This window comes from Vombatus ursinus, unplaced genomic scaffold (assembly GCF_900497805.2).
Source record: "Vombatus ursinus unplaced genomic scaffold, bare-nosed wombat genome assembly UNPS02014941.1, whole genome shotgun sequence".
Lineage (NCBI taxonomy): Eukaryota > Metazoa > Chordata > Mammalia > Diprotodontia > Vombatidae > Vombatus > Vombatus ursinus.
Genome location: NW_020954719.1, coordinates 6,989,825 through 7,119,325, shown reverse-complemented (window position 1 = coordinate 7,119,325; position 129,501 = coordinate 6,989,825). Strand labels below are relative to the sequence as shown.

General features: G+C 42.3%; 3 protein-coding genes across 5 annotated transcripts in view; 1 reads left to right on the top strand and 2 right to left on the bottom strand.

Moving 5' to 3' along the window:
* Positions 1–20,950: 20,950 nt before the first annotated feature.
* Positions 20,951–33,430, top strand: MCRS1 (microspherule protein 1). 3 transcript variants are annotated; one of them, XM_027844482.1, is made up of 16 exons: positions 20,951–21,322; positions 22,070–22,242; positions 22,579–22,686; positions 23,151–23,289; positions 23,747–23,885; positions 24,640–24,798; positions 24,986–25,095; positions 25,690–25,798; positions 27,897–28,035; positions 30,947–31,022; positions 31,560–31,588; positions 31,801–31,893; positions 32,192–32,274; positions 32,397–32,484; positions 32,752–32,879; positions 32,995–33,430. In XM_027844482.1, exons 3-16 carry the CDS (start codon positions 22,677–22,679, stop codon positions 33,079–33,081), a joined length of 1,389 nt encoding a protein of 462 aa, XP_027700283.1. In that variant the 5' UTR covers positions 20,951–21,322; positions 22,070–22,242; positions 22,579–22,676; the 3' UTR covers positions 33,082–33,430. The 3 variants fall into 3 exon arrangements, with proteins under 3 accessions (XP_027700283.1, XP_027700282.1, XP_027700284.1); XM_027844481.1 differs by lacking the exon at positions 22,070–22,242; XM_027844483.1 differs by lacking the exons at positions 20,951–21,322; positions 22,070–22,242 and adding an exon at positions 21,523–21,542.
* Positions 33,431–33,462: 32 nt separating this feature from the next.
* On the bottom strand, positions 33,463–72,241 carry KCNH3 (potassium voltage-gated channel subfamily H member 3). The gene is made up of 15 exons (XM_027844404.1): positions 72,166–72,241; positions 68,260–68,493; positions 67,214–67,348; positions 64,153–64,286; positions 63,536–63,779; positions 63,029–63,186; positions 62,699–62,906; positions 43,679–43,963; positions 42,948–43,147; positions 42,260–42,509; positions 37,424–37,641; positions 36,905–37,236; positions 35,321–35,424; positions 34,581–34,657; positions 33,463–34,385 (listed from the first exon to the last, which is right to left on the bottom strand). Exons 1-15 carry the CDS (start codon positions 72,239–72,241, stop codon positions 33,786–33,788), a joined length of 3,255 nt encoding a protein of 1,084 aa, XP_027700205.1. The 3' UTR covers positions 33,463–33,785.
* A 41,513-nt stretch (positions 72,242–113,754) lies between these two features.
* Positions 113,755–129,501, bottom strand: part of SPATS2 (spermatogenesis associated serine rich 2) — a 134,805-nt gene continuing 119,058 nt past the window's right edge. Inside the window, exons 10-14 of the mRNA XM_027844435.1 lie at positions 126,972–127,030; positions 126,031–126,140; positions 118,357–118,459; positions 116,083–116,297; positions 113,755–114,940 (exon numbers count right to left, since the gene is read on the bottom strand). Of these exons, the coding sequence (XP_027700236.1) occupies positions 114,599–114,940; positions 116,083–116,297; positions 118,357–118,459; positions 126,031–126,140; positions 126,972–127,030 (829 nt within the window). The 3' untranslated portion in view covers positions 113,755–114,598. The remainder of the gene's footprint in view (positions 114,941–116,082; positions 116,298–118,356; positions 118,460–126,030; positions 126,141–126,971; positions 127,031–129,501) is intronic.

Sequence of the window (129,501 nt, the reverse complement as noted above, 5' to 3'; positions counted from 1 at the left end):
AGAGGTACCCTTCTTCCACTCTTCTCACCTTTCCCTATTCCTGCTCTTATCATCATCAGGCATTCATTCATACTTACCTTTCCAGGATTATCTCAAGGAATCTTTGTCACCCAATATTTGCCACCTTGCTCACCATGGCCCCTACAAACCCATTTGCAGTTTAGACTCCAATGTTCCTAGTGTAACCAAATAGCCTACCATGGCCAGTGCCAACGTATGGGATCAGGGGTGTGCAATCGTGCTGACATCTTATTTAGTTACAAGAGAGGCAAGGATGGAAAAAACTCTAAAGTTGGTTGGTGCTCAAGTCCTGGTTTTTCCCTTACTAGCAATGTGTCAACCAGACTGAACTGGTGTGTAACCTGTGGATGGCCAGAGCCAAACGAGCAGGCTAGAGACAGGAGAGTCAGGAAGCAAATAGAAGTTTAATTTCAAAGCGAAGGAAATGGCTCACAAGCAAAGAGGGAGATTAGACACATGTGCCAAGGCCCTGCCCCTAGTGAGGGAACCTGAGGCAGTGTGGGGAGATCTCAATACTTACACCAATGCCTGCGCAGTGAGCTATAGTCCTGACAATGAGGGGTAACAGCAACAATGTGACAAATTTGATTCATAGCAGGGCTTCATGACCAGAGCTTGTCCGGTGCTTGTCTGAGTTCAGAGAATACCTGGTACTGGTCAAAGCAGTACAATAATTATGTGATTTTGCCAGAGGGTGAGATCATCTAGAGGTGAACGCAAAGGATTGTTGTTATGCCAAGCTCAGAGCACAGCCTGCTTGCTGGACTTAGCTCTGGAAAACAGGATGTTTCCTAATATCTTGACATATGTGACCACAGGTAAATAACTTAATCTCTCATTACCTCAACTTTTAAATCTGTAAAACAGTGATAATACCTGTTCAAGTGGGTTATTGTAAAGAAAGTGACTCTGAAGCACTATATAAATATGGAAAAGGTTTGGATAGATTTCCTAGCTGGACAGAGTCACAGGCAGAGCCAGGCAGCTGCTTCGGCATGGACTTGGAGTGAATGGGCAGACTTGTGAGGCAACCATGACAGTGTAGATGTCCTATGGTGAAAGAGAGTAATTGAGAGAGAGAAAATGGCAAATGTGACTGACATATAGGCATGCCTGTTCCCCTGCCTGGATTAATGCTAGTTGTGATAGGCACCCATGGAGCATTTGAGTAGCGCCCCCTTCCAGTGCTGGAGTAGCAGGAACAGAGAAGGGGCCTAAAACAGACCCCATAGCAGAGTTCCCAGGTCCTGTCGGCCCATGCAGTTGTGACCACGAGTATCACCAGAGTTTCCAAAGTGTTCTAAGTCAGTCATGAACTGTGTATAGCTTCTGCTACACATGCAGAGGATGGAGAGAAATCAATCATAAGAAACTAAAGCAGGGGAGGGGAACATGCGGCCTCGAGGCCACATGTGGCCCTTTAGGTCCTCAAGTGTGGCCCTTTGACTGAAACCAAACTTCACAGAACAAATCCCCTTAATAAAAAGATTTGTTCTATAAAACTTGGACTCAGTCAAAAGGCCTCATGCAAGGACCTAGAAGGCCATATGTGGCCTGGAGGCTGCAGGTTTCCCACCCCTGCACTAAACTTTTAAGTTGTTCTCTCTCCTGCTTCCACACTTTGGCTAGAAGACTGAAAGGATTTCAGCTTAAAAGGGATCCAATGGCATATGCAGTTTGTTTCCTATAATAATTAATGCTTTTGTTTGCATTATACATTTGCTAATGTAATTAAACTGTATATTTATATTATGACTTTTAGTGAAGGTAAGTGAAAAAACATGAAGAAAAAGGAAGGGGAACAGCTCCTAATAGGGGGTAACTGAGTCAGAGATGAACTGATGTATACTATTCCTAGATAAGGGCCCAGGACAATGATAAAATAACCTAGTAGGGGCAATGTGCTGGTTGATTGATAGCCAGTCATACTCCTAGGATCTTGACTGTTTATAGAACCCACAGACTATTACCATTCTTAAATAAGTATAAGCTATCATTATTATATACATGCTAAATTACTCTGAATAATTATTGGTAAGGTTTGATTGTTAATGGTGTTATAAGAGATACTTTTCTGGCTCCTCTGGGAGAGACAGAATGGCCTTGGGTCCCAGAAAATTACAGATCAAAGGGAAACTCAACTGGTAGAGAGAAGAAAAGACAAGGAAAGAACAGATGGTAAAGAGAAAATGTTTGAGTTTGGGCATTAGGAAAGGGCTACTTCACTGGTAGCCAGAGGCACCTGAAGGCATAGCTCATCCTAAAGAAGGAGTAGGTATAGGGACCACCTAAAAGGATAGAATTATAAATTACAGTTGGAAGGGACCTTAGAAAATTCCACTTTCTCATCCCTGAATCTAGTCCCTCCCAAGGCAGAAACTTGAGAGAAACCTGAGCCTCAGAGAGGTCAAATGACTTGTCACCTGTCACACTGTTAGTTGGTAGCAGAGCCCAGGATCAGTCCCTAGTATCAGGTATCAGTCTGCAGGTCCCTGATCCGTGCCCCTCTTTTGACATATCACAAAGATGTACTGCTCAGGCAACTAGGAAAAGGAATTCAGGAAAAGCAGAAACACAAGAGAGGGAGTTGAGAAATTGTAATATATCACACAGTCAAATGAACTATCATCAACACGGGGAGCAAGGGATGCTGTGATTGGCAGAGATATGGACATGCTTTTCAAACTGAGGCAGGAGCACAGCTACAGAAGACCTGGGTTTGCTGTGCTGTTTAATCTGTGTGTGACCTTGGGGTGATTAATTTAACCTGTCTGGACTTAAGTGTCCTCATCTGTAAAATGAGGTTGGACCTAATGCTCTTGAAGGTCCCTTCCAGCTCTAAATCTATGATTCTATGAATAAGAAAGAGAAGGTAGGTGATGGAAGGAAGATCCTGGACTGGCAACTAGTGGCCTGAGACAGACTGAGGAATCTTTTATTTAGATTTGTCTCCTAGACCGGACTTATCTACATAGAGTGTGTACCCTTACAAATTCTCTTCATCGAGAGGGTGCTGCTGTCATGAAGACTCTGCTACATGAAGATATGGTGGTGGTGGGGGAAGTGGGAGTAGGGCTACATTACCAAGGTCATAGCCACAAGACAAAGCAGGTGGCCCTGGTGGGGAGGAGGGGTGATTGTGGCAAAGAAGGAGGCTATGGACCCCCATGCTGAAGTAAATATATTTTCCTTTATATTTAGTGCATTTTTTTTTTCTGGAGAAACAATATGATATATTTGAGAGCTCTGCACCTGGAAGGAGCACTAGGTTTGGAGCCAAGAGAATCTGTTGGAAATCCTAGCTCTCCTGTGTAACCTTGGGCAAGTCACTACATCTCTGAGTCTCAGCTTCCTCATCTATAAAATGAGATTTGAACAGGTTATTTGTTAAGGGTCCTTCTACCTCCTAAATCTTATGATCCAACATCCTAGGATTAATTTCTAGTTCTAGAGACATACTGAGTGACCTAACTTCTTTGAATCTCAGTTTCCTCATCTGTAAAATGGGGACAATGATATTCTCACTACTTACCTCATGGGGTTACTGTGCTGAAAGCTTTTGTAAGCCCTACAGTGAGTTATTCTTAATGTGAGCGATTATTAGTTAAATAAATTACTTTGTTATCACCAAAAGACCATTAACATTTACATTTGTTTTGAGTGTTTTGGGCACCAACTTTGTAACAACAGTCCCTTCTCAAGAATAGACTTGCTCAGTATGCCTCAGGCAAACTTGTCCTCTTTGACTGGACTGGAACAATGGGGCAGCCAGCGCCAACGTACTGAAGTGTCCACAGAAAATCCCTTGCCCAGGGGAGCCCTGGATCACCTCTAAGTTACTGCCGAGGCTAGTGATCTAGTAAAGGTAGCAAGGTTGAGTGGAAAGAACACTTGATTTGGCACTAACAGACTTGGGTTCAAATCCCAGTTCCACTATTATGGATATGTGGAATCTCAGCCAAGTCACTTCACCTCAGTTTCCTCATTTGTAAAATGATGGACATGGAGTAGATGATTTCTAAGAACACTTCCCAATCTAAATACCATGATCCCCATAGCTCTGTCCTACTTCCACAACGAGCCACACAGGGGCAGCAAAGTGCTTGTTCAAGTGTCATATTAAACTAAAGGAAAACTGGTCAGAGGCAGAGACTCGGAGAATTAGGCATGAACTAATTTTATTTGTATCTTAAAAGCTGAGACCATTGGAAAGATGAACATAACTTAGGGTGGTGGGGGCTAGCCTGGGAAGATCTGATGGCCTTTTTCAATCCTTTTCCTTTTTAAAAAAAATTTTCTGCATTCTCTGTTTTGAATCTCCTAACCATCTTATCCCTCCCAGACCTTCTTCTCTTCTTCCTCTATATTACCTCGGTTGGTGATTTCATCAGCTCTTACATATTCGATTCTTATCTCTCTTTCATGACTTCCATACCTAGTCTCTCCTCTAAGCTTTAGTCCTATATCACCAACTGCCTTTGGGGCATCTCAAACTAGACATTCCATAGACATCTCAAATTTAGCATGTCCAAAATAGAACTCATTATCTTTCTTCTCATCTCAACTTTCCTATTACTATCCAGGGCACCAACTGTCATCCTCCCAGTCGCTCAGGCTCAAAACCCTGGCATCATTCTTGACTCCTCACTTGCACTCATCCAATCTTTTGTAAAATCTTATCATTTCTATCTTCTCATCCTTGTGTACTTCCCCCTTCTTTCCATTCACACAGCTGCCACACTAGTATAGACTGTCTTCACCTTTCACCTAGATTATTGCAGCAAATAACCTTCTAATTGGCCCTCTTCAAACTTCTCCAGATTCTATCATCCCCCATTTAGATGCCAAAGTGATTTTCCTACAGTGCATGTCATCACCTCCTCACTCACTATAATCCAGTAACACTGGTTTACTTGCTGTTCCCCATACGTGACACTTCATCTTTATGATGGCTGTCCTGAATGTCTAGAATGCTCGGCCCTATCACCTCTGCCTTTTAGTGTTCTTGGTTTCCTTTAAGACTCAGCTCAAATACAACCTTCTGTAGGAAGCCTTTCCCACTCCCTGTCTTCCCCACCCCCTTCCCCTTCCCCAACACCTTCTTTTGGAGATTACCTTCCATCTATACATGCATATCTTGTATGTATACAGTTGTTTGAATGTTGTCGTCTTCTATTAGAACATGAGCCCATTTTTGTCTTTCTTTGTATCCCCAGAACTGAGCATAGTGCCAAAGTGCCATAGAAAGCACTTAATAAAGGCTTGTTCACTTACTGATTTTCTGGAGGGAAAAGGATGTGTCAGATCATCTTGTGGGCATTTGGTCCCTGCAGACCTTGGTCAAAGACATCTATTACTTGGTCTATTCAACATTCATTCAACAAATGTTGACTATCAGCTCATGTATTAGGCTCTAGGGGTGATACAGGGGTACATACCCTGTTCTCAAGTATTTGACAACCCAGGAAGAATGTACCAAGCACTGAACGGAGCACTGGGGATACAAACAGAAAAGTCAGATAGTCCCTGCTGTCAAGGAGCTCACATTGTAATGGGGGAGATAACACATAAAGGTTTCAGTTTCAGGTCAGACGGAAAAATCCCACAGTCCTTAGGGTGCAGGGACAAAGCAGATGTAAATGCCACTTTTTAAAGTCATTTCTACTGATAATATCATAATCAGTTTCTGATGGAGAACTGCACACAAATAGCTATATGATAATCAGGATATGATCAGCATAGTACAAAGTCATATGACACAGGGTGAGGGAGGGATCACTTCCAGCTAAGGGTGATGCTGTGAAATGCTGCTCTGCATCCAGTACCTTATTTGAGTTGCATAACAACTCTGTGAGGCTGGTAACAACAATATCATTTTACAGGTGACAAGACAAAGGCACAAAGAGATTAGGTGGATTTTCCAAAGGCACAAAGCTGGAAAGTGTCAGGACTGAATTTCATAACCCTGGTCTGTTGTCTCTACTGTTCTTTCTCCTGGACCACAACCATAAACTTTTTTTTGGTCTCATAGTCACCACTGCCAGTCTGGTAAAGTCTACAGACATCTACTCTAAATCACGTTCTCAAATGCACAGAGTAAAATACAAAGTATTACAAAGAAAATGAGTTCTATTGGGAAATGCATGTTTTGAAATAATGACAAAAATAAGTTTACAGACCTCAGGTTAAGATCCCCTGTGGCATAGCTTAGGACTTGAGAACTAAGAAGTTCTGGGTTCAAATCTTGCCTTAGATGCTACTGGCTGGGTGATTGTGTGGCTCTAGATAAGTCACTCAACCTGGGTCAAAGTTTCCTTATTTGTAAAATTGGTAACAGCACTTACCTTCCAGAGGTGGTGTGCTTTGGGAATATTTAAGGAAAAGGCTTAGGAAAAGAGTGAGCATAATAGTCATCATTAAGTGTTTGAAGTCATCTTATGTGGAAAAGGGATTTGATTTATTCTGCTCGATCCCTGAAAGAAGAACAAGGACTAATCCTGAATTAGAGGGTTGGCAATTTCAATTCATTGCAGAAGACTAGCTATCCCAAACCAGAACAAGTTGCCTAATGACCATTTGTTGGGGATGTTAGATTGAGTGACCTCTGAGGTAATAGATTCTATCATGATTAGGCATCTAATTTAATTCAATTCAAAGGATACTTATTAAGGGTCAATTAAGAGCTAGTAAGACAGCTTATAGGAGGTTCCTGTGTTAGAGCCAAAGTTACACAGAAGAAAAAGGACACAGTCCTTGCATTTAGGAGCTTACAATCTAATAAAGCAGGAACAGAAATACCCATAACACAAGGCAAGGATAGAGCTGACACTCACACATAGTGCTTTCATTTTCTAAGGGCTTTACATTCATTATCTCATTTGATCCTCATAACAACCCTGTGAGGTAAGTACTGTAGGTATTATTATTATTTATATTTTGCAAATGGGGAAACTGAAGCTCAGGGAACTTGATTTGCTTGTGTTCACATAACTAGTTGGGTTTGAAACGCGGGCTTCTCCCTACTCAAAAGTCCAATGTTCTTTCCACTACTCCAGTGTGATAAAATACTCAGGGGAAAAACTCAAGAGGATCAAGAGATCATTTTCAACCAAGGGAATCAGGGAAGTTTTCATGGAGAAGGTGACACTTGAGGTAGGCTTCAAATCCTTCAATTCGTGGAGTTGAAGAGAAACTATATTCTAGGCAGGGGGGACCAGCTTGAGTAAATATTCGGAAGTGGAAGACGGTAGGACAAGATCAGGGGATAGCTAGTGGTCCAATTTGGCTAGAATGTATAAAATGTAGAGTGGGGGATAATGTAAAATTAAGTTATAGAGGTAGATTGGAGCCTGTCTGGGGGTGGGGAAAGCAAAGGTCTTAAATGCCAGAATGAAAATTCTTTATTTTTATCCTATAGGCACTAGGAAACTATAAAGTTTTTGAGGAGGGTGGTCATCGATAGGGTCAGATTTGTGTGCTAGGAAGATTGTTTTTGGCAACTGAATGAAGGATGAACTAACAAGGAGAGAAACTGAAATCAGGGAGACCAGTAGACTATTACAATAGTCTAAGTGAAAGACTTGAACTACACTGGTGTCCCTGTGATTAGAAAGAAGGGAAATGGATAGGAGATATATTAGGGAGGTATGATTGACAGAATTAGGCAAACAGTTAAATATGGGGGTTGAGTAAAAGCAAAGAGTTAAAGATGACTCTGATTTCAAAATTGGGTGACTGGGAGGATGGTGGGCCCTCAACAAAATAAGGAAGTTTGATAGGGAAGATTTAAAGCAAACGATGATGAATTTCCCTTTGGCCATGTTGTATTTGAGGGCCTGGTTGGGATAGCCATGTAGGAATATTTAGTAGTCAGTTGGAGATGTAGTATTGGAACTCAGGAGAGAAGTCTGTACTAGATTTAGGAGTTATCTGTATAAAGATGATAACAGAAGCCATGAGATCACAAAGGAAGAGAGTTTAGGGAGAGAACTGGACAGAACTTTGGAAACCCACACTTAAGGAGCACATGAAAGATGGCATAAAAGGAAAACCAGGAGTGAACAGTGTCAAGGAAGCCAAAGTGAGAGAAAGTATCTAGGAGAGGACATTAAACAATTAAAATGCTGCAGAATCAATGAAAGACTATAGGATTAAAGATCAAGAATTGGAAGGGTCTTTAGAAGGAGTCTTGTGTAACCCACTCGTTCTGTGGATGGGAAAATGAATACATGACTAAAGCATTTAGTAAGCATTTACTACGTGCAGAGCACTGTAACTAAGTGCTTGGAATACAAACAGAAAAGTAAGACAGTCCTGTTCTCAGGGAGCTCACAGTCTAGGAAAGTTTCAGTAGCAAATCAGATGGAAAAGTCCCAAGGTCCTTAGGGTACAGCAGCAAAGCAGATGGTCATGCCTCTTCTTTAATGTGACTTCCACTGATAAAAGCATATAAATTTCTGGTGTTGAACCATTTAATAGCACCAAGGACTTTGTTTTCAGGGTCTTTAAATCAAGACCCACTAAGGTGAAGGGACCTGCCCAAAGTTTATGAAATACCCACTACCAAAGGTTAGAGATGATACCTGTCTCTGAAACATAGTAGCTTGACCACAGTTAATTTGCCTCTCTAAGACCATACATTATTAGATGAGTTGCTCTTTTGCTTGGTAGAAGGAATTTCTACACTGGGATTTCTCCATACTGAAGAAATCACTGGTTCCCCCACCCTATTGTATTCAGCATTATGGGAAATACAAGGAGTCATTCCTGCCTTCAGAGAGCTTGCAGTCTAACTGAGGTTATATAACATTCACATGTAAGCCTATAACTAACCATGAAGTATGAATTAACAAGAAGTAGAGATGATGTTTAGCTATAATTTAAGAAAGTTTCTCATATGTGGAAGGTTAGGTCCAGAAGGATGGAGAGGATTTAGATAGAAAGGGAGTGGGTATTCCTAGTAGGAGAGATAGTATAAACCCAGGCACAGGAGCAGCAATGAATCCAGGTATTGGGGAGGCACTATGACTGAGTAATGGTAGGGACAATATCTGCCATGTGGACTAGGCTAGTTTTCCTTAAACATTATTAAAACTGACTTCCAGACTTAATTGGCTCAGGGGACTAATAACTTAGCTTTCTGGTGGCCTAAATACAAAAGCAAGCATAAGAGGAGGCAGGGGTTCTTTTCCCTCAGGCTTGTCTTCTGTATCTACATGGCCAACACAGAGGCAGAGAAGCTATATTGAAGTGAATCAATGCTGTATGCCTCCTTGAGTTCTCTGTAGCTTTTAATATTGTTGACCACTCCCACCTTCCAGGGTATTCTTACCCTTTTGGTTCCATCCCATGATTCTGTTCTCTCCTGATTCACCTCCTGTTTGACCCATTCCTTTTTAGTCCTTCTTCCTAGTTTATTATCCATCTCCTGCCCTGTAAATAGGTGTTCCTCAAGGGTGCAGAGAGCCTACCTAAAAGTCATCATGTTGAGCAGTGAAGAGATCCTTGCTAACCTTGGAGACAGCTGTTTCAATTGAGTGATGGGGTCAAGATTGAAAAGGATTTAAGAAGTGAGTAGTAGATGAGGAAACTGAGGCAAAGTAGATGATTTTCTAGGAGTTCGATTTAGAAGACCAATCACCTTTCCAGGTATCCAGTTTAGCAAGCCCAGGGTCCTCCTCAGCTCTTCATTCTTTCTCTCCATCTCTACCCAATAGAGTTAGCTGCCAAATTTTGTCAATTCTACCTTCACAACATCTCTCTGTTCATACCACAATTCCCTTTGTTCAGACCCTTATAATTTCTCACATGGGCTGTTACAATAACTTCCTCCTCATCTCCTTGATTTCCATTCTCTCCCCTCTCTAATTCATCCTCTATACAGCTACCAAACGTTCTAACAGCATAGCTCTGACCACGTCACTCCCTTGCCCCAAAAGTTTCAGTGACTCCCTATTGTCTCTAGGATAAAACATAAACCCCCTTTGGGGCACTTAAAGCCCTTCACAATATGGCTCCAGCCTTCCTCTTACACACTCTACGTTCCAGCCAAATTAGATTGCTTATGGAGAGCATTAAGTGCCAGGTCAAAAAGATTGTATTTTATCCTTTTGGCAATGGGGAGCCACAGAAGGTTTTTGAGCAAGAAAATGACACGGTCAGATTTTACCTTAAGAAGATTATTTTGGAAACTGGGAATAAGATATTTTGGAGAGGGGATAGTCTAGAAATAGGGAGACCAATTATAGGCTCTTATTATAGTAGTCCAGACAAGAGGTGATGAGGGTATAAATTTAGGTGATGGCTATGTAAATTGAGGCAGCTGACAGATGGTAGAGATGTTGTGGGGGTGGATCTGACAGAACTTGGCAACTTGCTAGACATGGGGAATGAAAAGAAAGAAGAGTCAAGAAGTACTCCAAAGCTATGAACCTGGTGGTATCTTTAATTAAAGCAGGAAAGTTAGGAGGAAAGGAATGTTTGGGGAGAAGAAAATGAATTTCACTCTGGTCTACAGGCAATCGTTGACCTGTGAATGAAGCTGAAGAGAGATTTTAGGTCTGGATAAATAGATTTAGGAGTAATATGTGTATTGATAATATTGTAGAGTCTCAGAGTAGAGAACTTTGTCTCCCACTTAAAAAAAAAAAGGAAAAAACTGATGCCATCCACCAAAGCCTCCTCCTTCTCTACTCTACATCTTAAAACTCTATGACATTACCTTCTTTTTTACTCCAGTCTCCTAAGGAAGGAGTGTTCCTTCTTGTCAAGTCTAACCCCTTGATTCCATTCCTTCCCATATCCTAGAGTAATTCTCTCTCTCTCTCTCTCTCTCTCTCTCTCTCTCTCTCTCTCTCTCTTCCCCTCTCCCTTTCCCTCTCCCCGCCCCCAGTCTCTTCTTATCTAATTACTCCTTCTCTGTCCAGTTATCCATTTAAAAAAAATCTTTGGAGAAGATGTGGGAAAATTGGAACACTTATGCATTGTTGTGTGAATTGTTGTGAATGTGTTGTGAAATGATCCAACCATTTTGGAGAGCAACTTGGAACTATGCCCAAAGGGCTATAAAAATGTGTATACCCTTTGACCCAGCAATACCACTTCTAGGGCTGTATCCCAAAGAGATCATAGAAATGGGAAAAGGATCCACATGTACAAAAATATTTACAGCAGTTCTTTTTGTGGTGGCAAAGAATTGGAAATTGAGGAGATGCCCATCAATTGGGAAATGGCTGAACAAGTTGTGGTATATGAATGTAATTGAATACTTTTGTGCTATAAAAGTTGATAAGCAGGTAGATTTCAGAAAAACCTGTACTTACATGAACTGATGTTGAGTGAAGTGAGCAGAAACAGGAGAATGTTGTACACAGTAACAACCATATTGTGTGATGACTAACTTTGATAGACTTAGCCCTTCTCAGCAATGCAAGGATCTAAGACATCTCCAAAGGCCTCATGATGGAAAATGCTATCCACATCCAAAGAAGGAACTATGCAGATTGAAGCACACTATTTGCTCTTTTTTGCTTCTGTTTTGTTTTGCTCTTTCTTGTGGTTCCTCCTATTGGTTCTAATTCTTCCTTACAACATCACTAATGTGAAAATGTTTAATAGGAATGTATTTGTATAGCCTATATCAGATTGCATGCTGTCTTGAGAAGGGAGGTGGGGAGGGAGGAGAAGAAAAATTTAAAACTCAAAAGTTTATGGAAGTGATTGTTGATAACTCAAAATAAATTAATAAAAAAAAATCTTCACTTGACCCTACTATCTCCTCAAGCCATTAACCTATATTTCTTTTCTCTTTTAATTAATTAAACTAACAAGCATTTCCTTGTGCCTACCACACTGAATTTCTAACCTTGACTTTTCTGTTCATGGCACATGCTTTGCCATAAGGAATTCATGGCACACTGAATATTTAAGTCAGTGACACTATGAGAGGGTTGATAAGTTCGTGTACATGCAGTTTCCCTTTAATAAGAACTACTACTTTTGTTGAGTTCTTTGTTGAGTTCATGGTCTGACGTGTTTTGAGATTAGTACATTTATGTAATAAACACATTTTGTTTATTTTGCCTTTTTTTTTTCATGAGGCAATGGGTGGTTAAGTGACTTGCCCAGGGTCACACAGCTAGTAAGTGTCAAGTGTCTGAGGCCAGATTTGAACTCAGGTCCTCCTGACTCCAAGGCCAGAGCTCTATCCACTGCACCACCTAGCTGCCCCTTATTTTGCCTTTTTCAATAACATTTTAAGCATTGTACCCCTTCTGCACTACTCTCTAAATTTATACTTAAATTCACAGGTTTGCAGGTTAGGTCCCCAGCAGGACAATCATTAACTCAAACACTGGGGTACCCTGTGGGCCAAGACTCCTACTACTATAGCTCATAAGTCCCTACCAGTGTGCTTCCCATTAACTATCAGCCAGTAGAAACAATTTTCTCTTAGTAAAAAACATTTCCTAAGGTAGCATAGTCAGAAAAATAGCTACAAAACATTCCCTCTTCTCTATAAATCCAGGACACACAAGTACACACAACACTGATGAGAGTAGTGGGCACAAACTTAAAAGTACAGTAGTAAGGAGGCACATATGTAGGGAATACACATGGTTAAGATCTTGTGTGTTCTCAGATGCTAACAGGCCTAGAAGCCCTTTCTCTCCCATGGAGTCCTCACAAAGCTTTTCCCAGACTACTGGGTAGGTTTCTCATCTGGGTTCCTGGGGTCTTCTCTTTTCCACAGCTTGACTTCCAATTCCCAGGCCTAACTCTCTCTTAAGTCTATAGCTAGCCCTCTTCTTGGCTGCCAAAGATCACAATTCTTGAAGCTGTTTCCAGCCTCCAGTAACTGATTTTTGGTAGCCATATCTGTCTGAAGTCTATCTCTACTCCCACAACTGTGCCTCAGACTCAAACTGATTCTCCAACTGCTGGATAATGTGGTTTTATTTGTTCTCCAGATATGTAGCTCCACTGCCAGGAGCCATGGCCAATCTGTATATAATGAGGGGAGAGGAGGGAGAGAGAAAATCCCCTCTTTTCCTCAGTGGTAAAGAGAGCTAGGTCTTTCTTCAATTTCAAACTGCCCGACTGTCTCTAGGGTTTAGCTATTTAAAACCTTGCAAGGAAATGGCTAATTTTTTATTTGTCCAATGATTTTTCACCCTTGATGACTCAATCAGAAAAATGTTCAGACTTTGTAAAGAGATAACAGGGTGTTATAACACCTTGTTAACACACTGAAACCTCATCATCTGTAATTACATTTTATAACTGCATCAACTGAGCTGAGGGGAAAAACCCTTCCCTTACATAACATTAATTTAAAATGATTAAATTTAATATGGATAAGCTTTTGATTAAACAAAAAAGGTGAGTCAATGCCAGAAAGCAACAATAACGAAAGTGAGAACAGACTGATTACAAGTAGAAAGTCCATTTAATTCATACACAGTGTCCCTTGGTATACTTTATAACCAAGATAAATTTTTTTGGGGGGGCTAGGCAATGGGGTTAAGTGACTTGCCCAGGGTCTCACAGCTAGTGAGTGTTATATGTCTGAGGCTGGATTTGAACTCAGGTCCTCCTGACTCCAGGGCTGGTTCTTCTATACACTGCAACATGTAGCTGCCCCCAAGATAATTTTTACAGTTTGGATTTAAATACAGTGAATCTGATAAAACATCCTATTCCCAAATGTATGTGAGGGAAAAAACCAGGAATGAATGTATGGTTCTTAGTAAAGTGAAAAGATACTTAAATATTAAACATGGTCATGTATCAGGTAAAGAAGAGAACTGTTTTAGTCATTTGTTGTCATAGTATAAAATAAAATCTATGGAAAAGAGCAACGACTGCTGAAAAAGTATAAGTAGCCAGCTACATAGTTGTCAATATAGCAATAATGAAAATGTAGCCTTCTATTACAGCTGAGGATTTTACTTTACTTTCCTTAACAGAAATAGTCAATAATGTTAGGTAAGAGCACTGAGAAAGAAATATTTCTGGTTCCACTGTCAGTTAAAGATTCTCAGTGGATTGATTCTCAGATATTCAAAAGAATGTAGCTGGAAAAAGGGAGTGATGGCTGAATATTTGCACTACAGATCGATGACTCAACTGGTATAATAAAAAATGTCAATTACTAAGTTATATCAGATTTGCTGAAAAAGATTCAATTACTGAACAATTCTTTTCATGCATTGAATTACCTTCAATGTCAACAGGATAAGATACATATAATTCTATCTCTAGCACCTTGGAGAAAAATTTTCTATCTTGGCAAAACTGTCTTTCTGTTTGCATAAACAGTACACCTACAATGACTGGAAGATTACAAAGATTTATTTCAAAAAAGTAAAACAATATTTTCCACATGTGGGCTCAAAGCATTGCTTCATACATCGTGAGGTTCTGGTAGCAAAGATTATTCCAGGAGAATTTTAAAATGTTCTGGATTTGGTGGTTAAAATAGTCAAATATGTAAAGTCAAGAGCTCTTAAGATGAAACTTCTCAAATAAATGTACCAGGAACAGCTGTCTTATCATGACATTTTGGTTCTTCATAAGAATTATTTTCTTATTATCAAGGCATAATGTTCTTGCAAAATTTTATGAACTATTAATAAATTCTATCTAGTTGAAGGATATAAACTAAATACACACAAATAATCTACATTATTGGCCAATAAAACCTAACAGGAATACATAGAGAAATTCCATTCAAAATAACTGCAAAAGGTATACAGTATTTGGGAATCCACCAAGACACAGCCAGGCACTATATTATACGGGCCGCACGCCGGCCCTCTGCCAGTCGTGCGCCAGTACCCACTTCTCTTAAAAGAAGTGCACTGCCAGAGTCTTACCCACTCCTGGGTCTTCGGTCCTCAGCCGGATCACCACACAGAGACAAGCCATCAGGAGGCACCAACACCAGAGCTTTATTCAGAGGCCAACACAGCAAACCATCATAGCAAGCCCAAACAGCAAGGCCAGAGCAACAGGGCAGGAGCCAGGGGAGAGCGCACGTGTGTGATCTGACTACGCTTGTTCCTAAGTACCTACTTAGCCCCTCCTCCCCAGCCCGCTACTAGCCAATGATTGTAGGGTCAGATACCGGAAGGGGCTGTCTGAGTTTAGCACACCAAGGGGGAGGGAGTGATGTAGGAGGCTAGGATTGGATACAGGAAGGAGGCATCTGGGATTGACGCATAGACAAGAGTACGTGACCTAGGAAGTCAGACTCAGGAGGGGACTGGGTCAGTGCTGCACAAAGAGACCCGGAGGTCAGGAAGGTCACAAGAGGCATCTGGGGATGACGTTGCATATAGGGAGGGGACTAAGCAGAGGGAACTCAGTCCTCTGCCATCCCACTCCCACGTGGCACTGCCCCTTGCCTCAGGAGCTCAGGCTCGGCTACTTCCTTGTACCCAGCTTATCTCATAGCACTGCCCAATTGCCTCATGGCTTCTCCGTATCCAGCCCATCCCAGTACACACGACTCTGCCTACCACAGTCCCTGCCTCGACTTCCAAAATACCCAGATCTTACCCTACCCTTGCCACAGTACCCGACCTGGCAGCTGCCAACATCAGACAGTCCCTCACACTATATGAATGCAACTACAAAATCTTCTTTGCAGAAATAAAGACAGACCTAAGTAACTGGGGAAATATTAAATTGTTCATGGGTAGATCAAGCCAACCTAAATTAATTTCTTTATTCAATGCCATGCCAAATTACCAGAGAAATACTTTATAATAAAAAATTATGAAAAGCATATAGAGGAACAAAAGATAAAGAATCTCAGGGGAAATAATGAAAAAAAGTGAAAAGGAAAGACACTATCAGTACTAGACCTCAAGCTACACTTAAAAAAGTAATCACGTGGTACTGGTCTAAGAAGGAAAGGTTGGTTAGTGTTAACAGACTAGGTATGCAACACACAGAAGCAAACTAACACTGTAGCACAATGGTTGATAAACTCCAAAACCACAGCTACTGGGCAAGAACTTAATATATGACAAAAACTGATGAGAAAATGGAAAACTGTCTGGCAGAAATTAGGTATAGATCAGCACCATATACCAAAAAACTCCAAATGGATTGTTGACCTAGACATCAAAAGTGCCATCATAAGCACATCTATAGATAGGGGCAGAGTTCATAGTCAAACAAGAAATAGTAACACAGAAGATAAAATGGACAATTTTGATTATTTAAAATCAACAAGGTTTTGTACAAATAAAACAATGCAGTTAAAATTAGAAGGAAAACAGGTAACTGAAGCAAAAAAAAATCTTTGCAGTAAGCTTCTCTGATAAAAACTTCATAGCCAAGATATATATATGCAACTGATTCAAATGTACATGACTAAGAGCCACTTCCCAAGAGATAAATGGTCAAAGGAAGAAATATAAGCTATCAACAACCATATGGAAAAAAAATGTTCAAAATCATTAGTGAAATGCAAATTAAAGCAAATCTGAGGTTTGATTGACAAAGATGATGAAAGAGGAAACTTGTTGGAGGGGCTGGGGTGGAGGAAATAGGCACACTGATGTACTTTTGGTGGATGTGTGAATTGAGCTAGACATTTTGGAAAGCAATTTGTAACTATGTCCAAAAAGTTACTAAATTATATATACCCTTTGACCTAACAATTACACTACTAGGCCTATAACCCAAAGAAATCAAAGACAAGGCTATATGTGTTTTGTTTGTGTGTGTGTGTGTGTGTGTGTATGTGTGTGTGTGTGTGTGTGTGTGTGTGTGTGTGTGTGTGTGTGTGTACAGCTCTAAAATAGCTCTTTTCACAGTAGCCCCAAACTGGAAAATAAGGGAGGGCCTACCTATTGGGGGTTGGATAAACAAATTATGGTATATGAATGTAATAGAATATTATTAAGCCATAAGAAATGATAAAACAGTTTCAGAAGAAACTGAGATTTGTATGTAAAGTGAAGTTAGCAAAGCTAGGAGACCAATTTATACAATGACAACATTATAGAGAAAATCAACTTTGAAAGACTTTTCTAAAGTCTTTGACCAATGCAATGATAAGCCACAAATATAGAGAACTGAGGATGAAACATTCCACATGCCTCCTGCTAGAGAGATTTTGGATTTAAAATGCAGAATGAGACATACATTTTTGGACATGACCAACGTAGGTATTTGTTTTGCTGAACTATGCATATTTATTATGAGGGGTTTTATTTTTACTTTTTAAAAAAATGGTCAATGGGGGAGGTAATGGAAGGTGAAAAAATTCCTTCTAGAAATAAAAATTTTAAAAAGTTTTAATAACTGAGAAATGAGCTGTTAAATATATTTACCTTTGAACTTTGCTTCTCAGTTAAATGATGAAGTACTCTTCCCCCTTCCTTCTTTCCACCACGCATTCCTCCTCTTTCTCTTCTCTCCATCCCATTTTTTGTAAATGTAGAGGATGGAACATTGCACATAATGTTAAACTTTTTCAATATATTAGTTTGCTAAACTGTTTTTATAAAACTCTTTTCATTCTTTGTTATAAGGAATGACTCTTTGGAAAGGGAAATAACCTGTTGGGAAATGTAGGTGATGTAAAACCAAAATATATCAATAAAATTTTTTTTGAACGATGGAGTACCATGTAAAATTTGTCTATCTGGCTGATATTTTTGTCATTAAATGGATAAATTTAGCCTAAATGTGAGTATGCAAAGGAAAGAAGAAAATGTGCTGACTTCAAGTAATTCAATGCTTTCTGAAGAAAACTTAAAATATAGAGATCACAAAGGACCTTGAAATGTTTCTTCTTATTTCTAAGGCAGATCCACAGGGGGAGGTGTGGACATTTGGATTGACTTTAAATCATTTCTCAGCTCTTAAGGATAAAGGCAAACCCTACTTTTCCTCCCCAGCTACTGATATGTGACTTAGGTGTGCAATTGGACCAGCATCCTATAACCTAAAATCTGGTGAACTATCATCACTAAAGGTTTGGAAATTGGTAAAGCAGGAGTATCCAATAACAGAAGAAGAAACAATAAATCTGTTATGTTTTTCATAGTCTATAATAGTCATAGTCAATAAATATTCATTAAGAGCCTACTGAATGTGCCAGGTGCTTTTCAAAGTGCTAGGGATAGAAATAAGTAAAATAAAGTCTCTGCCCTCACGGAATTTACAATCTAAAGAGGGAAGACAATACACAAAAGGAAGCTGAAAAAGAAGGAGGGTACCTGAGGAGATCTGGCATGGTGGGGAGGGGTGGTGGGATGATATTTGTGGAGTCAAAACCAAACAGAGCCACATCCCTTTGCAAGCTGGGAATATTCTGGGTACTAACAAATGCAAAGAATAAATGTGAAGGACTTCTCTCAAAGGAAAAGGGAATGTGGGTGTGTTGGTCATCTACCCTTGAACAGACCCTTTCTGTACAACTAAGTCCCTCTTGGTGTGGGGTATCTTGAGTGGGATGAAGTCCACAAGGGTACCCAAGGTGGGTGGGTGTGCCTCAGGGGACCTCAACATCTAGCAAGGCTCAAAGCAGACTCAGCAGCCACAATGGATTCAGTGCTCGGTGTGCCCCAATCAGCCCATTTCTTTCTCATTCTCTCTATTGCTCTCAGGTCAAAAGGAAAATGTCTAGGATATGATCTAGATGTGTAAATAATACATATATCCATGTACCCTGGAAAATAATTAGTAGCAAGCTCTCTTTCTCTGGCTCTACCTCTACCCAGTTAACACTGGGAAAAAACCAAAAAACTCCTTTACTCACTGGGCTTTAGCTTTCCCTTTCTCAATCCTACTCCAAGCATTTAGTCAGACAAACTCATGTTAGATAACCATCTGATTTGTAAAGTGTAACAAACACACAGACCCTTCACCTTGGCTTTGCACTGTCTCTCTCAAGGCCAGATCAGATTTTGGGCTTCCGCTCTTCAGGAATCACTATGGTAGTTACAGGGAACTCTTGCTGAAATACAGTCAGCACTGACTGAGGAACCCAAGACTCTGGGAACTCCTGAGGTAGCCACTTCCTTAAATAGCATCTCATGATTAGCATTTGGTTACTGATGCTCAAGAAAGGGAGCAGCTGAGTGCCAGCACTGGAGTCAGGAAGACCTAAGGTCAAATATAGCCTCAAACACTTAAGTCATTTAACCCTGTTTGCCTCAGTTTCCTCATCTGTAAAATGAACTGGAGAAGGAAATGGCAAACCACTCCAGTATCTCGGCCAAGAAAACCCCAAATGGGGACAAGAAGAGTCAGACACAACTGAAATGACTGAACAACAACAACAGCTTAAGAAAAGAAATACAAAGCCAAAGAGGCCCAGGTTCACATTTGCCTAGGCAGTGTGTGTGTATTAGAAGCTGCTGAGAGTGAGGGGGAATGGTTTTCTCCTGACTCTCACGGGAAGTATGTGTGTGTATGTGTGTGTGTGTGTGTGAGAGAGAGAGAGAGAGAGAGAGATGCCACATTTTTTTTTAAAGGAAAGAAGCAAGAGGGCAGTCATTCATTTTAAACTGATGCGATGCCCTCTTCCATCCTACTCCCTACCCTGAGGTGGGAGAGAACCAAGGACTGACCCAGGATTTGCTTTGTCATCCATCTCAAAGTACTTTAGTGTTGAGTGTTGAGTTTAGTGTTTAGTGTTGAGACTACACATGACCCACTAGAAGTAACTCAAGGTCCAGCAGATGAGAACTTTCTTGGCTATTCTCCTATTACATTAATATCCAGCAGCTTGGTGGCACAGAGGATAGAGATAAAGACCTAGACAGTTCAAATCTGACCTCAGACACTTAGCTGTGACCCTAGGCAAGTCAGTTAACTTTGCTTGCCTCAGTTTCCTCATCTGTAAAATGAGCTGGAGAAGGAAATGGCAAATCACTGTTAAGTATCTCTGCCAATAAAACCCCAAAAGGGTTCATAAAAGAGTTGGACACAACTGAACAATAAGAAAAAAAGCAAAAAAAATAAAGAAAATGAAAAAAAATGTTTCAATCTGCATTTGGACTCCAACAGTTCTTTCTCTGGAAGTGGACAGCATTTTTTATTGTAAGTCCTTTGGAACTGTCTTGGATCATTGTATTGATCAGAATAGCTAAATTATTCACAGTAGATCATCATACAATATTACTGTTACTATGTACAATGTTTTCCTGCTTCTGCTCACTTCATCAAGAATCAGCACATACGTCTTCTCAGGTTTTCCTAAAACCACCCCCCTCCTCATTTCTTATTACACAATAGTACTCCATCACAATCACATACCACAATTCTATGCAAATTAAATGAGATAGTTAGGAAAAGGAGGTGGGTCGGGTAGAAGTTAGAAGATCTTATCCTGGATATGTTGCATTTGAGATGTTAATAGGTCATATAGATGGCAAGGGGCTAGGTTGGAGCTCAGGTCATCATCGTGTGAACTGAGACCCTTAGAGAAGGAGGGTATAAGTTGGCCCGGAGATAAAGACCAATGAGCTTGGGCAGGGCACTTAACTTGAGAAAGGGGGGAATATGACCCGAAAGCCGGTAGAAAACCCCAACAAGACTCCAGCTGGGGTGATGGAGACTGTGCTGAGGGCAAAGCAATGGTAGGGACTACGTTAAATGTCAGCCGGTCATCTTGGGACAAGCCCAGCTCCCGAGCCAGGCTCAGAGAAGGTGCTCGGGAAACGCGTGGGGATGATGGGCACAAAAAGGATGAAGAAGAACTGTCCTGGAAAGGGCACCCAGGGCGACCCCGGCTCTGGAGTAACTGCAGAATCCTAGCCCAGCCAAGCACCGAACTCTCCCTCCACCTTGAACTTGAGCGTGCTCTCAGGCTCCTCCTCTTCTTCTCCCCCGCCCCTTTCCATTGCGCTTGCGCAGTCCTTTCCTTTACTATTGGCATGTGGCCTGGTCCTTTTGCTTCCCAGTCCTTTTTGCCCTTGGCTGAACACTATTCAGGGATAGATGAAAAGGCGAACGTACTCGGTGGGGTTGCGTTAGTGGTACTGGCATTTAGGGAAGCTTCCTCTGCTGTTCTCAAAAGGAACAGGAAGCGAGGATTATTTACCTTTACCAAGATGGCGGCAACCCTACTAACATAGCCGCCACCACATCTCTCTCCCTTCCTCTCCTCGCACTATTAGTTGCTACAGGAAGTGTTCCTGTGACGAACCGGAAGGGAATGGGCGTCCTCGCTCGAGACCCGGAATTGGAAGTATTTCACGAAAGTCGGTTGAGGCCCTGCGGCTGCTGCCGTCGCCGCGGAGAATACTGCGTTGGAGCCGGCGGCCCAGGAATGGTGAGACTTCCCCCGCCCCGTGGTTGGATTCCGAGAATCTGACGGCAAATAGAACGCAGTATACCACTAGGTTTGGGGGCCCGCCCCGGTAGCGCCCCGAAAATCTGCGCATGCGCTCACAGAACCGGGCCCCGGGAGAGGGTACGCATGCGCAAACTCCGCGTGCCGGGGGTGAACTCAGTGGCTTTCCCACGCCCCCTCGGGGCTTAGCTCTTTGGCTGTAAGTGACGGCCCAGATAGGTGAATTTATTTTCACCTGGTTTTGAGCTGCTTGGGAGGAGGTCCTTGCTAGCCCACGAAAATAAGCTTCTCCCCTTCTCCGCCCCCCCCCCGCCCCACCCGGGAGCTGTGGGTGAAGATGGGGGGAAGAGAGGGACGCAGAGGGAGTCGCAACTGGGGGTGAGCTCCCTCAGGGTAGTGAGGGCCTAGGGCTGATCCTCTTTCCCCTTCGGGGCCTAAAGTCTCTCCAAGCTGTATACAGTGATGTTTGGCCCCAGGTGTTTTTTCTGAAAAACCATGCCTACTCATATACCTGCTTGAGGAAAGAGAGTTTCAGTCCTTTCAGAAAAGCACAGCCAGCCCCGAACTTGTCCGGTGAGGCAGCGTGTTGCAATGGAAAGGGTCCTGGGCTTGGAGTCTACGGGACTTAGTTTTATTACTAGTAACCTGTGATCTTGGGCAAGCCCTCTCTGGACCTTAATTTATTCATCTTTCAAATGAAGTGGTTGAATTAGATCACCCCTTCAGTTCCTTCTAGCTCTTAATCATCGATCACATTGCCGGGTGGAAGAAAGACCTGGGGGAATTGAGAGCCGTAGAAAATCCCAAGAGCTTCATTTGTAGCCAAGAGCATCAACATCCTCTCTCCTGCAAATCTTTCACCAGAGCTCCAAAGGAGAGCAGAGTAAAGCACCTGAAAGGTTTCATCACCTTTTAACTCCTGTCTGCCTTATGGTGGAGTTGCTAACACACAGCCTTACATAGGAAAGGAGTAATCCAGGGTAGTAAGCTGGAGTTAATTCATAGTTGGCTGAGTCAGCAGGGGTGAAAGTGATAGAATGTAACCTTCTCCTTCTTCCATGGAACCCTAGAGGGCTGAAATTCTGACAGTCAAAGATGATTTAGCAAACGGGGGTCCCAATTGTTTTCTGTCCTCAGGGAATTTGGAGCTAGGATGGGCACCAGTTTAGGGAAGGGAGGTGGGAACTAATTAGTCAGGCAACTCCATCTTGGGGAACCACTTTTCTTTTTTGCAGACTTCCTTCTCAGCCTCTCAACTCACCCTGTTTGAAGCCTTGGATGAACCTGTGGGACTCTTCCTATCCCTTTGGTTTGGCCTTAAGAGACTGGAAGGATGGACAAAGGTAGTATCAGATCAGATCAGCTCCCCTGACTTACAAGTCCTAACACATTAGCCCATACATGCTACAATTTTCTCTTAGTCCTTATTAAGCCTCACATGCTTCCTGGGCCATCCCCTACTCATCTCACAGCAGGGGCCACATTTGACTCTATGGAAATTTAGCTCCAGTTTAGAAGTGGCTACATTTTGGTGACAGATCTGTGCCTACAACTCCATGTTGGCATCGCTGTTCTGACTTTAGCACCCCTTGTATAGTATAATGTGTGATCTCAAGAAAACTGCAGAATTTAGAGATCAGGTTCCCATCTTCAAGGACTTCTAAGGCCGTATCAAACATTCAGATAACTGAGAAATGGGGAAAAAGAGGGCAAAAGCATTGTGGGGAGGGGTCCTCTTCTGTTGGGGATGAATATCTTATGTGGGACAGTGATATAAAATCAGATCTTTCATTCCCCCTTCCTCTAGAGCCTCAGGGACTGTTAGATTCATCTCTGATGGCATCTGGCACTGCCAGCCGCTCAGAAGATGAGGAGTCATTGGCTGGGCAGAAGCGAAGCTCTTCCCAGGCTTTGGGCACTATTCCCAAGCGGAGAAGTTCTTCCAGGTAGTAACGATTATTGGAATAAGAGCGGGGGGGGGGGGGTGTTGGCAGCATCCACAACTCCCAGTTCTCCCCTTCCCTCATACACTCTCAAAAGGAGATCGAATCATGAGTACGTGAGACTTTCTGGGGCTGGAAAAGTTCCAGTTTCCTCCATTGCCAAACTAATTTGCTGCTGAGAACAAAGGAGGATAGATGCTGTCCTAAAAGCATCATTTGTATAGTAACAGATGAAAAATTCATTGACACCTCTGTGGGGGTAAAAGGTGCTAATCAGATTAGACACCACCATAGGGGAGGCCAGTACCCTACCATACTCCATTCCCAACTCTTGAAAAATGTCTGTTGGATCCATTAACCTCTATCTCTTTCATGAAATGAGGTTACAGTAACTAAATCCCTGGAAGAAACTGCTAGGTGTGAGGGTAAGGAGGTGATAACTGAGGCACATTCTTTTTAGGTTCATCAAAAGGAAGAAATTTGATGATGAGTTGGTGGAGAGCAGCTTGGCAAAATCATCCACTCGGGCCAAGGGTGCCACAGGAGTGGAACCAGGACGTTGCTCAGGGAGTGAGCCTTCTTCCAGTGAAAAGAAGAAGGTGAGGAGAAGGCCTGGGGACTCCCTTAGCTTTCCTATTTATAGTGTTAGAGCTGGTTTTCCGTCAGTACCTCTTACCTTCAGGTAGAAGGCCATTTTTGATTTTCAGGGGCTGAAGAGTAAGAGCCAGGAACATTCCACTCCAGCCCAAACTCCTGCATACTTAGAGGCAGTTTGTTTCTTCCAACTACCCACTTTTTCAAATCCATATCCTTACCCAGAACCTCCTTCCTCTCTCTCCCCTCCCTTCCCCCCCCCTTCCCACTCATCCTGTATAGCATCCTGTGTAGGAGGCACTAAGCATGTGTCTATTCTTGGAGCAGGCAGCCCGTTCCCAGCAGTGCTGGGGTGTAAAAACAATTTCCAGGTGGCATTGCTCTGGCCCTGGGCACTGTGCCAAAGGTAGCATTCCCCTGGTAGTCATGAGGAGCGTAGGGAGGGAAACATTATCAGCAGATAACAGACCCCATGCTGATGTCAAGGACTGCTTTCTACCCCCAAGTGCATAGGAATTGGGGAGAAAAGGGGTAAAATGTGGAGTAACTGTGGCAGGTATGCTTACTCTCTGGATTTCCTCCGTGACTTTGGGCTCAGCTCAGGCCCATTGAAGAGAAGAATGCCACAGAAAACAGACAACTCTAATCTGGTGTTCACTTATCCTAGGATACCAGTTTTGGAATGTATTCTTCTAGTCAGGACAGTTCCACTCCTTCCCTCTACCCCCAGCCACATTCAGCCCACTCCCAACTTCCTAGGTATCCAAGGCATTGAGCACACCAGTACCCCCCAGCCCAGCCCCTGCCCCTGGCCTCACTAAGCGCATGAAGAAAAGCAAGCAGCCACTACAGGTGACCAAGGACCTGGGCCGCTGGAAGCCAGCAGACGATCTCTTGCTCATCAATGCTGTGCTACAGGTATCACTACCACATGGTTCATCACCTGTGTCCCTTCCCACCCCACCCCCTCACTCCCAGCCAGACCCGGGGGATTCTTGCAGATTAGCCTGTTGTCTGGCTATCCCAAGGGCAAAATGGGAACTGCTATAGGCGATCTCTCCCCTGGCTAAGATTCTTCCAGTAACTAACTTCTGGGGCCTTGCAGACCAATGACCTGACATCAGTCCACCTGGGTGTGAAGTTTAGCTGCCGTTTCACCCTTCGGGAGGTCCAGGAGCGCTGGTACGCCCTGCTGTACGATCCTGTCATCTCTAAGTGAGTATGGTAGAGACAAGTAGGGGTCAGAGAGGGACACAGGACTTGTTTTTCTGCTTTGTATGATTAGGGGGAAGGATTCCTGGATCACCTTTCTGATATCCTTATTCCTTATATTTTTTGAGAATTAAGTGATCAAATTAGGCAACCAGTTTCCATTGTGGAGAAATCCTTTCCCCCAAATCTTTTTACTCCCCAGGAGCCCATAGGTTCTGAATGGGACCTTCCTGTTCTCTTCAGGGCATCATATGATGATGGCAAGAGAACTGGATTAGAAGTTGGAAGATGTAAATCTTAGTTTTATTTCTCCCACTAATTAACTGGGTGATCCTTGGCCAAGTCATCTACTTTCTCTGGGCTTTAATTTCATTGTAAAATGAGAGGAGTGGCTTCTTGAGGGCGTGAGCTTTGGCCATCTTTCTCAAAAGCTGTTAGCTCCACAGATGGAAAGATTCTCAGACTGCCCACTTTAAATGGAGTTGGGTATCTAGAATTTGGGTCCTGATGGCCGTTGAGTACTGCTAAGAGGTAGGAACCACAGAGGACTGTCCTCCCTTCCCCTAATCCCCACTCCTCTCCTTTTCTCCCTTCCAGGTTGGCCTGTCAGGCAATGAGGCAGCTACACCCAGAGGCCATTGCAGCCATTCAGAGTAAGGCTTTGTTCAGCAAAGCTGAGGAGCAGCTTCTGAGCAAGGTGGGATCGGTAAGATGAGGGGCCAGTGCTTGGGTGGGGGGGGTGGGAAGGGAAGCAGGTGGAGTTGGTGGGAGGGGAAGGTGTGGTGTTGGGCAGAATTGAACTTGTACCTTGACCAGATCAGTCAGCAAGCAGTTATTAAGCACCTGCTTTGTGTTAGGCACTAGTAACATAAATATAAAAGTGAGACAATCCCTCCTCTTGAAAAGAGTTTATATTCTATGTGGGGAAGATATAGGTTGGTCAAAGAAAAGTTAAGTACAGGACATACACAAAATTCAATACAAAATGATTGAGAGAAGGATACTAACAACTGGGGGAGTCGGGAAAAGCTTCTTGAAGGAGGTGACATTTGAGCTGAGCCTTGAAAGAAACAAGGGATTCCAAGAGGCAGAGGTGAGGGAAGGCATTCCAGACATGGAAGGCAGCCTGTGCACAAGCATGAAGGTGGGAAATGAAATGTCACGTATAGGGAGCAGCAAGCAGACCAGTTTGGCCCAGGTTAGAGGGCATCAGACCTAGTAGGCAGCGTATTAAGCCTTGAAAGAGTTTGGGCTTTCAATGGCAAATGGAACAGTTTGTTTTATTCTAGAGGCAAGGGGGACTCGCTGAAGCTACTTGAACACGAATGACGTCTTATTTGTGCTGTAGCAAAATCAGTTTGGCAGCTTTGTTTAAGGTGGGTGGGCAGGGGAGAGATTGGAAGCAGAAAGGTGAATTAGGAGGCTATCGTACCAATCCAGGCCGCAGGGGATAAAGACCTGAGCTAGGGTGGCAGCAGTGTGAGGGAGGATAAGGGCGATATTTGCAAAATATGTTGAGGTAGAACTGGCAAGACTCAACAGCTGATCGAACATGGGAAGTGAGTCAGAATGAAGAGCTCAGATTAAGTATAAGGTTGGGAATCTGAGTGACTAGAAGAATGTTGTGCTTCCAACAGAAATTGGGAAATTAGGAGGAATAGATGAAGGGAGAAAGATGGGTTATGTATGGAACATGTTGAGTTTGAGTTGCCCATGAAGCATCAGGTGATGTCCCTTGGACATCTGGAGATGTGGGACTGGAGCTCAGGAGATAAAAGAGGGCTGGGTATGTAGGTTTGTTAGTCATCTGCATAGAGATAATAAGTGAATCCATGGGAATTGAAGTTACCAAGAGAGAAGAGAGGACCCCCCAGGGTACAACTTTGGTGTATTTTCAAGGATGGCGGAATGTATGTCTGTTGGGGTTGGTGGGAGAATAGAGGGCAGGAAAGGGCCATGGACAACAATACCGCAGAGTAGACTGAGAACTGATCAGGCAGGGAGAGAACCAGAAGAAAGTGGTCACAGAAACCCAGAGGAGAAAAAGAGCACCAAGAAGAAAGGGGTTCAAATACTAGAGAGGAGAAGGGTAAGGGTGGAGAAAAGACCATCATTGTTTTAGCAATAAAGAGATCATTGGTGACCTTGGAGAGTATTTTAGTCCAGTTGCTGTGTGGGGACAGAAACTAAATTGGAAGGAGTTGAACAGTGAATGGGAAATGATAAAGTAGAGGCAAACCAGAGACTGGAAAATTGAGGATCTTGGCATCAGAAAGGACCTTAAAAATCCATATTTGAGTGGAACATTGCTGACCAAGTGAGGGGTTATCCAGCTTCTTCTTGAAGACCCCCCACGGACGCATTGCCTTCCAAGGCAAACCATTCTCATTGGTTCTCATTGTTAGAATTTTTTTCCCTTTATATGTTGAGCCAAAATCTACCTTTGCAACTTTTCCTTATTGAAGCAAAACAAGTCTAATCTCTTCTCACTTTCTGGCTCTGTATATCTCTCTCCACATGTGTATGTTTTACACACGTGCACATACACACACACACACCTCAATGTGTATGATAGTTCTTTCTTATCCAGTACAGACTAGGTGGGCTTGTGTATCAATGACATTCAAGTATAGGCATGTTCCTAGCAACAGCTCTTCTAGTTTTGACCAGCACTTTAATGGGGCCCTTGGGGAGGTTGTGGTTCAAGTTAGAACCAGCTTCCTTGAGTTCTGTTCTCTTCCCCTACCCTGTGTGGCGGAGGAGCTCAGACTTCTTTGGGTGCCGCATGACCTTTGTTCCTCCAGGCCAGCCAGCCCTCCCTGGAGACCTTCCAAGACTTGCTGCACAGACACCCCGATGCCTTCTACTTGTCCCGCACAGCCAAGGCCCTGCAGAGCCACTGGCAGCTCATGAAGCAGTACTATCTCCTAGAGGACCAGACAGGTAACCAACTTCCCTGAGGAGAGGTGCAGCCCTCCTGCAGATCCATGGGGAGAGGCAGCAGAGAAGGCAGCTGCTGGTGTGGTGGGAGGGGTCTGGGATGATCTGAGAACAATTTCCACTACGACTGCTCTGGGATGGCTATGAGCCCTATGCACAGTCAGTCCTGGGCATCAGCACAGCCACAGACTACCCACAGTATAGCATAGTGAATAAAGAACATCTGGATGAAAGTTAGAAGACCTGGTGCTGCCCTCCCCCATGTTAAAATCATTTATTACCAAAGTAGGCATGATTTAATGTTTGGGGGTTTCATTAGATATTTCTCAATTGCGTTAACAGTTTTTTTCAACATTCATTTTTAAAAGTTTTGAGTTCCAAATTCTCTCCCTACCTTCCCTCCACCCCTTGAGAAGAAATCAAGCAATGTGATATCAATTATAAATGTGAAGTCATTGAAAACATTTCCATATTAGCCATGTTGCAAAAGAAAACACACACACACACACACACACACACACCAAGAAAAATAGAGAAAGTGAAAAAAATATGCTTCAATCTGCACTCAGAATTGATCAGTTGTCTCTCTGAAGGTGGATAGCAGTTTTCATCATGAGTTCTTCAGAATTGTCTTGCATCATTGTATTGATCAGAGTAGCTACATCTTTCACAGATGATCATTACAATGTGGCTGTTACTTTGTACAGTATTCTCCTTGTTCTGTTCACTTCACTTTGCATCAGTTCATGGTTTTCCTGAAAGCATCCTGTTCATCATTTCTTATAGCACTATAGTGTGCCATTCCATGGTTGGTGGGCACTGCCTGAGTTTCCGATTTTTTGCCACCACCAAAAGAGCTGCTACAAGTGTTTCTGTACCTATGATTCCTTTTCCTTTTTCTTTGATCTCTTTGGAATACAGACCTAGTAGTGGTATTGCTGGATCAAAGGGTATGCAGTTTTATAGCCCTTTGGACTTAGTTCCAAGTTGCTGTCCAGATTGTTTGGACCAGTTCACGGCTCCACCAACAATGCCCTCATCCCCTCCAGCATTGTCATTGTCCTTTTCTGTCATGTTAACCAGTCATCCTGGCCATAGTACAAACTCATGCAAAGCATTTCGCCTCTTTGGGCCTCAGTATTCTTCTCTGTAAAATGAAGAGGGCTGGACAAAGTGAGCTCTAAGGTCCCTCCCAGCTCTGGTTGCTGTGAAGTATGTTCCCTGAAAATAGGTAAGGAAACCTGAGAAAAGAGGGACTGCTGCTGCTACTGAATACATATGCCACCTCACACCTCTGTGGTCTACTACAGGAAGAATGTGTCCTTTCACTTTGATAAATTAGCACAAACTTACGTATATCTCGTTATAACATGTTTTTTACTGGACTGTAAAACAGCGTGTTATGTAGCCCTTTGCTTGTGGGGTGCTTGTGAGGATTGAGTGAGGTATCACAGCCACAGAGACTGATGTCTGTTGTTCTGTGGCCTCCCTAATCCGGCTGGCCAGCGCAGCTGCCTCTAGGTGTTGAAAAGCTCCTACGGGAGGTTTTCTCTCAAGATGCCAAACTTTATTGGAGCCTGGCCTTCTGATGAATCCTGCAATCAATTCAAGGGACAGCTATCCATTTCTTGGGAGTGGCCCAGCCTAGCTTCCTGGTTCTTCCTCAGAGTTCAACAGTGTAAAATACTTAGGGAAGCAGAAAGAACTGAGGCAGGATAAAATTTTGCTATTAAAAAAAAATTCAGGCTTGTCACGCACTTCACAAAGTCATTACTAATTTGAAAGTTATTGTGTATAAACTTGCCTGTTAACTAGAACTCTGTCATTTTTTAAACATTCTTTTTTTTTTGAGTTCTAAATTCCCTCCCTCGACCATTGAGAAGGCAAGCAATATGATACCCATTATACATGTGAAGTCATGCAAAAAAAAAAGTATTTATATTAGCTATGTTGCAAATAAACAAAAATAGAAAAACAATATGCTTCACTTTGCACTCAAGAGTTCATTAGTTCTTTCTGTAGAGGTAGATAGCATTTTTCATCATGAGTCCTTTTCAATTTTACTAGATCATTGTCCCAAACAGAGTAGCTAAGTCTTTCACAGTTCATCACTGTTAACAATATTGCTGTTACTCCATGCTCTCCTGGTTCTGCCCACTTCACTTTGCATCAGTTCATGTAAGTCTTCCCAGGTTTTTCTGAAAGCATCCCCCTTGTTATTTCTTATAGCACAGTAGTATTCCATCACAATCTAACTATCATTTTAAAAGTGATATTTTTGCCTTTTTTCTGTCTTGAGGTTTTCATACCTAATTACTCCTTAATTGAGGAATATTTCATTGCTGGCATGCTTTCCCCTGGGAGTGGTGAGGGGAATTCTTCTAATCCACATTAAAGTATAAATTGTTGATAACAGATCCATCCTGTCTCTCTTTCCTTTCCCCTTTTCCCCTCTTAAATCATATTTAGCCAATACATTTGTAGTCTGATGACTACAATCCCCTTCTTCCAGCTTGGAATAGGGCAATGGGAACTAGGCCAATCTGGAATCTGTCCTAGGCCTCTCTAAAGGCTCCTGAGTGTGTCGCTTTAGGGGATTGAGTCTTAGCTCTCTAATAGAGGTTACCTACAGCTTAAATGTTCTCAGTGTGTCCATTTCACAGATTCACCCATCTCAGCCTCCATACTGATACTTGGGATAAAGTGGATTCTGGAATTCTAGGGACAGCTTGGGTATCACGTAAAGTGGGATAATACCTTCTCCTTTCTGCGGGGCATATAAACTTTCCCTTCCTGCAGTGTGATAATAATTATGCATACCATTCCAAGGGTCCTATTCTTTATAGTGTGTTACTCACATAATGTGATTATCTCATCAAAATTAGTGTTGACCCTTTCTGTGTTCTCCATTCAGTGCAGCCACTGCCAAAGGGAGACCAAGTGCTGAATTTTTCAGATGCCGAGGATCTGATTGATGATAGCAAGCTCAAGTAAGCAGTTGGGAATGTGGGGAGGCTGCTTTTTTCTGCCTTGGGTTGGGGTTTTACTTGCCCATGTGGGAATTTGGGGGTGTCACTCTCCTCCCTATCCTGAAAGTTCCCTGATTCCTTCCCCCAGGAGGGTTGTGGTTATCAGACAAAAGTGTAGATGGGATTGCACAGATGATATGATTTGAGAGGGGAAAAGGGGAAAAGGAAAGGGAGAAAGGAAAGAGGTGTCAAGCTGGAATTGTAGCAATAGCTTCTGGGTCCCTGTTGAGTGAAATGGATTGCTGCCTTTGCTTAATTGCCCCCCATCCCCTGCAGTCTGTTTCCTTTTGGGTTTCGCTAGCTTTACGCTGCAGCCTTGAAGTCCCGGGCTGGGTCCTTTCTGCCTAGAGAAATAGCTGTACTTACATAGCTCTCTAGACCTCTTTGGCCCTGTGGTGGTAAGGGGAAAATCTGGGGGACCACTTCTCTGTGGGGTATATGGTTTGGGGCCTAGGTCTAACTCATTTCTCTCTCCATTGCCTTATCGCCACCACTCAGGGACATGCGAGATGAGGTGCTGGAGCATGGTGAGTGGCCTGTTACAGCAGAGGATGGGTGTTCTGGGGCTGAAGGGCAGGGAAGGAGGCAGAGGAGGGAGGCTGTTGTGAAATCTGGTATGAAACCTGAGGGCAGTAGTGTCACTAGCTAGGTGGCATCCTGGAGGAGGAGTGTGACAGGGAGGACTCTGGGGTTCACTCCCTGCTCCCCTCACCTCTTTGGGCCCACCCCTCATCCTCAGAGCTCACAGTAGCCGACAGACGGCAGAAGCGGGAGATTCGGCAGCTGGAGCAGGAGCTGCATAAGTGGCAGGTGTTGGTGGACAGCATCACAGGTGAGGACCTTTCCTTCTCTCCCACCAGTCCTTGCCTCCCCTAAGAGAACTGCTGGGCTTGGGCTTTTTCCCCTCCCAGTATCAGAGGGCGAGTCCCATTCCGATTTTCTCCCTGGGCTCCTGTGACTCAAGTAAACTGGATCGTGCCCCTGGATCTTTGGGCACCTGAATCATCTCATAGAACAGACAGTGTGAACCAACGCTGTGACTTCCCCATGTTCCTGTGTGGTCTAGAGGGAGTTAAGGGCAGGGTTTTCCTGCAGAGGCAGACTCTTCTTCAGCCCTGCTCCTTCCCCAGGAATGAGTTCTCCAGACTTTGATAACCAGACCCTGGCTGTGCTCCGTGGACGCATGGTGCGATACCTGATGCGCTCCAGGGAGGTAAGGAATCCTCTCACATTTTCCTTCTCTGCTTCATTATTTCTCTCTCCTCCTCTCTTCTACTTTTCCTTATCTTCTTCCATAGCTTGACTTACAGCCTCTCCCTCTTGGTGTTTCCTCAGATTACCCTGGGCAGAGCTACCAAGGACAACCAGATTGATGTGGATCTATCCTTGGAGGGTCCAGCCTGGAAGATCTCCCGAAAACAAGGTACCCCCAAGAGTCAGAGCAGAAAGGAAAGGCCACTCACCTTTTCCACTAGTCCCAGAAGCTCTGGGTTCTGGTTAATTTGGGTCCTGCCCAGATCTAAGGTAGAGAGGCCATTGAGATGGCATCTTGTGGTCCCTTCCATGTTTGGGAGCCTGAGGGTCTTTCCCTCTTCTGCTTGGGGGAAACTTCTCTCTGGAAAACTGGTGGATGGGTTTTCTTGGCCTAGCTTTCTCCACACTTCTCCCATTTATCTGTCCTGAACCTTAGGTGTCATTAAACTGAAGAATAACGGTGACTTTTTCATTGCCAATGAGGGTAGACGGCCAATCTACATAGATGGGCGGCCTGTCCTGTGTGGCTCCAAATGGCGTCTCAGCAACAACTCTGTGGTGGAGGTGAGATGGGTGGGGAGGGAGGGGTTACCGAGAGAGAAAGGATTTGGGGCTACCTAGGACCCTTTCTGTTTCACTGCCTCTAAGCCCTACGAATGACCTTTCCTGTTGCCTACAGATCGCCAGCCTGCGCTTTGTCTTCCTCATCAACCAGGACCTCATTACTCTCATCCGGGCTGAGGCTGCCAAGATAACTCCACAGTGAGAGAGGACAGGAGCCAGCCAACTCCTCTCTGGCCTCATGGCCTCTTTTTTTCCACAACAGCCTTGCTAGCCTGGGAAAGCAAGCTCTTCAGAGATTCCTTCTATCCCCTGGAGTCTGTGGTTGGAGGGTGTCTCCTAAAGCCCCAGATGTGGTTGATTGAGCCCCAAGGGAGGAAGGAAATCCTGACTCCCACAGTAGGAGGTACTAAAGGGAGACCGAGTATCCTTATTTGGGCCAGGACCCAGCATCCCATCCTTTCAGCAAGGTCAGTTCCACATTCTACCCAAGAGGCTGCCTCTCCCTGACAAACTTTTCTCCTTTTGTAAATAAAGCACCAAGCTCCAAATGATTTCTTTTATTGTTTTTAAAAAAAGCGTTGGGAATGGGGACGTGATAGCTGAGGTTAGGGATACATGCAGGGAACACAGGGGCTCCACCCCTCCAGCCTGCAGAGGGGAAGTGAAGAGGGGGAAACAAACTAGGACTGGACACCCCAAGGAAGCAGCTCCCTTTTGCCACTAGGCCCTTGTCCCCTGGGCCCTGAATCCTGACCCAGTGGTGAGCTGGGCCTTTACTCCCCTGCCCAGGGCCCTGAGCCAGCAGGAAGGATGGGCCTGTGTGGCACCTGCCACCCCTTCCTTCCACCTGGGAGGGGTAGGGTAGCAGTGTGATGGGACAACACTGAGTCTTGGGTGTAGAACAGTTCAGACCCCTGTCCCTTCCTCCTGAGACCACTGGACAGTGCTGGAGCCATGACAGCCGATCAACACCATCTCGAGGCTGTGGGGATCCCAAGTCAGAGACAGGCTGCCTGGCCCGGGTGGGGGCTCTCCAGTGCTAGTTTCCTCAGCTTGGCCTGAGGAGGGTTCCTGGGGCCCAGCCCCAGCCAGCTCATCAGGGGGGGGGGGGGAGGCAGCTGTGCTAGGCCCAGGGCCAAGTTCTGCAGAGCCCGGGGGCTCCGAATCTGACATAGAGGTCCAGAAAGCTGTAGCCTGGGGCCAGGGAGAGCTCTGAGAGGCTGGAGGGCCCCAAGGCCAGGGAGCCGTGAGGGGTGAGGGGCCTGGCTGGTGTCGGGGGCAGACTCCACTGAGGAAGGATCCGGCTGAGGGCTGCAGGCAGTAGGAAGGGGCACCAGTGTCCACACAGAGGGGCTGCAGGAGTCCAGACGCCCTTGATGGGCAAGGACCCTCTCCTGCCCTGGGGGATAGCCCCTCCCCATGGGGCACCAAGAAGAGCTGCACCACCTGTCGAAGGGACTGTAGCCCTTCACGCATGTGTAGTACCTGTTCCGACAGCTCAGCCACCTGCCCAGGGGTGGGGATGAAGGGGTCAGAGTGCCCAGCCCAGGCCGTAACCTCCCTCCCTTCCCCTCTCCCTTCTCCCACCTCACCCCAGGGACAGGGGCACTGCCCCTTCCACTTGCTACAAGTTCTAGTGGTGGAGGGATTACCCTGTCCCTCCCCTCCCCAGTTGCTTTATCTCTCCTGCCCCTCACCCACCGCTTGTTGCAGCTTGTCCAACGTATCTGTGCTTCTAGCCTCACTGGGCCCGAGGGGGATGGTGAGCAGTCCACTCTCTGCTGGGGGGGAGGTTGAGGGGAGAAGTAGGGCTGGGTAGGGCAAGAAGGAAGGCCTGGACCTGGGCCCTGGTCTGCCCTGGAGCACAGGTGGACAGATCTGCCTTTATAATAAAGGCAGGAACCATCCTGGCAGGGAAGCACAAATCCAGCCCCCTGCCTCAGATGCGGCAACATCAACTACCACACACCTAGTAATCTTATCTCTTATTTTCAAGCAGAACCTCAACTGACAGCATGGACAACAAAAAATCTTCCCATTGTTTTAAGTTTTCCAGGAAACAGATTCCTATTTTTTCCCAGTGTTCTTCACTATCACGAGATTCTTCCATCTCTCTGACACCCCTTCCCCGCCCCAGTTGGCAAAAGAACTACCTACCATTCTGTAAGGTCCTTTCCAGCTCCAGATCTCTGGTTCTGTGACCTGTTTAGGAGCCTGTCAGTCTGACCACCTCCCTCCTGGTGCCATGTCCTCCTTCTGACTAAACCTGGTTCTTTCCCTCGGTCTGCCTTTAGGTGGTGACCCCACAGCAGAGCTAAGTAGGGGAAGACAGTCTATGCGTACAGGTGTCACTTCCCTGCCAGTATTTGGGCTGGCTTATGGCTTTAGGGATAGAGGAGAGACCCCTCGCCCACGATCCCATTTCCCGCTCATCCCCATACCTGGACCTGGGGAGGGACTCCTGCACTCTGGACCAGGCTGTCCCACACGAAAGGTGAATTTTGGCTGATCGGATCCACAGCCATCCTCAATGCCATCCACGACCCTGTGGGCCCAGTTTTCAGAACAATTAATACATTTCTGTTCCTTACCTGTGTGCTCAGTACCTGTGATAGGTATGAGCTGTGGGGTACACAAGATGTTGGAAAAGATATTCTTTGCCCACTGGAAACTGACAATCTCATTGGGAAGACAGGACTAGTCTACTCAAAACAATAAAAGAATAATATAAAACAGGATGGATTGTGTGGTACTGACAGATGCTATGGCAGTTCAGAATAGATCAAAGAGGGCTGGAGGTTTCATGGAAGGGAGGATAGGAAAGGTATTCCAGGGGAAGAAATCCATTTAATCCCCAAAATAGGATTAAGAGAAGGATGTTCATGAGCCCTTTCTCTCACCTCTATCCAGATCTCCACATCCCACCCCACCAAAAAACTCTGAAGTCTGGCTCTGTACATCTGTCTAATTTTTCACCCCTAAACTACCTACTAACACAGATTCCTGTCCATCTATGGCCTCTCCATATTTTCCTGACCCTGATCTCTAAGAGAGGTCTACCCTATCCTGAGTAGCCCCTTCCTCTGGTCCAAGATCTCTATTACCTCACAGTCCCTTCTTTCTTAGTAAAACCTCCCTTGTTTCCATAGGATCAAGAGCTGGTCAGCCCATAGATTTTAGGGCACTTGATCAGTCACATAAGAATGTGAAAGCACATAGCACAAAGGTCTTGGTTGTATTATAAAAAATTAAGAATGAATGCTGCAACATTGTCTTTGGTCTGATTCTTAACCTTTTTGACTGTCTAGAATCAGGATCCATATGGGGAAGGAAGGAAGGAAGGAAGGGAAGAATTTATTAAGCACCTATGTGCCAGGGACTGTGCTGAGTACTTTACAAACATATCATTTGTTATCATTCAATAATGTGTATTTCCTCAGAAAGATCAGAACCAGTGAGTAGATAGAGAGAATGTACCTCTGTTAACCATAGGAAGCAGACCAAATTAAGACAAGTCACCCTTTTGTTTACACCTTGACCTGAGTCAAAGAAGGAACATGAGTTTTCCTGGAAGTCAGCTCTTCCCCAAGGGCATATAAGACATCATTAAAATTATGATTGTTCTATTCAGTAAAGCAAAAACAACTCAAATGAGGTACTTTGGTTTTCCATTGTTTACCATGACTGTCAAATATAAAGTGGAAGTTGCTTGGGGAGAGAGGTTATTCTGATTATTTAAATGAATTTATATGTTAATAAATTGTCTTTGACAGATTTTGGTTAAAACATAAAATACAGAATTTAAAAAATTTTCCACAGGTAGTAACAGAGATGGGCCTCTGATTCCAAATTCAAAACACTTTCCACCATACTATGTTGCCTGGCTAGAGAAGACTTGTGTATGGGGACATCCTATCTTGTCTTAAGTGGGTAGGAGTCACCTGGAGTCATGCCCCTTGTCCATCCAATGTTTTTGGTTATTTCCCCAAGGGGCCCCCAGGACCACATATTATGGCCCCACTCACCTGGGGCTTAGGTCAGGGGGGGCATTCCAGGACATGGAAGGCAGCCTCAGTCCCTCCAAGCCCAGTGAGCGTGAAGCACGTGCGACCTCAGCTTGTGCCCCCCCTGCCTGGCTCAGCCGTCCTCGGGCACCCAGGCGGGACGGTGGGGCCGCCCGGCGAGGGGATAGCAGCTTGGCAGCCGAAGAGGCAGAGGCACAGCCTGGAGACAGCAAGGGGCTAGAAGGCTCATCAGCTGGGGTGGGTGAAGCTGTAGGCCCTGGCTCCCCATCTGTCTCTTTCTCCTCCAGCGTAGACATCAAGGTATTGTCCCCACTCAGTGAGCTCGTGTCAGCCTATAGACCCCATAGACAAGTGGGAAGATAGGTGATGATGTCAAGTGGCACTCCCTTACCTTTGGTAGCCATCTTATAACCCTTCTGAAGGCTTCCCTTTGCAGACCCACCACCCTTCAGGTCCATGGTCCTTCCACCTTTGTTTCCAGTCCTTCCCTAGGACCTACCCCCTGCACAGGCCTTTTACCTCATTATGGCCTGCACCAGCCCCTAGGTTGTAGCTGAGCTCCCCACGGAGGCCACGGCTGAATCGTGGGGCAAACTCGGGGTAGAGGGCCAGGCTTTCATGGAGTCCAGCCAGCTGGAGGCACTGCAGCGCACAGTAGGTCAGGCCCTTCACATCAGCGTTGGCCTTTACCACCTGTTCTCGTTGGGGTAGCTCGCAGCCAATCAGATCACCCTTCCCTAGAAGGAAGATCCCCATGAGCAGAACACAATTTGGCCCCTTCCTTAACAGCCTGGAAGCATGAGAAGGGAAGATGAAGGGTGGAGGGCATCCCTCCTAGGAATAATGGCGCACTACCCTTGGGCTAAGGGAGGGTTTTGTGGAGGTTTTTTGTTTGCTTGTTTTTGCCTAGATATTCTACAGAGGTGAGGAGACAGAGCTGGGATAAAAAGAAGGGGAGGATGAGACATGGAGCCACAGTCTTTACTCCAGTGTGGCCCCCACTGCCTCTCTAGACCTTTAGCATCTCCATCTCCTAATATCCTTTTCATCACCTTCATTTTCCTCTCTCCTCATTGACCCAACATACCTAGGGTGGTGAGCAGAGCATAGAAACATACACAGACTCATAGAATCTTGGAACTGGAAGGAATCTCAAGTGAGAGTTCCACCTCCTTCCCAATGGATAAATCTTCACTTCAGCATCATTGGATGTCTTCCAGCTTATGTTTGAAACTTCCAGTGATGGAAAACTCACTACCCCATAAGTAGTGAGCACAGTCCATTATTGCACAATTCTAATGATGAGAAAGTTCTTATGGTAAATTGAAATCTGCCTACTTGTAATTTCTATCCACTGCTCACATCATGGTTATATTGAGCTTGTGATCACCTAAAACTTCCACTTGTCAATAATAATAATAATGATGATGATGATGATGATGATGATGATGATGATAAATAGCTAGCATTTATATAGCACTTTAAGGTTTGCAAAATGCTTTACAAATGCTATTTAATTTTCGGAAACTGGGTTAGGCAGAGGTTAAGTGACTTGCCCAGAGCCACACAGCTAAATGTCTGAGTCTGGATTTGAACTCAGACCTTCCTGATTTCATGTTCAGTGATCTACCTTCTTTTTCATAGGAAGAACTATCAAGCAAAGTCTCTATGATCTTATACTAATTTTTTAAAAAACCCACGTGCCAGACTTTACATTTGTCTATATGAAGTTTCACCTTTTTGGGGGGACAATGGTCCTGTCTACTGAGATATTTTGCAGTCCTGTTATTTTAATCTAAGACATGAACTATCCTTCCCAGTTTTGTGTCAACCACAAATTATATATATATGTGTGTGTGCGTGTGTGTGTGTGATATATATGTATATGTATATACACACACACACATATCCATACTCTATATACATATTCATCTAGATTGTTGATTAAAACGAACAGACCTACTCTAGGACAGACCCCCTCCATTGGTTGGGTATAATTGGTTGCTATATGACCACCTAACTTTACTATTATTTAGCCCAGATTTCTTCATCTTGTTCATAAAGATATGAGAAACTTGGTCAAATGCCTAGGTGAAATCCAGATATAATAATAACCCAATTCAAAAAGAAAAATTACTTGTTATGACTTATTCTGAGTGAGTCCATGCAGGGTCCTAGTGATCAATTTTTAGTGATCAATAATTCATTCTAGACATAGTAAGGGATGGACCCTATGGAACATGGGTGAGGATCGTTCTGCAGGGGCCACCCCATGGAGTTTGTGCTGACACGTCCACTTGTTCACTCACCTCTGAAGGATTTGTTGTTTTGGGATGATGGAGCATACCTGGGTCCCTTATTCTGTGACAGCTGGCTAGGGAAATGGGGGAGGAGGATGTAGCATTAAAGTTGAATCAGAAAGGATTGGTCACTAAGTTAAGAGAAGTGAATAATTTAGTGGACCTTAAAAATGGGATGACTCAGCCTTGTCTCTTCCTTCAAGTCTCTGGGTACCATCGCCTAACTCTGGGACTTCTCATGAGGGTGGCCTTCTTTACCGTGGCCGCCAATATGGTAGCTAGAGAAGGGTCCTCTGCTAGGTAGGCTTGAGCGTGGGCCTCTGCCTGCCTCTTCTGCCTTGTGTTTCTTTGCCTACTCATAGGTGACCAAACAGTAATCCTGAGATGGGTATGTGTAGTCTGGGAGACAGTCTTTTGAGAATTGAGAGGTCAGAATATCCTGGGTCCTGCCTTCTCTACATGCCATTCCACTGCTTTCTGGAGAAGATATCCACAGACGGGAGGATGAGTATAGGCTCTGGTCTGGCTTGCCAGAAGATGTGGACCTGAAGGGAATTGTTTAGACAATGCAGAGCCAAGGTAAAACACAAAATGCCTATTCAACAGTTCCAAAAGCTGTTTCATATTCTGAATGATGTTCAAGTCCCAACTTTCGGGGTGTAGGAAAACTACAACTATGTTATTGTTGCTGCTTAGTTAGGTTTTTCAGTCAATATACATTTGTGGGCCTTGTTTCTGTCAAATATTTCTTTCATGTAGAGAAAATAAATAGCTGTCCCATATCTGATCTGCATTGTAGTACACTGTCTATCTTTCTACACTCCTCCCCACCAACACACTTTGAGGAGACCCTACATATGAGCCAAATCTAAGCTTTAATCACTTTCCCCCAGAGCTCTGGGGAACAGGGGTATAAAGAACCAAAAAGTACAAGATAAAAACCCTTGTTTAGGTGATCAGGTTCCCTAGAACCAAACCCTGTCTGTATATGCATGGGTCCAGAGATTAAAAAAAAAAAAGGTCCCTTACTGTATAGGAAGAAGGCACAGTACCTTAGCCCACAGGCCTAACGGTGGTTTTTAATTTTTTTAATTGCATAGAATTTTGTCAGGGATCAACATAAAACTCATTTAGTCTGTAGTTTGCAGAATCCACTCTGTTCACTTGAAAAAATATTGGGACATCTTTCTATCTCATGTTCTCAATAATTCTCAGTCACTCTCAAGGTTTCCTGGTGATGGGTTCACAATCCTTACTGTGAGTTCTTTCAGTGCCCAGGGATGTAATCTGGTCTTGAATCAATTTAAGTGGCTAGATTCTCTCTTATTATCTCTGACCTCTACAGGACTTCCAATTTCCTCTTAACCATATTGCTTCTACCACCTTCCTCGTGTGAATGAAACTCATCCTAATGGAAGAAGGGAGTGAATGGGGCAGCTAGGTGGTGCAGTGGATAAGAGCTTTGGCCTTGGAATCAGGAGGACTTGGGTTCAACTCTGGCCTCAGACACTTGACACTTACTACCTGTGTGACCCTGGGCAAGTCACTGAACCCTGATTGCCTCACCATAAAAAAAAAGACAAACCAAAAAAACACAGGAGTGAAGAAGCAACTGGATTGTTCCGTTTTCTCTCTGCTGTGATAACAAGCATGCTCTCTTCCCCATGTGATAGGCCTATCTCTTCCTCATTCTTGTGCTGACTTTAGCTTCTTAAAAGTTCCTCTCAGCATTAGCATGTCTTTGTTATAAATCTCTGTTCATTCTGGGCTTTAGTCTTCCTGACATTCTTATATGTCTGCACCATTCTTTGGTACTCATTTTTGGTCACACGTCCCTCTTTTTCCGTCTTCTGCCCACGTCCATTTTTAGTTTGGGCCTTGAGAGAACTCCCCACAAACTTATGATTTCTTGAGGCAGCTACATGGTGCATTGGATAGAGTGCAGGGACCAAGAGTTAGGAAGACCTTAGTTCAAGTGTGGCCTCACACACTTAATTCTGTGTGACCCTGGACAAATCATTTAACCTCTTTTTGCCTCTGGTTTCCTCCAATGTAAAACGGAGATAATGGTAGTACCTATCTCCCAGGGTTGTTTGTGGTGATCAAAAGAGATAATATTTGCAAAGTACTTAGCAACAGTGCCGGGCACATAGTATTTGTTTAATAAATGCTTATTTTCTTCTTTCCTTAGATGTCTCTTGTTTTTCTTCTTCATTGGGATTCTTTGCCATTGTACTGTTAGAAACTGCTTTCTGAGAGTCCCCACCCCTCCTTTTTAGAGTTCATTGGATCCACCTGTTTTGGCTTTTCCCCCCCTGCAACAGTCATTTTCTCCTAAGTGTCTAGGTTGATCCACAGACCTTGCTTGTTTATCAGAATTAGATCTGAGGTAGCAATGTCTCTCATTGTTTCCCCTTCCTTCTGAGAGAAGGAAATTGTAGGCAAGGCAAGTGAAGAACTTATCAGATGTTCTGGATTTAGCAGAATGAGATTTCCAACTGATGTCTAGATGCCTAAAGTCCCCCATTACAGGTATGTTTTGCCTCTGTACTAATTTGTGATCTGTTTCAGGAAAATATCATCCATGGCCTCCACCTGCCCAAGAAGTATATTTCTATAATGATTGCACTCCTGTCTCTCCTTTTATCCTCATCTATATGCTCAAGTGCTCTATAGGATGTCCTGAGGTTCAAAGATTTCTGAAAGATATTTTCTCGACATATAGCATTGCTCCCCTCCCTTCTATTAGATTTGTTTCTTTCAAACAAGGCACATCCTACTATTGTTTCGGTTATGAGTCCCATCCTATGGAGCTTTTGAAATTGTATTTATCTCCTTTGCATTAAAATCTCAATTTCACCTTTTTTTTTTTTACCCACACCTGAATATTAGCATAGGGACATCTGAGGCCTTAAGTATCATTCCCGATGCATTTCTGTGTTATTTTCTCCTTAGATTTACTAGGAACTTTTTTCTACAAAACAGAGTTACTTTGATTCTACATTGCTTCCCGGGCCCATTTCTCCCTCCCTCCCTCACCACCCACTTCACAGACCTAGGATGGCGAGCACAGTGCCACCCTTGAGCACCTCCATGGAGCCAGAGCAGACGAAGTAGAGAGCCTGCAGGGCATCGCCCTGGTGGATGAGGTACTCGCCAGGCGTGCAGAAGGCTGGACGCAGGGCCAGGGACAGTGCCCGCAGGCAACCTCGGCTTGCTGCCTCAAATAGGGGCAATTGCAGGACTTCCTTATGTAGGTGCATCGCAATGTCAGCCCGGAGTTCATCTGGAAGGCTCTGCAGCAGCTGAAGAAGGATGAGGGAAAGCTGCAGGGCAGGATCCAGCCCTGCCCTAAAGACCCTCATCCCCTACCCTCCTTGCGCTGAGTCTCGTGGCCCACCTCCCCCAATATCAGCTAGAGTTACACAATGCCAGAGCCAGAAGGGGTCTTAGAAATTCCCTAGCTCAACTCATTCCCTCCATTTTAAAGAGAATGAAAAATGAGACCCAGAGAGGTTCAGCAACTAGCCCAAAATGCCACAGGGAATTGACAGAGCCAAGATTAGAACCCAGACCTGGGTTCCAGCCACTGAGATCTTTCTATCATGCCACAAATACCCTATTGTGCCAAGACTGGTAAGTCAAGAAAAGCTGCCTTGGCCCCAGGCCCATTCCACCCCTGGCTCTAGTGGCCCCCTCCCTTGGCAGCATCAATCTCTATGTTTGATGGGGTCCCCACTCACCTCTGTAGTATCAATGCCATTATTGACAGCCCAAGTAGTTTGGAAGTACTCAAGCATACGCTGTTTGAGGGGCTTAGGGATGCGGTGGATTCGGATGTAGTCCCGAAGGTCACGAGTACGGCTGTGGTAGAGGAAGCGGCGGGCGTACATTCGCTGGATGATGGCCGTCACATTCCCAAACACCACTGCATGCATCAGCGCTGAAGGAGAGGGGCATCACAGCTTGGGGGGCACCACCAGGCCTGGGCCCCAGGACCTCTCAGGAACATCTCTCTATGCCTTATTTCCTCCTGAAATGAGTATCCAGCCCTCTCTGATGGGAACCCCCCTATGCTCTTCCGGGCCTAGGGCCCACCTGCTAGCATGCAGGTGCCCTGTGGGCTTTAGAACTCTTGGGGCCCTGATCCTCAATCTGCCGGGATTCAGCTGCCTTCCCCCTGTCTCTCACATCATCAGGAGGCCCTGAGCCTGGAATCCTAAGACAAAAGGGAGGGCAAGGTGTCTTGGGCAGAGAATCAAAGGGGGGGAATCTGAAGCGGGGTGTCCAGAGGAAGCAAAAGTTTAACAAGTAGTGGAGGGCATAAAACTTGGAAGGGAACGGTGTTGAAAAAGGCTGAAAAGCCTGAGACGGGGACCTGAGGTGGATGAGGTCAGGGGTCGGAAATGTGTGGTAGGAAGGCCAATAAGGCAAAGACAGAGGGGCCCAAATAGGGGAACCTAGGGGGTCTCACCCCCAATCAACATGGTGCAGATGGAAAAAATCTTCTCTGTGTCTGTGTTGGCTGACACGTTGCCAAAGCCGACGCTGGTAAGGCTGCTCAGGGCGAAGTAGAGGGAGGTAATGTAGGCGCTACGCAGGGACGGGCCCCCCAGCAAGGCCAGCCCTGTCCCATTGGCTTCAACGCTGCCACTGCTGCTGCAGTTGTCACCTGGGCCAGAGCTGTTCCCCACAGTTCTGCCTCGCCCCACCAGGTAGTAGGGCGTCTCTAGTCGTCTGGCCAACTCCTGCAGCCAACCTAGGTGAGGAGTGGAGCAGGAGATCAGAGTGGAGGTCATAAACAGAAGGAAAGTCATGGCCCATCCGTGGGCTGGGGGGTCTAGGTCAGTCTTTTTCACCAGGTCCAAACATGGACAGGTGTGTATGTTTGTATGTTCTGCCCTGCTGACCCAAGGGCATACACAGCACAGTTAGGATGGATATCAAAAGACCTGAGTTTCAAATCAGGTTTTGACATGAATTAGCTGTGTGACCTTGGGCCAGTCATTTAAACTCTCTGAGCCTCAGTTTCTTGTTTGATAAATGGCAGTAATAATATTTGCAGTACCTACCTCACACAAATTCTGAGCAAAATACCTTGTAAAACGTATAGCAAAGTTATTATTATTATTATTATTATTATTATTATTCAACTTTCCCAATGGATCTTCACCTGCTCCTCTCCCCCATCTTCCTTCCATCTCCTCTTTCCCTACATTCAACCCTTCCCCCCAATGAGATATTTGTAAAACACTTAGCAGAGTACCTGTCACATAGTAGGTATCTTAATAAATGCTCCTTCCTCTCTTCCTCCCCCTCTTCTTTCCTGCCTCCCTTCTTTCCTTCCTTCCTTCCCATTCCCACAATATGCTAGTTTTCAATCCATATTAGGAAAGCATCATCCACAGATTCCATCTAGCACACTAAACCACTCAGAGACATGGACATTAGGTCGAGGCTTCATCCACTGGTGTTAGCTGCAATGTCCTTGCCCAGCTCTGATAACTTCTGGCATCAAAGACAGCTGGGGCAAGCACTGTGGATGGTAAAATACAGCTTATTCACAGCGCCAGAAATAATTCTCCTATAGGTTTGTTTGGCAGGAGGGGCTAACACACAGGGGAAAAGAAGATTACTGGAAGTATAAAGAGAGGAAACTAAGACAGAATAAACTACTGACCACTGATCTGATCTGTTTTGCTTCTGCCCACTCAGGCCAAGAAGGGCCTTATCTGTCCTCTCTGCTGGGAACAGCTGATCCATCTGCTTGGCGTGTCTCCTCCAGAAAGCTTTGTCCTCCCAAAGAGTAGGTGTGCTCATCCCAACAGGTGCATGCATGCAGTTGGCTGGCGAATTTCCAGCCTCATTATACCATGCACCTGGTACCAACTGTCCTCATTGAGGCTCTGGCATTAGCCTGAGATTAGAGAAGTGTGGGCCTTGAGGACCCTCCAGCCCATCGCTTCCTGAGGGATCTATCCTGAACTCTAACCTGGGAGATGCAGGGATCCTTGAAAAACTCTTAGCAATGTCTCCCGCCTCCTAAGTTTTAGGAGAATGCCATAGAAGCTTGGGTTTCCCTTCCAGGTGCTCTAGAGAAGAGAAAATAGTATCATAGGCACCAGTAGGATTAATGGCACACCGAGGATTGAAGAGGTCACTCCAGTGCCTCAGAAACCACGGCACAGAGCAGCAGAAGACATACTACCCACAATTCCACCATTTTGTATGACACCCTTCCTCCTCCCATACTTTTTTTTTTTTTAGGCAGTTGGGGTTAAGTGACTTGCCCAGGGTCACACAGCTAGTAAGTGTCAAGTGTGCTCTGTTCACTGTCCCTCCCATACACATTCTTGAAGATTCCTTTATACTTCCTATGACCCTTGACTACTTATGGCTCATTGGCCTTCAAGCAATCATTCACTTTTTTATTCATCCATCCTCCATCCATTCATTCCAAAGCATTTATTATGTGCCTACTATATACAATGTACAGTGCCAGGCAATGAAGAACATAAAAAAAATGAACATTTACCTTCATGGAATCTACAGACTAGAAGGGAAGATGAGACATATATACAAACAACTCTAAGACAATAATGGGATAAGTTGTCAACTGATGGTACCGACTGAGTATGAAAGGTTAGAAAAGGAAGGTGTCGTCTCCAGCTAGGCAAATTACTTAACCTCTGTTTGCCTCAGTTTCCTCATCTGTAAAATGGGGATAATGATAGCACCTACCTCCCAGAGTTGTTTTGCGGATCAAATGAGATAATAATTGTAAAGTGCTTAGCACAGTGCCTGGCACATCGTAAGTGTTATCTAAATGTTAGCTATTAAATTAAAAATATATGAATGTTAGCTATTTTAAAATTTTATATAAATGTTAGCTATTTTAAAAAATTAGATGATAGGGTCAGAATAGGCTTACAAGACTGTGAAGGAGGTCCTGAGCTTGATCTTGATACAACAGGCAGATGGAGTACAGGAGGATATTCCAAGTGAAAGGGATTGCACCAACAAAGAGAGCGCCCCAAGGGATTTTAAAGAAGTAGTAAATAGTTCAGTTTGTCCGGGATGCAGAGCTTGGCTTGGAATCAGGAAGACCAGGGTTCACCTCTAGCTGTGTGACCCTAACTGTGGGATAAGTCACTTAACCTCTCTGAGCTGAAGGGAGACTAGAAGTCATAAAAGGGTTATAGTCTGCTTCAAGCAGAGGGAGATCCCATACCTACGGAGTGGTCCTCTATTGATCAAAAAGGTCTAAGGAAGTGTGGAGTAGAGGAAGATATGGCTGAAAAGATAGGTTGGGGCCAGACAGGAGGGAACTGACTGTTTGAATTTAGAATCAGAGATAGAGATTTCAGTAATCCTAGGAGGTGAAATTCTAGCATGAAAGCAATCACTGATGCCATAGGAATAGATGAGAATATGCAAGGAAGGAGAATGCGTGGGATGAGAAAAGGGATTTAGGACAGAAGGGGAACACGCACATCGAGGAGGTGAAAGGAGAAGGAAGGTCCACTGAGGCAAAGAGTGGTTAGAAGGAGAGGAGGAAAGCGAGACCTGCAGCATGACAGAAGCCAAGGCTTTCACGGAGTGGGTGGCTAACAGTGTCAAGTGCTTCATAAGCTGGAGAGGGTGAGGACTGAGCATTTGATTTCACGGAGGGAACAGTTCTAGTGAGAGGTGGGGGTTCTGGGAGCGGAGGGGTGGAATCCAGATTGCAAGGAGTTAAGGAGTGGAGGGAGGTGGAAAAATGAAGACAGCAAGCACGGACCACTCTTTTGAGAACCATTGTTGTGAAATGAAGGAGAGAGAGGCTAAAAGCGGAAAGGTTAACAGGATGAAGGAGTTATTTTCAGGACAGAGACACCTGAGCATGTTTATGAGTTCAGTAGAAGGAGAGGGTAAAAGCATGAGGATGAAACAGGAAGGAAACAAGTCTTTATTAAACACCTACTATGTGCCAGTCACTGTGCTAAGCATTTTGCAAACATCACAACAACCCTAGGAGGTAGGTGCTATTATTATCCCCATTTTACAGGTGAAGAAACTGAGGCAAACAGGGGTTAAGTGATTTGCCCAGGATCACACAGGGAGAGAGGGAAATAGGCATTTACATAGCACCTACTATGTGCCGGGTACTATGCTAAATGCCTTACAAATATTATCTCATTTGATCCTCACAGTAACCATGCAAGGTAGGTGTTATTATTATCCCCATTTTGCAGCTGAGAAAACTGAGGGAAATGGATGTTAGGTGATTTGCCTAGGCTCACAGACATAGTAAGTATCTGAGGCTGGATTTGAACTTTAGCCTTTCTGACTCCAGTGTTTTATCCACTGTGACACCTAGCTGCTTCAAGCCAAGCCAAGAGATGATGGGGATGATGACTGTCTAGGTCCTGGAATAAATAGGAGGGAGGGAAGTGAAAGAAGAAGAGAGAATAGAAGGCAAGGAGTTGAAATCAAGGGCACAGTTGAAGTTAGCTGGGGGGAGAGAGAGAGAGAGAGAGAGAGAGAGAGAGAGAGAGAGAGAGGCGAAGGGAGGGAGGGAGAGAGAGAGCACTATTTCTTCTTCTAAGGAGAGATGGGTCAGAGGTAGAAAGGAGGGAAGTTCAGGGAATCTTAAGCTGGAAGGGAGATCATCTGCTGAAAGTGTGTTTGGAGGGGTGGGAGGAGGAAGGGAGGAAAGCTGAAAGAAATCATACACGACTTGGAACAGCTGCTGTGGGGAATTCAGAAGGGAGGCAGCACATGATGAATAAGGGAATGGCTAGAGTGGTGTTAAGGTTAGGCAGCACGGATTTTCAGAGGGCCTGACAAGGGCACCTGTTTTGGGACTTCTCCTGAAATCTTTGTTGTCCAGGGGTTGGATCAGATAAGATGGACTTCAGGGTTGATGATGACTGCCATGAGGGGCATGGTCAAGGGGGTGGGGATGGGGTGCCAGGCTTTTATCCAGGGCAACTCCCCCAGATCCCCCTCCATCTGCCCTTCCCCCATGCCCTATGACTCCTTCTCCATGTTCTCCCTGGTTCCTGTGCATGGATTCTTTTTAATGCCCACACATCTCCAATGACCCACATGTTCTATGTAGCCCTTACAATGTACATAGTCCTGCTGACTTCTCCCTTGTTCCTTGTAACCCCATATTCACACTGACACCACCCTGCCCCCTCCACAAGCTTTTTGACACCCTCCCCACACATTTCCCATGATTCCACATGCAATCCCTATGATGTCCTCCATGTCCTCCCTATGACCCCACACATATACAAGACCCATTTTGCTCTGATGACCACACAAGCTCCCTATGACCTGTATGTTGAAAAGAGCACTGGATATGGGGTCAAAACACCCAGCATCAAATCTCCAGTTCTGCCTACTACAAAGGCTCATGTGTGACCTTGAATTTCAGTTTCCTTTTCTGTAAAATCAGGAGGTAGGACAAGTCGATTTCTAAGGTCCCTTCTAATCTATGCTTTCTAACCCTACGATAAATTATTTTTAATTTAACTTAATTTAATTTTTTATTTTCAGAGTATTGTGTTCTGAGAGAAAAATTAAGGCACCTTGGGAAGAATTATACTGAGAATACCTGTAGAGGGGACATTGATAATGTGGAATATGTCCAGAGGAGGGTGAACAGGATAGTGAGGGAGCTCAGGGTCTTGTGCATATGAAGATTGCTCAAAAGAACTGGGAATGATTATTTTTGAGAAGGTTTGGGCAGAAGTGTGATGTAGATGTCTTCAGATTTAAAGGACCGAGTTCAAATCCAACCTCTGCCCTCTTGCTACATGAGTGAATTTTGCCAAACTCCTTAATCTCTATAAGCCTCAGTTTCTTCATTCGTTAAATGAGGGGATTCAACTAAATGATCTTGATGTTTGAAGGGTGGTCATGTAGAAGAGAGATTAGATTTATTCTGCTTGAGCCCAGCAAAATTCAAGGACCAGAAGAGAGGAACATTTCAACCCAACATAAAAGAAAAACTTCACAACAATTGGAGCTGCCCCAAATGGAGAGAACTGCCTCGGGGAACAGTGATTTCCCTGTCACTGGAAGCATTCAGGTGGAGGCCATATGATTATTCACTGAGGATGTTGGGGAGGGGGGGAGTCTGTGCAGGCAGGAATTGGATTAGATGACATCCCCTCCAACTAGGAGGAAGCACGCCTATTAAAATGTTTCACTTCTTGAGATTACTCAGCTCTCAATGGGGAGTTATCCAGACAATTGTGGGAGGGGGAGGACAAGGGCAACCAATATCCTTGAAGGAGAGGGGTAGTTGGGTAGCTCACTACCTAAAGTTTCTCTAACTTCAGATGAGGGAGGAAAAGATGGGTTCTAGATCTGTCTAAGACCTAGATGCCTGAGAATTGGCAGGAAGTCATCTGGGCAGTATCAGCTGACTGACAAAGGGGTCAAGGACAGCATGTCCATCAATAGCGTCTCCCTCTCTGAGGAACATCTTCACCATAAACCCAAGGTGTTGGAGATGGGAAGGAAGAATATCATGTTCTCTTAAGGGTTTACTCAGTGGAAAGAAGTTGGTAGAAGAAACGTTCTAGGACTAGATAATTTTCAAGGCTACTTTAAGCTCTAATAGTCTATCAGTCCATGATTATCCCTGGCATGGGAAATGTGTGTGTGTGTGTGTGTGTGTGTGTGTAGTCCTAAGGCAGTCTATCTGGAAGGAGCCTTGCTCATGGTCAGGACTAGAAGCACTGGAATCTGGTGCTTAAGGGTCCCGAGCAGGGACAGCTTTCATTGGAAGGGGAACCTGAGGGTTGGGTTGAGAGGTCAACTTAGGCAGCAGAAGGCTGACGTGGGGCTTTCTCAAGAGGCAAGATAGTGAGCTACTGGAGAACCAGGCTAGAAGTTAGTCTGATGGGAATCTGAGAATCTTGTGTGATATTTTTGAGCCAAATTAAAAAATTTATGGTAGAATTCCCGTGCTTTGTAACCTGGTAGTTCCATTAATGTTGTAGTATAGAAAAGATCTCTGGTTTGTCAAGTGTCATCTTTCTCAGTTTCCCGCAAAGGCACAAAGACCATCACCTCCAAGAATCCCTGCAAAAGCCCTTCCCTGACCACTCCCAGTCCTGCTTTGGGGGTGTCAAACCCCAGTGTCACATGATCAGTAGGCTGCCCAAGTTTGGAAGTTTCAGTCCTAGTCCCAGAGCCCATTCGCTGCTACCCTTCCGTTGTCCCTGCCTCTCTCTCTGTGCTCCCTTGGGCATCTGCAATTTAGCTGGAGGCAGCTAGGTGTTTCAGTGGATAAATCACTGGGCCTGTGGTCAAGGAAGACCTGACTTCAAATTTAGCCTCCAACACTTCCTAGCTGTGTGACCTTGTGCAAGTTACTTAACCTCTTTCTGCCTCAGTTTTCTCAACTGTAAAATGGGGATCATAATGGCACCTACCTCCCAGGGTGGTTGTGAGGATAAAATGAGATATTCATAAAAAGCACTGAGAATAGTGCCTGGCACATCATTCCATTCCCCTCCCTTCCATTCATCTCTAAGCTCTCTGACAGGAAAGTCTGTACCCCATTTATCTTGGAATCACCCACACCAGCACAGTGACTCCAGACAGCAGAGGTCTAATGTCTGCTATGAATGGAATTAAGCTGAACGTTAGTAATTCCCTTCTGAAAAAAAAATCACAACCTGCCTCCAGGTGAGTAAATGAAAAAAGAAAGGGAAATTCCTAACTGGTTTAGAAAAGAAACATGACCATTAAAGAGAGATTCAGGTGGGATTGCACCTCAGGGTCAAGAGACCTGGGTTTGAAGCCTGGTTCTAATAATCACTCGCTACATCTCCCGGAGCCTCTGTAAATTTTGAAATGCTATAGGAATGAGTTATTATTGTGGTGGTGGTTGTGAATAGATCTTAGCTCTTGCATGTGGCCCATCCCTTCTATGCCTGGGATCTCAATCCCATACTCCCAGAAATGTCATGGTGGCTGTATAGTATCTGCTGAAGGGGCAAGCCCAAATGAAACTGGAGGCTCTGACCAGTGATGGTCATCTAGTCAAATGAGAGAACCCATAAGCGTATGGCATCCATTAGACTGCAAGCTCCTTCAGGGCAGAAAGACTCTTTTGCCTTCTTTCATATCTCCAGTGCTTAGGACAGGGCCTGGGACACAGTAAACATTTAATAAATGTTCATTGATTGATGGATCAAGGGCCTGCTTGGATGAGAGGACTCTCAGAAAGGTTCCAGAGAATCGAAAGACTCTGATGTGTTTCCAGAAAAATTTAAGAGCTCCGGTAAATAGGAACCCGAAAATTTGATAGGGGTGACCCATGCTGTGTGACTGAGATTCTTTCACTGGTGTTGGGGGGTGGGATTCAGCCCAGGGACACTTGAAACTTCCCCAGAGATAAAGTAGGGCTAGATACAAAGGTGAAAAATTCGGAGCCTAGCTTCTCCATAAAGTATCCTAAATAATCTACTCCTTAAATAAGTTTCAGAAAGAAGCCTCTGCTCATCAGAGAAAGAAAGAAAGGGCCTATATACACCAGAATATTTACAGCAGCACTTTGGGTGGAAACAAAAGAGATGCCTGTTGAACAGGGAATGACTAAAGAAGCTATAGAACATGAATAGGATATTACCATTCCCTAAGAAATTATGAATATGAAAAATTCAGAGAAACATGGAAAGACTCATATGAACTGATGCAGAATAAAGTAAGAAGGACCAGGAAAACAACATTGCACAATGATGACAACCACCATATAAATAGAAAGAATGCTTAGCACAGTGCCTGGCACATAGTAGGTGCTTAATAAATGTTTACTGATTGAAACCCAAACCCGACCACTCTGTAATTACAGAAAAACAGAATTTTGAGTTGGAAGGGATCTCAGCAGCTATCTAAACCAACCCAAATGTAAAAAAACCCCCTCTTTAGCATATTGCAATGTAACATTGCCCCGACTTGGAGACCTCTAGGGAGGGTAAATCTAGTACTTTAAAGTCAAGCCATTCCACTTGTAGACAGCACCTTTAGGAAGGTTTTCCTGATGTCAAGCATAAATCGGCCTCTTTGCAAATTCTACTTGATGATCCTGTTTCTGACCTCTGGGCCAAGTAGAAAAAGTCTAGTCCCTTCTCCAGATGACAGTCCTTCCATCACCTGAATGCAGCTATCATGCCCTCCCTGCTCCCACAGTTTGTTTTTCTCCAGGTCCATCCCCCAGTTCCCTTAACTGATCCCAATACATTATGAACACGGGGCCCTTCACCATCCTTGTAGCCCTTCTCTAGACATTCTTGATCGTATCAATATCCTTCTTCAATTGTGATGCCCAGAACTGAATAATACTCTACATATGGTCTGACAAAAGCCTAGAACAGTGGGACTATCACCTCCTTGTTCCAGCAAGATGTACTCTCCTAATGGAGCCCCAAATTGCATTAGTTCTTTTGATTGTTAGTTCACCCTGACCTCTATTGAGCTTGTAGTCCATTCATTATTAATGACCTGAAAAGAAATGAGAAAAATCACCTCTCTTCATTGGAGACTTGGGAGAGGGGGGTACTATGGGTGTTGAAGGCCAGCTCTCTGGGTTTCACAAACAGCCTTCACCGCTTCCAGGGGTATGACCATAGCTTTGGGCTAACATGAGCAGAGCATCTCTATCCACTTTAATCTTCCCTGACCAAGAGGGCTTATTGAACCCCTGGTTGGCTAGTGCTGCTCCCCATCTCTGGCAGATAATACTCCAACTTAGTACAGGCCAAAATATAGGGCAGTGGATTGTGGTAAGTCCATAATTCAAGTTTAGTTCTCCATACACAGCCTCTGAACTTCTCACTGATGGTACACCTCAAAGTCAAGAACTCCAGTTCGTGTATGGGATACCAAGTTTCACTGTCAGTGTCTTCTACTGTTGAACACAACAGATCTCTAGTGACCATCATTTTCAAGTACAAGACTGTTCCTTAGCCCACCAGGCTAGCATGAGTATTCAGGATAGAGGGCTTCATGGGCAAAACTAGCATAGGTGGGAAATATTTGACCAGGTCTTTAAAATCTTGTTCATATTTCTTATCCCAATGATCTTCAAATCCAATAATGTTGAAAAAGCCGCACCAGATTTACCTTTCTTGCCCTTCTGCTTTTGATTCTTTACAATTATAATTGTAGATTACAATTGTGGATTTATAAATCCACAAGTAGATTGCTGAATGGCTTAGCAATGATGGCATAATTCATCACAAATTTTCGATAATAGCCATTGTATCCTAGAGAAGTCATTAACTGATGGAGGTTCTTTGGACTTGGTGAGCTGGTGAGCACTCTTGAGTTCTCTGCTATACACTGTTCATTCCATGAAACACATGACAGAGACTATGCAAAACTGACCCAATTAACAAATGGACCGTTTCAGACCACCTTCTAGCTAATCTGACACTTTGTTTAGACTTTCTCATGTGGTTTCAAGGTCTTTCCAAAGCCAAGGACATCATCTAGGTATACCAGCACTTCCAGATAGTTCATGTATTTTACCACCTTCTCCATAAACTATTAAAATGTGATTGGTGCCCCTGAGATTCCTTGAGGCATATTCTCAAACTGGAATACTCTTGGCCAACCAGAAAGTTGTGTTTTCTGTTTTCCTCTGCCACAGAGATCTAGAAGTATTCACTGCATAATTACAATACTGAAAACCACTGGCTGCCCAGCAGACAGTTTGAACTTGGGGCACAGTGTACTAGTCCACCTTAGTTCTCTTGTTCAGCATCTGGTTTGCTACACAAGTTTGGGTCTTTCCAGTCTTTTTCTGGTCCACCATTATTAGCAAGGCATATGGGCTCCAGGACTCTCTGGTGAAGCCATTGATCAACAATTCTTTCAAATGGTATTTGAGGGTTTCCTTATCTGAAAAAGCTATCTTTCAAGACCACCCTTAAAAAGACCAGCTGTTGTTGCCCCTCAGGCACACCTTACATCCCACTCATTCAGCAAGAGCACTCCAGTCCTTTCACTGAATTTCTTCCTCAAATGATCCTTTCATTTCTCAAGCACTGCAGAGTCACCAAAGGCAAACTTTCTGAATGCAATGGAAAAAAGCATTTAGTAAGTATTTACTATATCCCAAGCACTGTGCGTATACAAATAGAAAAACATGACAGTCCCTGTTCTCAAGAAGCTCACATCCTAATTAAATGAGACAACATATATAGGAGGGTTCAGCTTCAGGGTAGATGGAAAGGCCAGGTGGTCCTCAGGGTCTGGAGGCAAAGCAGGAAGGCAGATGGTAAAATCCAGTAGACCTTAAGGAGCAAAGGTAAGGCAGATGGCCTTTAACTAATGACTATTGGGAAGGGGGTAGTAGACCCAAAAGTCATACAATAGAGTGTAGCTTTAGGTTATCTTAGGCAGAAGTGGAGATTGCAAAGGGGAAAGTGTTTAATATCCAGCTAAGAGTAGGTGTCCAGTAACTTGTGGGAATACAGCAATGGGGGTTGAGGAGTGGGAGGGGAAGGGTTCCCCAAGGCCTGCTCTTGAGATCCTACAAGTCTAGGTGAACAGTTCCAGTAATAGGGGGTAATGATCTTAACTTCTTCAAGATCTGGAGTTACCCTTCTCCATGATCCTATCAGAGTTTCCCAATGTTCATCCAGTGATATTTGACTTCTGCTGTATTAATGATGGAATAGCCTCTTGAATGCATTCAACAGGGCTGTGACTATCTAGTCCACATTTGTAACACAAGATAGCTCAACCTGGTCATCTGCACTCTGATGATGCTGTTTTGGAATAAGGCTGTTTGGGCCTCCAGTGCCAAGCTCCTTTCCCCTTCCATTATGGCTTCTCCAACCCTATAGTCCTATACCTGTACTTTACATCCTTCAACATGTTCTAATGATGGTATAGAGCCTGCACAATAGAATCAACAACTCAGTCAAAAGATATTTCCACAACTCATAGTCCTTTGTAGATTAATTCCTGTGAAAAAGCACCAAGCTTCTAACCCCCACAAAGCCATGATAGTTACTATCTCATGATGTGCCTCCATGTCTCCATAATGCTGAGAAGCAAAGTACTTGAATTCACTTTACAAAGTATAATAGTTATTTTACAGCAGGTGATCTGACCTGGGGAAACTGAAACCTGGGGAAACATCTGAAAATCCTATTGTTCCCTTCCAGTAAGATCAAGGGTAGAGCCAGGCCATCCATCATCACCACTATTATTTGATATAGTGTTAGAAATGCTAGCTATAGCAATCAAATAAGACAAAAATTGGGAGAATAGGCACAGGCATAGGAAATATTCATTTGCAGAAAATATGACAGCTTAGTTAGAGAACCTGAGTCAACTAAAGAAGTTAACTTAAATAAATAGTATCTGCAGCAAAATTGCAAAATATAAAATAAACCCATATAAATCATTGGCATTTCTACACATTACCAACAAAATCAAGGAAGAAGGAATAGAAAGAAATTCCATCTAAAATAATTATACAATATATACAGTACTTGCTACCTACCCAGATATACACAGGAACTATACAACTATAAAACAGTCTTTACAGAAATAGAGACAGATTTAAGTAATTGGAGAAATATTAATTGCTCATGATTAGGCCAAGCCAACATAATAAAAATGATAATACTACCTAAATTAATTTACTTATTCATTGTCATAGTAGTAAACTACCAAAGGATTACTTTACAGAGCTAGAAAAAACTATTTAGAGGAATAAAAGATCAAGAATTTCAAAGTCAAGAAAAAGGTGAGCCTGAGCAGTAGCAGATCTCAAACTATACTACAAAATCATCAAAACCATCCAATACTGGCTTAAAAACAGAGAGGCTGATCAGTGGGAAAAAATAGGTATACAAGATATGGAATCAAACTAACATGGTAGCATAGTGTTAGATAAACCCAAAGATCCTAGGTATTGGAGTAAGGACTCACAATTCAAAAAAAGCTTCTGGAAACCCTAGAAGACTGTCTGGCAGAAATTAGGTTCTAATTTTCACATTTCACACTATATATCAAGATAAGCTCCAAATGAATACGTGATTGATAAAAGGTCACATCATAAACAAATTAAAGAAACAATGGCAAAATTACCTCTCAAAATTATGGATAGGGGAAGAGATAGAGGGAGGATCAAAGAAGATGATAAAATGGACAATTTTGATTATAAAACTAAAAAAAGCTTTTTCACAAATAAAATCAATGCCATTCAGATTAGAAGAAAAAGTTAACTAGAGAAAAAAATCTTTGCAGTAAGTTTCTCTGATAAAGTTTTCACTTCCCAGATATGTAAAAAATGATTTCAATTTATTAAACTTATTACAATCCATTATATTGTAAGCTCCTTTGAGAGCAGGGATTGTCTTTTGCCTCTTTTTTGTATCTCCAGTGCTTAGCACAGTGCCTGGCACATAGTAGGCATTTAACAAATGTTTATGAAATTGAATTGAATTTATGACAAGAGCTATTCCTCAATAGATAAATGGCCAAAGAATATGAATAGTTAGTTTTCAAAACTATCAATAACCATGTTTTAAAAAATACTCCAAGTCATTAATAATTATAGAAATACAAATTAAAGCAACTTTGAGGTTCCATCTCCCATCCATCAGATTGGCAAAGATGACAAAAAAAAAAAGAAAAAAATGACAAATGTTGCAGAGGCTGTAAGAAAACAGGCACCTTAATGTACTGGGGCTCCTTTAATGGAGCTGTCAATTGGTACGGCCATTCCAGGAGCAATTTGGAACTATTCCCAAAAAGTCACAAAAATGTACAAACTCTTAGATCCAGCCATGTACTAGGCCTACAGCCCAAAGAAATCAAAGAAAGAGAAAAAAGATTCATATATACGAAAAAATACTTATAGCAGCCCCTTTTCTAATGGCAAAGAAATGGAAACAAAGAGCAGTCTCTATCAACTGGGGAATGGATATACAAATAATAATATAAAATGATAAAAGTGATGATTTCAGAGAAACCTGGGAAGACTTGTATGAACTGATGCTGAGTGAAGTGAGCAGAACCTGAAGAACAATTTATACAAAAACAACACTAAAAAGGCAGACAACTTCTAGAGACTTAAATGCTCTGATCAATATAATGACAATCAATGATTTCAGAGTACTGAAGATGACATATGCTATCCATCTCCTGACAGAGATACAAAATGAAACACACATTTTTGAATATAGCCAAGGTGGGAATTTGTTTTACTTGACTATATATATTTGTTACAAGGGTTTTCTTTTCTTTTCTTTCTTTTTTTTCAATTTTTTGGGAGGAGTTGGTGGGAGAGAGAGGTGGGTTAGGTATAGAATCTTCCCCTCCACTCCCTCAATGAGAATACGGGTCAAATGGAATCGCAGATAAGCAGGACAAGTTCAGAAGTTACATATTGAATTTATTATGTATTTTAAAAGAATAGCAAGCTCTACACAATAGAGATTTGCAGTTTCATGTATAGTCCTTTCTGTTCCACAGTCTATGTGGAAATGCTCATTTTATTTGGTGTTTGTTAAGATCTTAATAAAAAAAGAAAAGGGAAAGAAAAAAGAAAAGAAAAAAATCTTGCTGTCTAAAAATTTTTTTGGAAAACAAAGAGCCTGAAAAAATTTTTTTAATGAATCCTTGCCCTGTTAGAGCATCCAAGATGGTGTATCCTGGATGAGTACCAAGATGAAATAATGAAGGATTTAGGGAAGTATGGTAAGATATAGGGTGAAGTCAGAAGAATGGGGAAAAAAGATGCACAATGTAAACAGAAAGAAGAACAACAACAATAATAACAACTACTACCACTACAACAAAACCAGAATGCGTTGTAATTATAGTGACCAGGCTTGGCTCCAAAAAGGAGGTAACACAACACACCTCTTTTCCTTTCTTTCTCTTTCTTTTAAACTCTTCAATACAAGGGATGGCTTGCTGGGTAGGAAAGGGGAAGGTATATTCAGAAACTAATATAATAGGACAACAAAAGGCATCCATAAAAATCAAAATAATAATAATAAAAACAACCTAAGGCTGTTGGACTAGATTTAGGTACTTTATGTCTCTAAGTCTATGATTCTGTGACTTGCCCAAGGTCACACGCCTAGTATGAAACAAAACCAGAGTTTGAATCCAGGTCTTTTGACTTTAGACTCAGCTAATTTTTTCCCCCAATACTCCATGTTGCATACCTCATAGACCCAGAGATGATAAAATGTATACTGTGTAGTTCCAGGAAACAGTGGGTGGAACTTCCACTAAATATGCATTTAATGTAAGTAAGAATTTTATGATTTAAGCTACACACTTGAATTTAAGTGGCATCTGGGTGACCCAGTGAATAGGATGTTGGACTTGGAGTCAGGGAGACAGTTCAAATCCTGTTACAGACATTTACTAGCTCTGTGACCCTGGGCAAGTCACTTTACCTCTGTGTGCCTCAGTTTCTTCAACTGTAAAATGGAGATTATAACAGCACCTACCTCCCAAGTGGTTGTGAGAATCAAATGTCAGCATATGTAAAGAGCTTTACAAGCCTTAAAATGCCATATAAACATTAGCTGTTACATGAAATTGAAGAGCTTTTCACAAAAAAAAAATTAACACAATTCAATAAGGAAAGTGGTTGAATGAGAAAAGAAATCTTTGTATCAAATATCTCACATAAGGATCTGAACTAGAGCAAGGAGCAGGGAGCAAAAGGGGGTGGCTGCATAGCCTTTGAGGAATGGGGTCTGGCATCCTAGTGGGGCCAATCCTGCCCCTTGGAAGTTACTTGTGGCAGAGCTGAAAGCTGATGATAAATGAATTACCCAACATGGCAGGAGTCTGAAACAGCTTTGATGTTCAGCTCCAGGGATAAAACCACCGTCAAAGGGGAATAAATCAGACAATTAGAGACAGGGGAATATAAGGGAGGGGAGTCTGAAATCACCAAATATCTTTCTCTCACAAGAAAGAAAATTCAATTAAAAACCTAGAGCACAAACAGATAAATCAACTGAAAAGATACTAAAATCATAAAGGGAGAAGAGGAACAATGCTTCTAAAGGATTTCAAACATGTCTAAATAAATATTGCAAGATAAAGGAAATCAATCAACACCAAGGAAACACAGAACCCTAAGTATTCCCAAAAGAACATGAAAGCCCAGCAACATGGTTCAGAATGTTCCTGACACAGATCAGAACCATGAGATAAGAATTTAGAGAACAAATGGCAGGATCCATGTCCTGTATAGCAAAAAAAAAAAAAAAATGGTGGAAGAGGAAAACTGGAATCCATGGTGGTAAGTCTCTCCCAAGAAGTGAAAGAGAAAACAACAGATTGGGGATACAAATGTACTAGTGACAAGCAGGTCATGCCAGATAACCTCATTTTCCTTTTATGGATAGGATTATTAGGCTAGATTTGGGAAATGCTACAGATAGAGATGACTTAGATAAGAGGTTCTTAACCTGGGGCTCATGAACTTAAAAAACCAGTAGATAGATGTATATATACACATATATTTTAATAACCATTTCAATATAGCTGGTTTCATTTGTAGCCCTATATATTTTATCGAATGCATTTAAAAACCTTATTGTGAGAAGGAGTTCATAGGTTTCCTTACGCTGCCTAAGGGGTCCAGGACAAACTCAAAGGTTAAGAACTCCTGACCTAGATCCCAGCAAAGCATTTAACAGTCTCTTATTCTTTCCTTGTGGAAAAGATGTGGGATTAGATGATAATCTTAGTTAGGTGGATTCAAACCTTATTGAATGGCAAGACCCAAAGAATGGAAATGGTTTGATGGCAACTTGGAAGGTATCTAGTAGAAGGCCCAAAGGCTCTGTCCTTGGTTCTGGGTGGTATAACATTCCTGTTCCTTATTCATGCTTCTCAGATTTGCCAGGAACACAAAGCTACTCTGGATGACAGAATCAAGTCCCCCAAGGGGGGTGATGAAATAGAACATGTAAGCTGAATCTGGTTAGATGGGAATAAATATAAAAAGGACTTACACATTGGTTCAAAATATCTAATTAACACGTAAAATATTGCGTGTGTGTGTGTGTGTGTGTGTGTGTGTGTAAGACATCACTAGAAAGCCACTTATGTGAAAAGGACGTGGGGGTTTTAGTGGGTTTCAAGTTCAATATTTGTCCAAAACACAATGTGGCAGCCAAAAATCTTAGGTGGCACTAAGAGAGGCAGGGGCAGCTACCCAGATGGTGCAGTAAATGGAGCGCTGACGCTGCCTTTTGTTGTAACAAGAGGCAGATTTCAATTCTACACAAACATGTAATGGAGGAAGAGAAGGTATAAGAAGTTAGGACCACTGTTCTTCCCAGGAGGACCACCCTCTGCCTGGAGCTGGCTCAAGGTCAGGGAATTTCAAAGTGATAAAAAACTCTGCCTGGAATATCCACTCCACTCCATTCCCACCCCCAACCTCCAGTCAGGAGTTCAAATCCTGCCTCAGACACGTACCAGCTGGGTGATCTTGGGCAAGTCACTTAACCTCTGTCTGTTTCAGTTTCCAAAATTATGAAATCAGAATAACAATAGCACCTACCTCTAGGGCTGTTGTGTGGATCAAATATTTGTTAAGTGCCTGGAACATAGTATGTGCTTGTTTCTTCCTTCATAGCATCCAAAACAAAGCATTGTTAATCCTGATGCCCCAGTTAGATGATATCTGGAGTATGATGTTCTGTTCTGGACATCTGAATATTGATAACCTGGAAAGCTTTCAAAGGAGGGTGACCAAGATGGTGAAGAGCGTCCAGATCATTCCACAGAAGGATAAACCAAAAGGACTGGGAATATCTATCCTGAAGGACATGATAGCAGGCTTCAAGTATTTAAAGGGCTCTCTTGGGGAAGAAAGATTAGACCTGTTCTATTTGGTCTTTGAGGGAAGAACTAGGAGTAATGGATGAAAAAAATTGCAGAGAAAGAGATTTAGGCTTGATGTAAGAAAAAACCTATCAACCAAAGCTGTCCCACAGTGGAATGGTCCTTTCCTCCTTTCCCCTCCCAGAGAGCCATTCCTTGTTAGAAAGGTTTATTTTTTAAAAAAATATAAAAAGAGGAACAAGGAGAAAAAAATAGCAAAACCTATCAATATATTGGTGGGCAGTTAGGTAGTGAAGTGGATAGAGAGCAGGGTCTAGAAGCAAGAAGATCTGAGTTCAAATCTGACCTCAGGCACTAGCTGTGTGACCCTGGGCAACTCACTTAACCCTGTTTGTCTCAGTTTCCTCATCTGTAAAATGAGTATGAGAAGGAAATGGCAAACTACTCCAGCGTCTTTGCTAATACAACCCTAAATGGGGTCACGAAGAGTCAGGCATGCCTGAAAACAACTGAATGACAACTAAAACCAAAACAAAACAAAACTGATGTTATATGCAATGTTCCACATCTATGGCCTCCACCTCCTGTAATAGCTTCTTAGCATCTCTCCAGGCTTCCAATCTCTCCCCATTCAATTCATTCTATATAGGGTCATCAGATTAATTTTCCTAATGCACAACTGAGATCACAATACATCCTTACTCTAAAACCTCTCATAGCATCCTGCTGCCTACCAAATCAAGTCCCACTTGGCTCCAAACTGTCTCTCTCCAGACTTCTCTCTCTAACACGATTCTCCCTAATATCCTGTTTTCAAATCTGGCCTCAGACACTAGCTACGTGACCCTGGGCAAACTGGACACTTTGCTTTCTCTAGAATATGATCTGGATTCCCTGCCTTTATTTTGTGCTATTCCCTAAGTCTGGAATGCCGTCCCCTAATAAGCTTTACCTTTTGACATTCTACCCATCATTCAAGGTCCTAATAAAATATTAAATTCCCTATGAACTTTTCTCTGGCTCCCCAACAAGAAGTGACTTCTCTCTCATTTGATTTCATGGTACTTTATTCTCCCCAAATGTCCTGTTTGTAAATGATCATTTGCACATTGTATCCCCTCCCACCCCCTCAAAGATTGTGAGCTCCTCAAGAGCAGGGCTTGTTTTTTTTGCCTTTCTTTGCATCCCCAGCACTTAGCACAATTCCTGGCACATAGTAGGCACTTAGCATGACCAACCAATTTACTCTTAAGCACTTGATATATTCCAATTATCCTTATATTTATTTCTTTTCATGTCTTATTACTATATAATAAGCACTTTGAGGGCAGTGACCATATCTCATTTATGGTTATATGCTTCCCATGCACCCAGTAGGTTTGGTGAAGGTAGGTTTCCTTTTTAAAGGAATATAAAAAGAAGAATGAATGAATGATTGACACTCCCTCCATGTACTACCCATATAAGTTACAGACACACCCCTAGGTGTGATACCTTAGTACACTCTTCAGGATCTCTTCACCTATACTGTAATTACTTTCATGGACCCCCCACACAAACACACAAGTACATGCCTACATCATGCCTTTGCAAGTAGCTGTTTTCAGTGCTCCCCCCTGCACCGTGCCCACCGTACCAATTTCAGGGAGCTCAGACTCGCTGCTCTCAATCTCCTGCTGCCCGATGTAGAACCAGATGCAGGCCACCCAGTGGGCAAGCAGGGCAAAGACAGCCATGAGCAGTGTCAGCACCACGGCACTGTACTGAGAGTATCGGTCCAACCTCGGAAGTAGCCGGAGCAGCCGTAAGAGCCTCACTGTCTTCAGCAGGTGAGCCCCAAAGTACTAGAGGAGGGGAGAGGGAGGTCACTTCACCACTAGCTCACACCTGGCTCGCGCTGGCTGCCAAATGCCCTGATCTCTCCCCACCCAGGCTTCCCTTCCCACCAGGCACTGAGCCTACTGACCACATTGACTTCAAAGGCGTGCAGCAGGTCAAAGGGCAGGGCAGCAATGACATCCAGTAGAAACCAGGTGGTGACATAGTGGAGGCAGATAGAACGTGGAGCAAATACAACCTGTCCTGATTTGGACACGAATGTGGTGCGGAAATTCAGCACAATGTCTGTAGGGAACCCAGGGAGGACAGGAGTGTCAACATGGAGAGAACAGGGTGATAGAGAGAGACAAGGCCCTCCTTGCAGAGGGATGGATGCATGGAAGGGGATACTGCAGCATCTGGGAGGTACCAGGGCTGGGCTTCTTTCTCCAGATGGAGCTCATGGGGTGAGTGCTGAGGCTGAGCTAGAGAAAGAGCCTGGACCACACCTTAGAAGGATGGGGGAAGAAAGGTCACCGGCATGGACCCTTTGACAGGGACAGGGACCCTGGATCCTAGCTGCTGAGGGCCAGGGCCACATTGGGGTGGGAGGGGACAACCGGAGCCTGAAATCTTACGAGTAATGTTGTTATACCAAGGATGAAGAGGACCTCGACAGCTAGGTCGCAGACACTGGGTGGGCCTCGTGCCTCACTGGGCTCTCGGGCAGCGCTGACACAAACACTGTAGGGGACGGTGACAGCTACATAGAGCGTGGCAAGCAAGATGAACCCATCCCAGGTGGCCCGTAGCGCCCCACAATGCAGCAGGATAAAGGGTGATTTCCGGATGGCAGCTACTTTATACTCAGGCAGGTTTGGCTTCTCCCCAAATACACCCTAGTATGGAGAGAAGGATTAGGGGAATACACACATTCTCTTCTCACACCCTTGCCCCAGTCCCACCAGGCTGGGACTCCTCTAGGGCATAGTGCCCAGGAGACTTGGGCATGAACTCTTTACATTTTTCCTGAGTGTGTCAGGGAGAGAGTGGCCTGAGCCCTTGGGATCTAGTCTTCCTTGAGGGATGGGGAATTGTGGGTAGTGATGAGAGTCCCATCCTGCCTTCAGCCATCAGCCCATTTGTCTCTCTTGCCTTCTGAATATTCCTGCATTTCCCCCTCTCCCATTTCACCACCCTCCCAGCCCAGCCCAGCCCAGCCCAGCCCAGCCCAGCCCAGCCAGCCCAGCCAGCCCAGCCCCCTCTTCCAACCTTGTTGAGTTTATGCTTGCTTTTTGGCTGCTTCTGCAGGTGCCCAGACAGGTGATAGAGCACAGCCCGGCTCCGACGCCTATTGGCATTGAAGCCCTTGGACCCTGCCCGGCCGTACCTACGCCGCCCACCACCTGTGAGAAAGGGGCCCTTGAGGATGATGGGGCAAACAGGAAAACAAACAGATAGACGAACAACTAACCCACAACACTGCCTTGTGTGTATAGAGTGAATCAGGGTACCTTTCTTTTGGTTTAAGTTGAATAATCTATTCTCTTGAGGGAATTATTAATGAATTAACCAATCAATCAATTAATTAATATTTATTCAAGAGCATCCTCCCTCAACAAGAGGAGCATCTCTCCTCCTTCCCAACTATAGGCTGGTTCCCTCAGAAAACTCATGGGACAGTTTTCTCCTCTTCCTTGTCCCCTCCCTCAGAAGACAGAAATGATGGTCTATTAGAAACAAGCAGATTAGAGCCACTGGAAGGGACAGACACAACAGGATACAGTATATCGCAAGTATAGGATATAGTATATAGATACTATAGGATATAGGATACAGACACTATAGGATACAGGATATAGACACTATAGGATATAGTATACAGCAACCTGGAAGGCAGATCAAGGCATTCACCAGTAATCAGAGATATGCAGGGTAGTGGGAAGGTAACGGGTGAGTGAAAAAGCCAGGTGGAAAGAGGACAAGTGATAGTGAGAGGCCTAGGTCTTTCTGCAAGCAGGCAAAGATGGCTGGGAAAGTCTAGGATCTTGGATGCCCTAGCTCCCAGGCCGAGGTTATGCTGAGGTATCAGGAAGAAAGAATATTAGATTTGGAGTCAGGGGACCATCATTTGAATTCCAGTTCTTCTGTTAATTACTTGGACAACTCTCACCTCTCTAGGCCTAGTTTACCCATCTATAAAATTAGGGAGTTGGAGACAATGACTTTTTTTTCCCCCAGGCAATTGGGGTTAAGTGACTTGCCCAGGGTCACACAGCTAGTAAATGTCAAGTGTTTGGTCTGAGGCCGGATTTGAACTCAGGTCCTCCTGACTTCAGGGCCGGTGCTCTATCCACTGCGCCACCTAGCTTCCCAACAAAGACTTCTAAGGTCCCTTTCAATTCTCAATCCTATGATCTTACAATAACAATGCCAATGAAAGCAACATTTGCAGAGTACTTTGTAGTTAAAAATAATGTCCACATCCATTTATTTATTTTATCCTCATGGAAATCCTGTGAAGTAGGTCGAACAAGTATCATTACAGGTGTTTTACAAAGAAATTGAGGCTAATCACACTGGTAATAATTGAGAGTTCAAACCCTTGTCTTTCTGACTGTGAATCTTATACTCTTTCTACATATAAAGTTGCCTTGTTTGAAGCAGTCCTGAGGTCCCCATCTTGAGAGCTGTAGATGAGCAATCTGGTTAGGAAGGTGCTGGCCTTTTTGGGAAGGTGGAAAGAGTGCTGACCTAGGAGGCAGAAGACCTGGATTGCAGTCCTGGTTCTGACACAATAGCTTTGTGACCATGAACAAATCACAAGTTGTAAGCCCTAGTTTCCCCATCTGTAAAATGGAGATAATAATGCTGCCTTACCTGTCTCTGCAAGGAAAGTGTTTTGTAACCTTAAATCACTATACAAAATATGAAGTATTGTAATTATTACCATTGTCATAATCATTACAATAGAGATTCAAACATAATAAGCTTATTAGCTTAAAAGCGGCTGAATGGTGTAGTGGATAGAGTGTTGGACCTGATATCAAAAAGACCTCAGTCCAAATCTGCCTTCAGACACTTACTTGCTATGTGATCCTGGACAAGTCACCCAACTTATTTACCTCAATTTCCTCATGTATAAAATGGGGATAATAGCATCTACTTCCCAAGTTTATTATGAGGATCAAATGAGATATTTGTCAGGTGCTTTTCAAATCTTAAAGCTCTCTATAAATTATAGCTATTATCATTAATGTTTTTTTCTTCCAATGAAGGGAAAACCTAAAAAATTTTCCTAACAAGCTGAGGGATCAAAAATGCTTCCCCTCCTTTCCCTGAAGGGAGAGAGTGAAAGGAGAAGATAGAGAACGTGTGTGAGTGTGTGTGTGTGTGTGTGTGTGTGTGTATGTGTATGTAAGACAGACAGACAGACAGACTGAGACAGAGACAGAGAGAGGGATAGGGGAGAGAGGGACAGAGAGAGGGAGGAGAGTGGAGGAAAGAAAGAGAGAGGGAGAAGGGAGAAAGAGAGGAAGAGGGAGGGAAATGGAGAGAAGAAAGAAGGGAGAGGGGAGGGAAAGAGGAATGGGGAAGAAGAGGGGAGGGAGGGAGAGGGGTGAGGGGGAAGGAAGGAGGGAGGGACAGAGGGAAAGAGAAAGGAAAGGAAAGAATGAGGGAGAGGGAGAAGAGGAATGGGGTAGGGAAGGGAAAGAGAGAGAGAGTGAGAGAGAGAGAAGAGAAGAGAAAAGAAGAGAGGAGAAGAGAAGAGAGGAGAGAGGAGAGAGAGACAGTTTATGATTGAACAAAGGGGTATGGAGGCAGGGTTCTCCAGACAGTAAGGAGAAGGAATTGGAGACGAGTGTACCATAAGCCGTGCCAGCCAAGCCCACTCTGTGATTAAATCTTAGTTAACTTTGGTTCACAAACCTGTATTCTATACAGCTCCTATATTTACATGTTCTTATGGGTGTTTTTGTTGTTGTTGTTATTCCTGTTTTGCCTTTTGAAAAAAAAAAATCCAACCTGCTTTCCACTAAAACTGAGAAGACAAAGGATTTTTCCAGGTTGAGGGCTGTGCTGGAAGATAGCTAGGTAACTGGGGAGCCAGGGCACTGTTGTCCCCCTTGGCATGGATGATCCCTTATCCCATCAGAATAATCAGGTCACTTTAGTCAAGCCAACCCCTCTGGAAGAACGCAATCTCCCTGAGGGCAGGGGCGTCTGTGTCTTCATTTTCTTTGGATCTCTCCCAGCACCAGTCACAATGCTTTGCCATCCATAGGAGACATACGATAAATGACTGCTGAGCAGATCCATCATCCATCCTCACCTCCCTCCTTCCAGTTGTCTAGTCCCCCGCGGTTCTTGGAGTCACTGATGTCCTTGTGGGAGACCAGGAAGAGGGCCACCTCACCTTTCTCATTCTTGATGGGCACTACATCCAAGAGGCACCAGAAAGGGAGACCTAGGTACAAAGACAGCTACCCTAGCTCCAAGACTCTGGCCCTGCTCCTAAAAAAAATCTGCCCTCCCCCTAGAGTAAACAATTTCTCTGGGAGGAGAAGAGGGGCGGGAAGGAAAGGCGAGGGGAATGATTCAGGCTGGAGAAGGCAAGGATACGGGTGACTTAGTCACTGGCTTTGTTTATATCATGAAGGGTTATCATGTGAAGAGGAACAATCACCCACTGTTTGTCTGAATTGAGGATTGGGCCAAAAGGAATTGGCTGGAGCTGTAGTAGAAGTTTGTCACAGTATGTCTAAGACAGAGACAAACTCTCTGACAGTGTGTGTTGGGGGGGCACAGGTACATGCATATATATGTAAGAGAGAATTATTTTGTGTGCATATCCTTGGATGTCTGTCTTAGATAGCAGAAAGAACTTCCTATTAGTGTAAAGCTTAGTAATGAGGAAGGGGGGTAGCAGAGTCTAAGGCCTCTCTTACCCAGGAGAAAACAGGAGGGTTTCCAGGATGAGCTAGAGGACCAGATCAGATTATCCTGCCATGAAGCAGGGGGGCAGATATGGTGGATCATGAGTAGGGTGAGTGGGACAGAGAACAAAGGCATGGACAGGGTTGGAATAGAAGGAAGCACGCTAGAAACAAACTGTAAAGGAAGAAAGAGCTTCAGTTTGCTGCTAATTAAGATAATAACTTTTTTAGAGTGGGGGAGATAGAAAAGGGAAAATGGAGAGGGAAGAGGGCATGGGGAACAGAGGACGGGGAGGCAGGCGAAAGGGATGGAAGAGGCCTATATGACAGGGAAAAGAAGAGATAGAAGAAGTAGACAGAGGAAGAGTAGGAAAGGGTGGAATTAGCTGGAACTGGGAGCCTTTGGCTAGCAAGTAGAGTCAGGGGGTTATCCCTGGCTTACCACTCTTTCTGTATAGAATCAGCTCAGCCTTAAACTCCTTGTGCTCATCTAGGGCCTTTCGGATCTGCTGACGGACAAGGTCACTAGTGTCAGGACCATAGAGGAAGGAGCAGGCACAACCTCTCTGCATGACCTCAGCCCGAGAAAAGCCGGTGAGGTCGCAGAAGCCATCAGAGCAGTAAACCACAGGGAAGGATCCCCGAACCTGGGCATTGCCCAGCACGAAGTTACTGTCTGCAAGAGAAGTTACAGTCTGTCTGCAAGAAAGAGTTATATGTAAGGCCTGGGGAGGGAGGGAAAGAGAGAGAGGCAGGGATAAGGGTATGTATGTAGTATGCTTAAGCAGGTTGATCTGAGAGGGGCTCAGCCTCTTGGGGATGAGAATTCCCCCAGTCCAATTCCCATCTCCAATCTATTTCTGTGGGATGGCTTCAAGAAGCCCTAGGGAAGGAGAAGGGGGAGAAAAATCATGAAGGAAACATAAAGAGGACCCTGGAGTCTGGATTCTCAACTCTAGAGTGAGGCTAAGATTTTACTTCTTCCCTCTGGGGTTCTTGGTTCCCTTCCCCTTATTCCCCAGCTCCCAGCCCTACCAAGCTTTTTTCTCCAATACCCCCAGGGTAGGACAGTTCTTCCCCTAGGGGTGTCAGATATGACCAGAGAGTGGAGGACTACTATTACCTCCACCCCTGTGAAGATCTGGGACCCAATGAACCAGGGTGTATAAGTGTGAATGAAAGATTATGTTTGCAATGTTCCTCTTCTTCAGACTCCAACTCTGTGTCTTTAAGTCAGCAGTCTCAGGAAGTGAGTTTGTGTGTCACTCATGGGTATTTGTATACTAGACAATTCAGCAATGTATTTGTTCTTGTTTAATGTCCTTGTGCATTTTTTCCTGGTGTGCGTCTGTCCTAGACAGCGTGTGTGTGTGTGTGTGTGTGTGTGTGTGTGTGTGCGCGCGTAAGTGTCTGTCCTGGTTTATGTGTTGTGTCTGTGCGTGTTAATGCGTGCCCTTCATGCTAGTCTTCCTTCCCTCCATCCTATTCTTCCCCCTTGGGTATACGTCCTGGATGATGTGGTGACCTCATCAGCTTACATGGGTTTCCTAATCATCTCTAAGCAGATGACTCCCAGAGCTATATATCCAACCCTTGTCTCAATCTCCTGAGCCCCAATCTCTCATCACCAATTGCTTGTTGGACATTTTGAACTAGGTGTTCCACAGGCATCTCAAACTCAATATAGAACTCAAACTCAAACCCAAAATAGAACTGCTCCCTGCCCCAACCCCAAACCTAGGGGAAGGTAGAAGCTGCCACCATTCTTCCAGTTAACCAGATTTATAGACCTGATGTCATCCTTGACTCCTTAATATCACTTACCCCACATGTCCATTCAGTTGCCAAATCTTGTTATTTCCACTTCCCTAACATCTCTTGTGTTTGTTTCTCTCCAGCACTTTAGTTCAGGTCCTTATCACATCTCACCTGAGGCCTTCTAACTGGCCTCTAAGCCTCAAGTTTCTCCCAACTCTAATCCATGCTCCACAAGTTGCCAAAGTAATTTACCAAAGTGTAGGTCTATGTCACTTCCATATTCAATACACTGCAATGACTTCCCATTACTTCTAAAATCAAATATAAATTCCTCTGGCATTTTGAAGCCCCTCACAAACTGGCCCCAATTGACTTTTCCTGTCTTATTACACATTACTCCCTTTCACATACAGTACAATTCAACCAAACTGGCCATCCTCACATCCCATCTCAGAGTCTCTGCTCTGGTTATTGCCCATGTCTGGGATGCCTCAATCCTTAGAATACCTAATTTTTTCCTAGACTTTACTCAAGCAACTCCTACAAAAAGTCTAGTTTTCCCTAGCTACTAGTGCCTACTCCACAAAATCAGGTTTAACTTTGTATATACATGCATACATATAATATATACACACATATTTGCATATGTATATAAATACAGATGCATAAATGTATATATGCATACACATGCACGTACACACATACGTGTATATGTTTATATGCATAACACACATACACTTGTAGTCTCCTCTGGCTGAGGGGACAGGGCCCAAGTACTGTTTCACTTGTCCATTTCACTTGCCCATTTCCCCAGCAGCTAGATAGTACTGGGCACATAAAAGACACTTAGTTTTTGTTGGTTGATTTGTCCTGGTATATCTCTCCCAGAAGGCCTAAGGGAGTGTGTATATCCTGTTTCAGGCTTATTAAATGAATCTTGGATAGTGTAGACGTGTGACTGTCTCTTTTATGTTCATCTTGGAAAATCTAGATGAGAGTGTAGGTGTACACATGGTTAGCTGCTTGTCCCTAATCCTTCCTTGGCTCCACTCGTGATTGGCTAACCCATTCTGTAGATCTCCTAGGCTTCCTGCTTCCTCCCACTTCATTCTGTTCCACCTCTGCAGGATGGGGTGGTAAAGTCCCCTGACTGACAGACCCCTGGGCCCTGGCTAGCTGGCCCTAGCCCTGAGATTTGAAGCAGAGTGGTCCCCTAGATGATGGCTGAAGATGTAGCTGGGGGTGGTGGTGGTGGTGCTGAATCAGAGGGCTAGGCTGGTGCCAAACATATGGAGAGGCAGATGGTGGGAGCTCCGTCAGCTCCCAGCATCCTTCCTTCCCACCCCACCCCCCATTCTATCCCTCACCAAGTGACTTGGAGAGACCATCCTGGGGGAAATGGTATGGGAGGAAGTGGGGTTAATGGAATGGACAATTACTAACTTGTGCACACACACACACACCTGCTGGCCCAGGTGCAACTCTCATGACTTCCCCTAATTCCAGGGTATGGGTGCCTGAAGCAGCACATAGGTACCATCTATCCCAGACCAATGCTCTGCTCCAAAGCCCCAATTCTAGGCTCCTCAGTCACTCCTAGGGAAGTGTGGGCCCCCAAACCCTGATATCACTTGACTTTTTTTTTTCCTATGGAGATGGAGGTTACTATAGCTTTACTGCTTGTTCTCGCCAGTTGTCGCTTTAATATGGCTGGATTATCTGTCTTTTTGGTGGAGTATATATATGCAGGTGGGAGATGAAGCTCTGGCTGGTGAGGAGATGCTAGGCTCCCTGCTGGCCAGTTCTGTTTCCTCTTCCACATTCCCTTTCCAAAACTCCTTTCCCTGACCTTGAACCCTCAGCCCGATTTTTTAGGATCCCCACCCCACCAAGGGTCTGGTTAAGTGAAGCGGGACAGTGGGGGATGGGGGACTGCTCCAGGTCAGTTGCAAGGGTGTCTCCTCCCTTCCATTCATGCTTCTGTTGGGGAGGGTGAGAAAGGCGCTCAAGCCCCAAACCATTCAGCCAACTACAACCTGGAGGACTCTGGTTACCTCTGCCCCTCTCCTCCCGCCCACTCGTGAGGGTCTTGTCCCCCTGTCCACCCCCTTCCCAGGAAGAATTTGATTAGATGAAGATCCATCTTCAAGGATTCTGCAAAGTAGGAATGGACCTGGAAGGGCCAGGAGATCTTAGGGCAAGGGTAGATTTCAAGGGATCCGTAGACTTTAAAAAATTTTTATAATCTTATTTCAATATTGGTTTCCTTTGTAACGCTGTATCTTATTTTATGCATTTTAAAAGCATTATTCTGAGAAGAGGCCCATGGGCTTCACAAAAGTGCCAAAGGGGTCCATGACACAAAAAAAAATATTAAGAACCCCTTCCTTAAGGGGGGGGGAGGTCAGTAGCCCCATGGGGATCTTTTTTTGAGAAGGCAATTGGAGATTCTTTGGGAATCTAGGCTGGTAGGGGTGTGTGTGTGTGTGTGTGTGTGTGTGTGTGTGTGTGTGTGTGTGTGTGTGTGTGTGTGTGTAAAATCTTCCACCGGGACAGGGGTCCCGCCTGGAAAGGGGTCCGGTGAACTCACGCGTCCCGTCGAAGCGCGTGGCGATGGTGTCCAGGAAGGTGTTCTGCGGCGCCAGGAGCCCCCTCATCGCCGGCATCTTAGGCTGCAGCGGCCGCCCGCCCCATCCCTCCCGGGGCGCGGGGCGGGAGGGGGCCTCAGCGCCGACGGGGGGCGGGGAAGGAGCGGGGAGAGGGTGGGCAGTCCTTTCCTTCTCTGCCCTGCCGCGCCCTTCCCCGCCCCGCCAGTCCAGCGGGCGCCGGGCGCTGCCCCCGGCGCCGTCTCCCCGGGCGCGGGTCCTAGGACAGCTGTCTGGGGGCGCAGCCCAGCCACAGCTCCGGGGCCCCAGTGCGAGGGGGCGTCCGCTCCGTCGGGGTCAGAAGCATTTCTCTGGGCTCCTCCCGTGCTCCTCGGGTTCGAGTCCTGCTTCCCACCTACTGGTTTGGGCTCCGGCCCCGCTCCAGGTCCCTGCGGATACCTCCGTCTGATGGAGAGATGCGGCTCCCAACCCGTCCCCCCCCCAACAACTTGCCGCCTGCACCGGAGTAACCATGGAGACAGGGCACACCCTGCCAGGGCTGGCTCCTTAAAGGAACAGGCTGCCTGCAGAGGTACCAAGTCTGAGGCTTCTCGGAGGGATGGGGACCTGGATTGGGGAAAGGGGGTGAGCAGAGTACGTTCAGTACTCCTGGTCCCCATCCCACCCAGCACCTCGTGCGGCAATACGCCAAGCAGAGATTACCCCGTCCGTTCTGGCCTCTCCCACTGTTGGAGGAGCCTTCCTTCTATACAGTTTTTGCCCAAAGCTTCTCTAGCGAGAAGCTAGGGAAATCCTGGGGATGGAAAGAAGGCTTAGCTGGAGGGAGGGGACTCTCGGGGTCAGAAGCTGCTCATTCGGGGCTAAGTCTCCACTGAAAAGTAGAAATCTGCACTAAAGTAATTGAAGGTTAATAGGGTTTGGAGATGCTAAAGTTGAAAGAGGTGCCGTCTAGCGAGCCCAAGATATAGTTGGACTAGGAAAAGGAGGGTCTGAGTAGCGCCTCGAACCCGAGCTGGGGGATAAGATACCTGATTTCTAGTCTGGGCTCCCCAATTAGTCTTTCTAGGAAATGAGCCGAACTATAGTACGGTAACGGGAGTAGTAGGGCAGAAGGACTGAAGGAGCAACTCCAGGAGGGGAGAGGTTGCTTTGGTTGCTTAAAAGGAGCCTCGAGTGTTGAGACTTGGCTACTTAGGGATGGAGAAACCTTTTAGAATAAGGGGTCTTGATCTATTTTGTGTCATGGACCTTTTTGGCGTTCTGGTGAAGTCCAAGAACCCCTTCTCAGAATGTTTTTAAACTCATAAAATAAAATATTGGGTTGCAAAGGAAACCAACTATATTGAAATAGTTATCAAAATAGATTTTTCAAAAAGTTCAAGAACTCCAATTTAAGAACCCCTACCTAAGATTTATTATGCGTCTAAACTCTGAACCCTTGAAGCCAGAGCAAGGTCAGGTGGTGTATTTTGCTTCAGATAATTATCTTCTACTCCTGAACAGAAAAAGGGCCTTAGCAGCAACTGCTGGTGTCAGGGAGGAGGGCGGCTGGAGAAGGAGAGAAAGGAATATCCCTGCCTTTTAGGGTATGGATTATAGGGTTATATATGTTAAGAGATGGAAAAGAACTCGGAAGTCACTTAGTTCAACCCCCGCTCGGAAACTCTGGAGATTAAGCGACTTGCCCAAGGTCGTACCAGGAATAAATGGTAGAGCCAGTATTTGAGCTAGATTCTGACTCCAAATCCAGTGTTCTTTTTTTAGGAAAATACGAAATCACTTTTTTTCCCCCCAAAGGAGAGAAGACACTGTGTGTGGGTGGGTGGGGGCAGCCTTTCCACTAGGGACAAATCTGGCCTTCAGACCCAGGGAAAGAGCAGAATGACCTCTGTCTAGTCCTAATGCCGGGAGGACAGTTGAAGTGACCTTTGTTTAACCTCTAGGGAAAGCCAGCTATACCGAGTTCCTAGTCGCCTCCCCACCTCTGGGTCCATACTCTCTCAGGTCCCGTCTCTTAATCCCCTCCCACATCCTCCTCGTCTTCTAGAGCCCTCTTGCCCCCCGCCCAGCATCTTTTTTCCTCTTTCCCCCACCCCCCAGCTGCCAGCTCCCGACTCCTCCCCCCTCCCACTGTTTGCCACTGAGCTCAGCAGCCGCCTTCGCTGAGCTGAGCCGCTGGGGCCAAAACAGCAATTTGTCTCCAAGTGAAGCTGAGGCTATGCAAGGCACCTACCCCACACCCCCTCCCGCCCTCTCCATCAGGCTCGGGGGTGGTGGGTGGAGGGGGATTGACAGATTAAACTATTAGACATGTACACACTAGACGAACTCCACTACTTGCCTTCTCCCCGCCCCGTAGGTGGACCAGATCAAAGCCGCAGACACCTGTATTTAAATGAGCCCGGGAGCTCATTTAAATGACTGAAGGAGGTGGTTGGGGTTTGGCAGCGTAAAGTGAAAGTGAGATCACCCTTCTTCCTCCACTCCATCACCCCATCGAACTGGGATGGGAGAAGGATCTGCGCTTATTCTTCCGAAGTAACCCCCAGCATTTAGCTAAGCCCTTAATAAATGCATATTGACTAACTCCTAGAGCCAGGTGGACCTTGAGAGGTGGTAGCCCCCAACTAAGTCTCCTCCACCAGAAATAACCTTTTTTCAGAGGGGGGGAACTCCCTGTTAAAGGGCCAGCCGGATGGGACCTCCTATTTATTTAATTTATTTAATGTCTAGTCACCGCTGGTTCTGGCCTTTTCAGATCTCAGGTGGCCAGTTTTAGTTGTCAGAGGTCTGCTGATGTTCAAAATGGCCCCAGTAATCCACTGTTTCTTCAGAACCTTAGGCAGGCTTCACCTCTGGGAACTCTATCCAGCAACAGGCCTGCTTGTGGGAGGGAGGGGAGGGACTTTTCAGACAAGACCTGGCTCCATTTCCTATCACACCTTCACCTTTAGGGACTGATTTTCATTCCATCTGTAGTAGGTTGTGAAAACCATCCTTCCCACTACCACCCAAAAGAGAATAATGGGAGAAGTGGGTGGGGAACACCCCATAACACTCAAGCTTGGTTTTTCCATCCTGTTTGATTTAAAAAGCTTGTTTGATATATGGTAATAAGGTCTCAGTTCAAACTCCTCATTTGGGTTTTCCCCTTTCTCCTCCTAAGCCACAGTGTATGCTGATCCCACAGACTCTCTTAGATGCCAGAACAGGGAGGAAAGAAACACTGAGAGGCCTGGAATGAACTGCAGAGGTAATGGTGACCTCTGACCTTACTGCAGACTGTCCTCTCTTAGACTAGGATTAGTCCTCCCATCAAGGACTCCTTGAGAAAAGAGAATTTTTATTTTGGTAGGGGGAGCCTTTTTCAAAGAAGGACTGGAAGTCTTTGTCAACAAGAACAAACCCAGGAGGCTATATTCTGAAACTGCCGTGGGAGGCCCGTGGGAGTTTATCTACAAAAAGGAACAAGAAGGGAGGCTGGGAGGGGAAAAGCAAAGCAGAGAAAACCTCGAGACACAAAAGACAAAAAAAAAAAAAGAGCTTCCCAATCACAGAGCAAGCAGTCAGACAATGTGTAGGGGATGAGATGAGAACAGGTGGCTGTCGAGGAACAGAGCTGGTGCTCCTCTCCCCTCATCCTAGTCTCACCTTCTCTCTGCTCTGCTCTCATCTTCCCAGCCCAGAGTAGTCTGGCTAGCAACGGGAAGCAGTTGACATATCAGGACCCTGGCCAGGGATCCCTTGTTCTATGGCCAGTTTTGTATTTATAATGGCTGGCACCACTAGAATGTGACTTTTCGGGAGAAATAAAGGAGTTATTCCCTCGGTGTTTTCCAGAAAGAAATCTTTTAAAAGTCTTCAGGATTAGGAGCCTCCCCTCCCCATCCCAGTCCACCAAGTTATTTATCTTTTTATACATATGCTTTCTTCCCATCTTAGCTATAAGCTCCTTGAAGGAGGATTTCCTTTTTTTTTTTTTTTTAAATCTCCAACACCTACCTCAAGAACTTGCACATAGTTGGCTCACAGTAAATGTTTGTGGATGGTTAACAAAGTGCTTGGTAGGATTCTGGTTTGACTCGACCATAAGCAAATACTCAATACTGACTTACACTCCATATATTCTCTTAAGGTCACCTAAGTACATGACATCTGCATTTCCAATTATTACATCCACTAACATTTTACTCTGCATTAAGGTTTTGCTAGCAGAGCATAACAGATTCTCTCAAGTTGGAAAGGCTTTAAGTCTGGGCCTGATGTTGGATTTATTGTCATTTATTGCCTGAGGACCAACTCATTACCAGGTTGATCACTGGGCAATACATTTTTCAGACACAATAACTCTTAAAGTCCATCTTGATAGCAGTCATCATATGTACTGAAGTAAGGAGGCCTACAATGATGAAATTATTCTTGGAGTATTAAATGATCCTTGGAAAAGGTTCTTGGGGTATTAAAGCCCCACCCTTGCCTCAGTCCTTTTTGTCAAGTCAAGTCAACAAACATTAAGCACCTACTGTGTGATAGGAGCACTAGGGATACAAAAAAGAGAGGGAGAGAAAGAGAGAGGGAAAGTGAGAGAGACAGAGAGAGACAGAGAGAGGCAAAACCAGTCCCTGCTCTTAAGGGGAAGGCTACATGAAAACAACCATTATGGACATTTTTACAGGATAAATTAGAGACAATCTCAGGGGGAAAGCACTAGTATTAGAAGAAACATTGAGAATGGCTTCTTATAGAAGATGGGATTTTAGCTGGGACTTGAAGGAAGCCAGGGAAGTGGGGGGAAGGCAGAGATGAAGAGAGGGAGAATCCCAGGTATAGGGGACAGTCAGTGGCTTTAGGTCTCAGTGGAGTGAGTAAAATTCCAAAGGATTTAAATGCAGAAAATTGGGAAACTCAGGCTTTGAAAATATGAAGGATGACTTGTTCTGATCCTTTATTTACTCAATAGATAGTGTTTAAAAGAAATTCCTTAATCCTGGAGTTTGTTTTGGGGGATGAGTAATAAGAGGGAATAGAGACAAATATTATCATGCAAAAATTAGGAATAGTCTTGCCACAGGTTCAGTGGTAGTCTAGTTTTTAATCAGTCCCGTGCTTTTCATCATAACTGATGAAGGGATTAGTTCCCACAGAGTCAGAGATAGGAAGAGACTGATTTTCCAGGGTCTTCTCCCCATTCTATACTCTCCCATGGGTAGAGCATGTCTACCCATCATAGTTATTGACTAACTGGTAGCTTTGAACTTGAGTTCAAATCTGGCTTCAGACACTAGTTGTTTGCTCTTGGTTAAGTCAATTAACTTCTGTCTACCTCAGTTTCCTCAACTGTGAAATGGGATAATAATAGCACCTACCTCCCAGGGTAGATACGAGGATTAAATGAAGTAATATGTGTAAAATACTTAGCACAGTACCTGGCATATAATAAGTGCTTAATAAATGCTTGCTTCCTTCCTTTACAGAGAATAGACAGACACCTTCCATTCCAGGCTGTAAAAACTATAAGCTTCTGGAAGACAGGGTAGTAGGGTCTGATTAATATGCATAGTACCTGGCACCATGATGTGTATACCAATCTGCCCTTCCTAGGACTGGGAAGAAAGCCACATCCCTAGGAGCTCAAAGCCAAGATGATACAATCAGTCCCTGGGCTAGGTCCAAGGCATCTCAGAATGGAAGACTATAGAAAATCAGTGAGCAAGAAAAAAATCCTGAAGTTTAGTCATTCCTCCAGATGGTTAAATGAGAGGAAATGGGCATCTAATGTTGTGGGAAGGGTCTAGAATCAACATAAGGAAGGACTTCCTAACATTGGGATGTTTCCCACACCAAGAATGGGTCTAAAATTGTTGTCTTCAGAGGACTTTAGACATAGGCCAAAATCAGTCAGTCAACAAGCATTTATGAAGCATCTACTATGTGCACTGGGGACAGGAAGGGAGATAAAAGATGGTCCCTGCTCTCAAGGATCTCAAAGTCTACAAGAGGACACACATGCAAACAACTATGCATGAACAACACAATAAATTGGAGATAACAGAGAGAAAGCACTAGAATTAAGGGGAAATTGGGGAAGGCTTTATGTAGAAGGTGATATTTTATCTAGGTCTTGAAGAAAGTCAAGGAAGTCAGGAGATGGAGGTAAGGAGGGAAAGCATTTCAGGCATGGGCCTGGAAATGGAAATGCCCAGAGTTGGGAAATAGAGTGTCTTGTGTGAAAAAGGCCAGTGTTACATCCCAGAGTAAATGGGTTGGGGGAGGAGGAAGTAAAGTGTAAAAAGACTGGAAAAATAAAAAGAGACCAAGTTATGAAGGACTTTAAAAGTCAAACTGGATTTTATATTTGATTCTCAAAGTCATAAGGATCTACTTATTGAGTTTATTGAACAAGGGGGTGACATGGTTGGACCCTGCACTTTAGGAAGATCAATTTGACAACTAAATGAACTGTAGTAGGGAGAGACTTGAGCCAGGGAGAACAACTAGATGGCTATTTTAATAGTTTAAGTATGAGATATTGAGGGCCTGCACCAGGGTGGTGGCAGTGTCAGGGGAGAGAAGGAGGCATATAGGAAAGATGTTGTGAAGATAGAATTGACAGAACTTGTCAACTGATTGAAACTGGATGGGGGGAGGGTGAGAGAAAGGTATGAGTCAAGGATGACACCTAGGTTGTGAGCCTAAGTGATTGGGACAATAGTGTAAAAGTCCACAAGAATGGAGAGCTTGTGAAGGAAAGACTTAGACATGTTGGGTTTAAGATGTCTACAGATATATGTCCAATAGGTAGTTGGAGATGCAAGTCTGGTGGTTTAGGAGAAAGGTTAGGGCTGGATAAGTAGATCTGAGAATTATCAGCATAGAGAATAACTGAATCCATGGAATCTGATGAAAATACCAAGTAAAAAAGAGAAGAGAAGAAGGCCGAGGCCAGAGATCCCAGGGCGATGCCTATGGTTATCAAGCATGACTTAGGTGAAGAGCCAACGAAGGAGACTGAGAAGGAAGGGTTTGACAGGTAGAAGGAAAACCAGGAAAGACTAGTGTCAGGGGGAGAAGTTATCCAAGAAAGCCTTTTCTGCCTGGGATGGTTTGATGAAGATCAGGTTATAAAATTTAGAGCTGGAAAAGCTACCCACCTAGTCCAATCTTCTCATTTTATAGATAGGAAAACCTACCTCAGAAAAAAAATGATCTGCCTAGTGATTTGTAATGAAATACAGACAAGTTTCAGCAGAGACTGAAACCCAGACTCTCTGGTTTCAAATCCAGTGCTCTTTAAAAAAAATTGCTACCCTTCCTTTTGTAAATAACATGGAAAATACAACAGAGTTGTAATTTTGGTTGTCGTCCAGCAGTGTGTTTTAGGCACTCACTGTGTGTCTCTGGAGTTATTCCATTCATTGTTACAGCAGAAGACACAGTTACTGCCCTCTTAAGGGCACTGATTTGCCTTAGGACAGCTTATTTGAGCTTCAGTTTTCTCATCTTTAAAATGGGAAAACTAGTGCTGCATTATGGGGATAATAATATTTATAACTACTTCCCAAGTGTTTTTCGTTTGTTTTGTTTTGTTTTTGGTAAGGAATAAGCAAGTTAATGTATATAGTGCTTTGTAAATTTTAAAGAAACATATACATGTGTCTCCTCTCTGCCACTGGCTCCAGCCCCTAATGGCTAGGTTCCTCCCATTTTCAGGTGTATAGGCACCCCAGTTCCATTTAATGATTTGAAATCAATTAGTTTTTACAAAAGGATATCTACTTGAAAACTATAGTAAGAACAAATATACAAACATTTCCTATTCCTACCCTCTATTTCCTAATACCTCCAGCACATACTTTCCCCTAACACCAGCTCAGACTCTGGGCAAGAAGCCTGAAACTTAGCTCAATTCCTACCTGGCATTGGTCTACATTCAAAGTTCACATCCCAAGATGACATCTCTTTCAGATAAGTCTTCATCTCAGCTTCCACCGCCATAAGTCCAGGTCATTCTTGAAGACTGCTGCTTGCTCCTTGGGATATCAGTGCAACGGCTGGCTCTGAATCTGGCTTCCTGTAGCTTGCTTTCCTGATTTTTCAGACTTCTTAAGTAAGGTCAGAAACTCCACTCCCTTCACCGAACACCATTAGCAAAGGAGTCACCAGATCCCCTAGAAGTGAGTACAAATAGAATACATTAAGGTTTACAATGTGCATTACAAATATTATCTCATTTGACCCTCACAACAACCCTAGGAGGTAGGTTTTATTATAATCTCCACTTTACAGATGAGGAAACTGAGGCAAATATTAGTTAAGTGACTTGCCCAGGGTCACACAGCTAGTGAGTGTCTAAGGCCAGATTTGAGCTCAAATCTTCCTTACTTCAGGACCAATAATCTATCCATTTTACCACTTAGCTGCCCGAATGAGGCAAAGAGATCACAGCTGAACCTGATAGGCCTTTTTGAATGCCCCTGTGGTCAATATTGAAACCTTTGATAAGTGGTTAGCTAACTAGTTACAGTTATAATCTCTCCAAGGCACTTCCCTTAGATGTCATCATGATTTTCCTGTATGCAGCTCCCTAGCATGTGGAGAGATGTCATGCAGCAGACCCCCATTACACATGTGAGCTATCATTATTATTTATCCTCTTAAGGTAGTTTTTCCTTCTTTCTGATGAAAAGGATTCTTATTTTAATATTCACTTAAAGAGCTATGATGTCATCACTGTGGATATTTCCTCCACTAAGGTAGGCTGAAGGCCCTTCTATGCCTTGGTAGAAGGTTTTTGAGAGTCACTTTGGCAAAATCAATCAATCATCTAGTGGAGCATGTCTTTTGGTAATAAGCCTCTCTGAACTTAGCTGAAATGTTCCAGACCATACTCAAATGGCTTGGTGGGCCCCACTAGACCTGAACTCATACGGTCCTTGAGAACCCTACTCTCTCTCTGCATCACGGTGAGACATTAGATTAGGAATTAGTAGAGGGCAGAGGATTTAAAGCATGAAAATGGCCAAAGTCATCACCTGTCTGGAAAAGTAACAATTTCCCTTGTTCTCCAGAAGTGGTGGCCCTGGCTAAATGGTTCAGTGCTGCTCTGGAGAATGCATCTATGGAAGATTCGAAAAAGGGAATAAGGTCCACTAAGATTATTTGTACTGTCTTAGCTTTAGAGCTTGAAGGGGCCTTGGAGATCATCTAGTCCAACCATCTCATTTTACATATGAGGAAACTGAGGCCCCGAGAGAAGTGATTTACCCAAGGTCACACCAATGGCAGAGCTAGAATTTGAGACCAAGTCCTCTGACTCCCAGTCTAGGTCTTTTTTCACTGTGCAAGGTGACATCTTTAGGACCATGGAGAGCAGATCCCTTTACTCCCACTTTACAGGGTAGCTAAAGGGGGATTAGCATTTTGAGAAAGAAAGCAGTAAAAGGCCTAAATGCCAATAAGAAGTTTGAAGGCAATTGATATTTTCTTTTTAAAAAAAAAAATTAAGTAAGTCAGGAGAACCTAAGTTCAAATCCAGCGTCAGACACTGACTAGCTGTGTGATCCTGGGCAAGTCACTTACCCCAGATTGCCTAAAAAAAATTAAATATATTTTTAAAAATTAACAAAATCTACCCCCCCATTGGCAAAAACAACAACAACAACAACAACAACAACAACAACCCTTGTAACAAATATGCATAGTCAAACAAAACAAATCCCTGTGTTGGCAATGTCCAAAAATTTACATCTCTTTCTGCACCTTGTGGTCCATCTCCTCTCCATTAGGGGGTAGATAGGGTGCTTCATCATGGGTCCTTGGGAATTATGGTTGGTCATTGCATTAATTGTAATTTGTCAGTCTTTCAAAGGTGTTGGCCTTTACAATATTGTTGTTAAAAGACGACTGATTTTTGACTGATGAGGTCCACAAGGATAGGACAGATACAGGAGAAGAGGCAGAGAGAAAATTTTTTAGCATCACATACATTTAGAAACCTATGCATTGTCTTACAGTAGTTGGTAGAAACTGTCCTGCCATTTACATACACACACACACACACACACACACACACACACACACCCTTACCTCAAAAGACAGGCTTTTTGGTTTTATGAGAATAATATAGAAGGAAGTCAAAGGGCTAAAGTGGTCTTGAGAAGCAATTTCATCCATCTCTCTGCCCCAGGCAAGGTTATACTTATAAATTATTCAAGATGTAGGACAACTTCTAGGGTATTCCTCTAACTTGTAGTTACACTGGTTTTTATGTCTCTTAGTGGCAGTGAGGGGCCACTATAACAAGGTTCAAAGGTGCACACTGTGGGGCCATTCTTCTAAAACTATAGCTCACCCTCTCACCATTTCCTATTGATGTGCTTCCCGTTAGCAGTAAGTAGGTGAACACAATTAATTCCTTGCAAGGGCATTTACTAAACTGGCATAGTTTAATACAGTAGCCACAAAACATTTCCTCGATGAACCTGGCACAGCCTCTCCCACGAATACATACAGTATCCATGGGAAGAGTGAGCACAGACTTAGAGTATGATGTACTGGAAGGCTTTGGAAATCTTTTATTCTCTTTGTACAGATTTTTTTTGCAGCTCAACTTTCCATTGCCATCCATAGCTAATTTTCTCAAGTCCATAACTGGTTCTCCTTGCTCCAGGAAGCTGATGGCACAATAGATAGAGCACTGGGCCTGGAGTCAAGAAGACTTAATTCAGATCTGACCTCAGACACTTACTAGTTGACCCTAGGCAAGTCACTTAACCTGTTTCCTCATCTGTAATATAGGAATTAACAACACCTACTTGCCAGGGTTGTTGTGAGAATAAAATGAGATAATATTTGTAAGAAATGCTTAGAACAGTGCCTGGCACATAGTAGGTCCTATATAAATGTTTGTTCCCCTTTCTCTTCCTCTCTGCTCCTTAAACTGTTTCTGGTCTTGTGCCTGCTTTCTCGTCTATCTGGAGGGTGTGCTTCTGCTCCCTCAACTAGGCTTCAGTTTCTTTTAAAGTGACTCCAATTTCTGACTGAGATGTTTTATTTTGGGGAAGTAGATGTGCTATTACAGGCAATTGCTAATGGAGCTGGAGTGGGGGTAGGGGGGAAGGAAGAGAAGGGAAAATCTTTTCTTTCCAGGCTCCTGGCTTTCTGCAACTCACCTAAACTGCTGAATTGCCTTTTCTGAAAGATGAACACCTCTCAGTCAGCTCTCTGAGAAGTGTGAGTTGTTATTATGATTACAGCCTACCACAGTGCTTGGCACATAGTAAGTGATTAATAAATGCTTGCTGACCAATTTTAAACCAGAGCTTCCTTTGGTCACCCAATAGAATGACTCAGAGAATTTTCTATGAGGAAATTATTATAGCTAACTTTTTCATCTTGTAACGTCATTTTCTCTTATTTTGTTAGCAGAAGTGGAGAACAGTTTGTCATAATTGTTTGTATCATGCTTTGTAGATCTGAATATCACTGTTTAGTCATTATCTTCTCTATTACACTGAATAATTCCATTTTTCTAAATCCCTCTGGTATTATTATTTCTCTCTCCACTCTTTATTTTGTAAAGTGCTGTCCTTTCAAATTTGGGTAATTTCATTTGTGGAAAGGGGAAGAAACACAGAGCATTCTGAGAAAATATGAAAAAAAGCAGCTCCTCAGAGAAAAGTCCTTGGGGAGAAACAGATAGTTCTTAGAGGACCTGAGACAAAGTAACACCTCGGAGAAAAGTACATACTGAAGGTAAATAGCCAGAGTGTCCTATTTCTCAAGAGGTGTGTATGCATATACACACGTGTCTATTATGATGACTTTAAGGCTAAGGTCTGGAAAATCTGAATATTTTGTAACTTTTTTTCTAACTATGGGACAATTATATATTGCCTACACGTGGCAGGTCTGACAAAAATGTGAATTTTAGTTTCTCATCCTAAATTAAAAGTGAATCACTTCACATAAGGAGAATAATGCTTTGAGGCAAGATTCAGTCAACAATCAAACTAGGAGAATGAAGAACAGAAATAGAGAGGATGAAAAAAAGCCTAGGAGGGAGACTGCCCCTTGTTGCTTGAAGAGATCTGAGCCCAGCTGAGTTCAGCTGAGCAGACTGCTCATGGGAAAGCAACTGGGCTGAGAGAAGAATTTAGAGCCCCTGTTGCATTGATCGAAATAAGACAAGTTTTGCATCTACTGCTAACCTAGTTGGGCAAAAGCTTCACTGCTAGTTGCTGACTTGGAGGTGGGGGTGTGGGGGAAGCATTTCTATTGGGACCCAATTGGAAGAATCCTCAGCTAGTTGGGGAAAGGAGACATTTGCCTGTTTTGCTCTTTACTGCCATCTAGGGCTTGAGAGAGGGAAAACCTCTCAAGGGTTTGCCTTGTGTTTTTGTTTTTGTTTTTTTGTTTGTTTGTTTTTTTGCCACTTTTTGTGTAGGAAGGCGAAACCTCTTAGAGCCCAGCCTAGAGAGCTGACCTGAATGACTCTTTAGATTCCAGACTTGCAAGAGCTGCTTTTGCCAAAAGTGCCTTAGAGGCCAGCCAACGAGTGGTTTGAGTACAACAGCCAACAGAGAAGAAGCCTTATCAGTCAAGTGACTTTTGGTGCAGTTTCCTAAGGAGATCAAGTACACCAAAACCTGCAGTCCAGAAGCATGAATTGCTCTGGGCATACAGTTTGCCCTCCTCATGTGCCTCCCTGCTAAGTTTCTGGAAGCTTGTGCTCACTCTCGCCTACACACATTTGCATTGGTGGGAAAAGTATGACCAGGGTTTACAGGTAGGCTATTATGATTATTCTTGATTTGCATTCGGTTTAGTAAATGTTTTATGGTTGAGTTAATGGTGTTATCTTGGCTGATTTGTTTAAATGGGAAACACACTGGTAGGAGCTCAAGAGCTACAGTTAGGAGCATTAGATGCATAGCTTCCCCCACATAAGGGTTAGCCCCAGTACTCTGACAGTGACTCACAGCCACCTAGCTGTCTACTCTGTAAAAATTTCTCAACCTGCCAACATGAGTGCAGATGGAATGAATGAACCAACCCGGCCCAGAGAAGAGAGAAGACTTGGGTGTTGAGGTGTTCACCGTCACAGCCATGCCCATGCTACCGTATGTATGAATCCCATCTGTCCCCTCCATGTACTGGGAGAGTGACCAGAAGAAACCCTTGGCAAGCTGTTTCTCACCAAGTGCAAGTCTTTATCAGGCCAGGTAAGTGGTGGAAGATTGTTTAACAAACTTCACCACCCTAATGGAGTTTGTTTCAGGTGATTATTTTTGGAACTGTCCTTTATGTTTTAGGAACTGGCTACATATGAGACAATCTCTCTAAATGACACTCCCTGCCTCCTCACTTGTCTTTTTTTCCTCCATCCCCCAAGGTCTTTTCAAAGACAAAGACTCAGCCCTAAAGCCAATTTGTTCCCTGATGTAGGGCCAAAACCTGCAGATGAGATTGCTGCTGGGCAGTGATTAAGAGGCAGCCAGTAGTGATTCGGTGAAACAAACACTGGAAAATTGGAAGGAAGTGGTGATTCTGAACACTGAGGCATACACACACACACACACACACACACACACACAATATGTACACACATATGTATGTATGTATCTTATATACACAGATATGGCAGCCTATTATGTCATGATTGCCAAGGTAAAAGGTATTGCTTTCCCCTTGTCTTTCCTCCTTACATACTTCAGGCTTTATGTTACCCTCCTGGGACTTGTTTGTTTGTTTGTTTTCCCTGCAAAGCTGACCTTAATATTCATTTTAATATTGATTTTGTCCACCACAAAAAAATGTTGTCACCCAGCAGACTCTAACTTGACTTGGAGTTTTAAAAAATTACCTTTGAGATGATTTCATCAGGGGGCTAAGGAGTCAAGGGCAAGGTAAGTTCACCTTCACAAAATAGGCCAACACATTTCCATAATTCCAGTCCATTGGGAAGATTGTCCAGGAACTCTGGTCCCAGTTATTTGTTCTATCCATTTTCCCTAAACCCCTTCTCAAAAAGTGATCATCCTACTAGCCAATAGAAAAGATGTTTAATTACTTTATGAGTATCCCAACTTTGGGCTTAGACTGCAAAATCCACCTGATCCTCCTCTTTTCTCTCTGTGGGATCTCTTTGGCTTCTGTGGATTTGACTCTAATCTCTATGCATATTATCCCCAAATTTACATATCTTACATTCATCTCCAGTCCCATCCCTCCAACTGTCTACTTGACATTTTCACCAGCATTACTTTGATATTTCTCTACTTTTACACTATGCCTGAGGAACCTCATTATTGGGAAACCTCATTGTCCTGCTTTAAGATCAGCCTTGATCTCACCTCACCACTACCTTCTTCACTTCTCCATTTAAGGAGGTGGCTCAGAACAGACATCTCATTTCCCACCAGGCTGCACTACTTTGGAACTTCTCTGGACTTCTCCAGCATGCCCCCTTGCTGGGTACCCTTCCCTTTTCCAGCTTCCTTTTGTGTGTTGGCTTCCTCCATTAGATTGTATTCATGTTTTCAGTGCTTAGCACAGTGCCAGGCACATAGTAGGAACTAAATAAATGTTTATTGATAAGACATTTATTTTATTTTTTATTGACAACGTACCAAAGGTGACTCAAACTCAATGTGTCCAAAATTGAACTTATTATCTTTTACCTTCCTAACTTCCCTATTTCTGTTGAGGACACCACCAATCTTCCATTCGAATAGATTCTAGATCATGAATCATAATCTACAATCTCACCAGAGCTCTACTGATTACCCACACCACTTAACAATACTTACCTTTGTTGGGTTAAAAAAAACAAACTTGATTGAATCACTCATTCTGATCTGGTGAGAATAGGGTCCTATATACCTCCTTTGGTCAGTCAGGGCCATTGCATGAGAAACTTGGTCATGCTCTGAGGAACTTATATCAAAAGGAAAAGCTTTCTCAGATATAGATATTGATTCTGAGGTTTGGAAGCAGAGAAGAAGAAATGGAATTAGCCCTAGCTGAGCCAGAATGCTCAGGGGCAAGCAGAAAAGGAGAAAGAGAAGGTAAGACTGAGTTGTGGCAGAGGACCCAGATATTGAGAATGGCCATTGGTCTTATAGATATCTTGGAGCAGAAGATTCAGGCTGATGCCATCAGTTTTACACATCTACTCCAGGACCAAGGGAAGTTTGAAAAAAAGGTCTGCTCTTTGCCCAATCTCCCTTCCCAGTTCCTGTCTATACACAGACACCATAATATAATCTTCCGTTTTCTTAGGTTTCTGAGAAACCTAACTCTTTCCTCAACCATAAAGAGTCCAGAGGGGTTAACCAGAAATTGATGTAAATGTAAATTTTCTGCCTAACCATTAGGAATTTTCCTAATTGAGAGCTCCAAATGATTGTGATTGTACCCATAATTTTTGGTGCAAAATAAACTCCACTACATGGACCTTAGAGACCATTATATTGCCCCTGAATTTAAAATGAACCAATTATTGTAATATGGATTCTTTTTCTTTCCTTTTATTCTGCTGGTGAGTTTAAATACTGTGCTAATTTTAAAACAAATCTACAAGACCCAAAGATAGTTCCATCATGGTGAACAGTCACTGCACCAGTATGTCCCTTGGTGGCTGGGTCCCAGGGGTGTGTTAGAGCCGGCTCATATGGGCTCCTGCTGATTGTTATATTTTTCAGACTGAGCATTTTACACTTTGGAAATCAGCAAAAGCTACCAATCTGAGCTTGATTTATTGTTTTGTTGATTGTCTAGACTTAAGAAGGTGATGAAGATAATGTTAATAATGCAGATTAAGCCACCAGAAAAAAACTCCCTGAAAAGCAACAGAGAAACTTCTTCTGGAGACAGATTACAAACTGTAATAAAACCAATCCTGCAACATTTCCGGGGAAGCTCCCCTGAGGAAGTCTCTATGGAGGACTAGGCTCAGCATGCAGCAGGAATATTATAGGACTCTTTGGCCTCTGACCCTGACAAGATGCACAGCTTAATGGAAAAGCCTCAAAGACCCTGCCTTTGCCAAGCGCTTTGCAGGGCAGAAGGAAATGAAGCTGTGAATTCATGTACTTCAACCGCATACATGAACGTGAATTATCTGATAGCCCTGGCCAAACTGAAGCCGTGGCACAGATGGTGTCCGGAAAAAGATGTTAAGTGAAGAGGGGAAAACTGCTGCCCCAATTCCTACCTTGGGTAGCCAGCTACCTACTGAGAATGATAGTACCGTCTGAGGACAGAGACTTAACCATAATGACCCAAGTAGTCATGAGACTATAGGGCTGGGCTGGCCTGACCCCAAAGCATCTATACAAACTGTTAAAGAAATGAAATGAATGTTGACTGGCATTTTTTTATCCAAAAATTTTAAAATTCTTTTTATTTTTAAAGTTTTTTTAAAATTCATTTTAAAAATTCATTTTATTCATTTTTATTCAAAATTCAAATTTTATATCCTCTATCAGTTTGTATTTAATGTAGACCAATACTATATTTCATTATTGTGTGATTATATATTATGCAAACTGATAAATGATATAAAATCTTCTTTTTGTTTTATTATAATTTTTTAAGCTGGGACTTTTGCTTTTTGATTTCTTGAAATATAACTATCTTTTGTTTCAGTTTTTGCCTAACCATTTAAGCTGGGACTTTTGCTTTTTGATTTCTTGAAATATAACTATCTTTTGTTTCAGTTTTTGCCTAACCATTAGTCATTAAATGGGCATTGCCTTTGACAAACTGAGACCTGGGAAAGACCTTAAAAAAGGCCAAGGTCCACCTGGGTCATCACCAGTCATTTTGACCTTTGTCTTGCCACTGGCCTTTGATGGCTGGAGGAGAGAGCAAGGCTAATGACTTTGTGCAACTTTGCCTCACTCAAACCCAATTCTTGTGCAAATCAAGACATCACCCTCATGATATCATTCATTGGTCCTCTTTGACAACAAAAGGACCACCACCACCAGCAAAATCATTGTGTTATGTAGATCAGCCTAGAAATGTCTCATGATAAATACTTGACTCCATAGCTCAAGGACATTTCCTATTCATGGTACAAGGAAACTAAGCAGAGAAATTGTTGTTTGTCCTTTGTTTTTGAAGAGTACCAACGACATCACTGGGTGATACCTTGACTTGCATACGATTTGGATTTGAGTGAGGGATAGTTACACAAAGTCATTAACTTCATTCTCTCTTTCAGAGTCATCAAAGTCCAGTGGCAAGACAAAAGTTGGGATGACTGGTGATGGGCTAGGATGCAGTAGATGACCTTGTTATCTTTGATGTCTGACCAAACTCTAAATGCTCCACAGCACTTGCTTCAGCTGCCTTCATGGAACAAATTGTTCTCACCTGCCCATTCTGCCAGGGTCTTCACATGCTTGGGGGTAGGATCCCCCTAATTCACCAACAGGTTTGAGGCCTGTCAGTTACCTTCAACCTGGTTTAGCCCATCTATTCAGACAGTTTTACTGGGGTGTGGCTGCTGTGAATGCCATAGCTTCTTGGAGCCATGGGGGAGAGTTGGGTGACTGGTTGGACACCAAAGATGGATAAGCAGCCCTGAAAAGGAGTCAGCAAACCTTAACACCAGAGGGGCTATTTTTCCCTTAACACCCCTGTAGATGCTGACTTGGCTGAAGGAATTCATAGGAACTATAGGGAAAGATGGACCCAAGGACAAATTTATCCCACCCAGAAAAGTAGTAACAAAAAGGTAAGCTGGTCTTGATGCAGTTTAGAGGTTAGGGGTGCTGGAACCCCAAGATCATGACATGTGGGTCCTGAGCGAAAGAATTCTACCCAAGCCATCTTGCAGCCAAAGACAAGGTTTATTAAAGATCAGCCATGTTAGCCAAACTCTTGAGGAATCTGAGAGTCTGTGAGGTGTTGGCTAGGTTCTAAGAATCAGAGCAGTGATTAGATTTTAGGAATCTGAGCACCTTGATGGAGACAAGATGGACCTTATGTACAGAAAGACTGTGGGAGGGATCTAGGAGTGGCCAAGTAATTTGGGGTGACTGGAGGAGGGGTCTAAGGAAGATATGAATGGGAGTGGCCAGTAAACTGGGGTGAACAGGACTCCTGGGGCCTGGACAATGGAGCCTAGCTAGGATTAAGTGTGGGAAATGGCCAGGGGTCATAGGGAGGGCTAGGCTAGGTTAAGGGTAACAGAATTGGGAGATTGGGTGTAGCCACCAAGAAAGGCCAGTTGATGGGATTATAGCCTCAGGCAAACACCAGAGATTTGGCTATGTGGGAAAGGCCAGGGTTTTTCCTTTTTGGGATTTAGCTCCCATCCTCATCAGTCTGATTCACAAAGAAATCCAGAAAACAGATATTCCTTCTGTTACTATGGAAAATATGTCCATACTAAGACCTTGTATGCGTGAAAAGAGAATATAATTTTGGTGTTCCATAGGTTGAAGTCTATAGCTAATCTGTTTTGGAAAAAGAAGATGAGACCAATGAAGGTCACCCTGATATCCACAAACAGTAACTATGATCTCCTAATGGTTTTTTCCCACCAAGACGCATAGAATGGCACTGCTGTTCTAGTTGGTGGAGCTCCAGTGACATTGTATTCTAGTCATTCTAAGAGAAAAATGTAAAGAAAAAACCTATACAGTTTCTTGAAGGTCTAGCCTTGGAAGACTGAGTGACAAGAAACTATCTTTACCTGGGATAACTTGAAGCAACTTTAGAGTTCTCTGAAGATATTGCTGGTGAAGGCAATGGATATTCTGCCCCCCAATGCCTAGACCCAACCTGTGCAAATGAAAAAGAAAGTATCAGCTTTGACTGGAACTAATTCTAGTCTATTTAGGATGCTAGCATAATCATGCAAAAAATAGACTGGAACTCAACACTTATGTACTGTGATGATCCATGCAGTTTATGCAGAATCATATAGGAAGATAGAGTCAAGTTGTCACAGGGAACAGTGTTAAGAGGCCTGGACTTTCAACCTCTGAAGCAGATCCAGAGAAATTTGATTTTGGGTACAAGAGGAATAGAAGGAGTGATTGACATAAAAGATTAAGAAGAAGACAATCATAGTTTCATTTCATAAGTAGGATGTGGGATGTGCCCAAGAAATGACATAAAATCCAACTTACAGACTCCTGACCTTTCTAGGAAAGATTTAGAAAAATTCCATTTTCTGTGATAAATGACCTCAGAGAGCATCTCAAAAACTTATTGATGAGGTTCAAAAAGTCTCATCGCAGAGGAGATTCTAGAAGGGAAAAGTGAAGTAGAGAAAGTTGAGTAGGGACATGGGAGTGGAGAAAAGTAGCCAAGGAAGGGGATTTTCACCTAGGTAGCCCTACTCAGTACTAGAACAGGAAGAACTAGAAATTTAGTACACATATGATCGCAACACAACACCACTTGACTGAGGATTCCATCCTCAAGGGTCCTATGATGGTAGAGGATGGTGTTACTTCTCTCTCAAGCACCAGGGAAGAAGAGGGATTGGGCCAGACAAGTTCCCAGGATAAAAGGCCACTGGGTCCATTGCGGTCCAGGGCTATTAAACCATTGTTACACTTTCCTTCCCCCACAATTAATCAATCAATCAACCATGCCTCATTGTTCTCTAGTTTAAAAAGAGAAGTGTTTCATCTGGGAAGGGGAGGCTTATGTGTACTCAATGTAGAGACTAATAATAGATTGTTACAAGAAAAAAAAAGCTAACCATGTCTTGTGTTGATTTTTTTAAAAGGCAATATAACAGGGTATAATAGAGAGGAAACTAAACTTAACAACTATAACCTTGAATGTCAAAGGACTGAACTTACCCATTAAACAGAATAGAGTTGGGAGAGTGGGAGTTTTAATGGTGATGTAAAAAACAAAACAAACCACACACTAAAGAAAACAGAAAAGACTGTCAATGAAATATTTTTAAATGCACCAAAAAAGAGCAGAAGAAAATTCAAAAGAGGACCTAGACAAGAAAAGCAGTATTGGTATTACCATATTAAATTTAATGTATATTTAAAAAAAAACAAGTTGCAGATGGTAGATTGAGTTTCATATGGAATCTTCTTTTTCTGTCTTTTGTAAATGTTAATGTTTGTGCTTATTGATTAAATTTAACAAATTTATGTTTGTTATTGTATTTATATCTATTATTGTATATATTATGAATTATAACAATAGTGCAATGAAAACAGTGCTGGCTTTGGAGTCAGAGGGCCTGGATTCCAATCCTGGTTTTTCCATTTAGAAACTATGTGACCTTGGTCATTCAATTTAGCCTCTCTGGGGTCTCAGTTTCCTCATTCGTAAAATGAAAGGTTGAAGTAGATAACCACTAAGGTCCTTTTCAGCTCTAAATAAACGCTTTAGACTGATTGAACTTATGATTATTACATTTCTGTTATTAAATGGGAGAGGAGAAGGCAAAATTGATGACAAGGAAAAAAGATGTTGGATGTTCCTATCAAGGTGCTAATGAGATGAGAAGTCATTAAAAAAAAGTTAAAAGAGCGTCAACTCTCAACTTAAAATTTTGTAGTCATACAGCTATGGTTACTAAGTGATTTGTAAATACTAAGTGCATAATAAATTGAAATTTTCTGCCATGGCTGAGTAAAAATTATAGTTTAGTCTCCCTTTTAGAAGACAAGGTAAATAGATTCAAATGTCTTTCTGCTCTTGAAATTTTCAGGGAAAATGAAATCGCTTTTAAAAATGTTTTTCCATTTAGAAAAAGTCTGAGCTTAAACACCAAATAAAATGAGCAAGAAGAAATGTTTATTAATAAAGATTGGCAAAAATGTATTTTCTGGGAGTCTTGTGAATCTCTTAAAAAAAAGCTTTAAGCTAAAAAGGAAGTAGGAGGGATAAAATTGCTTATACATATCTACCAAGTTAATTATCATAGAGAATAGCTACAAAGTTGGAAGAAGAACAGTAGAAATACCCAAAAATTCACAGAGGACAAAATACAAGGAAGAAACCAGCTATAGAAGCTGTGGCCTCAGCTATCTGTACACAAATACATAATGTAAAGTAATAAGCAAAGTAAATTAGAGATCCTAATGTAAGGTGATAATGAAGTGGTATAGTGGGTAATATCTGAGACCTAGAGCCAGGAGGACCTGAGTTCAAATTCTGACTCAGACTTACTAGCTGTGTGTCTATGGGCAAGTCATTAATTTCTCTCAGTCTCAGTCCTCTGGAAAAATGAGGTGGTGGGACCTTTTAAGTTTCTTTCAGCTCTAAAGCTATGATCTGAGGATCTACTTAGCATAGGTGTGAGACCAACGTCTAAAATATAACTAAGGCTATGCCTTATTCTTTTTTTAATTTTTTATTAATTAATTTATTTTGATTTATCAACAATCATTTCCATATGCTTTTGAGTTTAAAATTTTTCACCCCCTTCCTCCCCACCACCCACCCCAAGACGGTGTACAATCTGATATAGGCTATACATATACATTCTTATTAAACATATTTTCAGAGTAGTGATGTTGTAAGTAAAAATTAGAACCAATATGAGGAACCACCAGAAAGAGGAAACAAAGAGGAAAAAAAATAGCAAATAGTATGTTTCGATCTGCATTCAAATTCTATAGTTCTTTCTTTGGATGTGGATAGCATTTTCCATCACAAGGCCTTTGGAGATGTCTTAGATCCTTGTATTGCTGGGAAGGGTTAAGTTTATCAATATTAGTCATCACACAACGTGGCTGTTATTGTGTACAATGTTCTCTTGGTTCTGCTCACTTCACTCAGCATCAGACCATACAAGTCTTTAAAGGTTTTTCTGAAGTCAGCCTGTTCATCGTTTCTTATAGCACAATAGTATTCCATTACATTCATATATCACAACTTGTTCAGCCATTCCCCAATTGATGGGCACCCTCTCAATTTCCATTTCTTTGCCACTACAAAAAGAGCTGTTGTGAATATTTTTGTACATGTGGGTCCTTTTCCCATTTGTATGACCTTTTTGGGATACAGCCCTAGAAGTGCTGTTGCTGGGTCAAAGGGTATGCACATTTTTATAGCTCTTTGGGCATAGTTCCAAATTGCTATGTAATGGTTGGATCATTTCCCAACTCCACCAACAATGCGTTAGTATTCCAATTTTCCCACATCTTCTCCAACATTTATCATTTTCTTGTTTTGTCATCTTGGTCAATCTTATAGGTGTGATGTAGTACCTCAGAGTTGTTTTGATTTGCATTTCTCTAATCAGTAATGATTTAAAGCATTTTTTCATATCACTATAGATGGCTTTAATTTCTTCATCTGAGAACTGCCTGTTCATATCCTTTGACCATTTATCAATTGGGGAATAACTTGTATTCTTATAAATTTGACTTAATTCTCTATATATTTTAGAAATGAGGCCCTTATCAGAGAGACTGGTTGTAAAAATTCTTTCCCAATTTTCTACCTTCCTTCTAACCTTAGTTTCATTGGCTTTGTTTGTGCAAAAACTTTTCAATTTAATGTAATCAAAGTTATCCATTTTGCTTTTTGTAAGGTTCTCCACCTGTTTGGTCATAAATTCTTCTGTCCTCCATAGATCTGATAGGTAAACTATTCCTTGCTCTTCCAGTTTGCTTATAGTATCAGCCTTATATCTAAATCATGAACCCATTTTGACTTTATTTTGGTATATGGTGTGAGATTTTGGTCTATGCCTAGTTTCTGCCATACTCTTTTCCAGTTTTCCCAACAGTTTATCAAATAATAGATTACTATAGTCACTATGCCTTATTCTTAAAAAATTTTTTTCTTTGTTATTATGAACTTGATAAACACTAACAACTGTGAACTTTCAAAGGATAGAAAAGATTATAAAACACTCTCTTATTTATAGCTTGTTTTTTAAATTACATATTACTTTGCACATATGGTGGTTACCGCACAATTTGACTTTTCTGTATCCCCTTCTGAATTTTCTTCTGTGTATTTTAAAACATTTTACTGACACTTTTTGGGGGAGTATTGCTATCCTTTCCCTGTAAAATGCACCCATAACTCTCCCTGCCGCCAAATAAAAGTTTGTGCTTATAACAAGTACAGTTTGAGCAAAACAAATCATCTTCAGGCAGTACCTGAAAATGAATATCACATTCTTCATTTGTAGTCAATCACCACTGTGCCAAGAGGTTGATGTACTTTAGAGTTATAATTGGTTATTGAATTGATCATAGTCCTTAAGTCTTTCACTACGATTTTTTTTTTGGGCGAGGCAATTGGAGTTAAGTAACTTGCCCAGGGTCACACAGCTAGTGAAGTGTCAAGTCTCTGAGTCTGATTTGAATTCAGGTCCTCCTGAATTCAAAGCCAGTGCTCTATGCATTGTGCCACCTAGCTGCCTTCCCTTTTTTTCTCTTAATTTTTTAAAATTTTAGACAAATGCTAAAACTTAAATATATAATAAGAAAAAAAGAAACATTATAAACAAACATAAAATTAAAAAATGTTATGTGCACAGCAGAACATAGGAGAGGATTCAAAATATATGACAATAACTTTTCATTTCAAGGAAGGCTATATGTTAAATACTGTGCATTATGTTGAAAGCTGTCCATCTATTCTTTGCTTCCTTGTAGGTTTTCTTTTGTTCTCTGTTGCACACTTTTTACTTTGTTCTTTTCTTCCCCTCCTTCCCCCTTACCCACCATCCCAAAGCTACAATTGAGCATTGGATGTATTGATATATATATCTTAGATATATATCAATATATACATATACTTATACATATGTACACATATATGTATATATACATACATGTGTATATAAACATATACTTTCCTTAAGAGATTCTGCTCCTAATCTTTGTTTTTATATGATTTTTTTACAAGATTTTTGTCATCACATAAATTTTTCTTCTGGTGCTGTTCACTTTGCTTTGTAGTGGTTCATGCAAATCTCAAGTTTCTCTGAATCTGTTCCTTTTGTGATTTCTCATGGTACAATAATCCATTATATTGTATTATATTGATGTACTATAATTTGTTTGGCTATTCTCCAATTAATGGGTTCCCTCTGTTTCTATTTCTTTTGGACAATAGAAAATGTTCATGTGGGTCCTTTTCTTCTTTCTTTAGTCTCTTTGGGGTTGTTTCTGTTGTTGTTCAGTCATTTTTTCAGTCATGTCCAACTCTCATAGGGTGTCACAAAAATCTCAGTGTAGTTTTAAGCTATAATAGTTTAAAAAACCGTCCCCCTCTCTGCAAAGAAAAAAGATATGGGGAAAGAGAAGAAATTTGACCCACCCAAATAATTTATAATTAAAGTTGTCTGCTTTTATACTTCTGCTGCTTTCTTCCCCTCCCCCAGACTCCAACATTTGGTTTCCTCTCTACCTCCTCCCTCCCTTCCTTTCTCCCTCCATTCCCTCCTTCCTTTTCTTCCTTCCTTCCTCTCTTCCTTCCTTCCTCCCTCTCTCCCTCTGTCTTTCTGTGTCTTTGTCTCTATTTCTTACTTGATGACACACCTTCCAAAGTTGATATTCAATTCCCTTATGACTATTCCCTCCGAGTCTGCTGTCTTTCTATTCCCTATCCACACCTGTTTCTGTTTCTTTGTTGATTTTATACATTTTCACACCAGACTCTGTGTGTGTGTGTGTGTGCGCGCGCGTGTGTGTGTGAGAGAGAGAGAGAGAGACAGAGACAGAGAGAGACAGAGACAGAGATAGAGACAGAGACAGACAGACAGAATGTGATGTGTATGGAGGTGTGATGATTATGTGCTGGAGACAAGTCTAAGTGGCTTTTAAGAGCTAATTGTTAAATTTTCCATTGAAAATTTACCCCTCAGAAATCAATAATTGCTACAAATCAGGACTTGACTTAACATTTTGTTGATTTCTAGACTTAAAAAAAGTGTTAATAATGCAGATTAAACTTAAAAGTATGTATGTGTGCACATTGTCCCTCCAAAGAGCTCAGTTATCAAACATTTACCAGCACACCCCTGTATTGCTCTGTAAACATTACTTGAGCTCAGCAGTAGTACAATAAAGGTCATCACTAGTCTAGAGGGATAATGAAAATAATAATAATAACAACAACAATAATACTGGAATTTATATTGTTCTTTAAGGTTTGTAAAGTGCCTTAATTCATTATTTCATTTGAACCTCCTAATACACCCGGAGAGGGTTTAACATCCCTTTGACCATCTCAGATGTTTTCTGGAATTGTTGAGTTTCCTTAATTCTTTTTTATTTTTCAAGGAGTTTACTACTAGGATTTTTCAACTTCTGGCCTAAGCTGTTTATATTTCTTCCATTTTCCCTTCAGGTGTTTTATTTCAAGTTAAATTTTATTTCTTAACTCTTGCTTCATTTCTTCCAGCCATTCTCACAGAACTTGTGGCCAAGTTATTCCTTTCTCTTCCCCCGTCCCCTGACCCCTGAGATTCACTTGTACTTATTGTGGGGTTACTGTCTTTATTTGGTTTACTTCTTTGGTTCTGTGAACCCATAGTATTATAGACTCTAGTGTTTTCTCTTTTGTTGACTCATGTTTTTTCTGCTTCTGCTACTCTGCTAGCACTCATAGGCTTAAGGTCTGTTTATCAGAGATTACCCTTTTCTACCTTCTGTCAGATTCTGGCTGTCTTTTTGTGTAGTTCTGAGTTGAATGAAGGAGCTAGCTTCTCTTTCTCTTTGTTTTTCCTTATTATTTTACCTTTTATCTTTCCAGGTATTTGCTGCTACTGTGTATGGGAGATCTGGGCTCCTCTACAAATTTTCACATGATTTTATTGCTAGTAGTTTCCATAGGAATAGTAAGTTCTGGACGTTGGTCATTGTACTGCTCTACTGGACTGGGTGGGAGCAGAGCAGGTAGTATGTGGGGTAGTTGGTCATCCTCCAGGTTGGGTGGTGGTGAAGGATTATGTACTTCTGTTTTTTAAAGAACAAGGTTGGTAAAAGAAGGCTGTATGTAAAATATTGTATATAAAGAAGATATATTCATGTCAGGAAATCCAGGAACCAGAGGGGAGAAAAATAGTGAACAGAAGTGTCACATATGTGGCCTATAGGCAACATTATGGCCCACAACATTCCCAAGTGAGTCGTGAACAAAATTAAAAATGTTAATTGGGAAATATTTAACAAAATACATAAAAATACAATAGAACATAGATAATGTTAGCAAGTGGTTTTCTAAGTAAATATGTGCCCCAAAGGGATTCATATGTAAGGTTTGGTAGCCGAGGTTTCTGTTTGATTTTGACACCACTGGTGTAGAACATTTGGGATGTAGTTTAAACCACTAGGACTGAAATAGGAGACAAACAAGGAATTTGGACAATATCAAATGAAAAATACAAAATCAAATAACAAAATCAGGCTGGCACAGAGGAATGGTGTAGTAGTGATGGGGGGGTTTATTTATCTGGACATCTATTGTACCAACTAATAATGTCTTAGATTGCCTAATAATTTTATCCTTCTTTAACAAAACTAAAACAACTCCTGGGCCCAGGGGGGAGGGGGGCTGGGACATTCACTCTTCTCCCTGCCTTTCCAAAGGACCCTTTTGTTCTGGGCCCATATGTGCACGCAGGCTGGGTTCGATCCTGGGAGACCCTGTCCTTTAAACAGAAGGATTGAGCCCTTCCTTGAACTCTCGTTTCTTTGCAATATAGTCTGGGAGCTCCAGGGGGGAAAAAAAAATCACTTAAAGCTTAAGTGTGACTCATGTCTAGGTTGAGAGAAAGGGCAGTGGGGATAGGAGAGTACTGAATATATAATATAAATCAGGTAGAGGAAAGGTACTTATTTCTTCAAATCAAAAGAAATGCCTAACATGAGAGACTCTTAGGCACACATTAATGAAGACTTAAGCAAGCTGTAGCAAACTGAAACTACTATTATACACACACACACACACATTTGTGTGTACAAATATATATCCTGAGAGAGACTTAAAATATCAAAATATGAAGCATGTGAACAATTCCCTTTGGGTTCATGTTTTCTAGCAAAGCAGGTCAGGGCTTGGCTTATCCCCTTCCTAGTGGACATCTTCTATGACAAAAGTATAGTTGCAGAACACTCCTGCTGTCAAATCACAGTGAGGGACCCACGACTCCTGACTTCTTAAACTCACAAAGCTACCTCCAAGGCTGGATGTGTCCGGTGTAGAAACACAAACCAGAAGAAGCAGCTAGGGATATAAGGCTCAGGCTCAGGCTAGTCTAGACAGGAAATATTCCTACCGAGATGTCAACAAATAGCCTTGTCAGAGCGGGCAAGGGCAGCTCCTTCCCCACCCCTGCTGGAATGTCTTGGAGGAAAAAGTCTTTTATGATGAAAGTTCTAAAGAGGACCAAGGAAGAGAACTAGTAAAGCTATCTCTCTTCTTTAGCTGATGAATTGCTGTCATAGGTTAGAGGGGTGGGGAGAGGACCAAGGAATTGCTCAGGGCTTGCTGCCATCTCAAAGCACTGATCCTTTTATCATGGAGCTGCATTGTTCTCAGAAATTGTCAAGGGAACTACATGCAAGTTCCATGGGGGTTTGTACTTCAAAAGGAAGAGGAAACAAGAAGGGGAAGTGGCCACAAAGAATTTGTGATAGAAGAGAGGAAAACTGGGTATGGTTTAACATACTCCCTTGATTTGGGAAGAGTAAGATTTCAGTGGATTGAGATAGGATGGGTAAGATCTCTAAATGGTGCTAAGGATTTAAAGCACTGTAGGCATTAGGACAACTGATGACAAGTCACTAAGGAAAGAAATGGAATGTTGTCTGTGGAGAACAGCAAGGACCCCAATTGTGATGAGACTATAGACTATAGGGTACATGACAGAAAGTAGTATAGTATCAGTTTGAAAGAAAGATTGGAATAGACTGTGAAAGCTTTTAAAAACCAAGCAGTGGAATTCATATTTTCTCAGAGGCAATGGGAAGTCATTGAAGCTTTTTGGGTAGGTGAGTGTTATGATCAGACCAGTGCTTTAGGAATGTCCATTTGGCAGTTATGTAGAGGACAGATTGGAGAGAAAAGAGACTAGAAGAGAAAAAAAACTGGGAGATATTTCAATATTCTAGGTGTTGGAGTTCAGGTTCCATTTGAACTAGGGTGATTGTGGTGTGAGTGTATGAGAGATGCTGAGGAGGTGGAACCAATAAGGCTTAGCAATTGATTGGCTATGAGAACATGAGAAGTGAAGGCAATGAAGAATAGAAGATGACATTACAGACCTGGGTGACCGGAAGCACAATGGCGTCCTTGACATGATAGGGAGGGGATGAATTTTGGGGAAAGATAATGAACTCTGTTTTAGACTTGTAAAATTTGAGTGGGAGATTCAGAGACTAGAGGTCAGGTGACTGATGAAGAATAAATATGAAGGTTTGGGAATCATCTGCAGGGGTGATAGTTGAATCTGAGAGTTGGTGAAGTCACTGGGAGTTTAGAGAGAAAAGGCCCAGAGAAACCCAGAGAGGCGGAGTACACCTGTGTATGGGGTAGAGTTGTAGGAAACATAGATAATGACTTTGCAAAGGAGCCTGAGAAGGGTCAGACAAGAAGAGAGTAAAACCCAGGGAGAAGAAAGTACCCAGACATGGTCAGCAGTGTCAATGCTGCAAACAAAACAAGAAGGATTGAAAAAAAGACCAGTGGATTTAGCAATAGAGATCATTGGTGACCTTGGAGAGCACAGTTGCAGTTGGGTGGTGAGAAGTCATTTTGGGATGGATTGAGAAGTAGGCATGAAGTGAAAGAGTGGAGACAATGAGTTTAGAAAGCTTTTTCTAGAAGTTTGGTTTTGGAAAGGATGAGCACTCATAAGGAGCTACTAAGTTGTAGGGGGACTTGGAGTATTCCTTGCTTCCCATGATGATTTCTAACTCTCTCCTTGCTGCCATCTGTCACCAACCTTTCCTCCTTTGAAGTTCACACTATACAAATTTAGTGCCACATCCAGACCCTGGTGGCAGTTATCCACTGGCCCTCAGATCATTTTTCCTTCTTTCTCTAGAAGTTTAGTACCTGGCTCACAGTTTTCCTTTCCTTCCTGCTACAATTCCTGCCCTTACACTAGGGAACTTTGTTATACATGCTGATGTTCCTTCAGACCTTCAAGTTCTATTTCCTTATCCTACTCAGTCTTAAGACCTGTAATGCATGTGGATGTTACTTCTGAGATCAAGAACTCTGAAAGTCCTTTATTTGACCATGCCCTCATATCATTCTATTTCTCCCTATATTTTTCTCCTAGACCTATTATTCATCTTTAGTGTGATCTCTAATACTTCTGTCCCTTAGTACTTTTCTAGGCCATCACCTCTGTTCTAATTTCATTTTCCTCCTTTCCCATTCTGGATCATTTATCAGTTGAACTATACTGTGTCCTTGGCTCTCCTATATTATTACCCCTCATGCCTTAACAAATCTTAATCCTGGATTACTCCTACCATCCACCTTCTTTGATCCTACTTGGTTGCTGATAAACAGAGGTGTAGAAAGTTATACATCAATGCTGACTGAGTCCGATACAAATTTATGTTATCTGATCTCAACTAGACCCTCACTATAGCAAGGCAATCCTTTCACTTCTCTCTCCTTCTTTATACCACTCCCCTCCATAGCTGTGTTTCAAACCTCTTCTCTCCTATAGCCTCCAACACCACCCTGTCAGATGAGGACTTTGCCTCATACTTGAATGAGAAAATTGAGACTGTATCTTGTGAGCGCCCTCTTTCCCTTCTGTATCTCACAAGCCCTTAACATCATTCCCCCTTTGCCGCTTCCTTTACTTCAGTCTCTGATAAAGAGTTGGCCTTTCTCATCAAGAAGGCCTACATTCACCCTTGTTCCCACCACTCTCATCTTCTTTAGCAGTGCCCCTACAGTCATTCTCTCTTTCTCTTTCTGTCTCTCCTCTCATCTTCAATTTCTTCCCATCTCCTGGCTCTTTTCCTGCTGCCTACAAACACATTCAAGTCTCCCCTATCCTTACAAAACGACAACAACCTTCACTAGACCACACCATCCCTTAAAGCTGTTGTGAGATATGTATATATGTGTGTGTATACATATACATGTGTATACATACACATATATATTTCCTTTATCAGCCAAATTTCTAGAAAAAGGAGATCACTTCTTGTATTAATTTCTTCTCCTTTCATTTCCTTCTCAATCCTTTGGAATGTGGCTTCCTATTGAAACAGCTTTTTCCAAAATTACTAAAGAATTGCCAAATTTTTCAACCACTTTCTCTTCCTGGATACTCTCTCCTTCTGGAATTTTTATTACACTCTTCTGTCTTTGTTCTTTTCCTACCTGTCTGGCCACTTCTCAGTCTCCTTTGCTGATCATGATATGTATCATACCACCTAACTGTGGGTGTACTGCAGGAGTATGCTGGTAAATATTTAATAACTGACTCTGGGAAAAAATTTACACATAACACACTTTTAAATTAAATCTGCTTTATTAATATTTTCTCCATCACTTTCTTAAGTCTAAACCATGAACAAAACAACAAATCAAGCCCTGATTTGGAGCATTTGCTTATTTCTGAGGTGTAAATGCTCACACTGAAAATTTTTACAGTCAGTTCTCTAGAGCTGGTTTGAGCTGGCTCCAGCATACCACTGGTATATTTCTAGATTCTGTCTCAGGTTGCTATCTCTTCTCTCACTACAGTCCCTCTCTTAGTGAACTCATCAGCTCATGATGAGCTCTCTATCAGATCTACGTATCTAGTCTCTTCCTTGACCTCCAGTCTCACATCACCAAAGTGCCTGTCAAACATTTTGATCTGGATGTCCCCTAGGCATCTCAAACTCAAGAAGTCTAAAAAGAATTCATTGCTTTTTTTTTGAGACTCCTCTATTTCTGTTGAGAGTATCACCATCCTTCTGGTCACTCAAGTTGGAGATGTTGGTGTTTATCTGACTCCCTCCTACCCTTACCACCACATTCAATCCACATATCCAATCAGTTGCCAAATCCTCTCATTTCTACCTCCACAAAAATCTTGCATTTTCCCCCCTTTTCTCCACTCACACAGCCACAACCATAGTTTAAATCCTCCTCATCTCTTGTCTAGACTACTTCAATAGTCTCCCAATTCATCTCCCTGTTTCAAGTCTCTTCCTAGTCTAATCTATTCTCCATACAGCTGTCAGAGTCTAAGTTTACTCAAGTAAACTCCAGTGGCTCTTTATTATCTCTAGAGTCATATGTAAATTTTGTCATTTAAAATGTTTTACAATCTGTCTCCTTTCCTACCATTCCAGGTTTATTACACATTTTTCTCCTTCATCCACACCATGGAGTAGCCAAATTAGCTTCTTTAACTAATCTTCACATGTGGCACACTCATTCTGCTATCTTTATAAACTTTGTACTAGCTGTGCCCCAGACTTGGAATGCATTCCCTCCTCTTACCCATCCCTTAGACCTCTAGTTTCCTTTAATGCTTGGTTCAAGCACCACCTTCTAGATGTAGCTTTTCTTGATCTTACCATCTGTTAGTGCTTTCCCCTTCAAAATTAACTTGTAACTATTTTGCATATTCCTATGTAACACCTGTTTCAAAAGCTTCTCTTACAGAAGCTATAGTAACTGTTACTGTAGCTTTAAGAGCCAAATGGAATGATGTGAAAATGGCCTTTTTAAATTGTCAGTTTGAAAAGAGTATTGAGAAAAGCTGAAGATGGTGTTTTTATGTCATGGCAGAGGGAAAGAGATGGAGGAATCTTCTTCTCTCTATCTTGTATGGATTTATTTACATGTTGTCTCTTCCATTAGAATGTAAGTTCCTTGAGGGCAGTTACTTTTTGTTTTTCTTTGTTTCCTCACTATGTAATGCACCTGGCACATAATAAACACTTAATAATCTTTTTATTTTAACTTTTATCTTGTGATGAGGACAAACGGGATTCTTGAGAGGCGATTTTGCTTGGTGCCTTGAGAAAAATGAATAGTGGAACTCTTTTTAGAAGGAGAGTCATTTGCAAGTACAGTGAAGACTGTGGCTGTGATCATTCTCACAAATAAAACATTGTAAATAATTATTTATATCTTTGTGTTATTAGATTGTTAATACATCATTATCTAGTAACTTAAATATTATTTACTTATAGGAGATTAAGGATTTTGAGGAGATATGAGTGACCTTTGGGAAAGAAGTTTCTCCAGTTTATTAAATGAATAAACTGGTCTTGGGGCTCTGAACTAATTGATTAAGATAGAGATGATGTAATTTAGTAATTAATGAAGAAGCATCCAACAATACCCCTGTACTACCCCAGAACTAGGGGTGATGACAATGAATATGGTAACCATTTGAATTGCAGGCTGAGAAGTGACCTACAGGCAATGCCATAGCCCCATTATACATGCATGGAAATGTGTGCTCACATATTTGTATGTATGTATACATATGCCTTCCTTGGTTATACTATAAACTTCTTGAAGTCAGGCCTTTTTATCACTTGAGGTTTTTTGTTTTGGTTTTTTTTTTTGCATTCCTAGCACAACACATGGGTGCTTAAAAATGCTTGAAGGAGAAAATAGAAGGTGTGGGTTTGAATGTATGGTTGCATCAAATAAAAGTTTATTATGGATGAGGAAGATCTGGGCATGTGTGTAGGCAACATAGGAGCCAATGGATAAGGAGAGGTTGAAAATTAGGAAGAGAGAAAGACTGAAGGTTCAAGTTGCTGAAGAAAACAGGTGGGGATGAGTTCAAGGGTTCATAAGTAGAGAGGTTGGCACTGATGAGAAGGGCCACCTTATTCACTGAGACTGAATTAAAGAGGAAGAGAACAGGGATTTAAAAAACAACATATTTGAAGTGAGGAACTTTGGAGTACTGTCTGTGGTTTGAAGAGAGGAGAGAAAAAAAAAAGAACCAGTGTAGACAATTTAACAATCAATCAAAAGAGAATAAAAAGATTACTGTGCAGTAGTGAGGGCCCCACTGAGATTTAGGCAATAAATTTATAGGGGATCTGAGCATAATTGTATGAATTTCTCCAACAGCATTTAATATTACACAAACAGTAGTGGAGGAGGTGGATGTGGGAGTAATTCAGGGCTGGGGTTTGAAAGGGAAGATCAATGATGGAATTGGGTAAGAGAGTCAAGGGTTGATAACAATGTAAAGTTGACTGGCTAACTAAAAGGTCAAAATTTTGAAGGTAGGAAAGGGAAAGCAGGGTAGAGTAACTGGAACTTGCAGAAATGATAAAGTCAGTCTAGGAAAGGTAAGCCATAGTGACAGTAAAACAGGTTATTATGGTTAAAGGAATTACTGAATTATGGATGCTGTAAGTGTAATACTGATGGGTAGGATCAAGGCTATGACCATTCCTGCCTGTGTGACTGAGTGAAAGTGTAGATTGCAAGTTGAGGAAGTTGACCAACTGGGAAGTAAGGGTATTTGAAAGGACATCAACATGTAAAGTTGAAGTATAAAGGAAGGTGTTATAGGGGTAGAATGGAAGACCATTTGCTTAGTCCTGAACTCCAGAAAAGAGGGAGAATTACCTTAGGTCTGGAAGATAACTGCTAGTAGGATCTGGATACCTGAAATATTTGAATGGTAAGAAACTCAAGAGGAAAAGAGATCACTGAGTGGAAGTATGCAGGGAGGACCTGGAAATGGCAGTAAAGACCACTTAGAAACATACCCACTTTCCCTCCTAGCTGGTTATGGTGGGTGGGAGGGACCAGCTCTAGGAAAGAAGGTACATGCAGTATGGGAGAGGGTGGCTAGGGGCGCAGTGTTTTCAGGAAGGATCAGCAGGGTGCTGCAGTTATGGTGTGCCTGGGTTTTAGCAAAGCATTTGACAAAGCCTCTCATACTCTTTCCTTGGGGAAAAGATGGAGAGATGTGGGTTAGATGGCAGCAATTAGGTAGATTTAAAACTGCTCAAATGGTCAAACCCTGAAAAGTAAATGGGACTGTGTCAATGTGGAAGGAGTTCCAGGAGTTCTAGTGGTGTGTTCCAGGGGTCTGTTCTTTGATACTGTGCTGTTGACATTATTACCCATCACTCAATGACATAAATGGCACAACTATCAAATTTGCAGATAGCACATTAGATGAACAGCCTAGAATATTTGGCTTGATCTAATAAGATGAATGCTTAAAGATAAAATTTTTAATGGACGATGTAAAATCTTAGGCTTAGGTTTAAATCAATTTCAAAGTATAAAATAGGGGCAGAGCCAAGATGGCACAGTAAAAGCAATGATTTGCTTGAGCTCTCCCCCAAACCCCTCCAAATACCTGTAAAAAATGGCTCTAAACAAATTCTAGAATAGCAGAACTCATAAGAAGACAGAGTGAAACAAATTTCCAGCCCAAGATAACCTGGATGGTTGATTGGAAAGTTTTATTGCACTGGACTGGTAGAGGAGCACAGTGCAGTTTGGGCAATGCAGGCAAAGACTGGGCCTTAGCAAACCTGGAGCAGTCCTCAGGGGATTGAATCAAGGGCAGCTGTGGCAGTTTCCAGACTTCTCAACACACAAATACCAAAGACAACTTAGAAGGTCAGTAGGAAAGGTCTGTCACACCTTAGTGAGAGAGGAGCTTGGTCCTTGCCCCAATCACGGTGCAGCCCCAGAACAGCAACTGCTGCTTCCAAAGCTCTCGGTTCACAGATGGAAAGGGAATCAAGTAGCTGATCAGAGGATTGCAAGCATCTCTTTATTGATGCTGAGGCAGGATTCTCTTGCTTTGCCTATGCTTGGATCTGGTTGCAGTTCTGGGTGGCAGTCCTGGGGCGAGGAGGAGTGCTGGTGTGGTGGAGCTTGTAGTAGTGGTGGAGAGGCAGAAAAGAGTGCTTGTGGTCACTCATAGACCATAGCCCAGGCCAGGAAAGGAGTAAATACCTCACCCTTGATCACACCACCTTGGAAGAACTGAAAATTTATAGGTCCCTAGAAGTATCTCTGAAAACAGTTGCACAAAACCCCTGAAGCTTGGGACAGTACATTCTCCACACTGGAAGCAGACCCCTACCTTAATAAAGAGTTTAAAACTCAAGTAATTGCCTGGGAACGTGAGCAAACTGCAAAAAAGTCAGACCATAGAATCTTTCTTTGGTGACAAAAGAAAATCAAAACATACAACCAGAAGAAGACAACAAAGTCAAAGCTCCTACATCCAAAGCCTCCAAGAAAAATATGAATCAGTCCCAGGCCATGGAAGAATTCAAAAAGGATTTTTTTTTTTGGCTAGGCAATGGGGTCCAGTGACCTGCCCAGGGTCACACAGCTAGTAAGTGTTGTGTGTCTGAGGCTGGATTTGAACTCAGGTCCTCCTGAATTCAGGGCCAGTGCTCTATCCACTGCTCCACCTAGCTGCCCCTCAAAAAGGATTTTGAGAAGCAATTAAGAGAAGTAGAGGAAAAATTGGGAAGAGAAATGAGAGTGATGCAAGAAAATCATGAAAAACAAGTCAACAGCTTGCTAAAGGAGACCCAAAAAAATACTGAAGAAAATAACACCTCAAAAAATAGACTAATCCAAATAGCAAAAGAAGTCCAAAAAGCCAATGAGGAGAATGCCTTAAAATGCAGAATTGGTCAAATTGAAAAGGAAGTCCAAAAGCTCACTGAAGAAAATACTTCCTTAAAAATTAGAATGAAGCAAATGGAAGCTAGTGACCTTATAAGAAATCAAGAAATTGTCATCTCATTGGATAAACAACTGACCTGGAAAATAGTCCAGGAGAAATATTTTTTTTTGTTTTTGTTTTTGGTTAGGCAATGGGGTTAAGTGACTTGCCCAGGGTCACACAGCTAGTGAGTGTTATGTGTCTGAGGCTGGATTTGAACTCAGGTCCTCCTGAATCCAGGGCCAGTTCTCTATCCACTGCACCATCTAGCTGCCCCCAGGAGAAATAATTTAAAAATTATTGGACTATCTGAAAGCTTTGATCAAAAAAAAAAAGAGCCTAGACATCATCTTTCAAGAAACTATCAAGGAAAACTGCCCTGATATTCTAGAACAAGAGGTCAAATAGAAATGGAAAGAATCCACCAATCACCTCCTAAAAGAGATCCCCAAAGGAAAACTGCTAGGAATATTATAGCCAAATTCCAGAGTTCCCAGGTCAAGGAGAAAATATTGCAAGCAGCCAGAAAATAACAATTCAAGTATTGTGGAAACACAATCAGGATAACACAAGATTTAGCAGCTTCTATATTAAGGGACCAGAGGGCTTGGAATATAATATTTTGGAGGTCAAAGGAGATAGGATTACAACCAAGAATCACCTACCCCAAAAAACTGAGTATAATCCTTCAGGGGGAAAAAATGAATATTCAGTGAAATAGAGGATTTTCAAGGATTCTTGATGAAAAGACCAGAGCTGAATAGAAAATTTGACTTTCAAATACAAGACTCAAGAGAAGCATGAAAAGTTAAACAAGAAAGAGAAATCATAAGGGGCTTATGAAGATTGAACTGTTTACATTCCTACATGGAAAGATGATATTTGTAACTCATGAGACCTTTGTCAGTATTAGGGTAGTTGGAGGGGGAAAAATTATATATATATGTGTGTGTGTGTGTGTGTATAGATAGATACATAGAGGGCACAGGGTGAATTGAAGATGAAGGGGCAATATCTAAAAAATAAAATTAAGGGGTGAGAGAGGATTATACTGGGAGAAGGAGAAAGTGCAAGGTAGAATGGGATAAATTATCTCACATAAAACAGACAAGAAAAAGCTTTTACAGTGGAGGGGAAGTGGGGGAAGGTGAGAGGGAATGAGTGAATCTTATTCTCATCAAATTTGGCTTAAGGAGGGAATAACATACACACTCAATTGGGTATGGAAATCTCTCTTACCCTACAGGAAAATAAGGAGGAAGGGGATAAGAGAGCAAGGGGATGATAGAAGGGAGGGCAGATTGGGGGAGGTGGTAATCAGAAGCAAACACTTCTGAGCAGAGACTGGGTTAAAAGAGAGAATTGAATAAAGGGGGGGGGAGCGGGATAGGATGAAGGGAAATAAAGTTAGTTTTTCACAACATGACTACTTTAGAAGTGTTTTGTGTGACTACACATGTATAACCTGTATCGAGTTGCTTGCCTTCTCAATGAGGGTGGGTGGGGAGGGAGGAAGGGAGAAAATTTGGAACCCAAAGTTTTAAAAACAAATGTTAAAATTTGTTTTCACATGCAACTGGGAAATAGATATACAGGCAATGGGGTATAGAAATCTATCCTGCCCTACAGGTAAATAGAAGGGGAAAGGGATAAGAGAAAGGAGGGGGTGATAGAAGGGAGGGCAGATTAGGGGAAGGGGTATTCAGAATACATGCTGTCTTGGGGTGGGGGGAGGGAATGAGATGGGGAGGGAATCTGGAACTCAAAATCTTATGGGAGTGAATGTTGAAAACTAAAAATAAATAAATTAATAAATGTTTAATATATAAAAAAAGAATCTCTATGCCTTCATTAACTGCAACAGATGTGATCATGTAAGTTGCAATTATTTTCAAGATGATCTTTTTGTAAATACTTATCATGAATATCATAATACATGACAAAAATGTCCCATAAATTATGTTTCTTCTTCACCCTATGGGTGCACAATAAAATCAACTCAGTCAAAAAAAGAAAAAAGAAAAAAAAAGAAAAAGAGCGTAAGTATAAAATAAGGGAAGCATCACTAGAAAGTTCATGTGAAAAAAAAGTGAAAGTTTTAGTAGACTATTTTACAATACTGTCTTATGGCAGTCAAAAAAGCAAATACAATGGGAGGAACACACCCTAAGGGAGGTAATAGAAGTGGCACAATGAAGTATTGGATTTGGAGAAAACCTGAGTTTGAATCCTGCCTCGGCTCACTAGTAGTGTGACTCTGGGCAAAGCACTTAACCTATCTAGGCCCGTTTCCTCATCTATAAAATGGGGATAATAGCACCTACCTCACAAGGTTGTTGTGAAAATTAAGTGAGATAATATATGTAAAGTGCTTTGTAAGCTTTATCATTAATAGTCCCACTGTACTCTTCTGTAGTCAAACCACAGTTGGATGATTATGTTCGAGTTTGGAAATCAAATTTTAGGAAGGACACAGGTAAGACAGAGATTGTTCAGAGGAGTGCAGCTAAGACGCTGAAGGATTTTCAAGGTGTTCAACTTGAATAGAAGACTTCTCTTAGTAGGAAAACAAAATAGTTGTCTTCATGTTTAAAGGGCTGCCATATGAAAGAATTAAATTTGTTTTACTGCCTCCCAGAACTAGGAATAAAAGAAGTGGTAGAGGCTCAGATCGAGACTTGGTGAAAGGAAAAACACCCTAACAACTATATTAAAAAATGCAATAGGATGCATTGAGGCAGTAGGTTCTTCCTCACTGAAGATCCTTTAGTGGTTTGATGACCACCTTTGGGGGATATCATAGAAGTGACACGTACTTACATCCAGATTGCATTAGGTGCAGCAATTTTTAACCAGGGTGTCCACAGACCCTCAAGAGGTATGTGGGTAGATTTCAAGGGCACCTGAACATGAATGGAGCAAAAAAAAAAACCTTTATTTTCACTAGCCTCTGAAATTTGGCATTTTCTTCAATTATGAATTGAAAAAAAAAAAAAACAAAAACACAAAACCCAACAGTATTTTGCATCCATAGGCATCACCAGACTGCCATGACACATACAAAAGGTTAAGATCCCTTGCACTTAGATCCAGGGATTCTGGCATAGTCTTTGGTATACTCTCTCTTCAAATACATACACTACTTTCACTCAGCCCCTTCCACTGCACCAGAGGTAGAATAGCTGTGAAGCTCCTTCTAGGGGATACTCTCTCTGCCCTGGGCTTTTTTTAAACGCTGTTCCCTACTGATTCTGTTCCTACTTGCCTATTTCATACCCTAACATGGGGTACAGACTCCATCCTGGGCCCTTTTCTCTTCTCTGTACTTTCTCTCTTATCAGCTCCAATGGCCTCAATTACTATCTCTGCAGATGACTCCCAGATCTATATGTCTAGCTCTGGAGCTCAGGAGAGAGCTCCAGTTCTGCTCAACTGCACACTGCATTTTCACATGGATGTTCCCTTAGCTTCTCAAACACAACATGTCCAAAGTAGAACTCATCATCTTCCTTTATACATCTACCTCTTCCTTTGCTGTCCTCAAAATTTGTATTTTCAAGGACACCACCCTTCCAGTTACCAAGGTTTGCAACTTAATTCATTTTCAACTTCTCCCTTCCTCATCCCCATAGTCAATCCACTGACTAGCTGTCCATTTTTTCTCCACATCTTTCACCTCCATTCCTTTCAGATCATTCACCCAGTCCGCAGAGACCTCCATCACTTCTTATTTGGTAATTCTTCCCAACTGGTTTGTCTTCCTCTTCCAGTGTCTCTCCTCTCCAATCTTTCACAGAACTGTGAAGATATACTACAAGTGTAGATCTGATCATGCCCTTCCTCTTACCTCTGACCCCTCTCCCCTTTCTAATCTTCAGAGGATCATGACTGCTTCTCCAGTAAAATATAAACTCTTCAACTTAAAACCTAAAAGCTCTTCTTAGGCTGGTGCCTGATTTCACATTATTCCCTTTCATACACATTGGCTGGCATTCTTTTTCTCACCTGGTCGTCCTCTGTACAATCTTACTGCTATTCCTACAAAGCACTTTTCCCGCCTTTTTTTTTTTTTTAAATTCCTATGACCCAGCACAGTACACTACACATCAGACAGAAATACTTGTTGAATATAGGTTCTATTCTATTTCTGGAGCCTAAATAGACTCTAGGTACTGTTCAACAAAATCCCTGAATGGAAGGTTTTAGGAACATCAAGGTAAAGCTCCCTAGTAGTAGCTGGTGGTGCAGTGGCTAGAGTGCTGGGTCTAGAGTCAGGAAGACCCGAGTTCAAATTTAACCTCTGACATTACTAGCTGTGACCCTGGACAAGTCACTTAACTGTTTGCCTATTTCCTAAATCGAAAAATGGGGATAATAATAGTACTTATTTCCCAGGATTATTGTGAGGATCAAATATTTGTAATACAATTTGTGCCAGTGCCTGGCACATAATAAGGTATTATATAAATGCTTATTCCCTTCTTCCTTTCCTCGTAGAAGGAAGGATTCTGGGTGATACCAAGAATTTGCTTTCATTCTTTTTAGGAATTTCATACTTTTTTTCAAAAGCCAAAATCTTCACTGAGGGCAAAGTGATGGGATATGCGACATTAGATGAGCCAGGTTTTAATTTTAGATTGCTTTTCACAATTTGTTTAAACTTTTCCTCAAAGCAGATTTAATTCTGAGACAGAACAGAGGCAGTTCAATTTAAAGGATAACTTAAAAAAAAACATGAATATTCATTTGTCCACATATTAGTTGTAACTCTCATGAAGTGACAAAGAAAACACATAATCCCTCAAGGTTTGTTCAGATTGTATGATTGTTTTCTAAGTCAGTATAAGCAAGTATTCAGAAAAGCAGGAAAGCCCTTACCTTCTACCTAGCAGGCTGCTATGCTAACTGGACATCAGATTATCTACAATTTAAGTAGGAGGCCACAGTGCTCTTAGGATCTAAGGGCAGTCCCTGAGACAGACTTTAGTTTTATACGTGAGAGTGTGTGTGTGCGCACATATACCCCCTCCCAAACATATACACATGTGTACATAAACACATGCACACATGTCCCTCAAACAACTGTAACCCCACTAGCTCAGCTATAGCCACAGGGTGCAGTGGTTGCTAAGGTCTGTGTGGGGGTTACTAGTAGTTTGTGTTTCAGAGGGAAACAAAAAAACTCCACCCTTTTTAAAATGCAGGCTCTGGGAGGGGATTGTATGAGCTTCCAGTCAGGTCCAGGGAGGGCTACATTACACTATTAACGCTCACTCTTCCTGCAACTGAATATGAGAAAGGATGGCCAGAGTGGTCTTTAACTGATTCCTTAATCTTAGTGCCTTCCCTCTGGTACAATCCCTTGTGCCTATCTTTGCTTGTTTCCACAATTAGGATGTGAGCTCCTTGAAAGCAGGGGCTATTTTTGCTTGTTTTTTGCTTTTTTTTTTTTTGTATCCCCAGAATTTAGCTCAGTGCCTGCACAGAGTAGGGGCATTAAGATGTTTGTTGATTAAGGAGGAATGGCAGTAAAGGTGACTTTTCTAACCTGGTCCTTTGAAAGGTCACCCTTAACTTTTCTTTCCTCCTTTTCTCACAGAGAACAAGTTGATCTGCTTATTGTACCTTTCCACATTTTAATTTGGTTTTTAATCTAAGCATTGGATAACAAGGCAATGTGGTACCATGGAAAGAGTACTGCCTTTGAATTTGGAGGACCTGGGCTGAAATCCTCCAGTTGCCCCTTCTAGTGTTACCTGGGGCAAGTTATTTAACTTTTTGGGGATGCACTAGATTGCCTCTAAGGTCCTTCTGGCCCTAAATCTATGATCAGATGACTTGGGAATAAGACACCCTCATTTTAGCCTAGAACAAATCATATAAAAGACTTCCACCCCAGCACATCTGAAGAGAAACAATGAAATGAAGTCGATTGCTGCTGTGAAGCACCAAATGTGGGAACATTTATGCGATTGTTTTTATTTATACAACTATAAAGAGTGACAGGAGTAATTTTTGGATGGGTAACACCTTGTATTAGCACTGCTAATTATGCTGCTATAAATTTAGTTCAGGATCAGAATGAAATTTAGGAGAGGGGGAGAAGAAAAAAGATTACCACCCCCCCAACCCCATTAAAACATGGAAACTTTTTTTTTCTTTTCTCTTTCCTTGTATGACTTCCCATCAGCCTCCTGGTTTTTTGTCTAAGATCACAGGAAAAAGGCTTTCACTTTTTCGGAAAAGAGATTGCAGGCTAGGTTACAGTGCCAAGCAAGACAGAAAACCCAACTGGGGTCTCTAGCACACATTGGAAACAGAGGCAGAATCCCAAATGTGCCCGAAATTCTTCTTCCAACCAATAAAATGTTCCCACCCTGGGAGGTATTTGTGGTATCTGCCTGGACTGGAAAGACAACAGGGCAAGGTCTGACTGGACCCCTCATGAATCCAGCCCCCAAAGTGGAATCAGTGATTCAGGCCTCTAAAGAGAACTGAAAAGGCATGGGGTGTTGGGCAAGGGGATTGCTTGCCTTAGGCAGACTTAACAACAGCTGCCACTAATCCTGGTTGAAAATGACCAAGCAGATTGATCCATCTTACTTGATAACACAAGGGAAAAAACAGCTTCCCTTCTGAAAAAAGTGAAGAGGGAATGGGAAGAGACAAAAATGTTTAGAGTGGCACAAAAATGATAAATGTAAACTTCTCTTTGTTATTAAACCTAACTACAAGTTTCCTATAGTCCAGTTATCAATTTGAATTGCATTAAAGAAAGAAGCCTAATGTGATCCCCCTCAGGAGTTCACTGCTTCAGGCTGGCAGGCCTTGGGTTTGCGCTGAGGGAGCCCCTTATTTTCAGTGGTTTTTGGGCCTAAACGCCCCTTTTTGGATGAGGGGCTGGGCTGGCTTGTCTCCACGTTGGTTCCAGTTCCATTGGTCCCTGCTGAGTGGGCCTGGTCTCGATCATTTGTGTTTCCTGGAGACTGTGGAGCATTCTGATATCTGGACCCATTCTGATACCATGAGCCATTTCGGTAAGGGCCCATGTTGTCATGTCGCCCTTGGTTCATGGGGCCATTAGGCTTCTGGCCTTGGGGACGGTATCCTTGCCCTCCTCTCCTATTCCCCTGCAACACCTGGACAACAAAGAAGACAGACTTGAATAAATATCAGCAACAGTGTCTAGTCCTTAGAAGTGTTACTTATTCCCAGATTGGAACTTGGCTATCTTTCAAGATTCTTTTTAGCAGAAAGCTATCAATCGCCCCAACCCAAACTAAAACATCAGAACCCATGAAAACTGAGTGCTTTATTAATCTCTCTCTACCATCCCCAACCTCCCCTTTACCCAAGAAATAATCTTGAACTCACTTCCTCTAGCCATACAGGCTGGGGAAAGTATGAAAGAGAATGCTACCAAAGGAACACATTCTAGGATTTGTTCTTGTCTATCATGGATGGGTGTCATATCATTGTCGTGACCTTTTTTACAATTTGAAGAAATTTGGCAAGAGAATACATACCTATTTGATATTAATTAAAACTATTACAAAGTGCTTCATTATACCACAGACCTGAGATGAAATCATGCTACTGTGTACAAAGCGACAAAGTGAGTGCATCTTTCTTACTAGAACCCAAAGATGCTACAGCATAGTAAGCTTGATCTCAAGACTGCTACAAGTTCTTAATAAAAAAAAAAAAAACGACAACAAAACAACACTGATTTTGATTTCTAAAATGTTTTTCCTCCAAACTAAATGATAAAATTCTTCCCTCAAGGGCTGAGACTAATTTCAACTTTCAGGCCATTGCTTTTTCCTCCATCTCCTCTACCTCAATCCTGGTCATTTCCTCTTTCTTCTACTGGTCCTGTGGTATATTGTAGGGAGCTGCTTTCAGATGGAAGATTAAAATGAAGTGTCTTCTACTGCCCTCTAGTGGCCTGCCACCTGTGGCGCCTGTCTATTTTATTATCAGTGCATAATTCCTGCTGTGAGTAATTAATGGGCAGTTCAGCCCACAGCAGCTAGGATGACTGCCAAAATGAAAAATGCAGCAGTACTTGGTAACGGGTAACTTCTACTGGCTGATGGCTGAGAATGTACCAAATGCTCCCTCTGTCACTACGTGGGACTTTAGGGGTTCAGAATGGTGTGAAGAGAGAAGGAAATCAAGCTAAACACATGTTGAAAACTGGGTGGTTTTGAGCTATCAATCTGTCAGCATTTTGATACAATGACTTTTCATCCAAACTCATTGGGGAACATCAAGTTACCTCTCTATGAGGCTGGTAGGACCGGCTGCTGGGATTTGCTATGGTAGCAGGCATCTCTCCTGCTGGTGGGTTTTTCTTGTTGGCGTTTGTAAGGCTAGGAGCAGAGGCACAGGTGGAACTGGAGGGAACAGTTGCATCATTGGGGCTGCTCAACAACACAGACGTAACTGAACTACACCGGGATCTGGTTGAGTAGCTGTTCTTTGGATGGGACACTAAAAGGCAAACATTAACAGCCCATGTTCAATGGCATGGAATGATAAAGCTTCTCCCTTTCTTCACTTCTCAATGAGAAATTTAAGAGGAGAAAAAAAAAAAAAACCAACCCTGCCTGAAGACATTTTACAGGAAAAACAGTTTGAGGTATTAAAGTAAAAATTCTATGGCCCTGACCCCCAGGAAAGAATTTCTTCTTTGCCTCCTCCCCAAACAATAGGTATTTAATAATTGTTTTAAAAACTGAATTGTCTTCCTTACATGCAGATTCCAAGAGAATGGGTTTTGAAAACCTTGTGACAACATACTCCACTATTCTGTGGAGAATAAATAATAATTATAACACTGAGGAGGAGCTCTCGGACCAAAGAATAGATCTGAGACTAGTAGTACTCTTTGCTCCCACCCTACTCTCGTAATCTGACTGGTGACTCTTGGCAGATACCTTTTCCCCTCCTGTGGACTTAAGTTATAGTACCGGACTGAATCTGGAAATGGAAGATAGGCAATTTTCTCAAGTTCCTATGCAAGAACATGGCTTACATGGAAATATGTTTTACATGACTTCACACATACAAACTGATATCATATTACTTGCCTTCTCAATAGGTGGGGCAGTGAAGGGAGGGAAAGAATCTGGAACTTAAAATTAAAAAAAAATGTTAAAAATAAAAATAAAATAAATAATAAAATAAAATAAATAAAAAATAAAAGCAAATAATTAAAAAAGAATGTTAAAAATAAATAATTAAAAAAGTTCCCATGCAAGGAACATTACAAAATACACATTTTTGTAAAGGAGGAATAAGGCAGAGGAGTTAAGTTGAGTTGGAATAATCTTCACAATTCATATATATCTTACCAACGTCCTTCCTTCTTTACAAAAATGACTCCTAGTTCCACGTAAAATAGAAATAAACTCATGCCAGGAAGATTCCAAATACATGTTTTATTTAACGGTTTGAAAATTTCTCCCAGACTTCTGTTTTCAATATGGGACCAATAAGAAGATCTGTGAGACTGGGTCTATCTAGCTTGCTTAAGATGGAAGTGCAGTGGCAATTCCCAGGCCCAACCCCATTACTGATCAGCGGGAGACCTTTTATATGGCTTGGCAGGTCTTGCTTCCAAGGGTGTCAGACATTGTATAGCTTTACCACAGTTCAGAACTCTGAACTCAAGCAATCCACCTGATTCAGATTCCTCAGACCTAGATCACTGGCTCTTACTTCAATGGTGCCCCGGGCCCAATATTTCACCTCTAAGATTAATTAGGTGGTATACCAGCTAGTGCACTGAGCTTGGGAGTCAGAAAGAGCTGAGTTCATACCTGAACTCAGACACTCACAAGCTGTGTAACTTAACCTCTGTCTGTCTGTTTCCTCAACTTCAAAATGGGCATAATAATAGCATCTACCTCCCAGGGTTTTTGTGAGGATCAAATGAGATAATATTTGCAAGATGTTTTGCCTGGCACATAGATGGCACTATAGAAACACTAGCTTTTATTATTATTAAGGCAAAAAACCTAAAAGGATTTTCAGCCAAATAGAATTCTTTGCACAGAAGCAAATGACTTGTCATAGTAGATTAAAAATACCTGAGGAGTCATACCTATGGAGCTAGAAATGTTCACACTAGGTGCTAAAAGCATTTTCTAAAGCTCACAGTTTGAGAACTGGAAGGGACCTTAGTAGTTACTCAGCGCAAGCTTCTTATTTTACAGATAAGGAAACTGAGGCCCAGAGAGGTGAGATGATAGGTTCAAGGTCACACAGGTAGCAAGTGGCAGAGGCAGGTTTCAAACCCAGCTTCTCTGAGTCTAAATTCAATTTTTTTTTCCATTGTATCGTGCTAAATTCCACGACCATCCCAGCCTCAATTTTATAGATGAAGAAATTTAGGGAAAGAGGATTTAAGTGCCTTATATTATTGAATTTCAGGAAAGACACTGGGACTTTAGACTCAACGAGCACTTCATGCTTTGTCCCTCCTTCCACTAGAAGGACCTTTTCTTATCACCAACCCTACTCAGCACCAATAGTCTCATCATCTCACCTTGTCCAAATGAATCAATGCTCGTCTTCAGCGTGTCAATATCACATGTGAACCGGGCTACCCGTCCTAGATCCTCATCATATTTACGTTCACTAACAAAGTGCTGAAAAGAAGGAAAAGGAAAGTATTCAGGGGAGACAAACATTTAAAATGGAACCTATTCATTGCCATACAAAGACATAATGAAATTTTGTTTACTATAAATTCTTTCTCTGTTTTGTTTCAAAGTTCACAATCTTTAGTAGGAAGAGTAAATCATTTTATTAGAGTTTTCTTTTCCTTTTTTTTTTTCAATCCTGAACTTAAACACCAAATAAGAATAGCATTCTCATATACACCACAGAACAGGAGAGGATTGTACATGAAAATGCTAATTTCGACTATGCAGAGCTTGCTTTTCTTTTAAAATACATAATAGATTCAACATATAGCCCCTGCTTGTTTGTGATTCCTTCTAGCTTTTTTTCCCACTGTTTTTTTTCATTAAGAGGGTGGGGGAAGAATTTTATCACTTAATGCCCCCCTCCCTCTCATCTCTTCCTTTCCATTTCAGGAAAAAAAAAAGGAAAAAACAATACCTTTGTAACAATAGTTAAGTAAAACAAAATCCCATAATGGCCATGTCCAAAAATGTATGTTTCTTTACTACCAAAGTTCTGAAATTGAACTCATTTTTTAAATTAATTAATTTATTTTGATTTATCAACAATCATTTCCATAAGCTTTTGAGTTTAAAATTTTTCTCCCCTTCTCTCCTACCTTCTTCCCCAAGACAGCATGCAATCTGATATAGGCTATATATATAGATTCCTACTAAATATATTTTCACATTAGTCATGTTGTAAGGAAGAATTAGAACCAATAGAAGAAACCACAAGAAAGAGGAAACAAAACAAAACAGGAGAAAAAAAAGAGCAAATAGTATGCTTTGATTTGCATTCAAACTCCATAGTTATTTCTTTGGATGTGGACAGCATTTTCCATCATGAGACTTTTGGAGATGTCTTAGATCCTTGCAAATGAACTCATTTTTGCAAAATTCTTAGACAAAGGACAGAGGGGGTAGGGTCGGGGCTGTGGGGAATTTTAGGGGCAGCTAGGTGGCGAAGTGGATAAAGCTCTGGCCTTGAAGTCAGGAGGACCTGAGTTCAAATGTGGCCTCAGACACTTGACACTTACTAGTTGTGTGACCTTGGGCAAGCCACTTAACCCCGATTGCCTCACCAAAACAAACAAACAAACAAACAAAAACTATATATTTTATATGATGGTCAAAGTTCTCAATATGATCATAAGGAAAAGAGAAAGGAGAAAAGAACATATGAGATTGGCTTTCCACCACTGGTTACTTCTCATTTTTCTACTTTATGGAGGGTCTCAAAATCATACATCGATTATGTATTTTCCATTTGATTTTACTGTGTAAGTGTTTTATTTTGTAAGTTTGAGCTTGTATTTTATATATGATTCCACCCTATACATGATTTTGTTCTGAAGCCTCATATAACAAGCCTAAGCTTCTTCTTTGCCTCTGAGTGAAGAAACTCATGAGTTCAAAAGTTGTCTTTCTCTCACAAGTTAGATGTCACAGTTTATTCTCCCTATTGATCACTGTTAGTTAAAGAAAAACTGAGCTAAAGTTTAGAAGTTCAATACTCTCATCAAACACTCTTAATTTTAAGGTAACTGTTATCGTAGCACCATCTGCAAATCACTGTGTGCCAAAGAAGTTTGTTATCCCTCATAACTTCAGCTCCTTAGAAATTCTATCACATCTGTGTATTATCCTTGAAAGCACACAAGCTGACCTGGTCCCATCTCTGCTTATCCTTGCCCAGTTAAGGGTGGTCTTGGCCTACCAGGAGCCAGTGAGTCCACATCCCTGGTCCACTATCAATGTCTTCAGGAAGCAGCTGGGTCCCATAAATCCACAAAGCATTTCTCTAAGACAGGGAGGGGTGTGGTCCTAATCCCATATGTGTATGCCCATTTTCCTTAATGTAACCAATCATGTTGCCCTCACTTCCATGATGCTGCCAACCCTATGACCAACTGTATTGTTTTCTAACCTACTCTGTTCTGTTCTTTGTTCTATGCTTATAAGAATGAGTTGCACCTTCAATTCTTTGTCTTTTGGCCAGAAACTGAGGCAGTCATTACACCCCTTTACTAACAGGTTCATGCCCTGTTAATAAACTTATCTTGCTTAGAAAGAATGTGCCTGGGTTTACTTTTGCTGAATTTTACTAGCTACAAGGCAGTATGGGAAACAGAGGCAACAAAATAAACTGGGAAGCAGACAAACTGATAGCTATGAGGAGCAGTCCTATTAAGGGATAATTTGGTATACTTTATCATATTGAGTCTTACTTTTACTCTCCACAAGCCATGGTTCATAAATCTTTGATTTTTTGAGAAGGTAAATTATTTGTTCAAAAAGTCATTTTGCAAATGAGTACAGCTTTTGCTACAAGTAATTTAATCCTCTCAGAAGATTTTTCCCTTGGTCCAGCTATAGCCCTATAGAAACTCAGTGATCATCGAGAAATAAGTTGATATGTGAATGGGGAGTAGAAGGGTCTACTTCAACACATAGTTTTAGGTTGCTTGCCATTATGATGGGGCTGAAGACAACCCCTCAAGACAGTTCCCAAATCAAAATCGAACTAACCTCCTGGGAATCTTTGCTGTAAAATTTAGACCCAAACTTGAATGTTGAATAGCTCAAAAAAGATGTGGGGAAAAAACCCTACATCTCAAAAAAGAAGACAGTCACTGAAGTGGAACTGACCAAAAGAAGTACTACTGTTCTACCCTGGAAAAAACCCTTCTCTTTCCTTTCAAAAGAAGCAGTTCATACAAATATGCCCAACCAATTTAACACAATGATGGACCTTCAAAAATGCTGTAATCATTCACAATCTCATCAATGGCACAGATGAGATGTAGGGTTACATCCATCCTGGATAAAAGCCTAGAAACAGACTGGCACCATAAAGAAAAGGGCGTGTGGGTGAGACAAATGGCCATTTACTCTGTTATTAGATGCATTCAGCAGAGATTTGCCTTGAATCCATGAAGCTTCAGGACATGTGATTGGGCTCTTTTGTGATGAAGCCCTAAAACTGGCAGTCTGACAGGCTAATTAAACCAGTCAATGAATCAATAAGCATTCATTAAGCATCTTCTATTAAATACCTAGTGTTGGGTACTGTCACACGGGAGGGATACAAAATCAAAATGCGAAACAATCCCTGCTCTCATAGAGTTTACATTCCGTTGGGTTGGGAGGGACACTATATACATAAATCTGCATATAAAGAATAAATATGAAAGACAAAGCCAACAAGGCAGTGGAGCAGCAGGAAGCAGTACAGCAAGTCCTACCTCTCCTCCTCCCAAACTCCTCTAAACAGATCTAGAAAATGCCCCAGACTGAATGCTGATGGGGGAATCCAAGAGAGTCACAATGACTCATTTTGCAAAGGGAGACAGATAGAGAGGTCTGTGGACACTACAGATGGTGTCTGACTGGGAGCAGCTGCATGGAGTACTCCACTCCCTGCATTGGCAGGGAGAGGCTGTGCATGAGGGCACGTGGAGGCCCAGTACCCATACAATGGCACCACAATGGGAATGGGTACCATCTGGTAGCTATGTTGCCCAATATCCAGTTCCAGATCACAGATGTAGGGTGGCCTGAGGAAGGGACATGTGTGCCTAGGGTTGGCACCTACATCCTAGGTGGTATACTGACAGAGAAGTAAGCTCAGAAGAAAGCAGCACTGGCATAAGTTCTGGCACTTTGGTGAGCGGTGGTGGGGGGTGTTTTAGTTTTAGCTTCCACCCCAGTCTGAAGCCTGCAGAGGAATAACTGGAGAAGGAATCCAGATCAAAGGGCAAACTATAGTTCTGTCACTCTGAACCTGAAGAGCTTCCCAGCTGGCTGGCTGTGACTGAATCCAGCAGCAGTGTCCTGTTGTTCAGATCCAAATTCAGGTCAGGAATTTGCAGACTCAAATCAAGGGGGTAACAATCAGACTTTGCCCCGGATCATACTATTTTGAAAGCTTTCAGACAGTCTTAAGCCTGAGCTGTTCCTGAAACTGGAATAATACAACTCTCAATATCCCAAAAAAACAGCAATAGGATCAACCCAAATCATCCCTCCAAAAGTTCATATAGCCCAGAACTACCATCAAGTCCTAAATCAAGAAGCAGGCTGGAAGAATAAGCAAACAAACAAACAAACAAACAAAAGAATCTCTCTTTGAAAAGCTGTTATGGTGACAGGGATACGAAAGACACAAATCTAGAAGAAGAAAATGACTCTAAAACATCTGCAACTAAAGGCTCAAAGAAAAAACACAGATTTTGCACAAATTCAACTAGAATTCCTGGAAGAGATGAAGGAAGAGTTTTTAAAAAAGGTTAAAAATGTTTTTATAAGTGAAATAAAAGCACTAGAGGAAAAAATGGGAAATGAGAGCTATGAAAGAAAGAATTGGAAAGGGAGTTTAACAGTCTTCACAAGAGGTATAAAACTCTGCCTGAAACAACTCCCTGAAAACAGAGTGGACCAACTAGAAGTAAATGACTCCATGAGCAAAAAGAAATGTTAAAACAAAGTCATAAGACTTGAAAAATAGAAGAAAATTTAAGACAAGGCAAAAACAACTAAACTTGAAAGAGACAAAAAATTTAAGAATCACTGTACATCAAGACCAAAAAAAGAACCTAGACATCATATTTTAAGAAACCTTAAAACTGTGTGGATCTCCTGAATCAGACAGCAGAGTGGAAATAGAAAGAATCAATTTCCTGAAAAAAGCTCAAAATGAAAACTCCTAGGAACATTATAGCCAAAATCTAGAGTTCTCAGGTCAAACGAAAAATACTGCAAGCAGCCAGAAAGAAAGAATTCAAGGACTGAGGATTTAGCAGCCACCACTATGGAGCAGAGAACTTAAAATACAGTATTTTAGAAGGCAAAGGATATATATAGTTATAGCCAAGAATAACCTACCCAGTAAAGCTAAGTATAATCCTACAAGGTAAAAATGAATTTTAAATACAATAAAGGACTTCCAAGCATTGCTGATGAAAAGACCAGAGCTGTGTAGAAAATGTAAAGTTCAAATACAGGAGTTAAGAGAAACTTAAAAAGGTGAACATGAATAAACAACCATAAGGGACTAAACTGCTTACATTCTAATAGGGGCAGATGATACATGTGTCCCCTCTAACCCTAATCATTATCAGGGGTCATAGAGGGAGTCTAATTAGGCAGGCTTGGGAGTGGTTCTATTATGTCTTGATGATCTTAAGAGAAGAACAGAAAGAGAGAAGAGGAATACATTGGGGGTGAAGGGTGGGGGAAGATTAGGGAAAATTATCTCACAAAATCAGGGTGCACAGGTAGACATGTACACAAAAATAAAAGTGGGGGAGTGACTGTCACTTGAACCTCATTCTCATCTGTTCTAGTCAAAAGATGGCAAAACACACACACATAGTTGAGTACAGAAATTCATTTCACTCAACAGGTGATATACTGTATCAGGAAGATAGAAGGGGGAATTAGAGGGAGGGTAGATTAAAGGAGATATACTCTTAAGCAAAACAAACCCTAAGGATATACAAAAATATTTATAGATTTTTTGAAATGACAATGAATGGGAATCTAATGGAATACTATTGTTCTGTAAGAAATGATGAAGGGTTTCAGAGAAACCTGGAAAGACTTATGTGAACTGATGCAGAGTGAAGTGAATAAAAACTAGAGAACAATTTATATAGTGACTATAATATGGTAAAAACAAACAATTTTGAAAGAATTAGAGACTAATTTGTGTAATGACCAAGTATGATTCCAGAGGACTAATGATAAAACATGCTACCTATCTCTTGATAAGAGAGGTGAAGGACTTTTATACGAGTGCAGAATGAGATGGGTTTTTTTGGATATGTCCAATGCAAAAATCTGTCTTGCTTAATTATATATATTTGTTAACAGGGGTTTTGCTTTTCTTTTGTTCTCAAATGGAAAGAAGAAAGTTGTAGGGAGAGAACATAGTTTTTTGATGATTAAAAAACATATAATTAAAAAGAGGAATAAATATGTATATAATAAACACCAAATACAATATGATTAGAGAGGGTGGGAACTAGCAGTTGTTGGGGAGGCGAAAGGGAACAGCAAAGGTGCAAAAAGCAGCTTTAAACTACACCCTGAAGGAAGTGAGGGATTCTATAAGGTAGAGATGAAGAGTGAGTACATTCTAAGTATGGGGGTTGGCCACTGAAAAGGCACAGAGGTGAGGAACAGGATACCACGTGTGAAAAACAGAAAGGCCAATTTGGCTGGACTGGGAGTACAGGAAGAGGAATTTTACATATTTCTTAATTTCTTACATATTACATAATGGTGCATATCAGTCCTAATTAAGAGGTAACATTTATTCCCAAGAGGTAGCTGGAAACTAGGTTGATTTCTTGTCATTCTCATAATTATAAAACAAATCCTCATGCTCAGGTGGGCAAAAGATTTAACAAGGGGAAAGGGAAGTAAAGTGAACTCCACTTAAGGCATTTTTGAGTTCTAAAATACTTAACTGCACAGCACCTATTTCAGTACACTAAAAACTTGGAGAGAAACAGATCCTTACTGAGTCTGCAGAAATATTTCCAGAAGCTTTTAAGCCATGTAGGAGGAGAAATAGATGAAGCCGTGCCACAGCCAGATTTTCTTATCTATTCAATTACAAGGGGGTTTCCATCTTCTCACAGAGAACTGAATGGGACTGACATGTACAAATGAGTGGGAGAATTTTTGCAAAATTTGCACCGTGGTTTTAGTTACATAGGAAAAGATGCAAAATTAAATTAATTTCAGTCAGAAGTAGGACTGGATAAGTAGGCATACTATAGCACTAATTTCCTGAGAAACAAGAGGGGCTTTTGTACCCAGACTACCACTTTGCATTTTAATTTACACAGGCTGTTTCAAAGTCACCACAATGATAATCTTCCTTTTGAATATTTCAATAAATCTAAAGGGTTGGGAGACAGCTATTTCTATGTTCTATGACTGGTTGTTATTATTATTGCTATAGAGTTATTTAGAGAGCTTGCTTCTACAATGGGCCAGGAACCTTCACTAAGGTTTCCTAGAAACTCTTGATATCTAGACTAAGAAGGACTGTTCTATTTAAGGAACTAAAAGAGAAAGAAGCCTGAACATGGAACCTATGATCTTTATAAACAGATTAGTTAACAAGATATACAATCAGACTTTTTTTTTTCAATGATAACCAGTATTAGTTTTCTCCATGAAGTTGAAACTAAAAACCCTACAAAATACATTACATATTTTTGCATAAATTCTTTGATTCAGCTAGATGGCATAGTGGATAGAATGCTGGAACACATAAGTCAGGAAGACATGAGTTCAAATACTGCCTTGTAAATACTATGTGTGTAAGCCTCAGTTTCCTCATTTATAAAACAGGGATAATATAATAGTACCTACCTCACAGGGCTGTTGTGAGGATCAAATTAGATAATATATGTAAAGGGATTTTGTAAACCTTAGAGCACCATAAAAATGCTATTATTATTACTAATAATAAAGCAAAGAAATTTATGAGATGGGCAGAAAGGAGAAGTCTTTACCTTGATGTCAGCTCTAAGCTCTACCAATTGTTCCTCTGACATTCGAACAGCCACATCAGTCATCTTCTTGAGCATCTCAGCTTTCTTTTGCCGGCTGAGCAATATTTCCACTAAAGAGAAAGAAAAAAGGTAGGTTGCTAGGAGACTGAAGCCTGGAATTCAGGTTCTTTGCAATACAATATTAGATACAGGGTTAGCACCCATCTAGATTGAAACACTGGTACCAAAGGGTCCGATGTCCCCAGCCCTTTTGAAGGGCTTTTGATGGCAGAAGTTTTAACTCTTGGTCTTCAAAAGTAATACTATGTAAACATAAATATAAACCAGAATTCCCTCTTAAATTTTGCTCAGAGCCAAATTTAAAGGAATGTCACTCAGCACCTGAGAGTGAATTTATACTATGAGGAAGATATAGCAGATGGACAGCTTGTGTGTTGAAATGGTGCTAAGGTAATGGTAAGACACCTTCAAGAAAGCCATCAATAAGGTGGATGAATGAATGAAAAAGAAAAGCAGTTATTATTACTTACTATGTGCCAAGCACTATGTTAGAGATGCAAACAGAAAAAGCAAGATGGTTCTTGCTCTCAAGGAGCTCATTCTTAAATTGGGGAAGACAACATGAAAGAAAGGTCAACTGCAGGGCAGATGGAAAGGTTTAGGTTCAGCGGCAGGGTAGAAGGCAAGGTCTGGAGGTCCTAGGTGGAGCCCTGCCCCCATTAAGGATTTACGGGACAACATGGATATGAGCTGTCTAGGTTGAGAAGGTGTAAATGGGTTGAGACTTACACTCTTGGAAGGAGTATCCTTATCAATGAGATTATAGATCCACCAAGGCATATGAAACTTCAATGTAAAATTTTATTAAACTTCTGTATACTAAGTATGTAACTTCTACTTGTTAGTAACAGTTTTCAAAAGTTTAATTAAAAATTACTTACTTGCTTCAGCTTTTACTTTGTCCATTTCAGCTAGTAATGCCACTTCCCGGTCCATTAGGCTAAGAAACGAAAGAACAGAGGAAAATGTGTGATTAGGAACCTAAAAATGGAAATAGTGAGCTGTTTTTATCTGACTGGCCAAAGCTGATAGATCTCATAGGATCTGATACCTGGAAGGCATCTCAGTGACCAATCCCCACACAAAAGGAATCCCTATTGTCACATACCCAAACAGCAGTCATTCAATAGCCTCTGTTTGAAAACCTATAAGGAGAGGTCACCTCTTGAGGCAGCCCACTCCACTTTTAGATAGCTTTAAGTATAATCCTTGAGGGTACAATGCTAGAGACCCATGGTGACCTTGAATCATTAACAACTCTTCTAGCCTGGACATCCAAACAGTTCTGAATTCTAATTGTATTCTTGTCTAATTCAAAACTCTTCATTTCCCCACAAGAATAATATGACATACTTTATCAAAAGCTTTGCTAAAATCTAGGTAAATGATATCCACAGCATTTCACTCATCTACTGCCTTAACAGCACCATCACAAAAGAAAATGAGGTTAGTCTGGCATCATTTGCTTCTGATAAAGTCATGCTGGCTGTTGGTAATCACTTCCCTTTCTCTGTCTTCACCAACTATCTCTTTAATGATCTGTTCTAGGATTTTCCCAAGAATTGAAGGTAGACTCATTGGCCTATATCTTGCAAACTCTGTTCTTTTTTTTCCCAGGGTGGGTTTGGTGGGGGTGGGGGGAAGAATTAGGACATTTGTTCTTCTCCAATTTCGTGGTGCCTCTCCCATTTCCCATAATCACTGACTGGCTCTGCAATCACATAAGAGCCAGGTGACTTGTAGGTGCTCTCTTACGATATCCTTACTTATCTTAGGCATCAACTAACTCTCTATTAGTTATTTTTGTTCTTTCATCTCCAGTTCAAAGGTCATTCTCCTTGATGGAAGCAAGTAAGAACTGAGCAGCTCTATCTTCCTTCTGCTGTCAGTTCCCATCATTCTATCAATCAAAGGCAAAGATCCTATCTCTTTTTTGATCTTCCCTTTTTCTACCAAAACTGATTGGGATAGGGGTCTGGACCTTTAATTTCATGGGTCTAGGGAACTTTTGGATACAGAAATTCCTTCTACCAATGCCAGTCAGCATCTTCTCTGCCCACTCTTAAAGAGTCTTAGAAACTACCCAGAGCACAAAAGGTTAAGTGGCTTGTCCAGGATCAGAATGCCAGTGTGTATCATAGAAGGTACTTGAATTCAAGTCTTCCTGGCTTTGGAGCCAGGTCTTTATCTACTATACCATACTTCCCCTCCTAGTACAACTTAAAAACAAAACAAAAAAACATCTCTTTTAGCTATTTTAGCTTCCCTTACCAGCCTCAGCTTATTCTGAACTTCAGCATTCCTACTATTATTTTTACAGGACCAGGTCATGCTCTTAAATTTATCTTGTTACCTGGTCTTGCTTTTACCTCTGTACATTCCTTTTCAAAAACAAAATTCCGTGTTTGTTGTCTTGTTTCCCATCTGTCCACATAGATCTTTTTAGACAAATCCAAATTTCCCTCCTCATTGGAATTATTTCCCTTTGTGTCTTCAAAATTTTATTCTTGAGCCTCTCCCATTACTCCTCGGTTGATGTACCCTTAAGCATTTTACTCTGTGGGATCCTGCCTGTTTTTCCCCCTGAACCCTCTGAAATCTGCTTTCTTCAAAACTACAGTGGCATGTCAGACTATACTCAAATTCTCTTTCCTTTCCTATGACAAGCTCTAGGAGGAAGCAGCCACTTCCCCTGCTAGGGTTCCCATTACTTCCAACTGCACAAGTGTCTTCATGTTACTGAGAACCAGAATTTTCCCCTTGTTGGTTCTTCTATCTTTTGATGGATGAAATTATCATTAAGGCAAGACAAGAAGTTATTAGCTACTCTACTTTTGGCAGAGAGTGAGGGGCCTCTAACAGATGTCCAGGTAATTGAAATCTCCCAACTCTTCTATATAGTGCTTCTGTGATGACAGGTTTATGAGTTTCCTGATTGTTTTTCTCCTTCTGTGCAGGTGGTCTTCATTGTAGGTATGCCAACAAGATAACTTATATTTCTCCCTCCACTTAATTTTACCCAAATGTTCTCCATCATACTTTCTATCTATGGTTCCTTGGTTTCCTGACATGATTTCCTTAATACAGTGCTAATCCACCTGTGTGTGTGTGTGTGTGCGTGTGTGTTTTAAATAAGGTTTACCCATCTAGAGCTATGGTCCTGTCATGGATTTCATCCCACCAAATGTTGGTAATACCTATGGAGTCAAATTTGTCCTACTGCATCAGAAGCTCTAGTATCTTTTGTCTGTTGCCTAAACTTTGGGTATTTGTGTTTTGACATTTGAGGCCAGGGGTTTTAGTATTGATTCTTTTCTTGGATTTTTGGTTTGTGAACTTCTGGGCATCTCAACTCCTATTCCTTCTCTCTCTGTGTACACACACACACACACACACACACACACACACACA

Excerpts from the sequence above, each read along its gene's own strand:
- MCRS1 (XM_027844481.1), top strand. Across the intron at positions 25,799-27,896 it reads TTCTGAGCAAGGTGGGATCG|GCCAGCCAGCCCTCCCTGGA; the intron begins GTAAGATGAGGG and ends TTGTTCCTCCAG. Across the intron at positions 31,023-31,559 it reads ATTGATGATAGCAAGCTCAA|GGACATGCGAGATGAGGTGC; the intron begins GTAAGCAGTTGG and ends GCCACCACTCAG.
- KCNH3 (XM_027844404.1), bottom strand. The coding sequence starts at position 72,241 with ATGCCGGCGATGAGGGGGCTCCTGGCGCCGCAGAACACCTTCCTGGAC. Across the intron at positions 43,964-62,698 it reads GTCTGAGCTCCCTGAAATTG|GTTGGCTGCAGGAGTTGGCC; the intron begins GTACGGTGGGCA and ends CTCCTCACCTAG. Across the intron at positions 37,237-37,423 it reads CTGGTGCAGGCCATAATGAG|GCTGACACGAGCTCACTGAG; the intron begins GTAAAAGGCCTG and ends TGGGGTCTATAG.